Source organism: Macaca nemestrina, chromosome 1 (genome assembly GCF_043159975.1).
Source record: "Macaca nemestrina isolate mMacNem1 chromosome 1, mMacNem.hap1, whole genome shotgun sequence".
NCBI classification, from domain to species: domain Eukaryota; kingdom Metazoa; phylum Chordata; class Mammalia; order Primates; family Cercopithecidae; genus Macaca; species Macaca nemestrina.
Window position 1 is genome coordinate 24,783,242 of NC_092125.1, and position 137,384 is coordinate 24,920,625.

At 40.3% G+C, this 137,384-nt stretch overlaps 2 protein-coding genes, 1 long non-coding RNA gene, 1 other non-coding gene and 1 pseudogene across 12 annotated transcripts; 4 read left to right on the forward strand and 1 right to left on the reverse strand.

The window, feature by feature from the left end:
• Window positions 1-421: 421 nt before the first annotated feature.
• LOC105492982 (immunoglobulin like domain containing receptor 2) lies at window positions 422-75,592 on the reverse strand. Of its 8 annotated transcripts, XM_071074975.1 has the most exons (11): window positions 61,758-61,880; window positions 56,740-56,896; window positions 44,386-44,718; window positions 43,353-43,472; window positions 26,654-26,710; window positions 23,770-23,916; window positions 22,482-22,658; window positions 14,187-14,300; window positions 9,822-10,038; window positions 7,938-8,610; window positions 422-6,629 (listed from the first exon to the last, which is right to left on the reverse strand). In XM_071074975.1, the coding sequence occupies exons 3-11, from the start codon at window positions 44,714-44,716 to the stop codon at window positions 6,594-6,596; spliced, it is 1,872 nt and encodes a 623-aa protein (XP_070931076.1). In that variant the 5' UTR covers window positions 44,717-44,718; window positions 56,740-56,896; window positions 61,758-61,880; the 3' UTR covers window positions 422-6,593. The 8 variants fall into 8 exon arrangements, with proteins under 8 accessions (XP_070931076.1, XP_011758678.2, XP_011758674.2 ...); XM_011760376.3 differs by lacking the exons at window positions 56,740-56,896; window positions 61,758-61,880 and adding an exon at window positions 75,546-75,592; XM_011760372.3 differs by lacking the exons at window positions 56,740-56,896; window positions 61,758-61,880 and adding an exon at window positions 75,500-75,533.
• LOC105492981 (uncharacterized) lies at window positions 34,327-59,706 on the forward strand. The gene is made up of 5 exons (XR_011610783.1): window positions 34,327-34,459; window positions 34,572-34,776; window positions 57,360-57,438; window positions 58,854-59,053; window positions 59,570-59,706. It is a non-coding gene; the product is annotated as an uncharacterized lncRNA (long non-coding RNA).
• A 46-nt stretch (window positions 75,593-75,638) lies between the features above and the next one.
• On the forward strand, window positions 75,639-108,916 carry LOC105492980 (maelstrom spermatogenic transposon silencer). 2 transcript variants are annotated; one of them, XM_011760371.2, is made up of 12 exons: window positions 75,639-76,009; window positions 76,262-76,354; window positions 77,878-77,977; window positions 79,210-79,365; window positions 80,549-80,590; window positions 91,090-91,214; window positions 91,973-92,027; window positions 92,152-92,293; window positions 102,999-103,061; window positions 104,621-104,753; window positions 107,878-107,953; window positions 108,469-108,916. In XM_011760371.2, the coding sequence occupies exons 1-12, from the start codon at window positions 75,878-75,880 to the stop codon at window positions 108,654-108,656; spliced, it is 1,305 nt and encodes a 434-aa protein (XP_011758673.2). In that variant the 5' UTR covers window positions 75,639-75,877; the 3' UTR covers window positions 108,657-108,916. The 2 variants fall into 2 exon arrangements, with proteins under 2 accessions (XP_011758673.2, XP_070931103.1); XM_071075002.1 differs by having other exon boundaries at window positions 75,645-76,009; window positions 77,878-77,968.
• On the forward strand, window positions 92,852-92,970 carry LOC139360401 (5S ribosomal RNA; annotated as a pseudogene).
• Window positions 108,917-127,095: 18,179 nt separating the features above from the next.
• On the forward strand, window positions 127,096-127,196 carry LOC112428710 (small nucleolar RNA U13). The gene has a single exon (XR_003020758.2). It is a non-coding gene; the product is annotated as a small nucleolar RNA U13 (small nucleolar RNA).
• The last annotated feature ends 10,188 nt before the right edge of the window (window positions 127,197-137,384 follow it).

Here is a 137,384-nt window from a genome sequence, read left to right on the forward strand (position 1 = left end):
TCTCAAATCTTTACAGAACTTAAAATGTCCTCCCATGAACAGCTTCCTTCCTGCCTTCCCCAAGTGTAATTTCTAGCAGGCACATGCTTGTGCCCATCTTGGAAATGAGCTAGGTACCATCACCTTGGTTATCCAACCACCTTTCCTATGCCTCATCTCCTTCTGAATGTTACACAGTCTGTGGAGAGCAGTAAGAGTGACAACAGAATTTATCTAACTTATTACAATCTATAAAAACATACCTTTTGCTCTGTCAGTACCAGCCCCCTCTGTAACCCCGCAATATGTATTCCTCTATTACCATACTTACAACAATCAGAGGAGGACATGTATCATATGATTATTTCTCTTGCTGAGGCCATTGAATGTCAGATCATGATTAACTATAGTTGTGTTAATTATGAGTTCTTGGTAACAAATGTAGGTAAGAATTCTTTATTTAGTTTAAAACATTACAACCAAATTCAATTTGTATGTCTGACATAGAAAAAAAAAGGTCATGGACAACAGTAATACAAACATTTCAGTTTTGATGTCACAAGGCACAAAAACAACTGACAGGTGGCCCTCACGAAGCTAATTTCTCACCCTTCTCTTTCCCACCCTTCTATTCCCTTGTTCTTTATTCTCACAAAGCAAATTTCTTATGCAGTGGTGTCTAATCCTTTTGTTAATAAAACGACTTTTCCTTAAAGCCAAGGTAAAAGAGAAGCTATTTGTGTCTCTTTTAGCCTTCCCAGAAGAAATGAGTCAGACTAGTTACTACATGTCCAGCCCTACCAAGAAACTCTAAGAAAAATTTAGCTAAACTACTATATCTTTTTCCTTCTCACATTCCTTGTCTCTCTATATCTGATCCCTCTTAGTTCTACCTATAATCTTAAAATGTAGTGAAGATGCCAGATTTTTGTTGTTAAGCAGTTTCTGCCCGGAATTCTGAATCCAGATGAATCTGTAGTTTCGCTTAGAAACTTCTCTGCAAGGATTCCCCAGAAAACCTAAAGCACATGCACATATTACCCCTCATAGCACAGCTAATGAAAATGAGGCTCTCAGCTGGGTTCAGTGGCTCATGTCTGCAATACCAGCACTTTAGGTAGCCAAGGTGGGAGGATCACTTGAGGCCAGGAGTTTGAGACAAGCCTGGGAAACACAGCTAGACCCCATCTCTACAAACAAACAAAAAAATTAGCTGGACATGGTGGCACATACCTGTAGTCCTACCTACTTGGGAGGCTGAGGGAGGAGGATTGCTTGAGCCCAGGAGTTTGAGACTGCAGTGAACTGATACCACCACTGCACTGCAATGTAGCATGGGCCACAGAGCAAGACCCTGTCTCAAAAAAAAAAAAAAAAGAAAAAAAAGAAATTGAAACTCTCCTTGAGTGAAGCCACAACTCCCTCTTAGATTAGCATTTGAGGAATGAATGGTGCTTAGCTGGATGAAGCAGCAACAGTATCTGTCTTCATAGAGCTTCACCACATCCATGACATATGAACAAGCATCAAGTCTACGACTCTTCTCACCGGATGTCTGGCTGTGAAGAGAAACTGGAATCTGGAATATCCAGATTCCAGTCCCATGGGTATTTAAGGAATTGGAAAGGTTCCTAGACAAGACAGTCAGAAGGCCTGGCTTTATAATTTTAAAAATCATTTGACTACGGACAAGTCACTTAGTATTTTTCAACCTCAGTTTTACATTCTATGTAACGAGACCACAACATCTGCCCTGCCTCTATCACAGGAGTTGATGCTGGGACCAAATGAAAGTGTTCTGTAAACAGTAATATACCATAAAAATAACACAAATATTATTAGTATTAACCTTCTCCCCTTCAAATAGTGCTAAAGCTCAGGCTGCTGCTTAAAGCAGTGCAACATTGCCCTTGTGCCACTCTGATGTTAAAAGCCCCTTCTTCAAGCTTCATAGATCAGTTTACCAGATGACTAGGAGGTAGGATACTGGCAGCAAAAAGCCAGGCACTTTTTCCTTCTAGGACTTTAAGTAACTGGCCCCCTATTTTAGTGAATTTGGATTTCTACATCCTATCAATCAATTTCAGACTTCCATTAACATGCTGGAGGCATTTAAATCTGATTTTGGAAGGATATATAATGAGGACTTTTATTATTCTTGTCCACCCAACTTTGGGTAAGACCAAAGTGGAAGTGCTATTGGCCAGTCATCCTTATAATTTGTACGCTTTATAAAATGATTGAGTTTTTCCATTTCCCCAATGGCATCTTTTCTTTCTATTCATGATTTAAGTTTTGCTAAAAATATATCAAGGGAATGAGAAAATTACCTGTAATTCTTGTTGTCTGTTCTGAGACTGTCACAATAGATCACTATTCTGGGAATGGAAATATCTACAACAGGCTCCCTGGGAGTGCTCCTGACACTCCTTTCTCTCTGCCTGTTTTCCTACTACCACTACCATACTCTGGTGAGCCCATCCACGTCACAGCCAGACTTCTGAGAGACTCACCACAGCCAGCCCCAAAGGAGTGAGAGGGACCTCACCAGGACATTTGAAGGAAAAAATTTTAAGGCCCAAGGAAGCCTCAGGACTAGCTGTTTGGAGTACACCAGAGGTATGACTTAGTGCAACAATTTCCAAATGCATCTGATCTCAGGAGTCTCCTGGAATGCGTATTAAAAATATGAAGTCCGGCTCTAGACCCACCCAATCAATCTCCAAGGCAGGGTCCAACAATACCTTTTTAACAGCAGCAATCAAGTTAATTCTTACGGTTAGGCAATTTTGGGAAACACTGATCAGCAGAAAAGATCCAGAGGTTGGGAGTCTAAAGACCTAATAGGTTTGTGACTTCATTAATGGCAGTGATGGTTTCTTCACCTATTAAAAAAAATTGGTTGGGGAGGGGTAGTAAATTACAACAATATCTGTGACTTCAGCTTCCCTCAGAGGCAAGATCTAATCAGATTACCTATGGAGAAATTTTGTGGACTATTCAGAAATATTTACAGATGTGGTCAGGTGCCTTGGGTTTGGGTGGCAGCCTTTTCCCATCTCCAGTATGCCTAATCCTATGTCAAGTGCACAGTGAGGATCATGAGAAGGGGGATGAGAGACCTAGCATCTCCGTGAGACCTGCCCTGTGTTGGCAAAGATGGAACCTGAGCCCCAGGAGCAGCTGACGCTGAGCTCCCCTGTGAGCATGCTCGGATGGAATAGCTGACATGCACCAAGTCCATGGCCATTGTCTCCAACTTCCTAATGAATCCATGCATGGCCTAGAGAAGCAGCTCATCTACCAGGGGACACCTCCTTGCCACCTGCATCCACACTCCCTCCTCCAGCATGTTTCTGACTCAGTAGTGACTCATAGGCAAGTACAGCAGCTTATGCATCATCCCTCTGGGACCCCTGCTACTCACCCTTTCCTGATCCTAATTCACCTCTTTTCAGCCTTTTGAATATTGGCTTTTCAGATCACCGAGCATATATTTAAATAGGATGATGGACAAACACATACAACACTTTAATATCAAAGTATTCCCATTTAAGTTTTTTAAAAAACTAAATCTCTGGGTTTATTATAATTTATCCATAGCACTATTTCATACTCTATGTATAAAATCTCCTTTCTTGAGCATGTCTTATTTCCCCTATTAAATTACAGGGTCCTAGTGGACAGAGATTATGTCTTACACAAGATTTACTTTGTACCCCAATAAAACCTAGAAAAGAAGCTAACAAATATAACCATTTCCTATGCAGGACACACTATTCAAGGGAGAAGAAACAAAAGGACACATAGAGGAAAGTCAGGGGTGCTGAGGACAGCAAGCTTTGATTTGTCAACTCAGCCTTAACTCCTGTCCATATACCCAGAAACAACTGCCTTTTTCTTCTACTGAAGGCCTGGAAGTCTGAATGATTTATGCAGTTCTACAAAGGACAACCTGGTCCCAACTCCCAAGGTTAATTCAGTAGCCTGCTATTTTCTTTGTATTTTTCCGTCTATCCGTAGTTTTGTTGTCTTTGGAATTGCAGGTTTCCAATTTTAATAATTCTTTAATTCTTTCCCATTGCTACCCTCAACCTTCACCAAAATCATATGTCTTTAGTTTTTTAAAAAAACATTATTTTTGGTCTCTGCAGCTGGTGCTATGAGGCTCTTTGGTGGTGAAAAGCCTGACACAGTGCTCAGTATAAAGCGATAATAGCTACCACAGCTACCCATTCTCCAAAATTGCCTGAGCAAGTTGAAATCCAAAGCTGGTGACTAAGAAATGTTTTTTATCATCTTTTCCATCTGAACTGGGGTCCAAACAGACAGGCTAGACCTAGGCTTTCAGAGGCCAGGGACACCAGCAAGTCTAAAACTCAGCACCAGGGTTATGGCTTGTGTCTTCCAGCCCTTGGAAGTACCAGCACTGGGTTCAACTGTTTTCCTGATTTCTCTGGGACTGGCCAAAGTAACAGGGAAATTCTTTCATAGGTCAATTCTCCAAGCAATGACACATACCAGCTCATCCCTCCGACCCTCACCCAGCCACTTTTTTATTTCATTGCAAACATAGGATGTTTTTTGGAAATGTCATGAAGTACAAATGGATACTAGAGGAATGGTACTCTGAGAATATGGTCTAGCTCCAGTAAGGTGGCTCTGGAGAAGACCAAAAAGATGTTAAAGAAGAGGCCTTCCTCAGAGGTTGTCCACAGATCCATAGACAGGGAAGAAACCACTGCTGGATTAAGGGATAGCAAAGTCAAGCATTATCCTCCACGGATTTGACCCAAACACGTACCCCACAAGAGTGCAAGGTGAAAAGTTTTGATAAAAATCTGTCAACAAAAGCGGAGGCTATGAGAAACACAAGTTTGGATGGAGTAAGCGGTTCATGGATAAACATCCAGACAAGAACGAGTCAGGTTTGTTCTTGAAAAGAAATTAACATAAACAATGCATCAACTTCTCATGCCTTGAGTAGGAATCAGAAATTTGGGCTGGGTTCAGCTAGGCAGTTCTTCTGTTGGTATTAGCTGGACTCACTCATATATCTGCAATCAGCTGAAAGTTGATGGGCTGTCAGATAGGGTGACAGGGTAACTGGGCCCTTTTCTTTTGTCATGCAGCAGGATAGTCCAGGCTTGTTTACCTGGTGGTAGTTGCAAGGTTCCCAAGGGCAGCAAAAGAGGACAAGCCCCATGCACAAGAACTTTTCAAGTCTCTGTTTGTGTCACATTTGTTGGGCTACTGGCTAAATCAAATCACACAGCCAACTCCAGATTCAAGGGGTAGGAAAAAAAGACGGCACCTCTTGATGAGAAGGAAGTTGTGGCCATTTTTGCTGTCTACACAAATGACAAAATCCAGAAATCTAGCTTTGGAATTTAGGCAAACTCTATCATTTAGGCAAGGGTGGCAATAGGAAGTACTCCTTCCTGAGAAAGCAGTATCTCTAATCTCTTGAAAGTGGCCATAGTGGCAGTCTAGTCAGGCCAAATGCTGTATGTTCCACATCCGCTATGTCCTAGAATGGCAGAACTGGGATGGCAGAAACAATTAATGCTAAGTGAAGCACAAAACCAGAAAAGATTGAGTGAAGTTTGTGGGTGAAATGGTCCACATTCAAAATATAATGAGACGATGTTATTTCCCTCTTAAATTCCTTCTCATTCTTTTCTATATGCATTACTGCTTTCTCCTCTTTTCTCACTCTTGTTTCATGCGTATATTTTAAGCATTTATCACAAGGCACCCGATGACAATCTAATCCGAGTGCAGAGGGAGGCAGGGCTCTGTGTGTGGCACCAACCTGTGGAAAGTCCAGGAGAGGGGAGGAAGAGAAGAGCCCTTAATGTCTAAGACTCAGATGTTGACATGTGCAGCAGAAAAGGAAAAAGCAGTTTACGTTCTCAGAATGGAAAAGGAAATACTACTTAGACAGCTTTTCAAAAAGGTATACTTGCTTTTGCTTTGTCCTAGCCACTTAAGAATTGTCATTCAGAACAGCAAATTGAAGTCATTTCTGTGATTGTACCAGAGGTCACTGTCACTGAGCTCACCAAAGGCCTTTTGATTTTAGTGTAACAACAGTCATTGACTAGTGACTGGAAAGTGATGGGGATAAAAGGTATATTTTGACTTGAAGCTATCTTTCCTTGTCAGCAGAAGGCCTTCTTCTAATAGTAGTAATAAATTCTTCTGTCTCTAAGTATAGCACAGGAGGTATAGAAAAGCATACTGTAGGCATAGGCAGTTTCTGGAGATTAGCAGTCCAGAGCAAACTCTCTTTCAGAATTGTAAATGGAGTCCTGGTTCTGTTAAGGGAGGAGGTTGGGCAGGATAAACGCTATAGTTGAGAAACTCTGTATGTAGGAATGTTCTCGCACATTCTTGCTTTCTTGGTAAGTTTCTCAAACTAGTTAGATGGGCACAGAGGTTTGAAATCAGCCTCCCTTAAAGGCTGCCTCCCATCCCTTGCCAAAGCAGAGATCAGCAAATCTTCCAAGGTGATGGCCAGAGAAGGTCCCGCGTCTGCTGGCTCTTGGATTTGTGTCTTGTCCCCATAGTCCATGTCTGATTTCTCGTCATCCAGAGAAATGTTGACAACATCAGACCACAAGGGACATCCTGGTTGGAAAATCATTCTAGGAAAGAGCAGAAAGAGCCCAACATTAAGCCACACACTAGTTAAAGAAAACAACCCATAACAGATGGCTCTCTGGGCAGAGTCCACAATCTGTTCAGTGCCAGGTACCCCTGACTCTCAGAACCTTTCATTAGACCTGTGATGGTTGATCCCAAGCCTCATAGAGGCAAAAGCCAGCGTACATCTGATAGGCTTAGTTCCATGGTCACAGAATAACTTCTCACCCCCTTTAGGATAACTACTATGTTTAGAGCTCCACAACAGCAAGTGTGGTTGGTATTCCATAAACCTGAAATCGCCTGAAAGTTTCTTCCCTACTCATAGTACTTTGGTTATTGCATTTTTTTATTTAAAGAAAAATAAAATACACTGAATTCCTTTGGAAGGGTTAATTGTATCAAAATCTTTTTCTGTTCATATTCCTTCTCCCCATACTAAACACTAAAGACAACGTCCAGCTTGGATTCATATAAAACAGAAGGAGGCGGGGTAATTGCAAAGGGGGAGAAGCAGTTGTGTTGGAGAGTGATCTCCAAAGCATGGGGGTCAGAGGCACTTGGTACCCCACAACGTGACTGTCCCCCAACGTTTCTCTGAGGTCGAGGGCTCCCATTTTGGGGCTGTGGGACGGAGTAGGCAGCTCTTGGCATTTTGAAAATAATGAAGTCTATATAAGACCACTTACAAAAGAGACAATGAACTGGGTAGGGACCAAAGGATTTCCTTCGCATATACGGGCACAATACAGTTTATGCTCCATAAAACATCAAAGGAGGAGACATGAGTTGTCCTTTGAGTTGTCCTTTGCAAACAGCAGTGGCTCTTAACCTTCTCTGGGATGTGGATTCTTGAAAATCTGATGCAAGTTACAAACCCTCGCCCCAAGCAGGGCTGGGGAGGAATGCACATAGAAGCATGCATTGAAGATTCTGCACACAGACCTCAGAAGCCCACTAAAGGCCGGTGGTGGTGATGGCTCCTGGAATCCCTGATACTAAACCCTTCCGAGTTGGTTAAATACCTAATGCTCCCTGTAAAACCATCTACATGCCTTCAACTTTCTTCTTGTTTTCCAACTCTCCCAGCCCTTGCTTCCTTCCTTCATCTGACCCTGGACAGAGTGAGGTTGAAAAATCCCCCAGCCTACCATCCGCGGATGAACTCGCCCAGGCAGGCCCCTGTGGCCTCTCCAGGCAGGGCCCTCCCGCCTCGCCACCTCCCCGGCCCCGGGACAGCGACACTGCCCGCCCTGCCTGGCGGCTCCCGCTCAGCCCCCTCGGAGGAGGGGAGGCAGATGCAGTCTCACGGTTTTCTTGGCGGGCTCCTTTTTCCTCCTCTTCTCCGAGTTGCTGTGGTAGGGCAGGTCGCGGCCACGGTAGGATGGGCCGCGGGTCAACTCCAGCTCGCTGTAGGGCGGCAGCGCGTCGTCTGACGCGTCCTCCTGGTCGTCCTGCGACGAGCCGGCCTTGTAGGTGCCGGGCGGCGACCACGCATAGTAGGAGGCGCTGCGCGGGCCGAGCTGCGCGCTCCGTTTGGACGGTGTCTCCAGGCTGCCGCCTCGGCTGGCGCCCTCGGGCCGCGGCTGCCGCTCCCGTGCACCGCCCAGGTACGAGTGGTCGTATTTGGGCGCGGTGCCCGGCGTGCGGCTCACAAGCCGCGGCAGGTGCGCGTCCTCGGTGGGTCTGCGGCGTGCGGGGCTGAAGGCCCAGCCGCGGTCGGCGTCGGTCAGGGGCTCGCGGCTGCGGCTGCGCTGGCCGTAGTACTCCTCCAGGGAGTCGTCCTGGTAGAAGCCGCCGTGCGCCCGGGACTCCGAGCGCTCGAAGCGGCTCCCGCCCCGCGCCTCGTGGCTGTTGCCGTCGGCCCGGCGGGGCCGCTGGCCGTAGGAATCAGCGAAGGCTGCCAGCTCGTCCATGGAAACGGCCGGCACCCCCGTGGCGAAGTTCTTCCGTGACAGCATCTCCGATTTGGAGCGTGGCTGGCTGCAGGTAGAGGAGGAGTGGGTCAGACGGTCAGTCCCTCCCTGGAGCTCGAGGCAGAGCTCCAACATCACCAATCGTGTCCCGGGGCTGCGCTCAGGACACCTCGGCCTGAGCCTCAGCCCTGCTCCAGGCTGGATGAAGCATTCCAGGCTCCTCTCTCACCCCAGAACGTCAAGTGGGGGCAACCTAGTCTATCCCACTCGTGTGCCACGCATCAAAATGGAGTCGTGTGGACAGAACATATTCTGTGTCCTATGGAATACCAACACACTGTGGGGCTGCCTTCTGGTCATTATGTTGTGACTTCTCATTGACAGCCACACGTCTGCAACCTCAAAGCCATCGCAGGTGTCGTCAGTACACACAGTTATGGTCCCAGGAATCCCTGTAATGTGTGGTGACACACAGAGAGGCCTTTTCTTCCCTTAGAGCCGAGGGCCAATTTACCTACTGGGGCAGGAGGGGAGAGGGACCCTTGCAATTTGTAAGGGAAAGGCAATGTCGCCTGTCTTTTAAGGTAAAGGACAGATGAGTGGTGAAGGTGCTATTTAGGGGGAATAGCAAATCTTATCCTCCCACAATTGTGGGAGGCCACATCACCTGGGTAAGTGCCTTAGCACCTGGAAGTTTCCATTTTCCCAGCTTAAAATTGGGGACATTAATAGTAGCTGCCCTTTAGAGTTATGAGAATTAAATGCAAGAGAAGTGTTTGGCATTTTATCTTTCATATACCAAATGATCAAAAATGAGGGAGATGGCCAGGCATGATGGCTCATGCCTGTAATCCCAGCACTTTGGGAGGCCAAGGTGGGCAGATCGCTTGAGTTCAGGAGTTCAAGACCAGCCTGGGCAACATGGCAAAAACCTGTCTCTACCGAGAAAAAAAAAAAGATGTGAGATGATGGGTGGGATTCTTTAGAGGTTACAGGATAAAAATATGAGAAGGGCAGAGATATATTAATGTTCATTAAAGGGTCTAGGGGACCCATTTCAAAGGTCTTGAATAATTACTTCTACACATGTTATCACAAGTGTTCCCTGTCTTGACAAATGTGAGATGTTCAATATCCTGTAGAAAGAGAGATGTGTCAGGATAACCTGGAATGGAAGACAGAGATAATACTGGATGGCATCTTCCTTGCCTCCGATCTACCCTGCTTTCCAGCTCCTGCCCCCTCACACCGACCAGACCTGCCCCTCACAGCCATCACCTGTGCCTGAAGCTCTCTCGATCCTCTTTGTTATACTCCATGGCTGAGGGCCCGCGGCTTGCCCCACTGCTGCCTCCCATGACACCTGACCAGTAGTCAGGATTGCTCTCCAAGTCCCCAGACACAGGGAACTGTTTGCTTCTCATCTGACGGAAAGATTGGCGGAAATTGCTGTCCTCCTCATGTAGGGAACTGAGTTCTGAGATGGTGTTGTTATCTGCAGGGACAAAACCAGGCATCATAGAACTTTCTATGTGTTACTCTGTGTTCGACAGGAAGGGAATCCTGTTAAGGGCTGAGAACCTAGGCTGCAGGAAACTCCCGCCTCATTCCTGTCCAGGGTGGGTTGTAAACCTGAACTAGTGGTGTTTGCATTCTTAGCTCAGCAGGAATTGGCTCCAGTTTGAAGCCTACTTGCTTATAGAGAGGGAGGTTCCTACATGCTCTGTTCTTGGAATAGGAGAACAAGTTTGTTCTTGTTGCACCTAAGGCAGGCTTTCCAGAACTCAGGCTCTCTGTTGCTGGCCTCTGCCTAGTAACATCATCATCCTTATTCAAATGTTTTCTTCTTCCTTTAAAATTCTGTGATGAGCTGTGTTGATCCTAGGCATGTTAAGCCAGAAACAGAAAGAGAGAGACAGAAGCCACAGATCGCAGCATCTTCCTTACTGCTGGCTCAGTCCTAAGATGGACCTTCAGAGCCAGTCCTGCCATATGCTGTGGAGGCACCGCGTTCTGGCCTCCTTTGGCTGTGCCCCTCCCCAGAGAGCAAGAAGTCCACAGAACAGTTGAATAGTCAAGGGGAAACATGTACCTAGTATCCATATACCCACTGCCTTAGCCCATGCTCATCTAGGAACCTGGAAGATCCTGCTCAAGTAGCACCAAGCCTACTTTCAGCACTTGGGCAGACCTCTTCCCCTCTCCCAAAAAATTTTTCCAGGGGTATGTGTCCATGAGAGGCTAGGCCAGCATTTTGGAAATATGGGAAGAAAAGGGTGTTGTGCTGTACTTATACCTGTGGGCCTCTACTTATACTCTGGCCCCAGCCCAAAAATATAAATGGGGTATCTAGTCACAGCTTTCTAATTTCCTAAAGTGGCCTGATTAGCTTTTCGCAAAAGCAGTTGTGAACAAGGACCAGAATCACAGTCTGGAAAGGAAAAAATAAACAAAAACTCAACTATTTATTTATACAACTTTGAAATGTATTGAATTTCATTGTACTTAAAAAATAAATCTAGTGAATCTATTTGCAATGTAACTGAATCCGTTTGTTTTCTAAAATCCTTTAATTAGAACTTCAAAATATTATCAGAAACAACATTTACCAAATTTCAGGCCTACCAGTTGAGTGAGAGGGAGGCCAAGATAAGATGTGGAAATATGTGTCTCAGATTCCCTCTACTTCCCCCCCTCACTATCCCCAAGAGTCCTTGGAGGAACAGGGGATGTTTGCACAAAGATGAGGGAGGGTCTCCCAACACAGCCTCCTAGTTCTGTTTCACCAGGGACACAGCGTTTACCATGAATGTCATTCAGTTTAATCATGCAATCAGTTGATTTTTAATTATAATTTAATTTTTAACCTTTTCTTCCATGTAAAAAGAAGGGACTATGCCTATTTTAAGGAAAATAACTCGGATACTATTGATTACTAAAATCTAGAACTTTCCCTTTCTCATGATCCCCATGAATTCCAATATCCCAGGGATCACACAGAAGAGGCTTTTAAAATGCACCAAATGAGCCTACTGAAAAATAGCATTGTTGGCTCAGAACTTTCCTTAAACTTCAGGGAATACTTCACTTTTTTCATTTATCTAGATAGTGAGGACGATCTATGTTTCACTATTCACAGTGATGGACTGTCTAAGTTGTATGTTGTGCTAAAATTTCTGCCAAGTTGAACACAAACATCAACCTGCCCCCATATCACAGACATCCATAATGTAACTCTAGGATAGGGGTAAGCAAACTTCATTTTGTTAAGGGCCAGAGAGTAAATATTTTAGGTTTTGCAAGCCATATTGGCACAACTATTCAATTCTGCCACTGTGGCATGAAAGCAGTCATAGATGCAACATAAGTGAATTGGCATGGCTGTATTCCAATAAACCTTTATTTATAAAAATAGGAAGTAGGGCTGGGCATGGTGGCTCATGCCCATAAAATCCCAGCACTTTGTGAGATCAATGAGGGAGGACTGCTTGAGCCCAGGAGTTTAAGACCAGCCTGGGCAACATGGCAAGATCTTCATCTTTATAAAAAATAAAAAAATTAGTTGTGCATGGTGCCATACGCCTGTGGTCCCAGCTACTGGGGAGGCTGAAGTGGAAGGATCCCTTGAGCCCAGGAAGTTGAGGCTGCAGTGAGCTGTGTTTGTGCCACTGCACTCCAGCCTGGGTAACAGAGCGAGACCTTGTCTCAAAAAAAAAAAAAAAAAAAAAAAAGGAAGTAAAATATATTTGGCCCAGGAGATATATTTTGCTGAGCCCTGTACTAGAACTTCCCAGACTAAAAACATCCCCCAAACAACCCCCACATTTAGAAGGGCAAAACAAATGAGGACCATACTGGCTAGCAAATTCATGAGCCTGGACCTCAGACTCAATTCTTACAGAATCTGTTACTCTCCTGCCCCAACCTGAAACCATGAGATCCATTTCATAATGAGATTTCAAGATTGCCCACTTCCATGATTCACCCCATGGTTTACTATGTTCTTCAGGAATAGGACTTCTCAAAGTAAACAGTATTCCTATTTTATCTCTATGCAGTTATAATAATATTAACTTGCAGGTTCCAGGAGATCAGGGTTCCAGTTCTGGCACTGGCACTGAGTACTGGCGCCTGTTACTTTCCCTCTCTGCCTTAGTGAAAAGGACGGATTCAACAACCTCAGAATCCCTTCCAGCTCTAGCATTCTAAAGTCCTATTAGCTAGAAGGCTGTGGTCTCTGAATAGAATGGAGCCATGGAGCCATCCACAGTTTGCTCAAGAGTTTCTTGTGGAAAGAGCACAGGACCGGGAATCAGAAGAGCTGGAATCTTGTCCTAATTGTGTCACCGCATCCCTAGGTTTCTGTTTCCTCATCTGCACACTACAAAGGTTGACCTAGACCATCTCTAAGACCCCCTTCGACTGTAAGAGTACCTTATGACCAGTAAGCCCCTAGAGGCCATTTTAATCGAGTAGAGAGAGAGGAGACATCACCTAAACCAGAATTCTTCCTTTAGTTTTAACCTTAGCTGGTTAACTTTTTCTCTGAGCTGTGAGATTCGCAGATTTCCTGCACAGACTCCTCTGTGGTCCCTGACTCACTCTGTCTCTGGCCCCTTACAGGGATCCATGACAACATTGTTACAACTAGCTTGTCAAGTGCAGTGACATCTGCATTCCTGACATTCCAATCTGGAAATGGTCTTTTTATAGTCGGTGCGGTGGGAGGATACAGCAATGGATACAACGCAGACAGGATGAATTTAGAATTGCAAACTGGGTGGAATATGTTGTCCTTAATCTGAATAAAGCTCCTCTAGTCTGGGACTGTTTCCCCAACAATTCCGTCAAGTCTCTCGTTAGTTCCAAGAAGAGGAGGGTAAAGAGACAGCGTAATGACCTCACTTCCACACCCGCCAGCACCCTCTGATAATGAGCTTGTCCATGTGGGACCTGCCCTGTGTTGCCTCCCATGATACATGATAAGTTGGAATCCACCCCAAGAATCAGCTGTGTCAGCTGCAAAGTATCCAAGGGCTGGAGCTGAGTTAAGGGTTGGGGCCCGGCCACTTCAGACTTAGTATTCAAAAAGTTATTTTGATAAGAGGAGCAGCCTCTTTGCTTGCCCCTTAATCTCTGTTGTTTGGCATCTTTGAGAAGCAACAACCTCTTTTTTCCAGATTCATGTGCCAGACTTGTTCTTTTACTTTCAGGAGGCCTCCTTGCAGCGAGTTGGTGGTTGTGTTGTCCAAGGTTAGGGCCCTTCACGTTGGAAAAAACTGATACTTAAGCTTCCACATTTTAAGACATTACTTTGAATATATTTTAAAGGGAGTAGAAGGGAAAGACTATTTTAATAAAGCATTCCAAACCCCAGGATAACACAGCCCCAGCAATACTGACTGCCCCATGGAGAGAACCAACACAAACCAAGATGCTACCGAATTGCTCTATTCTTCATACCAGAAGGCCTGTTTTTCCCCTCTGTGTACCGAGAGCTACTTTCTTCAGTAGTGTCACCAGTACCCCTGTTAATTCTAAGCCTGCAAGCTCAGGGCTATCCAAGTTTGGTGACCCCCAAATCCCCTTAACATACTAACTCCTGCATAATGCACAGATCACAGAAAACTAACAGATGCTCACATCTGCCTCTCATCCTTCTGGCTGGATCAAACTGAGCCAGCTCCTTCTCAACATAGTACAGGACCTTCATGGAGTCTCTCTCTTTGTCAGTCTGGATCCGGTAACCTTTGCGAACTGTTGAGAAAAGCACAAGAAGGTGAGCTGAAAAAGGAAAATATCAGGAGAAGGAGGCCTCCATTTATTTTACCAAGTAAAAAATAGGGTTTCTAATTATAACAACTCTTGTTGAAATCACCCAGAAATAACAATCTATATTTATACATATGGGACCATATCTGTGATCCCCCTTATCAGATGGCGCCACTGGAATGGAGGACCTAAAGGTCAACAACAAAATTCCATTACAGTCTATTTTTAGTCATTTGTTAACCTCTGCTTCCTATCTGTTGACCTCCTACAGCTCCACGTAGCGCTCATCTTCTCAATGCTTTTGCGTTCCATTGGAGGAGTGTATTCACACTAAAAAAAGACCACTTTCTAGATTGAGGACATGTGTCACTTTACTGTCTGAGGATCCCAACTTCACTTTGTGGGAGCACAGGTAACTTACAGATACTCAAACATCAAGGACTTTGACAAAGTTGGCCTGAAAGCTTTTAGCTGCCCAGAAGATAGTGCAAAAAAACTCCTTAAACTGAGTTGTATATAAGAACTAGTATTAACTTCTAGACCATATACATAGTAGTACAAAACAAAATTCAAACTATGTGGATTTTTAATTATGGTTCCATTTTATTTCTTCAGCATTTTCCTTTTAGAAAAAGGAATACTGTATTTTAGACATGATTAATTTGACCTGCTGCGATGTGGTTACAAGCAGCTGTTATTTTCAGGGCTTAATAAAAAACAAAACTAAAGCAGGAGAGAGAACAACATCTCCTACATCCCTATCACTCATATTGTCAGAGACAAAGGCTGTTTAAGCCCCATATCACTTAAGTATCAGTCTAGCCCAATACCAGCCCCAAGAGTGATAGATACCAGTGGGCCTAATGCACAGATAAGAGAAAGAGGAAAAAAACGAAAGAGAGAAGGGAATGATGGGATGGGTATTGAAAAACAATGGTAATTAGTCAGTACTTACTGGGCACTGAAAATGTGCTAGGTACTGTGCTAAATGCTTTACATGGACATTTGTTCCTCAGAACCACCTGAAACAGTACTATTATCAGCCACATTTTATGTTTGAGAAAATTTTGGGTCAGAGGGGTTTCATAACTTGCCCAGGAAAAATTTAGCAGTGCCAGGGCTGGAACCATGTAGTCTGATGGAAGCTTAACCATATTTGGGCATCTTGCCTCTCTAGAGTCTAGGAAGAGAGGTAGTAAGAAGAGAAAGGTGAGAAAGACAATGAAGGAAAGCCCAGAGTAAGCAATGCTTTAGCTATGCCATGGCTTGTATGGTCTGCACAGCATGGTCCTATCTTCCAGCTATTTAGGACTTTTCAATGGGATGTAAGCTAGTGACCTAACTCCAACATTCCCTGTTCCCAAAGTGGGGCAAACACCATAAAGAAACCATATGACTGCATGTAAATCCAGAGAAAACCCTGCTGTCTAGTGTCTGGCCACGTTACCCTGGCTGCGGACAAAGCCCTCCCACACAAGCTATTTACATGGAAGATTAAAATATAAAATTCCAAACCACTCTAATTGTAGTCCAAGCACTAAAAACAGAAGTCACCCACACACCCATTTGCAGGTGCACTGATTTTCTATATGAGAATATACTGAGCAGTCCACATTCATCTCAAATTGTGGAATTACTTAGAAAAAAAAATTAATGAATCTCAGTACACACTTTTTAGTGGCACTTTCAGAGGTTAGATCCATAATCCTTGCGTGGAAGCAATGATTAGCAGAAATACTTTTATTTATCAAGCTAAACATTCTTCCATCTCTACAGAGGCATTTACTGAGTTGTACAGACAGTTCAATTAAAATGCAATTATCCCACGGAACTGCTATGTTTGTTCTGGAGGCAGTTATGTCTGATGGATGAGGCTCTGGTCTGGGAAGTGAGGAACTGGGCATCATGTAGGCATGCTGTGCTATTTATTGAGGGGCCTCAAAGAAATGGTGAACTATCTAGGACTCAGTTTTCATGTCTATAAAATGCAATGAATACTTCCCAACCTTTAAATAATCTCTTAATGATGAGAGGACAACTAAGACTAAATCAGTGGAGCACTTTGGGTTCTCTGTCATTATCAGGAGCTGCTCAAATACTGCCTCAGCCAAAGGGCTTTCTTTGATTCTCATAGCTTGAAAAGTTCTCTCTCTCGCTAACTTACAAATTATTCAGTTTGAATTTTATTATGGCCCTTAATATATTCTAGTTTGTTTCAAGTTATCTGTATAAATGTCCAATTTTCTCAAAGATTCTTGAAGGAAAAGAATCCTTATGGTTCTAGATCTCCATGTGCCTAAAACCATCCCTTACACATAGTGGGGAACTTAAAAAATGTTCGTTGCGCTGCTGTCAGCCTGGGAATTGGGGCAGGGTTAATGGTTTCTTTGAAAAGTGCATTTTCAGTAGAGTTTTCCTCTCTAGACTGCAAACTTCCTGAGAGCAAGGACTAGGTTCACTTCTGTATCCCTAGCACCCAGCATAGAGCCTGGCACATTGTAGACATTTGAAATATGTGTGTTTGTAATGAATGAAGGAATGAGTGAATGAATGAGGAGAAACTGGGGATAGAAATCATAAGAGATCATAACATATAGCAGATGAGGTCATATGGGTCGTTTATTGGAGAATTTTGACCAGGAAGGGAAAGGCTTGGATCGTAGAAAAGTTTAGATAAGTATCATGATGATGATGATGATGAATTATTTTTTAAGGAAAACTAGCAGGTCTGTAGGCATTATGAAAAGGGCCTACCCTACCTGCAGCTGTGGTTTTATCAAGGTGTTCTAATTTGTGAAGCACTGTTATGGTAAACATTCAGTGATACTGAGCTAGAGGTAATGGGGGAGGGGGCCCATAAAGTTGTTGCTACAGGGAACAATGTACCAGCTGTGCCCTGGTGGAGAGAGACGGTCGGTGAGAGATGGCTGCTACCCTGAGAAGCAGCTGGAGGATCCTCAGTTAATTGCCACTTGGACTACAGCATAGTTTTCTATGTCATTATAACAAATTACACTCCTCATTATGATACAGATTTGATTGTGTATGCAGAGGTTATCATGTCCCTGAAAAGTTACAGTAACCATTTATAGCCTCAAATGAAGATGATGGTTTTGCCTTCAGTACTGGCATTATAAGGAAACTCCACTGTACCAGATACTTTCAGCCTTGACTTCTTAGTCACAGCAGCCATGACTTCAGAAATCTAAATTCCTCTAATTTGTCAAAAAAGACGGAGGCAAAGTATTGATCTTGTGACTTTAGGAGTATCATCCATTTGGTTTCAGTAGTTAAAAACCTGGGCAACCCTCCTTTTAAAAGCTATTGGACTTTTTAAAAATGATAAGCTACAAGTTCAAATACACTAAACTATTCTCTGATCCTGGTAGAATCTGGCTCTATGTCACATATATTCTGAGGAGCATATGAAACACCAGAAAACCTTTCCTGGTCCCTCCTCTCCAAGGATGAGATTTTCCTTTCTGAGCTGGCATCATGGATCAATCTTATAATATACTGCCTTGTATTACTTACTCTTTTATTTCCACTTACAAGCCCCAGCAACCACCTGGTAGACTGTAAATTCCTTGTGGGCAGGTAAAATTTGTAGGCATTCATTAAATTTTTCTTGATTTGAAAGCAAATAGCATGGTGTCAAATTGATTTTTATCTGTAATTTGTCTGAAGATCAGAGAACTCTCTGGGACACATGGTGATGTTTTAACAAGAAATGTCCTAGAGTATTTAACAAGAAATGTCCTAGACTATTGGCCAAAGTTCAGCATATTTGGAAAATGACTTTTTTTCCCCAGTGATGTTTCAGTTTAAGATCGATGGATGATTTATCTGTTTTCAAGTTCAGTCTGGCCCAAGTCCTGTGGTTGCTGTGGCTCTTCATACATACTTCACCTCCTCTAATTTATTAGCCTTGCCAACTTCAATTTTACCGGAGAGGGGATATTGGGATATTCACTTTGATGCCAAACTATAATTTTAAAAATTCTTATTGCTGAAGGATTTTCGCTGATACTTTTGACTCAATTAAGGCTTAGGAAGTTTTCAGCTAATTTCCCCATTACAGCCAAAATCCAACTTGTAAAACTTGCAAAAGAAGTCTCTGAGGCAGATACTCATGGATATAGCCTTGTTCTTCCTGTCCTATCTTAATAAGCTAAGTAAAGCTGTTTATGGATGATGGAACAGCTGCCAGATTCCACCCCCAAGGTGACAGCAGCTCAGCTGTGGGAGAAGTGATTCTTAAAATTTGCATATTCTCTGTGTACATACAGTAGGCATATATATAGATACACATCCTTATTAATTTTGAAAATGACATTTCAAAACCCTTCTTGCCTACTCAATTCTTTTGCATGAAGAATGGGTGGAGGACAGGTAGATGTGGAAACAAAATGGATTAGAGCAAAGCAGAGTAGCTGTGGAAGGACCAGGTGGGAGATAATTGTGTTAGGCAAGGTGGGAGGTAATGGCAGCAAGGACTAGGACAGTTTCAGTAGAGATGGAGGGAAAGAAACTAACTCAAGGTTATTTTGAGTTACAATCTAAAGGATTTGGTGATTGATGAGGGATGGAAGTGAGGGAGAAGGAAGCGATAAGGATGAAGTCTCTGCTTCTGGTTTGGGCTAAAAGGTGGACAACAATGCCATCCACTGAGATAAGATATGTAGAAGCTGGTTCAAAGTGAAGCAGCAGCAGATTAATTCAATTTCCTAGGGGCTGAGGTTGAAATGCCTACAAAACACCCAGGTGGAGAGATCCAGAAGACAGTTGGATATATGGTATTGAGGAGCAAAAGAGAGGCTGGGGATAATGATTAGAAGTCATCAGCATATAGATGATGACTGAAGCCACAGGAGTGAATAATGTTTCCCAGGGAGAGGACCTCAAACAAAACAGGAACATCTGGAGGATGCACAGTGGAAGAACACCCAGCATACACAGAGATAGGTAAGAAAAATTACAAACTACAGTGCTGAGAAAGGCAAAGGAAGATGAGCGCCTCAGAGTGGCAAATGCTTTTGAGAAGTCAAGGGAAGTAATAACTGAAAAGCATCCATTAAATTTAGCAATCAGACAATCTTAGCAAGAGCTGGTTTCTGGAGTGGTGAAAGCAATAACAAGATGGAAGGGAGCTGGGAGTTGGTAACAGCAGAGGGAAAGGAAACATTTAATATTCAAAACTCTTTCAAGGAGTTTGACTGTGAAGAAGAGTAAAGGGACAGGAAAGCAACATCTGAGGACCACAGGATTTTTGTGAATTGTTGTATTTTAATGGGAGAGACTTTAGCATATTTTGAATGCTGACAGGAAGGAGTCACTAAAGAAGAAATGAATGGAGATGTGAGGTGGGAACAGGGCGGAGTGTGGGTATTCAACAAAGAGAGAGCCTTGACAAAGCTGAAAGGGATGGATCCAGAGCAGCACAGAAGCAGGCAGTCTTCTTGCGTGGTAACAAGGTCTCAAGCAGCTGCTATGAAGAATGTGAGAAGGAACTAGAGTGCCTCTTACCTCTTCCATTCGGGAACCAACTGGCTATACTATATATAGTTCATCAAAGATGCCCTTTTCAACCACACAGTGTTCAAAAGACTATTGTGTACAAATGTAATCTGAAAAATTAGTGTTGTGAAATAATTACCCTAAAATTTAAGTAGCATATAAATATAAAATAGGCTAAATTGACATTTTTGTAAATTAACATTTCTTAACATTTGTAATGTTCTTTAAAGAATAATCTACATGGAACACTGGCATCAGCCACCTTGGCTAAAGGAGGACTAGCCAAACACCATCACTAACACTCCCCATGGGACCATGAGTACAGAAGTGTGCCTGGTGAGGATCATGAAGACTGTCCTGGCTCCACCAGCCAGACCATGACGGCATGGGCCAGACTAGCTGCAGTGACACTGATCACCACCCTTCCTCTTTTTCCTTGCTAACAGAACCCTGATTTTGTTCACTTCCGAAGTAAACAGTTGTTTAGGCCTAAGAGGTGAGTCTTGAGTAGTCCAAGCCAATTTTGTTTGTGAATGGGCATGAGCCCAATTCTTGCCGATAAAACTAAAAGGGAAAGTCTGCTGGAAAAGTTTTTCTCGCTCTTGAAAAGAGTGGTACAAGGAAGAGAATACCATTTTCAATCTCTGAATGTGCTTAATTACCCGGAACTATGCAGTCATCAAGAGATCATGAGGTGAGCCAGCTGAGGAGGACAGGGGATGTGCTCAGGATAACAGAACAAACAACAGAAGAAACTAGGTCCTTTAGGGCTGCTACCTGAACTGTTCTATTAACCAATCCTGGAACTACCTTACCTTGACATTTCTTGTTATGTGAAATAATATATTTTCCTATTTTAATGCCACTTCTAATTGCAATTGGTTAGTAGGGCAGAATGAGACCAAAATGGTTGAACTGCAACGAAGAGAAACTGGGGAAAGATAGAAAACGAGAGAGAGCAAGTATTTGCTATTCTGTGAATATAAGAACAGTTTTGTTAGATAACTCATTAAATAAAAAATAAGGGGGAAAGGATTCTGGTGGGAAGAAAGATTAGAAAAAAGGCAAATAAAGAGTATAAGTTCCACTAATGTCTCTTTTGCCCACTTTATCTTTCATGGAAATGGACTACATTGTCTTTATTTCTCTAATTCCCTGTGTGTCACTGATCATTAACTTTTACTTCTCAGTCTGTGACTCATTCTGTATTAGATGTCAGAATTCTACTGATAGCTCCTGGGAGAGAAAAATACAAATCCTAATTACTCGCTGAGGATATTCACTCATTCTACAATCAGGCACTGGCAGCTCATTAGGTGGGCTAGATACCCTTCCTCACTTCACAATAGAGGCAGTCCAGGTACCTCCAGGGAAGAAATGTCTGTTTTACCAACCCTAGCGGCTCATCTACATCTAGGGATTTAAAAATCACCTTCTAAATGTATAGCACATACAATCCTAACCTTCGCTACCCTGTAATCCTGTTCAAATGCCTCCAGAAGAGCTATATTTTAATGCCCTCCAGCTCTCCACCCTACCCTGCCCCTCCACCTATACCTCCTACCTACCCCTGCCTATACCACAAGTTAATAGTGCCTCAAATGGGGGTAACCTTCAACTAAATCAGCTCTCCTTACCACTTATTTCAATTCCGTCTATGAGCTATGATCTAGACAACTTGGGGTCATCCTAAAGCCTCCTTTTCCTTCATTCCCCAATATCTCATTATTTCTTTCAAAGTGTCTCAGCTTTACCCACACATTTCACTTCCATTGTCTCCATCATAATCTAGATGCTCACATATCTCAACCACTTCAACCACACCTTAGCTCATGTTCTCTGGCTCTACTGTCTCCCACTTGCCACTCCCTTTGTCATGGTACCACCTCTGCCCTCAGGAGTCTGCCCACAGTGGCTCTCACACCAAGTCCCAGATCTTCTGGAGGGGTTTCAAGGCCCTCCCCAATCTGGCTCCATCATATCCTTCTACCTTCTTCCAGTCAATTTGACAAACTGGACACTGTCACATACTCACACTGTGTTCTCCCAGCTCTGGGATTTCATCACGCTGACCTTCCCACTTCGGGTGCTCAGTATCCCCTGAATGTGCTTTCCTAAATCCTATTCATTCCTCTATGCCCAGCTCAAATTTCACCTCCTCCCTGAAGATTCTGTAACCAGTCCAGCTCTTTCTTCTTTGAACTGATGGTCTTTAGCATACTCTTTAGCATCTGATTGTCCTAATAAAGGTCCATTCTCTCCTTGACCAGGCCATGCTGCTTGTCAGAGAAACCATGTCCTACACTTCTTGCAGGCCCTCACAGTACTAGTGGACTCCTGTAGGTAGGGATGAAACAACTATTTGCTAACTGAATAATCAACATTCAAGGGATACCTTGTCTCTTTTCTTATAGTTTTAGTAATTGAGGAGCCTAGGGAGAAGGCAGGGGTCAGCAACGTCCTGTAGCCCTTGGAAAGCATGACATGTACCCCAAAAGATATCTGACATAGCTGGAAGGATCCCATTTCTGGAGTGGAGAAAACTATTTTCCAAAGACACATCACTGAACTGACTGTTCTTAACAACAAGGAACCACTATGGGGGCCCGAGAACAAGCATGGGGCAGGGCAGTCTGGAACTACATTTACCACTGTGGCTTCCTCCAGTGGAGTCACTTGGTGCCAAGGGAGGTGGATGCGGCTTGTCCATCAGCATGCCAGATGAGGGGGCTCCTCCCAAAGGGACAGAGGGGATGGAGTAAGGGCCAGGGACACCGGAGACAGAGGGAGGGTACCCGGCCTTTGCTGCTTTCCCTGCTTCATACACTGTGGAGGGAGATCAAGAGCAAGAGAGATTATGTTGTCCCACCCTCCACAACCCTCACACCAAAAATCCCTGAGGATGCACTTCAGGGAGCTCCTGTATGTGTGTATGTGCATGTGTGAGTGTTTGTTCTCCTAGAACTGAACTGATTAATCAGAATCACTGTCCCCCACTCCCTTGGACTCCTCCAGCTCCACCAAACAGCAACGACATAAGGAATTACTGTGTTTAGTACCTGGCAAGTAAGTAATTAAGTGGTTCTGGGAGCTGTCACAGCAGCATCCCCAGTGACGGCAGCAGCCCACTCTTCCCCACACTGTCTGGAGGCTGCCTCGGCCCCTCTGGAGGCAGCCTAGCACACGGACTGCCCAGGGCTGCTTCAAGGAGGATCCTGAACTTTGTCTTGAGAAGGAAAGCAAGTAATGGGCTTGCACATGGTCCCTGCTCTGTGATTTCAAAAGCAGAGCAAATAACTTGATTCTTCCTAGAAACTGCTTTATTCCTGAAGATACTAAAGATACCTCGTGTACCTCTCTCTTTCAAGACATGTTTGGTTTATGGAGGGGTACCAAACTTAATGTCTATATGGTCTTGGCCAGTAAGGTAAAAATTGTGACTCCTTAAATGAGAACTAGGCCCTATTGTAGCCCATGTCATCATGGGAGTACATAAAATAAATCTGTGGCAGGGTGGGTGCCCAAAGGCCACAGTTTGCACACTCTTCTTATATAAAAAGGAGGTTCTCTGCATGGGAAAGGAATGACCAGAGAAGGTTTCCTCTAGTTTGAATGCCTCAGGGAGAGGGAACAGCTTTACCCCACAACCGCACCACGCCAAACCTGTCCTTCCATTTTATCAATAGTGTCCATGAGAATTCCAAATGCATGGAGTGATAGGTATGGATAAGAATTGTGGACAGGTGTACGTAGGTGAACAGGCAAATGAGAATGGTCATCCCTGAGGCCAGGGGCATCCAGCGGAGAAGAGTCTGGAATGACCAGTCTTGGGGGTGGCAGGACAGGAGGTGGAGGAAGAACCCAGCGCACATAGCTGTCAGACACAGGTAGACATTTCTCTCGATTGCTCTGTCTCCCCACCAGTCACTGTACTCACAGGCTTGAGGGCAGCAGCAGGACTCTGGGCAGCATGGACAGCGGACATAGCAGCAGCAGCTGTGAGGGCAGCACTGGCACCAGCAGATCCCCACCAGGACGAAGAAGAGGAAGACGCCCAGGAGCACCAGGCCAACAAACACCCACTCTGGAAGGATGCACAAAGAAATCCACACTCGAGGCAGCCCACCTCCAGGGCAGGTGCACTCTGATTGGCATCTCCCAGTGAAAGGGGGAGAGGAGGGGGGACCTAGGGAAGAAAGCATCTCTTAACAGGAGACAGAGACCCAACACTCAAGAGGAACTCTGAGAGTGAGAAGTGCAGACCCTCAGTCCAGGGGAATGGAGAAGAGGGAAGAAGGTTTTCTACGTTACACTGGGCACATGTAATAACTGGCACAAAACAATGTGGGGATTTCAGAGTCCTATACTGGGGAAAGGATTTACACTACTGACTGTAGCATCAGAACCAGGATGGGACCAGAGCTGAAAGAATCCTGGCTGGGGGGAGGCAGAACCTTGTCTGTTGGGCTATGAAGTGGTGGGTTCTGTGAATACTTATTTTTTTTTTTTGGCAAGTTAATCCTCTCTATAAAAGTCTAAGTCCTGAGGAAACGGTCTCTATGTCTAGGGGTCTAGATGTAGTTTATATTTAGGTGGTTCCAGGCCCCTTATGTAATGTATTCACCTGCTTTCCCTGCTGATTGCCCCTAGAACACCTTTCCTGTACTCAGCACCAGTGCTGAGATCCAAACCTTTTGCTTATACCAAGACAATAGTCCATGGCTAGAGAAAACTACAGACATGGCCTCCATAGAGAAGACACTGTCCCCATGAACAGATAATGAGTTTGGTTTGATCACACTCAAGCTGTCCATACTAGGCAGCCAACCTAGCCAAGGGTTCAAGTGGCTCTGAGCTTGGATAAATAGCAAGGCTGACACGTATATCTGGGTATGTTTGTTAACTCTGCCTCTTTCACAGCTCTGCCAGAAGCTGAATGTGAATTCCATTTCATTTGCCCATCCAAAAGATTAAAAGAAAGGAAACAAATTGCAAGTGGCTTAGATAAAAATGACTATGGCCCTCAGGTGACTTGTCTCAGCATCATACTTTAGAGACTTGGCTACAGGACCCAACTTCCCCCTGCAGACCTGGACAGACTGGGGAGAGCCATGCTTTCCTTTAAAACCAAAAAGACTAAAGACATTCATTTTGATTAAAAGCCATCTATCCCAAATCCCTTTGCAAATGAACCTCAAGCACACATTGTTTTTCTTAGATTTTGATTACTAAATATTCCTTCAATTAAATGGACATTCAGCTGGGAGCTTGAGAATATATTTTTATTAAATAATGGGTTGTATAATAATGGTTAACAAAATGACTTTGTTTAGAGGAAACAAACAACATGTTTCCTGAATGTCCCTCCTCACTAATCTTTCTGAAATACATTCTTAATTTGAATGGGAAGGCCTTGTGCCTGGCTGGAGTGGCCTGGAGAGCATTCATGCCAAGGACAATCGATAGCAGAAGATTTGGCCTAAGCCTTAGTAACAACACAATAATGTAATGTAGCCTGAGATAGATATGAGCTCTTAGGTTTAGATGAGCTGTATGAAGTGGTGGCTACAACTTGGGTCAAGCAGTCAAGGATAAGATTGGAAAGTTATATGTGAGAAACAAAAGAATATTATCTGTGAAAGGATTCTTGGAATCAAAGGGAGGGAAATTTAGTCCTATATGGCCAGCTAGGAAAAACACAGTAACCCTTTCTTGAGACTGGGAGATGTAACAGCCTGGGAGATGTAACAGCTAGTTTCAAGCACTGCAATGTAACATTGTTTTTGTGATGAACAAATGCTTACAAATGGAGGGAATTCTGGATAAAGGGATTACAAAGAGGCATACATTTGTGTCCGTGGGAGCAACATCAGTAAAAAGAATGTCTGTGTTTGGGTTGGTCACCTAATGGAAAGGGACTAGAATTCATAGAAGAATAATTCATGAAGCTCAATGGTGAAGACTCTGGATGTTTTTAAAAATTTGAATTAAGCTAAAAACCAATACCCAGGGATATTCTGTATCTCTGTTGCTTTTAAAACTCTGGCAGAAACCCTCCAAGACAAGACTAAATCATCCCTTTTCCTACTGTTTGAGTTTAGATATGTTCTTCCCCACAGTTCATTCTTGCTCCTCTCTGTGCCTCCCTCAACTGCAGACCATAAAGGTGCACCAAACTGATGTTGGCTTGTCTAGGATGGTGGATTCAACTGAAGGTACATAAAAAGACAGAGATGCATATTTGTCCCAGATGTCCTTCACATATGGTCTGTGGACCTGTAGGGACTCAAAGGGACTAGTAAGTCCCTGAAATTGTGTACAAAGTGATGTAGGTCTGCAAATGTGTATTTTTCAAGGGAGGAGGGGTACATAGCTTTCCTAAGGTTTGAGAAAAAGTTTGATGATGTTATAAAAGGCAATTCAGAGTAACATGGTTGTACAATAATGAATCGGTAAACATATAACTTAGGAAATAAGGAAGGCAGATAAATACTGATTCTATTAAAAATACTTTTACGTATATGGGTACAGCTGAAATACTGAAATGGGCATGGAGATTGCCAAAGAGCCTGCATGCCTGACACTGAAGGACTAGGTTGCCATCTCAGCCTATTTTTAATTATCATTATTCTTTTAAGGCCTAGTAACAGAAGAAATGCAATTTAAAAGTCCTTCCAGTGGGTTTAGTTAATCCTGGAAAAGATCAGAGACATACAAACAAATGTGGAAATAAATTAAAGAAGCAATTAGCGACTAATGCAGAAGCAAAACAGATGGAGTAACAGCAAATCAAGCAAATAAAGAGTTAAATGACTGAATACCTGGCATAATCTCCACAGCAAAACTGGGCAAGAGATCAGCAAGCAGCCCTGTCCTGCCTAGAAGAAGTGGAAGGAAAAGAAGAAGGAAAGTGGTTATTCCAAAGGAAAACATAGCCTAAAGCCTGGTTCCAGTTGGTACCATCCATACGTGGGGCCATGAGTGCATGCTCTTTGTGGTATGAGAAGCACATCACCAAAGCTAGGCTGAGACAAGAGAATGACTTTCTCTCTCAATCTCTGGCAGCCATCTAAGTGAACTCTGCACCTAAACTAAGCGGAAGCAGAAACAGAACTTTCTCTCCAACTATTTATAGGAGGAGGAAATCTCTGCTTGAGCAGACTGACATACACTATCTCCATTCATTTATACATCCGTCTCCATACACTTCATTGGAAAGTCAAGCCCGTCTGTATCCAAATGTTCAATCTACATTTTCATACATCCATACACAGTCCTATGTCCATATAAAAACAAAAGTACATATTTGGTTTTAACTCAGAATTATCTCACTACATGATTCTATTTGTGGCCTAAAGATATTTCAATGATTAAAATTTTCATAGGCAAGGGAAAGATAAAACTAGATCAGTTACACATTCCTCTACACTCCTTCTGGCTTCTGAAATACACTGTACATATGTGGATGGTATGGCTTTTCCATATGGCACCCACAGCTGGCATTATATGGACCCAAGTGCCTTCTGCATAATATGGCAGAGAAACTTAAAAGCTGGAGTTGGAACAGGTGCCCCTCAGGGGCTCTGGGAAGCAAAGAGCTGTGCAGGAAACAAGAGGCTGGAAGATGTAAGAGAGCAGATTAGTCCATTTTAAAACTAGACTGATTTACAGAAAGACATGATGAATGCTTTCATCATGTTCTCATATCAAGGTGAAGTCCTGTTATGAACTTCTTCCCCTGATATTATATGCTCTACCACACTGAAGCCTTGCTAATAAACTAGTAGTACTGTAAACAACTAGCAAATTTCCCTCCTTTCAGACTTGTGATGATGGTGAAATGTCACTGTAGCACCTAAACATGCAACTAAATTCTACTTCATTTAGGTACCTGACATATACCTCTAGAACAGCACCATCCAACAGAAATATAATGCAAGCAATGTGGATAATTTTAGTTTTTCTAGGCAGTACAATAAAAAGTAAAAAGAAACAAAGGAAATTAATGTGATACTATTTTTAGCTTATGTAACTATCACCAAAATATTGCCATTTCAAGAACATAGTAGACACATGTTGCTATTGGACAGCACAGCTCTGGCAATCTGTTTCATGCATATAGATATGGCTCATTTATAAAACAACTCCTTCATATTAAAGTTTGTTGAGGTGCATTAGAGAAAAGGTTACTCATGTGTGTGGTTCATATTTTAAATCTGAAGTCATGGTTGGTCACTTGTCCCTTCCTCTATCAAGCCACCCACAGAAAAGAAGCTCCGACAAAGGTCAAAGAAAAAGGGGCTCCTCCAGGACACTAGAGGAGTATTCTGGAGCTGGGGCAAGATTTAGTGAGTGGAGTAGAAGGGTCTTTGCTCACTTTTTTTTGGCTCTCCTCAACTCTACAAGGCCAGTGTCGTAACATGTGTCCTAGTCTATGTGGGTGATGGTCCCATGTTTAAAAAAATAATGGGGACCAGAGTATATTCCAAGGTAAGGAAGTACCGGATGGGTGACTTAGGCCAACTCTGCTTTTGGCTTTGGCAAATACAGCTTCCTTTTTTCTGTCCTCCATCTCATGCAGCTGACATGGTAAGATGGCTCTGCTGCTTGCAAGGTCTCTTGGAAGGACAAGTAGGAGTCAAGTGGGACATTGGAAAAAGGTGTCTTCTCAGGCTAGTCTTTGACCTAAGCCTTCATAAAAGACTAAGAGGTGCCCCTAAGGCTTATGCAGTTCCCTAGCGTAGGAAACTAGTACAGATTTGGGGCCAAAGTTTGAGAAAGTGATTAAGAGACAGCATGCATTGGTCTCTTCTGAGTGTTATCTATAAAAATATCTCTTGGAAACTCAACAAGGTAATAAACAGCTAGCCAAAGATTTGGGAATTTGGACTCCTGGAGATTTCTTAAAGACCAGGTAACAATCAATGATCAAGAAGTCAATATATACTGATTTTTAAAAATCCAGTTATCAGATATGTACTTGATGGTGGATTTTTATTGTGTTTTTTTCAATCTGCATAATTAGCACTTGTAAATATGTATCTTGGTGTATCTTGTAAAATCAGAAACTTTGTTAGTGTTTACTCTCCACTTCTCAAGACTACCAATGTTTTAAACATCTCTGGATATGCTATGGTCCAAATCATTACTTAAATTCATGATAGAAATGTCATTGATGATATAAGCTACCAATTTGTGGGCTCTCATAGCAAACTGACTGTGATAACTATAAAAATTCATACATTCAAGGAGGATGTGGTGCTCATACATATTATATAAAGCATGTTATATTGGAAAAAGCAGTGGACTGGGAGTCAGAGTACTTAGGGCAACTTTATCATTACCTCACTTGGTGATTACTCCAGGCAAATTACTTTCCCTTTCAGGGTCTCAGTTTTTTCATTAGTAAAATGAAGGGGTTGAATAGAGTAGTTTATAAACAGAAAGACCATCTATCTTAGTTTGTCTAGGACAGTTGTAGATTATGCCTATGGTCCAGGTGTAATTTTTAATAGCACCCCTTTTTACTTTCAAAGCATTCTAGTTTGGACAATTAATTATATGGTCATTCTACTTATATAACTTTTAGTTCCCAAATCTGATACTCGGTGATTGGAGTTAAAAACTCAAATGTCTATGGGGACCAGCAGGTAATACAAATGAGTACAGCTGGCCAGATGTAATACAACAGGGAGTAGCTAGAGATGTTATTAGGAGGCTGCTACTAGTCACCCCTAGCCACTTGTGCCCCCATAGAAATGTGTCTTCAGTGTTTCAGATCATCCTGTTTTTCAATATTTTCCAGGCCCCAGATTTTATGTGATATATCTTGATTTTCAAATGTTGGCAACCAATTATTTTTAAAACACTGGGTGAGCCATACACAATATGTCTTCAGGCTGTATAGAGCCCAGAAATCATGAGTTTGCAACCTCTGAAGGGTATACACACACAGATAAATTTATGGGATGGTAAAACACAAAGCTGCATTTCCCCACAGGCTGTTTAGGTTACCTTGAGGGTGTTCTAACATTATTTCCACACACAGAATGATAGTAAATACAAGATCTAGTCACCTATGTTCAAATTAAAATTGGAAACAACAGTATTACGCACCAAATTGCTAGCCTTTCTTACTTCTAGGGAGCTAGAATGGACATCATGGAAGAACAATGAAGGAACTTGCATTATTTTTTACTTTAGACTTTTTTACTTTTATTGTTGAAAAAATTAAAATAAGGAAAGGGTGTATCAGACATATGGACAGGTGATTCACAAAGCTTGTCACTCCAACAGGAAGACATACATCAAGCTTCTCATTCTCCCTGAAGCAACAGTCAATAGCTGATGCTTCAGAAGGTGAAGGCTTCCCATAATGTACCTGTGTAGTGTTAGCCGCAGGGTAGTGTAGGTGATATGTGCAGTAAAGTGGGCGAAATTAAATATCTTCAGAATTCAAAACATAGTAGGAATTTTGGGAGAACAGACAATACCAATATATCATGTCAACAGCAGAGACGGTGCAAAGCTCTATAGTTTTACACCATTACTTATATTTTATTGGAGCTAAAGGCATTTTTAAAAGTGGATTTATGCTGGAATCTTATATTTCTGAAAATATTCCACTTCCAGTTTCTTCCCTAACAGTTCTTAAAAAATGCTATTGCTAGTTAGAAATGCTTTATCTTTTCTTCTATCATAATCAATGAAGGCCTGATCTTAGAGAGTCTAAACAATTGCAGTAAATACATCCCAGATTTCAGCAGCACTTTACCAACACTTGTGAATCACTATCATTCTTCCAGGATTCAGTTTAAGAGTGGCAATTACAAGTCACTTTAATGTCTGAGGAAAGGATGGAAAGCAAGCCCTGCAAATAGAAGGCCACATTTACTCTTTTCAAACCACAGCTCAAACTATCAGTGGAAAATACAGTTTTTATGTAAGCACTCCAACAGTTTTCCCCAAACCTTGCAGAATCCATTACTTTTAAGAAATTTCCACATGAATAGACCAAACGAATCAGGCATACTAATACTTTGTACATGCACACACACACAAGTGCCAGTTTCATATCATACTGTCACAAACTCTAGAGCTAAACACATTCACACGCTTTGGATTAAATGATCAGGATAGAAACATGCATTGTGAATAAAATAACTTACCTATCTTACCTATAAAATTCCCCATTTCAGTTGTTTTCTGCCACTGCCACTGCTGAAGTTATCCTCAACTGAACTCTTTGTACACATTCCTGCAAACCAGCTCACGGTTGGAATGTCCCTCATTTATTCATTCATCATTCATTCATTCATTCAACAAAGAAATTTATATTTAGCTAGATGGAGACACAGGGGACAAGATGTGTTCCCTTGAGACACTTGAGAGGCTCACAGTCTAGCCCAGACAGAACTCAGCTTTAGTTATCTGCTTCTGTGCTGCAAGACCTATTAAATCTTCCCACCAAATTAATTTTCATCAGCCTTCTTTGCATTTTTGACATCAGGTTCTGTCTGGTCATGGGACCTTTCCCTAGAGACCTAGTCCTTGCCTGGTTTCCCACTTCTACTCCGAACAGTATCTTTGCACATTTCACAACAAATCATGTCCTAGTGGCATTTCCCCAAGTTTTTTTTACACCTTTTTCTTGGTAGGTTAGCCCCCTCAAAGCAAACTTTACTTACTTTCTTTGCTCAGACAAGCATTTGAACTGCTTTGTTCAATTCCTTACCACATAGAGTCCACAAGACTTGAGAAATGTTCTGACAGAGCCCTGTAACAATGCTGCGCTAAGAAGGTGCTTCCTCATCCATGCTCCCTAGGACCACTGCACATGCCTGCACAAAAGCACTTACCTCGTGGCTGCAGTGTGCCTTTACTTTTACATGTGCCTCCCCTAGCAAGATGGAAACCCCTCCAGAGCAGGGACTATGCTCTATGCTTGGCATCTCCAGAAGCCTAGCGTGAGGAGGCACCTCACCCACCCATCAGGAACTTGAAGTGTTTCCAGTAGCAAATCCCCTTGTTCAGTAAGCAGGGTTTCTAGCTGGACTTCTGATTTGCTGCTCATTATAGTGACTTTATCAACCTCGGGTGGAAGTAGGCTTTTAATGAAAATATGAAAGAACTATTCATTTCTTCATGCAGCATTATTCTATATACTGCAGAATGTTTAGCACTTCTGAACTCAGGGAAGAATGCCAGGAGCATTCTCCAGTCACTGGAATATCCCCAAATGCCATCTTGCTATCTAAGGAGACAGAAGCACCACCCTACCCCACACCAAGGAGCTGAGAATCACCAGCCTAGTGTATTTTTGAGGAAGTCATTACAGAGATATAATACACATAAAAATTTCAGCCAAAAAGACTGTTTTGGTCTCTACTTTTAAAACTTAAATCCAAGGTCTAATCATTTCTAAGCCTCCAAAGTTGCAATGGAAGGTACAGAAGTTCAGGATTTAGGACAAACTTGTTTTCAGAACCTGCTTACTCAATCACTTGATAACACATTGTTTAATGCATTGGAACTTAGGGAAAGGAAGTATAACATTTCCTTTATCTTTATGACACCACTGCTGATAGCAGAGTTATCTCCATTTCTTTAAACTTACTAAGCTGGAGTCCTCCTAGGGTTTGTCAATACACTATACAGATGAACTTTCTGTTCAGGACAGTGAGGAATGCCTTTCTTCCCCAGCTCCGTGTGGTTCCCCTCTTCTCCCTATGTTTAATGCACATCTCAGCTTCATCCCACTTTCAAGCTTTCCTCAGATGCCCTAGATCCATTTTCAGGGATGTACTGTATCCACCCCCTGTTCTGTCAGCTCCTAACCCTCCAAAATGTTTCACTCCTATGTCTTTGAGGAGAACAGATGCCTTTCTCTGGCCCTTTTAAGTGTAAAGATGTTTCTATGGCTATGCTTTTAAGTGTTAAGTTGTTTCTATGGCTATTTGGAATCCCAAATAGATTGGAAATTTCCCAAGGGCACAACCACATCCCGGTTTTTATTCTATATTCCCATGGCAACCATGCATTTAATAAATATAGTTTATGACTATCACAAATGTGGATATAGCCTCCCTTTCTTTTATATATATTTATAAACTATGTTCTTAAGCATTTCATATGTTTACTTTTTCTGTGTCCTTTAAATTTTAGTTCACTTTATAGTCTTAAAGGAGAATAATTCTGAAACTGAATTCTATCCATAAAATAACTAGTATTGGACCATCTACAATTAACTGTTAATAAATGCTTTGGGGTTTGTTTTTTGTTTTTTGTTTTTGTTTTTGGCAGGTAGTCACAAGCTTAGCCTAAGGAGCTGACTTCTATTCCCACAGAATCCTAGAATCAGATTTTATGACCAGAAAGGATCTTAGAGGTCATCTAGTCCATATTCTACCCTATGTTTCAGGGACCTGAGGCTCTGAAAGGTTAAGAATCTTAGCCCAAGTCACACAATTCACTAATGATCAAGCCAGGAAAACAACCAGGTGTACTCACCCCAATTCCAGTGCTTTTCCCAATATCTCACCACCCCAAAACATTCACTTATCCTTCATTTGGAAATGTGCACCAACTGCTTTCCAGTCTCCTAATATTTATAGTGAATGACCCTGAAATTTGTTCATGTTTTTGGCATTACTGCTCTACTTATGTAATTAAAGTATAATTTTTGGATGTAGGAAATGTTGGAGATAACTGAAATTCTCAGCACCTTTTAAAGTTGCAACCAGAAAAAATGATCACTGAACACATCATAACACAATATGAGCTAATTAAAAGGCATTCACCATGCTGCTACAAATAAACAACAAAAATGATTGCAAAGTAATCTGACTTCACAAAGTGCTATAGTGATTCAACCTCCACCCCCAGAGAGTGACTAAATACAAAATATTATCAGAAATATAACGTGGTCGACTTGGCCTGAGGTGAAATGCAGAAGACTGCTAGATTGACTTTAAAATGCCGTGGAGGAGTGTGGGATGTCATGGAAGGGGGAAAGTGAGTTTCTTGGAGCCCAGCGTAGTGTCTTGAAGTCACTGTGCTCCATCCATCAGACTACCACAGATAAAAAGATAGCAAGAATGGCCACTTTCTTTAACCAAAAAAGGCCCTGGCGGTCTCAGGCAGACACAGAGGGGCACACACTTGGTATGTCTCAAACTGTCAGAGTTCCTGCCCTTTCCTCCGTGGCCAGCCCCCTTAGTGTGAAGGGGTTGGCTGTGGGGCCTTTCCCAGATCCTCTCATGGGAAGCCAATTCAGCAAAGTCGGAGGCACAGCCCCCGTGTGAACGCAAACCTGCACGCCTGAATAGCGGCAGCTGGCTTTGGAGAAAAATGGGACGACTGTCTCCTGCCCGGCTTTCAAGAGCTGCCATTCTTTCTTTCCAGGGGCTGAGCCGATTTCTCGGTGCCACCCACTCTCGCGCCTGCCCCCCGCCCCGGTTTCCTCCCCAGCTCGGGCCCGCGCGGGTCCACCCGACTACAATGCAGCTGACCCAGCTGCTCCAGCTCCTGCCCGGGGTAACCACGGCAACCGCGGGCCGCCAGGAATGCGCGCTAATTGAAGGCCGAGTTTCCTCCCACAGTGATGAGCAACAAGTGAAGCAAAAATAGTGAGGCGGAATAAAGGCGGCGAGGAGGGGGCGGTGGGCGCAACCGGGGTGGCTGGGGGCTTAGGGAAGGGGAAATAGCGCCTGCAAGACCGCGTTTCTTCTCTTAACACAGGGCAGTGAACGGCCGCGACAGACGTCATTTACGGTTCAAAAATCTTAGGGCAAATTTTTCAGAAAACAACTATTACGTCAACCCCCCATCTCTTTGCTGGGCCCCTTTGCTCGATTCAAGTATGTAGATGAATGGAGATGTATGTGCACATACATAGGTCCCCAGGAACGAAATGCCAGCTAGCAGCAGGGTTCCGCAGGTGGAGGTGAGCCCACACTAATTTCCCCTCCAGCCCTCTGGATCTTCTGTTCTCTTCAATCTATGGGAGACCCTTCAAGGTGGTCAGCAGCTAAAGATGCGTGACCATCATATCAATTTGCCTAGACAGTTCCGGTTTATGCCTGTTGTCTTGCCAGAAATTATTAAGTCCCCCCTTTTCATTCTCAAGAGTATCCTAGTTTGGATGATAAGTTGTAAAGTCACCCTATCTAAAGTCTTCCCAAGCCCACCCAGATTCTAATCCAAGTTCAGTGTTCTTCAGACCCCTTCAGACTTCATCAAATGGCCTGGGCTGTGTGACCTAATCCTTGTATTTACAGTAGGCAGTAAACACCCTGCAATTAACTAAGGGTCATCCACTGAGAAATGGGGGCTTCCAACAGCAACCAAAAGATAGCATGCTGAGACAGAATGCTTTCAAATCCACTCGCAGGAAGATTTCCACTGGGCTGATTAGGGTCACCACTGGCAAAACACAGTACAGATGTCATTGAGAAAATGTGAATCTATTAGCAATAGGATTGCCAATTCACAGATAGCCATTAAAGCCTCTGCCCGTGGAATGGGCTAAAGGAAAGTCAGCTCTTTAGCAGGAGTCCCCAAATGTAGAATTCCCTAAAGAGGGTTCCCTCAGATTAGGGATGACACGCTGGTGATGTGGTGTGGGGAGTGGTAAGGGGTGGGAGAAGGGAGCTAACATTTACTAAGTTCTTTGTGCATTTAATCTTCATAATAGGTCTTTCATGTAAATTTTATTACCCCTCCCCATTTATTCCGCTAAGGAAACCCATGCTCATAGACATTGACTTGTCCAAGTTCATATTACTGCACTGAGTCCAGGGCTGCCTTCTCGAAGCTTCTGCTGTTCACAGTGGACTTTATCCAACATCCAGAGAGACCTTTGGTCAAGATCCTCTTCACAGCCTCAGCACTATTTCTATCTGGAGCCAGATATTTCCTTTGGGGAATGGGAGAGCTGCCCTGCATTTTGTAGAATGCTTAGCAGCCTCCCTAGTCTCCACCCACTAGATGCCACAGCATCCCATAAGTTGTGACAACCAAAAACTGTCTCCAAACATTGTCAAACATCTCCTGGAAAGGCAAAATTGCCTTCTTGAGAATCAATGGCCTACATGTTTAATATCCAAATACAGCTTTAATATTTTCTTGTATTGTTCTCTAACTGCTTCAGAAATATACCTTTTATCTTCACCAGAAGACAGTAATTTTTATAAAGACAAGACACCGTCATTTCTTTATTTTGTATCCTCACTGTGCTAGGGATATAATATGCAAAAAATAATCATTTTTTAAAAATCATAATTTAAATGCAAATCATAATTGAAGCAAAACTGACTCCACTCTATGGTGCCTATCAAAGAGCAAAGTTGAGATTATGGAATAGAAAGGTCTGAAGGCCAAAGGAAGCTTCTTGCAAAGAATGAAAGGCATGATCTCACATCTTTGAAGGAACCACAAGCCCTACGCCACTCTTCATTCAACAGAATGAAGGTTATTGGCAGTCATTAACCAGAATCAGATTCTAGTTGACATTTGGCTAACTTTTCTGGCTCTTCCCTCTCCTCCATCCCTTCAATGCATTTTTTTTTCTGGTTCTTTTTAAAAACAAGACCAGCAGGGGCATCTAGGTAAGCTCAGGGCAGAGCAGGCCAAAGCTAGGAGAGAGTGCTGAGAGAAAAGGCAGTGGGGCTGAGGCCTGAAAAACCACTACTCATTTGTTTTCTGTCTTTCATGGGAAACTATGGAGTTATTTCAGCTGTTCTGGAAACCTGAAGGCACAGGTGTCTGCTGATGATAGAAAGGATGATTCTGCTTTCTTTGGGGTAATCAACCCTACTGACGCATAATCTGAAGCATATCTGATACATAATTGAGTTTACAAATGAAAATATAGGCACAGCTCAAGTCAAAAGATGTTCCAAAGAAGTAGCCTCCAAATTTATGGCGAAAGTGTGGCTCTGTAATTAATTCCTTTTCTCCCTTCTGCCAGGAGTAAACTTTTTCTTCCTTCTCCCCCAATTCTTTTTCCCTCTTCCTCTGTTTGTAAATCTTAGAAAGAAACAGCAGCAGCCACTCTCAGAGATCAAAGTTTTAGCAGGCAACAAAGACCTCCAAGGAGGCTGTTGCCATGGGAACTCTGGGAGCTGAGGCCCTTTTAATCTTCAAATCTCCTTGGTTAGCAGCACCAGGCTGGGGCTGGCAAAGAGGAGGAGAAGGAGGGAGGGGAAGCATTGGCAACAAGTAGCCTTTCTGAAGAGACTGAACTAAAGTCAGAGGGGTGGGGGGTGGACAGGATTCAAACTGAGGCAGCAGTAACACAGGGGCGGGTGTGGGGACATTTCTGCATAGCCTTAAGACGCACACTCCCATCAAACATCCCTAAAGTCAATCGTGAATTCTGAGACATCCCCTCCCAAGAATTGACTGATTTTATATTAGGTTATTAATGGCTTTTTAGTACTAGTGGATGGAGAAGTTTATTTTAAAGCAGAAAAACAATTTCAGGCACAGTATTGTAATTTGATCATATATATATATACATATATATATACACACACACACACACACACACCTGCCCATTCCTTTACCCCTTATCTAGGTAATATAACTGTACTTCTGGTTAAATCACAGGAAGGGATAGAAGAAAAAACAGGAGCGTGACAGGAAAACAAAAGCAATTCTGTGGCCTTACATTCGTGGGGAAGAATCAATCCCAAATGAGCGCCTACTCACAAGGACCTGCTGGGAGCATACCTATTTCTGGCCTCCTGGATTAGCATTGCATTTGGACCATAAAGAAGCACAAATGGATGAATTTCCCAAAATGTTAATGTTTGTTATTTGCCTGCCTGACATTCTTTTCTTCATTTGGAAACAAATTGCCAGAGTTTTCTTTAGGAAGTTACTCTTTTTCCTTTTTCCCTTCAGTTCATAGGGTTCAGTTGGGGTTGGTGGTATAGTACAGTCCTCTCACACAAAGGCCACCCCCAACAACAAGACTTTTACTGAAACTATGGGGAAAGAAGCACTTTATCCTCTTGAGATGGAAGGTGCTAAAGACCATGGAAGGGTGGATCTGCTGGGGGCTGTCATCTCTGCCTCATGCAGAGAGATCCTGCCTGAAAATGATGCCAACACAGACAGTGCAGAGCCAGGAGACGGAGATAAGGAGACAGAGATTCTTTAACACATAATCTGAAACCCAGGACTCAGCCATGCTTGAAGCTAGGAATACCCCTGGATTTATCTGTTACCTAAATCAAATTATCTGTTACCAGAGTTCCCCTAAGCCAGTTTGAGCCTCTATTCCTTACAATAAAAGAGTTCTGAAAAATACAACAGTTAGCTTTGGATAGTGAGATCTTTAGGAGATACTTTCTTGTATACTTTTCTGTTTTGTTTGAAATTTTTATAATAAGCATGTATCTTTTTTTCTAAAATAGAAACAATATTAAAACAACACAAAACAGCAGTATTTGAGGTATCACCCTCAATACAGAATTAATTCTGCCATCTGTGGATCTTTTAAATAAAGTCAAAATCATAGAAAGTATTCTGAAAAACCATCTTGTTTATCATAATATCACCAACAAGATAACCTGTTCCATATTAAAAGTTCATCAGAGAAGGAGTTTCTTATAATTTCCCTCAACCATCCTTAGTTTCCAAAAACTGTTATTTACCATTACGAACGTCTTCCTTAGGATGAATCTAAACACCCCTTCCCTCATATCCTCTTATTCTATTCTTGGGCCACAGGCAGGGGTGTTCATCCAGTCACATTTCCTCCCAGGCCTTTTTCCCCTTTTTCTAATTAAAGGCCTTTAAAAAAACAAGTTACCACATAGGACATCAGAAAGAAGGGGTCAAGCCCTCAGATTGTACATTGAAAGACATAAGAACAAGGCAAGCTGCTTTTAGATTTTAAAATAACTTCCCTGTTTGAGCCTTCCTGAAGTGGTGAAGTCCTTTGCCTGCCAGCTGGAGATGCCCCAGGGAACTTTATTCCTATCCAAACAGTGGCATGGTTCCAGATTATAAACAGCCTGTCCTTACCATTGATCCTAGACAAATTTCTAATCTTGGATGGCAGATTTCTGGACACTCCCATCTTCTGTGACGGCAGGTATGGCCCTAGGATCCCAAATGACTGTCTAAATATTTCTAAGGTACCTGTCACTGTCATCTTAAAGCACCAAAATACTATATGCATTTCCAACTTCACAATGACTTTACCTTCTGAATCATTAAAAAGACATTAAAGGGTGTTCAGTATAGTTTTCGTGTTTAATGTTGAATCAGTGGTTGTCCTCCCATTTCTGTGAATCACATGTCTTTGGATATTTCTGAAACCACTGAAAGAGCCATCCATAGTGATTTGTGGATGGTTCAGATGTATAGAGAGGAAGGAGGGGTGAGTCATGCTCAGTGGGAAGGAATGCAATCTAGACAATAACAACTATGCCTTTGAAGTCAGAGCTTCGGTCAATGGTTATGGGCAGTTTGACTAAGAAATAAAGTGAAATACTGAAGCAAACCTGGAGCAAGTAACAATCATTACCTATGGCCTCAAGCAGTAACCACATTTTTTTTTTAACATAGCTTATTCTATAGCTTCTTCATACAGACAGGTCATGTGGTATTGCAGAAGGAGAGGAATCAAAACACTTGAGTTTGATCGATGACACTTTTTTAACTGGGATATTAGTCATAAAACATAGACATCAATTTTTTCATTTGGAAAATAATACCTGCCCTCCTACCTTACAAGATTATTACAGAACAATTTTATAAACTACAACTTATTTTCAGTGTACATTAGTATTAGTGCTAGATGTAGTAATGGCATCCTCCGGTAGACACACATTGTTGTTTTGGCATGCCACATCTATTCTTCTTTTACATTAACAGTGTCTTAATTTACTTAGGTGAATTAATTCTTCTCTGTTTCTTGATAAAGTAACCACGAACAGCCCCAGCCTCAAAAGGCTAAGCAGGGGACAACTGACCAAACTGGGTCAACAGAAACTTCACCTACCCTGCTTGCTAATAAATGTTCTGACCCTAAGATCTAATCTGATTCCTCTGTTAAGATTTCTTCACTGGTTCCCCTAAGTCTTCAGAATCTAGTCCAAACTTCTTAGTCTTGCATATAAGATACTTCACAATCTTGCTCCATCAACTTTTTCATCCTCACGTTTCTGAGTATAATGAAGAAACCAAATTCTTCTTAACTTTGCCTCTAATTTATATCTTTAACCCGTCTTTCTTTACTAATTAATCTTCTGTAATTCCAACCTATTTTCTGCTCCCCATTTTGTGATCATCTCCAAGAAAGGCTACAGCAGTTGACTCTTTCAAGCCACCATCAATAGTTTCTTTCTTCACTCTTGAGGGATTAGTCCTCTTAGCCCTGACCTACTGCAAAAGACCACAGTTTATTCCTCCGGGTTCCTTGTGAATGAACATCAATCACCCTGTATGTTCTTATAACCAACCTGTTTCTCCATTTATCTCTGTCATGAGGATTGATTTCCTGGGAGATCATTTTCTTATTCATCAAGGGAGTCACATCAATCATGTTCATCTGCTTTTTAAACCAAGAACTTTAGAATAGAAATAAAGCTCAAAAGTAACTTAACTGAATACCTTTTCCTGTGCATAAGTACCTCCAGAGACATAGCACTCACTTCTGAGAACACTTATTCCATCTTTAGATGTCTCCAGTTGTTAATGTTAGAAGTCTCCAGCTCTTCTTTTACACTGAGATAGACTCCCTCCCTTTGTAACTTCCACTCCTGATTCCATTTTATCTAGCCAGACAGAGTATGTTTCCATTCTGTCTTCTATATAATTTCACTTCAGATATTTGGAGACACTTCTCATGCCCACTGTTCCAAGTCCACTTTTGCTAGACCAAATCCTCCAATCATCACTCATATAAAATTCAATGACTGAACCAGTGGTTCATGAACATTATAATTAGCAAACTGTAGGTCCCAGTTATCTTCCCACAGAGGTCTTCATCTCCTTAGGAATGAACTCAGAAATCAGCTTGCTCTTCTGGTCTCACATAAAAAGAATACTTAGGCCAGTAGGATGAAATAATCCCAAAATAAGAGATTTTACAACTGTGACAGCATTTTGAAATATTGTATAAAGAGGTGTGAAGACAAAAAAGACTCAGAATTTTGTATTTGGAAAGTAAATACAGTGCTTTATGGACTCAAAAAATTTTTGTAGATTTCAAACTAACCCGTTTAAATAAGTACACAGCTAGTGTTGCCCTAAAAAGTTTCCATGACAAATTTATCATGCTTTGAACATCTCTAATGTTGAACAAAACAGAATGATGTGTTTCTTCCCCAAGAGCCCCAGCATGTCTCTATTTCATGGACAGGCTGCTTCTACTGCAACGAGTTTGGATTTGCAGCCTCGGTAAGTTTTCCTTTATGATTCCTTTAGAGTTAATACTGATATTTTTTCTTCATCTTTCCTCCCATAATTGGCGACCACTGTCATCTGAACTTCTGTTTTACTCACCTCTCTGCTGCTGGCTTTTTTCCTTGAGAATAGCATTTTTGCCCAAGTTGCTTTGCATGTTTTGATCCAGAGGACTGCCCTTCATACACTTTAACACATCCTTAGATGACAAAGCTTTCACTCTATTCATTTCCCCATGTTTGCAGAACAACTGGGACCAAATTATTTAAAGTGGTTTTTACCTGGCCTCCTTTTCCTGCACAGGCAATTACTTCTCTGCAAATGGCTGCCCTGGCCAAATAACTATGTTCGCAATTAGCTAATTGTGGGCTCAGTGAGCCACTTGTTCCTTCAAACTTGGCTATTAGAGTTGTGATTAAGCAAAAATGTGTCTTTTTATTCCTTTCTGATTTACAGAGTCACAGCAGATCCCAGATCTGATCTCCCTATGTTCTATTACAATGTCAATATAAGCCTTTTACTTTTTCATTTCCTGCTGAATATCAGTCATATTTCCATTCTTTTACAAGTCACAAGTTACACTTTATATATTGGACCCGAAGACTTTGTTTGAATTAAGTCAACCTTCTAATAAGGCAGACCATTATTACCTTAATCCAATTTACAAAATATAATGAGGCTGGGTGGGCGAGGTGGCTCACACCTATAATCCCAGCACTTTTGGGAGGCCAGGGTGGGCAGATCACTTGAGGACAGGAGTTTGAGACCAGCCTGGCCAACATAGCAAAACCCTGTCTCTACTAAAAACTACAAAAAATTAGCAGGGCATGGTGGTACACACCTATACTCCCAGCTACTCAGAGGCATAAGAATCACTTGAACCTGAGAGGCAGAGGTTGCAATGAACTGAGATTGAGCCACTGCACTTCAGCCTGGGCAACAGAGTAAGACTCTGTCTCAAAAATAAAATAAAATCAAATAATTTTGTAAAGTAAAACGTAAAAAATACAATGTTAAGGCATCAGAATAGTTATTTTGCCAAAGTCACACAATCATGATAAAGACTAAAACTAAAAATCCTAAATAACAACTGCCACTTTCTCCCTAGGGACTGAGTTTCTCTACAATTTTTGCATAGGGTACCAATCAACCTTCAACCTCATTTACTTTTAATAGGAGGCACCCTTACGAATTCCTCCAAATTGCTATCACCTGGTTTCTTGGAAGCTACAAAAATGTAATTTCTTTTGAAAAATGGTTTTAAGTGTATCTCCTGAACTACCTTTTTCCCTATAACTATGCAGTTTCCTTTCTTATTTCTGTATGTTCTAATTTTCTTGTTCAAACAATATTAACAGAGCACAAAATATGTGCTCAATTCTCAGTTTCATACAAAGAGGTCAGCTCCCACTGACATTCCTCCAATCCACAAAAAAGGAAAGTAGCCAAAAGTAATGAGTTTTCATTTATGAGGAGATTAATATTAATAAGGATTAGATGTATGTGCTTTGAGAATAACTTGGACACTTTTAGGTTTCAAGATATCTGGCTTCCAATTAAACACTAGTACATCTCCCAAGCAGCTCTTTTTATTGGGTATCTTTTATTACTGAACTCTCCAGTTTACAGCTATCTTTTCTTATGATTGTTTTAAGTGGAGATAACCCAGTGAGAAAAGATTCCTGATGTCTCCAGAGATTCTGACACATCAGTGAATTCTTATCTCTGTGTAATCTCTACCTTGCTTCAAAGGCCTCTAGCATTTTCTTCAAAATTAGCATATAACAAGACAAAGAGAGAAATCAAGGTTAAAGGTGAAAGTGGAAAGGGGAAAAAAAAAACGAAGAAAGCAGAAGAAATATTCGGGACAATGATAAAAGGTGGAGGCGGGGGGCTGGTCATAGCTTTCAAGAAGTAAGACATAATAAGTACAGCTACTGCTCATAAACAGCATATTCTAAAAGGGAGTGTGCATGAAAGATAAAACTGTGTATGCAACCTGCTAATGCACACAGGGGTAGAAGTGAGAAGAGGGATAGGATACAATGCAAGTGCAAGCAGTCTAAGATGAAAATGTCACCTGTGGTTTTCACTTACCCAACACCAGCAGTTCCACTGAGTCCTCATTTTTCCCCTCCAGGTCATCTGGGGTGGTGATAATACAGTAATAGAGTCCGCTGTCTCCCCACATAAGCTTTCCAATTTGAAGATCTGCATCTGTTATCACAAAAAGAAGGACTCAGTCCTAAAACTCTGTCCTCTGAAAGAAAAACATTGAACAATGGGGGTTGGGAGGGGAGAACCCTTCTAGGGTATCTGCAGTATTTTCTTTCTTTATCTGGATGGTGGTTGAAAGATGTGTGCTTTGCTTAAAACAAACAAACAAGACCAACAGAACCGTAACAAAAACTAGCATCTCTAAGGAAGGACAATTACAGCCTGCCAGAAACTGGTCTAGTTCTAGTCCAGTTTCAGGAGTAGGAGATGGCTTTGAACCAGGCCTGCAGAGGCCCCTAAGAGCCAGGAAAATGCCAGAATTATTCTGAACTCCTGGAGATAAGCTAAAATCACAGGAGTTCTTCAAAATTCAAATAATCAAATAGGTCATATCAGACTCTTGGGACCTTTTGATGTCCAGAGCTTTAGAGAGCAAGAGAAAGGGTGGAATTGATGCAAAGCCACCTGGGGCTTGGGTCAAGCATCTACCTGGCTCTGTTATTTGTATGCATACATCCCTTCTCCCTGCGAAGAGTCTGCTTTCCACATTTGGGAAAGGAGCCTAAAGGCTGATGTCAAGGTATAGGATGTTTGACTGAAGAAGTTTTTCCCCTAAAACCGTTTCAATTCAGCTCTAAAAACAAGCTCCTGAGGCTTGACGCTGGGCTCTGGAAAGACTCTTTCCAAAGTTCATCTGTATGTCTTCGAGAGATTTTACATGATTCACCCTTTTCCCCCTCACCATCCCGCTGAAGCAATGATAGGTCTCTTGATGCTCCCATTTCCAATAAAATAAAAGTCTCGAGGGTCTGAAAGGGTGAGAGGCTAGGATATCACCTTACTGACATAAGGGAAGGGAAGAATGAAACTAACCTCCCTCCCATTCCTAGATTCAAAATAGGGGCATTATTACCATGAACAATCGTGATCTCTCTGCCCCTGTAGAAATCTCCCAGGGTGACAGTGGAGCCCTGTTTTGAAGCTACTACTCGAACAGTCCTCCTGCTGTCTAAACAATCCAAGTAGGGGTCCCATTCCAGATTTCTCTTGCTGAGAGATTGGGCCCGGGTAGAGGACATGCCCAAGGATTCTCCCATGCGATCCTGGCAGTAGGACTTGAACTTCCACTGCACGACTGCAGGCTGATGGGAGGATGTTGAGAAGTGGCAGCGAAGCACAGTGGGCTGGAAGAGCATGGCCACCTTCTTCTTGTCAGGCACCGTGACCTGAAGGCCTTCGACCATGGCTGCAAAACAGAATAAACATGTCCAAACAGTGTCCATATCCTGGACCTCACCTTCCACCACATGGTCACACCTTTCCACTTCACTTACCTAACTTGTGTCCCCTCAACCTCATTTTCACAATTACAATTAATGGCATTAATATCCATCTGGTTGCCTTGTGCAGAAATACACCCTCTAATATAGTTTGGATTTGTGTCCCTGCCCAAATCTCATGTCAAATTGGAAGAAGGGGCCTGGTGGGAGGTGACTGGATTATGGGGGGCAGGTTTCCCCTGTGCTGTTCTCATGATAGTGAGTTCTCATGAGATCTGATGGTTTAAAAGTGTGTGGCACTTCCACCTTCACTCTCATTCTCTCCTGCTGCCATGTGAAGAAGGTGCTTGTTTCCCCTTTGCCTTCCACCATGATTGTAAGTTTCCTGAGTCTTCTCAGTCATGCCTCCTGTTAAACCTGTGGAACTGTGAGTCAATTAAACATCCTTTCTTCACAAATTACCCAGCCTCAGACAGTTCTTTATAGCAGTGTGAGAGTGGACTAATACAACTTCACTCCCTATATCCAGTCAGGCATTAAGACGTATCAACTTAATCTCTTAACATCTTTAATATTTCATCCCTCCTCTTTAACCCCATTACTATTGCCTTTGCTTAGACTCTCTTCATTTCCTCCTTGTAATATTACGATAATCTTTTGGTCTTCCTGCCTTCCATCTGTCAACATCCAGTACACTCTTCTTGCTACAGTTCAGATGATCTTTCTAAACTGATTGTTATGGCTCTCTTTCTTAAGACCTTTCACTCATCCTCCATAGCCCTCAGGATAAAACCCAAAGTCCGTGGCAAGGTACTCCATCATTTAGTTCCTCTTACCTCCTCAGCCTTACCTCTTGCCTCTTGAAACACCTCTCTTTGAGCACCAAGCTCCAAGAGTATCAAACAACTAATAGCTTCCCCAGTGGGATATCCTGTTTCATGCCTCCAGGTTTTTACACATGATGTCTCCTGTTTCTGGGATGCTTTTCCCTCACAAAGTTGCTTGGGCAACTTTTTTGCATCTTTTAAAACCCAGTTCAAGGGCTTCTTGTATAGCCTTCTCTGACCAACAAATTTATCACTTCCTCCTTTGTGCTATCAGTACACCCAGCATTTTCTTCTGTTACTCTCACAGTCTTCCATGTATTTCTTTTCATGCCTGTCAGGTCTGTCAGACTTATCAGGTATGGAAGGTATCTTACCTTGCTGCCCTGGCTTGTGAAGTCCATAGGTACTCAACAAATATTTGATAAATAATGACAATGAAGCCAGGAAGTATCACTTCAGGAGGAAGTGACTTCCCTTCCAGCTGGTGACCCAGCAAAGGGGACACAGATGAAGAGGAAAATAAGTCTTTGAGAGAAATGGAGGATTTCAGATCAAATGCAGTAGACTAAGTTCAAAAGCTTTGAAGGGTAATCAAAAGAAGGAAAAAGTTGGGGGGGGGGGTGCTAAAAAGCAGATGAGAAGTTTAAGTGGTAAAAAGATCCAACCTGAGGCTTGGTGACCAAGAAAGAATGAGAAATTTCAGTGAATGAGAGACCAGGGGAGTGTGTGAGAAGCAAAGGTCCCACATGAACTCAATGATAAGGTCTAGAAATTCCAAGCAAAGGGAACCTAACTTTCTCAGTTGAATCGGAGAGTCAAGAGTTTCTAGCTTGATGTGAGGTTAGAAGCAGAAATAGAATTATGATGAGAGGCAGAAAAAACAAATATGAAGATATGATAAAGAAGTTCCAAATTGAATCCAGGAGACTGCTAAGTCAGCTTCAAGTAGCTTGGGGCAGAGACATGCAATAAAGGACTACTTTCCATGGGGTCCTGTCCTTTATTAGTGCCAGTGTTCACAATGACATCCTGCAAAGCCAACTCACTCCCACAGCTAAAGCATAAACTTATTTATGAATATGCCTCCTTACTGAAGGACTCTTGACAAGGGAAAGATATATATTTGTACTCATATCTTCTGACATCCAGACCTATGTCTCTATTCAGTGAAAGGAACGATGAAAAAATAGGTCCTGATTCCTGTTGGGGAAAAGGGTTTCTGCATTCTGTAACATCTGGAAGTGAATACAACAGAGTATTTGAGATTTATCAAATCTCAAAGCATTTTGGACCTACCCTGTGCTCAACAGCTACCTACAGAATAAATGAAGAAATGTATGAGCAAATGAATGGCTATTAATATGGGAATTTCTAGGACTTTGCAGAGGAAATTAGTTAAATGAGTCAGAAGCGTAGTAAAATAGTGTTGGCATCAAATAGGAATGGCTTTGAATCTCATGTGATCATATACTAGTGATGGTTTCTTAAGCAATCGGAGACTCATTTTCCTCACCTATAGAATGAGCATCATAATACTTACTCTCAGAGTTGTTAACAAACGTTCTTTCATTGGGCACCTTCAGAGAGTAGACTCAGTAGAAGAGCACTGTGACCGGTAAAGAGTAGGTCTCAAATGCTAATTCTCCCTCACCTTGCCAACCTTTCCCCTCACCTCCCATCCTGAATCTTGATAACCATCCATCACCACCAGGCTTGATTACATCCAGATTATGCAGATCAGCCCCATCAAAAGGCAAACAATTCTATCTGGAAGCCCACTGAAGAACCCTAGTTCCCATGCTTCCCTTCACCACCACTAAATGTTGATGTGGCTAATTCCTTTCTCCCTCACTTACGTAGCTAGATTAGGAAAATCAATTTCTTTATAGTTTCTCCTTAAATTCTAGCGCGTTTTTTAACCTTGTAATTATTCTTCAAATCCTTAGTTACACCCCAATTTTTCAGGTAATAAAAACAGGAACAAGTGAGGTGAAATGACTTCAATTAGCAGTGGTTGAGGCTGGATAACCACTCACAGGCACCATTCCCATACAAGGCTGTGTGCTTGACCACACTTCTTTTCTGCTCCACTGCTATTCTGGCACTGCTTGGGAAATCACATTTCCTAGCCTTTCCTTTTTTCTCCTTTCTGACTTTTGTTTTAGGTTCAAGGAGTACATGTGCAGGTCCATTACACGGGTAAATTGCGTGTTGCAGGGGTTTGGTGTACAGACCATTTCGTCACCCAGGTGGGTGCTGTACAAAAGTGTGGTGAGATTTATTTATTTTTTTAGAGAGAAAGTTTGCGGTTTTGTTCATTAGATAATTACTAAGAATAACCTTGCAAGCTCTGTTCTCTGTTAACGAGATTAGCCATTTGAGCAAGCCACTGGCCTCTCTTAATCAATTATTAATAGAGGTTGGTCAATTCTCAGCTTCTATTACATAAACATAAACTCATGCTCCAAAAAAATAAAAATAAAAAATACATTCTCAGAAACATCTGCCTTTTTATAGCATGATACTTAAAGGCATGGATTTTGTAGTCAGTCCTAAGTAAGAATTCCAGGCTCTACATGACCTCAAGCAAATTACTCAACTCTGATGAGTTTCAGTTTCCTTGCTGGCAAAACCAGAATAATAGTAACTACCTTATGGAGTTGTTTGAGGGTTAAGTGAGATTGTATCCTAAGTATTTAGAATAATACCTGGTATGTAGTGAGCATTCAATAAATGTAGCTGCTAACGTTGCTGAGGCTATCAAGAGCAGTCTGCTGACTTCTGTGAAGTTACAAACCTAGAGCTACGCAAGCACAGAGATCAAGGTGTGAGATGCCGAGTGTATATAGGGCAAAACCTGCACAAGAATGCTGGAATATGTCATCAGGAGTTCAACAGCGACAGTGCCTGGTATGCTCCTCACTGCATATCACTTATACACCTCCTGGAATTCAGAAGTAGAGAGTAACCCTGTGTGTGTGTGCACACATGCATACACATGTGCGTATGTATAGGCACAATGGGACTCTAAGCTAAAGGTAGATCTGGAGAAGACAGGACTAGAATTCCAAGTAAATGTCAGTTTATTGGATCTTTGAGAACCACAGAGTGACGTGTTGGAGATAAAAGTAAAAATGCCAATCCCTCCTTCCGCACCACAGGTTTCAAACTGTAAGATGAATGCCATCCAGTCCCTAAACTGCCCTGACCAAGTTTATCAGGACCCCCATTCCCACTGGAGGGTAGGGTCTAGAAATGCTCTTCTGGCCCTAACCCTGGATCCCTGGTGAGTTCCTAGGTTTCCTATAACCACTGGGCAGCATCTCTTTCTCTCAACTTGTGTTTACCTTATTTGGAGACTGTTTTTCCACCTTGGTATCCTGATTTGCAATCCAGTTGCTCCACTGGGTCTGAACCCTTGCCCTGGACTCTGGCCTGCCTGCCTGGGACCCTAATACCAGCCCCTTCTCCTGAGGGTCCAGTATTGTTTCCTATAACTCTTCATGCATGGCTGATCCAAATGTGAACCTGTGATGCTGCTATCCATCTAACTTCAAAAAATACCTCTCATGGGACCCCCACAGATCAGGCCTTTCAGAGCTGGTAGCTAATTTGGGTGGGGACTAGGATTGCCAGTCCCCTGTGGACACTGAAGTTTGACCTGGAGATATCCTCTCTCTGGCTCCCATTCCCAAGAGGTCTGCCCTGGGAGTAGGGGAGTATCCTGAGCTGGGGTTCTATCTCTTAGAGTTTTTGTTTTTCAATTTTCCTACTTGTCAGATGCCAAAAACCAGGTACCAAGAACAAGTACTTCTTATGCTGCAGTCTATACAGGCTAATAAGAATATGTAACTGTAAGTTTGAATTCCAGATAAATTAAACATTTTCAGCCTCTTTGTAGTGATAAGCTGTGCATTTGATCTAAGAAATCTCATTTGCTCCCAAGGTTCCAACTACCAGTTATGTCTCACACCCCCAACTCCCTTAAGCCTCATCTGCATATTTAACAAACACTTTAAATTAAACGTGTCTAAACCTCATTCATCATTTCCTCTTTTCCCACCCTAGCTCTTTTTTATAAACTCATCCTTTCTCTATCCCTCGCTCTTTTGCCAAAATACCACTTAACCTATTGCCCTAGATAGAAATCTTAGTTTTGATAATTTCCTCTCTGTCCCTGACCACATTCAGTTGGTCACTAAGTCTAAATATCTCTCAAATTTGATCCTTTTCTCTTCCCACTGTCACTCCCTTAAATCAAGTTTCTATTCCTGCTGCTAGATAATAGATGTAAAATGTTTACTGTGTGTCAGGGATTGTGCTAAGCACTTTTCACGTAGTATCCTAATGAATTCTCTCAAAATCCTAGAAAGTAGGCATTGTTATTACACCTGTTTTATAGATGAAGAGACTGATGCTCAGAGAATGCTTGTATGCATGTATCTTGCCTAACATCTCAAGGTTAGCAGGTGACAGCAGTTCGGGTTTGAACCTAGACTGACTGGCTCCAAAGATCTTCACCATCCTTTTACACAGGTCCTCACCACCACCTGGGTTTGACAATAGCCAACTAAATGGTCTTCCTACTTCCTACTTTCCAATCCACTCTCCATATTTTTCTAGAATACTGTTTTTAAAACACACATCAATCATGTCAGTTCCTGCTTTAAGGCCTCCATCGATTCCCCATTCCCTCCAGGACAAAATTGAAATACCCTGACATGGCATATAAAGTTTTCTCCTTGACATGGCCCCCAGTATGCTCCAGTCATACTGAAATATTTCCCATCCTTTGACCATAAGTATGTTATCCCCTCCTCCTGGGCAAATATCAGGCCATGTAACTGAAGGAGTTCCTGGGAGGCAGACACAGAGAAGCACTGAAAAAGGGTCTTGCCCACACATAAACAAGCATACGCTGGCACAACAGGAAGGCTGGGCCTCCAAGTCCAGGCACTGGTAACACCATATGGGACTTGAGTTTCAAACTCCTATAAAAAAATTTACAGAGGTGCAGAAAGAACCTGTGCTTCATCCTATAGACTAAAGTAGGTATTCTGGAAAACTAGAGAGAGGCACCTTAGGGAAAGGAGCAAAAGAGAGGAAAAGAAGTGAAGCAAGGCAAAGAATTATACTGTAGAGATTACATCTATAAAAATTAGACCTTCTAAATCTAAAAAAAAAAAAAAATTAAGAATTCCTCACTGAAAGAAGGACTAGAATTGAAGACCATAGGTGGTTTTCTGGTTTGCAGAGGAGGGGGTCATCATTTTTAGACCACCAGACTATTCTTTTAACTGTTTTGGTGCCCTGACCTCCAGGAAAACCACTCTTGACTATCTAATTTTAATTCAACCAAAAACATATTTTGAAACACTACTCTAAGTTCTGGTAAAACAGGTTTAAAAGACCAGTCCCTCATCTTGAGAAATTCAATGTAAAGTTCATTTCTAACTATAAGGTCCCTGAGGGCAGGGGCCAGGATTTGGTTGACTTTGTATCCCTAGCATACAGCAAAGGCAAAGAATATAGGTGAAGCTAAAAAATGTGGAATGCATCAATGAATGAATGAAAACCGAACCTGTGAGTCTTAGGGGCCTTTCTTAGCAGGTGGTCCCCAGCTCAGAGAATGGATTCTGGCCAGTAACTAGGAAAGTTGCCTAAAGGTAGAGTGAAGAGTGACAGCTCAGAGCAGCAGCCCCCATCTCAGCTAATCTCCAGGTGTAGGTACCTCATCACCAGGCTAGGGAAGATTAGCTTCAAGTGCAGACAATGTCTCGCTGCATGTGCAGAAAAAGGTCCTGCCCCAATTCTCACGTAAAGAAAAAGATTCTATATATGATGAACTGTGTTCTTGCAAGAATAACAAACACAGACTCTAAGGCAATGCTATTCTTATTTTTAGCACTTTCAGTTTTTTCAAAGCAAGTTCCTTTCCCCCACTAGTTGTAAGCTATTCCTGCCAGCATCTTTGGGAGGCAGCCCTATAAGCACAGCCCCATTTTAGAGAAACAAAGATTGCTGCTAAAGGTCATGGAAAAATATCATCATTAGAGACAGGCATCTTTAGAAATACCGTATAATGCTCACCGTCCCTTAACTCTTTTGAGTACCAAAAGCAGGATTTGACCTCAGAATTGCCCATTCTTGGCCTTCAGGTTCTTTCTTCATTATGACAATATAGTTTGAGTATCCCTTATCTCAAATGCTTGGGACCAGCAGCGTTTCAGATTTCAGGTTGTTTTGGATTTTGCAATATTTGCATATACACGAAGAGATAGCTCGGGGATGGGACCCAAATCTAAACACAAAATTCAATTATGTTTCATATATAGTTTACACATATAACCTGAGGGTAATTTGATATAATATTTTTAATAATTTTGTATATGAAACGAAGTTTGTGTACATTGAACAACCAGAAAGCAAATGTATCAGGTATAGAATTTTCCACTTTTGGCATTATATCAGCACTCATAAAGTTTCAGATTTTGGAGCATTTTGGATTTCAAATTTTCAGATTAGCAATGCCCAACCTGTACAAATCTTTCTTTGCCTGCCTTCAAGTTAGGTATTTTTTTTTTTTTTGACAGGGTCTCTCTCTGTCACCCGGGCTGGAGTGCAGTGGCACCGTTGTGGCTCATTGCAACTCCATCTCCTGGGTTCAAGCAATTCTCCTGCCTCAGCCTCCTGAGTGGCTGGGATTACAGGCACGTGCCACCATGCCCAGATAACTTTTTTGTTTTTTTTTAGTAGAGGCGGGGTTTCACCATGCTGGCCAAGCTGGTCAAGTTAGGTATTCTTTAAGAAATTTCTCTTGTTTTTACAGTTTTAACACGTTGTCCCAATTTCCTAAAATACTTTTTAGGAACAACTAATGGGCAGGTTTTTTAAGTGTAGGAGATGAATAGGGGGATGAGTAAACACCTCCTCTGGGTTTGGTCATAATTCAGACAAGGAAAGAAAGCTTGTTCAGCCCTTAGTAGTACTGTCAGGATGAGAATAAAACATTTTGGGAAATATTTAAAGACAAGGCTAAAAGTATAAAGACAAAGAAAATGCAGCTTGAATCTTTTTTTCTTCTCGAAATAGGAACTATTCATCGCCTTGATAAACTTGTGTTAAAAAAAAACCTAAAAAACTAAAATAAAAAGGCTTTACCAAGAATAGTAGACACTGCCTTGGAATCTGCCTATTTTCTGAGTCTCATTCTCCAGTTTTCCCATTGATTCTGTGAGTTAATCAACTGCTTTCCAATAAAGTCCTTTCCTGCTTAATTTGGCCAGAATCAGTTTCTCGTTTGTTACCATGGTATACCTGATTGCTCAATCCACTTTAGGAGTAGGGTAACCAGATGTACCGTCTTGAAATTTTTAAAAACACGATAGTGTTGTCATATGTTTTCCCCCAAAGAGTCTCAAAAGCAGCAATGTGTCACTGTTTTCCAAAGGGCCATGGTAAATACCAGTGCTGCCACTGCCCAGGTGGATTTTTGCTCATGGCATAGTTATTATTTGCTGCCAATAACTCTGGTGTCTGTTTACACAAATCTTGCTATTCATCAAGCATATTTTCTCCAAATGGGCCATCCTTTCTTGTTCTCTGCCACCACTGTGTAGTTAAAAGCTAGAAACATTTTCTTTCTGTCTCATTTGCCTCATCTTCCACAGATCTGAAATGAATTCATGGGTGATGTCTAGCTGGCTTACATGCTGTTCCAATGGGACAAAGCAGTGCTAAAAGAGGTCGGTCTTTACCCTGCAATGTGGAGGTACTTTGAAAACTGTCTTGGTTTCCAAGTGGGTCAGACTTCTGGGATGTAACAGCCATTTAGACAGGAAAAAACTCCTCTAACAAAGCTCTTATCAGCCTTTACCAACTTGTTATCTGTATCTCCTGTGTAGATCTCTTTCCTAAGCTCCAGAATCAAATATACAACTTCACTGTCCATCAAGATGTTATGCAAGCACCTCAAACTCATCTATCTGTAGATGGAGACACCAACTATCTCCTTCTTCCTTTCAGTAATAGAAATTCCCAGGTTTAATTTGGCCAGCCAAGTAGTATATATTTCCTAGCCTCTCTTTTAGCTAAGTGTGGCCATGTGACTAGGTTCAGGACAAAGGTATGTTAGAAGTGATGTGTGTAACGTCTGGGCCACCTCTCTCAAAACAAGTGGCTTGCCCTGGAACTCTGCTTTTCCTGCCCCTTCCTGCTGAGGAATGGCTATGAGCAGTCTCGGAAGCTGCATGTTGGAAATGGTAGACTTATCCCCACAGATTTGGACTCTTACAGGAGGGAGAAATACACTCTTTTGTGTGGGTTACAATATTTTAGGATCTCTTAGTTATAACAGTTTAGGCTATACTTCAAATGGGAAGGAAGGAAGGTAGGAAGGTAGAAAGGGAGGGGGAAGGGAGGGAAGGGAACGTTCATCTTCCTTCCTTAACATATTTCTCCTGGCTGGATGCTGTGGCTCATGCTTAAAATCCCAGCACTTAGGGAGGCCGAGGTAGGCAGATTATTTCAGGACAGGAGTTCAATACCAGCCTGGCCAACATGGCGAAACCCTGTCTCTACTAAAAATACAAAAGTTAGCCGGGCATGGTGATGTGTGCCTATAGTCCCAGCTTCTTTGGAGGACGAGGTACAAGAACTGCTTGACCTGGGAGGCAGAGGCTGCAGTGAGCTGAGATGGTGCCACTGCACTCCAGCCTGGGCAATAGAGTGGGACTCTGTCTCAAAACAAAACAAAACAAATTTCTCCTCTTGTGTTAGTTCATGTTGATGAATGGCATCTCCAGTAGTCTCCAGCCAGAAACTTGGAGGCACTCTGACGCTCTCTCCCCTTCAACCACCACATCCATCCAAGCCAGTCCTATGTCCTCCACCTCTGGTCACTCTGTCCACTTCTCTCATCCTCACTGTACCATGTGAGTTGAGGATCTCATCGTGTCTTGCCATGCTTTCTGCAAGTGTCCCCTAGTTGATTTCTGCTACAAGCCTTGTCCCATATCTAATCTACTCTCCACACTGAGGTCCACGTGATATTTCTAAAATGCACATCTGATTGTGCCACTCTCTTGCTCTGACTCTTAAAAAGATTCCCTCTAGCCTTCAGGAGCACAAAAACTCCTCTGAGATGGGGCCACTACCTTCCATTCTTCCTACAGTACTAAATAACCATACTAAAGCATTTTAGTTTTCAGAAAACATCATGCCCTCCCTTGATTCTTGGCCTTTGCACAGGCTGTTCCCTTTGCAGACTCCCCTTCCCCCATGCCACTCTTCTCTGGCCAACTCCTACTTATCCTTCAAGACTTGCTCAGCTATCACTGCCTCTAGAAGCTTCTTCCTGTTCTTAGAGCAGTCACAGTACCCCAAAGAATCACATCACTTTCCCTGAGAATTTCTTATTTAGCCATCTATCCCCCCAACTAATAACAAGCTCCCTCTGCAGACTTCTAAAGACTGATACATGGTAAGTACTCCATACATGTGTTGAATAATTTAACCTAGTAGACAGATTATAGTATTTATTCCCAGTGATTTGTTTCTTCCCCATCCTTGCGTTGGTCCCTGTGGGCAGAGTATACTTACCACCCCGTAGACTATAAGCTTGGCCACATGACTTGTTGGGTCAATGGGTTGTGAGCAGATGTGCCATAGATATGGCCAAGCAGAAGCTTTAAAGGCATCTGTATGGTTTGGCTCTGCCCCTGCCCTGACCCCCTTGAGCATTTGCCCTCCACTGTGAGAACAAAATGCTCAGATAGTGGTTGATCCTTCATCCTGGGTCTTGGAGTAAGAAGAGAATTAGAATTGAGCCAAGTCCACCAAACCTAGCCAATCCATAACTACCCACAGCTGACTGCAGGTCTCATATAATATGAGCAAGAACTAAGTGTATATTGTGAGCTATTGAGATTTGGGCACTGCTTGTTTCTGCATCAAAATACTGACAAATACATCTAGTTTGGGTTCATAATAAGTATTGAGGGCCTGCTGTGTGCCAAATATTTTGCTAGAAGTTTTATATAACTTCATTTTAATTATCACAACAATCCTATAAGGTAGGTTAGCTTTCCATTTTAAAGCCAAAAAATAAAAATTAAAAAATAAAAAATAAAATCCTAAGCTGGCATTCAAATCCAGGTCAGTTTGAGCCTTACCACCCCCCTACACACTGCCTCCTGGTGAGCCAAGGGCATGGAAGGAGTGAGGATGCAGGGCCTCAGCTGAATGCAAGGGCCCTACTCCTAATTCAGCACCACTTTCTGTAGGGTTCCACATGCTGAAGGAGAACAGAGGAAGCAGCATGTTCTTCTGAGTTCTTCCTTGTTCCTTGGCCTGTAAAGAACTCTAGTCATCCAAAACACCTTATTTCATTTTCAGAGAGCCAAAAACTATCTTGAAGACTGAGACTTTAAGCATGCATATGCTATAGCTACATCCTGTGTGGCTCCTGAGAGCATAGCAGCAGCCCCTAGTCCCAGATGGGCTCTGATGTGCCATCAGTTTCTGCTCTGTCACTGGGGCACATCCTCTGCTCTCATGTGCCTTGCTGGAGTCCTCTTCATTCGCTCCTTTCCCACTAGATCTCAGGATTTCATTACGAAAAACTAACTGCCATTGTTTCTCACTTTTCTTGCACTATTTCCCTGAGTTCTATGAACTCTGTGCGTCAATATCCAATACCCCATAATAGACACCACGTATGTTCTCCTAAATCAGGAGTTATAGTTTGATCTACTTTAACCAGAAAAGAATGTTTCCCTGAATTGAGGCACTTCAAATAACCAAGTCATATTAAGGCAGTGACATGATTTCTTATTCTTTTAACCAGTAAGGTATCACGGATTTGGACAAGTCATCTATTTCCTCTGAGCCTTGGTCTTCTTAAGTATAGGTAGGCAACACCGGCCTTACTTACTTAGCAAGATCAAATGGGATAATGTCTATAAAAGTCATTTAACACATAGAAAAGCATCATAGCATGTAAATAAGTGAGAAAAACATTGGGAAAAAGAAGGCATAAGAGTTAAAATAGTTGGAAGGCTGAACAGGTGAGTCCTAGAACAAAAATTTTGGACTAGAAGGGACATTCTAGGACCAGGTTGGCTGGAGTAAGATTCATCCCATCTGGTCCAAAGTACTTGCCTCACTTTACCAGTTCCCAATATGACCACATTTAATTGCTCAGAGTAGAACCTGTCCTGTCCAGCAAGAGCTCCATTTGTTCTTCCGAAAATTCGAGCAAGAGCTCTTCCTTTCTACCTGGTGTTTTTCATTCCAATCATTAATGGTCTGGGAAAGTCTGAAAAGAAAAAAAAGAAAACTGGGTCTCCCTTGATGGCTCTTCCTGGGTAAATTATAAAAGGAATTATGTACCTGTTACTCTTTAGCTTTCATTTATAACTCATCAAATTTTAATGGGGAAAATTTCAGAACCCTAGAATCTTAGAGCTGAAGTTAACTTTAAAAATCAACTTGCTCAATATTTAAGACCAAGATCCAAACCCACGGTTATACAGTGATTTATAGAGGAGGTGGGACTAGAACCTAATCCTCAGCTCCCAGGTCAGGGCTCTTTCCACTAACCGTGTCCTGATACTAATACTACTAACACTGAACTAAGCACTAGGTACTTGCACTGTGGTGCGAGTAGTGCAAGACTACTCACACTGATACTCAAGTTTATATAAACTAGCCACCCAGAATATTCCTATGTCTAAAATGTAAAGAGTGATGAGGATATTGAAACAACTTCCCTCTCCTAGTCCAGAGAGAAGCATCCAGGCTGGGGGATGATGCCGAGTTGGCAGAGCTGTGCTAAAGTGATGAAAGAAGATGAACGAGGTAAGTTCCATGGAGAAAAGTAGAACAGAGGAGGAAGAGAAATTGGAAGGTATACAGGACAGGAAAAGAGATAACGGAAGTTGAGGTGTCAGCAGTCTCTAAAAGTGATTCTTCTTTCTCCAGGGCTAATAACAACATTTTAACTCTCTACACCCAAGCCTATCCTTCAGTCACCAGGTGTCTACCTGAACATGAAACCAGACCAAGTAATGATCATTCCCTGATACCTCCCTTCCCACTGCAGGCTGGGTCAGGGGCCCCTTCAAGGCACTCCAGAGTGCAGATCTTTACCATTGCTTTTGCATAATGCTACTCCATAACTGGTGTCTCCATCACCAGACTGAGTACCTTAAAGGCAAGGGCTATGACTTATTCATCTTATTAACCCCAGCATAATTTCTGGTACATAGGAGTAACTCACTCACTGACTATTCATGAACAAATATCTTAACGTAGCTATCACGTTTCTGGGAATTTGTTTCAGAGCTGCTGTACCACTCCTGGTTTGGGTTGAGTGTGCTTCCTCCATGCTCTCACAGCAGGGGTATGGCTCTCATCAAAGGACCTTTAACGACCATAACAAAATGACTGGAAAACTTGGTTTTTGGTTTTTGTTTTGAGACAAGGTCTCACTCTGTTACCCAGGCTGGAGTACAGCAGCACAATCTCAGTTCACTGCGGCCTCTACTTCACAGGCTCAAGCAATCCTCCCACTCAGCCCCCTGGGTAGCTGGGACTACAGGTGCAAGCCTGTAATTGGCTAATTTTTTTTAGAGATGAGGTTTCACCATGTTGTCCAGGCTGGTCTCAAACTCCTGGGCTCAAAGAGATCCGCCTGCCTCAGCTTCCCAAAGTGCTGGGATTATAGGCATGAACAACTGCACCTGGATGAAAACCTATTCGAATCACTGACTAGACTGACAACTCTTTGAGGGCAAGGACTAAGTCTTTTAGTGCCTCATTTTCAGTACTTATTATAATCCTTAGAAATCACAAAAATTTAATATGTGCTTGTATAATAGACAAACAAGTGAAACCAAAAGAAATGCTAAACCAGGGCCGGGCATGTGGCTCACATCTGTAATCCCAGCACTTTGGAAGGGCAAGGCAGGCATATTACCTGGGGTGGGGAGTTTGAGACCCACGTGGCCAACATGGTGAAACTCTGTCTCTACTAAAAATACAAAAATTAGCCAGATGTGGTGGCACATGCCTGTAATCCCAGCAACTTGGGAGGCTGAGGCTCGAGAATTGCTTAAACCCAGGAGGTGGAGGTTGCAGTGAGCCGAGATGGTGCCAAAGCACTATGGCCTGGGTGACAGAGTGAGACTCTGAGTCTCAAAAAAAAAAAAAGAAAAAGAAAAAGAAAAGAAAAGAAAAAGAAATGCTAATCCATCAAGCAATCTTTATTACAGAGATAGCCAAAGAAGCCTCCAGGAAAACACACCGCTTGCTCCAGGAGTGTGTTCCCAGAGTGTCGACACAGCTCCAGCGTTTCTCACAGCCTCTGCTGCCAGGAAAGGATGAAACGCCACCCATATTCAGGAACAAAGACAGAGTGAACCCTCCTTCAAGTCTTATTGCTAGATGGCACCTGTTGCTAAAATAGCAGCTGGTAAGCATTTTGTTTTGTTCAAAATAACAACAACAACAGCAGCAATAACAAAACCAATATATTACAGGAAGCAACATCACAATGACAATAAGGAATCATGAGGCTAAATATATAACAGGAAGAAACACAGAATTTTAGTAATGAAAGACAAGGAAGGAGCTGCTAGAGCCTGGAGGAAAAAACTGAAGTGTTGATTAGAAATTGCTCAGCCTGCATTAAAAAAGAGAAACAGGAGGAGAGGGGAGCGGAGGAGAAATAGAGAGGGAGTGGGAGAGAGATGATGGGGAGAGAAAGGGAGGGAGAGGAAGAATGAATGTGGTTTTTTTTCCTGGCTCTCTGTCTCATTTTTAATCTGTCCTTCCCTGTCTCCCTTCCTTTCTACCACCCACTCAAAAGAGAATTCATTGATTGGGCTGGACTAAAATTTCTCACCTTTCCTCTCATGGTTCTCTGTGAAGAATGAGTCTGAATTCATCTCCTCCTTGTCTGCTTCTGTCTCCTCCCTCCCCTCCCCAGCCGCCATTGTTTGCTCCTTTACTTTGCTGAGGCTGAGAGGCAGCTTGTCTGTCCACACCTCTGACAGCAGTGATGGGATGAGGGGAAAGCAGGAGCAGGGAGCAGAGGATGATCAATGGGATCCCAGGAGTCAGCCTCACTTTCACAGCAAAGAATCCCCAGCCATCTGACAGCTGAGCTGGTCCTGATAACTAACCTGTTGCCTGATTCCAAGCAGAACAGCCTCTCCAGGTGCAGGTGGCAGAAGGTACAGACAAAGCATCACCTCCCTCAAAACAAAAATAAAACAAAAAGCCCTCCAGCAAAAAGCCCGGAGAGGCAGCTTAGGAAAGGGCAAATGAGACTGGTCTGGGGTTCGGGAGAACTGGGATCTGGTCCCTAATCAATCATGAACGTGCTATGTGCATACTGCCTCTATAGGACTCCATCTGTATAAACTGAGAGGGCTGAACTACAGTTCCTGTAGTCCCCTCCAGTGATATGATTCTATTTCATAAAAAGCTGTGAGCCATCTAAAGAGAGCTCTGTTTCCCTTCTTCTGTCACTCCCTGCAAACCCCCAGAGTACTTCTTTTGGGTAGACCCCAGTGTGTCTGTAAGAGCACCTCTGACTCAGGGACCCCTCCCCAGATGCCTGGCTGACTTCAGGGCTGTTGTGATACAGGCTCAAGGACTAAGTGCCCTGAGAATATTGACAACCGAGAGTAGAGGCAGATTAAGGATGTGAAGAATCAGTGAGGGTGGGAGTGGAAGGCACCGGGAGGCCAGGGGAGCAGGGAGGCATGGATCAGCCAAACCCTGAAATTAGAGATGATTCATATTTGAATAACGTGGGAGGGATGAACTCAAAGCAGCCAAAAGAAGAGGCTAACTCTGCTAAGGGTGCCTCCCCCAGCCTAAACCCAGCAGTGGGGCAAGGGCAATGTTAGGGGCATTTCATTTGAAATGGGAAAAATATTTAGGCAACGAAGAATCTTATTCTGAAGCTAAGGGAAATGCGGTATTTGCCTTTTCTTGCTAAATGTATTTTACCCTCTTTCCATGACTTGTTTTAGCTATTTTAAGATTGTTCCCCTTTGCCTAGTGCCTTGATTTTGATGGTGATCCTAGAGGGGACAAAACTTCTCATGTGGTGCTATTTTCCCTTTTCTCTCCTGCCTTCCATCCCCATCCTGTCCTCACCTTTCTGACCCCTTGTTCTGTTTCTTCCATCATTCTGCCTCCACCTTGATTTGAATGGTTGCCTCTGACCCAGTCCAAGCTATCCAGACCTTCCTCACCTCCATCCCACTCCCTTCAGCAGGGCTGCTTTGTGAATCTCTCAGGGATGACCACCCCCAAGGTTCTGTATCCCTAAGGGAATTGGAATCCTCTTGTGGGGAAATGGGTTAAGAATAAGAGCATCTCCTGACCCCAAGAGAATGGGGAGAAAGTTCATCAAAAAGAAGGGGAGGACACAGAGGACCCAGCTAGACCAGTGATTCTGGTGCTGGGGAGAAGCCCAATGTCTCTAAATCTCTCTGCAAATTATCTTTTAGGGAGTGGGAAGTGCAGCTATTAGAAAGGCTCTTCTGCTTTCTAATTATCATTTGGGACCACTCCCCAAATGACACCAAGTGAGAGAGAGCCAGGCCCTAACCTCTACAACCAGTGAAGGTTCCATCCCCATCTCCTTCCCAACCTCCAGTTCCTTGCACCCTCCAGAGAGCCACAGAGAGAATGCCCTGGGTCCCCCTCCTTCTCTAGGGAAAAAATTAAGGAGGCAGTCCTCCAGCCCCCACCTCCAGAAAACCAGTTCATTTAATTAATCAGTTCCCTCTGAGCTTCCTTGATTCCAGCCAGGCTTTTCCCAGGACTCACAGCATTACAAACTCAGGATAAGACCGAAGGAGAACCGTTTTATGGAGGGGAAATGCACATTCGAAAGAACAACCTCAGCGCCAATGAGTCAAACACCTGCATCTAGATGCGTCTCACTTGTCATTGGGCTTCTCCCCCGCCGCCCCCATCATTCTCTCTCTCTCTCTCTCACACACACACACGCTGCCCCCTCCCCCACTTTCCACCAGACCGCTAAGCAGCTTTAAACATGGTCAGTAAGGAGGAAAATGGGGGGTGGGGGCGCGGTGAGAACAGAACCACTACAGGAATATACAAAGTTATTCGTTTCCGCAGAAAAGGACTCTTACCTGTTAGCCAGAAGAGAGAAATCCACCTCAGCAAGACCCTGTCCATCTTCCCCAACTTCCCATCCGAATTACGGAGTGAGGAAAGTGGGAAACGGCTGGAGCAGAAGGATTGCTGTCACCCCGCGGCAGCGGGCGGCGGCGGAGCGGCGGACACCAGGCGTCCCCGGGCGCAGCGCCCGCCGGGCCGGCCGCGCAGGCGGGGCCGGGGGCTGTATCGCGCCGCCGGCGGAGCGCGCGCTGCCGCAGGCTTCCGGGGTCCGCGCGGCGCTCGGCGGCGCATCCGCACGCCCAGGCAGCGCGGCGCGGGGCTAGCGTCTCCCCGCCGCAGAGCCCGCCGCGCGGGGGAGCTCGGCCGCCGCAACGCCTCCCGCGCCTCCGCCCCGCCGCCCGCTGCCCCGACTGCCAAAGTTTCTCTGTCACGTGCTGGCCCCCGGCGGCCCAGAGGTCAGCGTGGAGTGATTGAGGCCACGCAGGGAGAAGGGGCCGCTGGGCTGCAGGCAGCGAGAGGCGCCGGGGAGGCCGCCCCGCGGGCCGCGCCGAGCTGGGAGCGACCATCGCGGCTTCTCCCAGGGACGCCCGCGCTCGGGAACCCCGGCGAGAACGCGGGCTGGGGACTCGAGCAGTGGCTGCAGGCTGCCACAGCCAACCTGAACCGGGAGAGAGCGACAGCGGCGAGGGTGGGGGACGGCGGGGACTTGGCGTAACTTCTTACGGGACTTAACTAGCAAGTCCTCTAGGCTAGAATGTTCGTTTCTGCGGTACCGCCGCCCCTCCGTCTGGTTTCCTTTTTGACAGTGCAAGGAACCAGGCAGGAGGCTCCGCAGAATTGAAAAAGGTAGGCGGGAATCTCGCGTCATTACTTTTTCCTGTTAAAATATGAGGTAGAATAAGGGCATCCGGCCCTTTAACAGAAAATATGTAAAACCAGAATGAGATAAATGATTATAACGGCTTAAATCCATCCAACACTTTATAGATTCCAGCACGCATTCACATGGATTATTCCTATTTGTCAGACGGATTTGTCTTGTGTCTCAAAATGTAATGCGTTGAGAGAGAACTGAGAAATGTATGATTTTCTTAAGAAATATATATATGAAGCCTCTACTAGGTGTAAGAACTAAGGTTACAAAGTGGAACGAGATAGACTTCCTGCCCTTAGGAGCCTCATCTTGGGTCCAGGAAAGGGAGGAAGGTCAGATCATTAAAGACATGATACTTATTCGTAGTAAAACGGGGCAAGTGCAGTAATGGAGACATAGAGAAAGTGCCTTGGGAACATAGAGTAAGGAGTAAGTCGTGGGTAGGGTGGGGGCACCACGATAAAGGAGAGGTAATATCTGAGTTGGCATTTGCAGAAAGCACAAGATTTGAGCCATTCAAGGATCCCTGGTGGAAAGGGGGCAGGCGAGGGCATTCTGGGTAGAGGAAAGAGACATAGCAGAAAGGTCTCAGGTAGCATCTGAAAACAGAGTGGTGCCAGGCTGGAGGGGAGTTCCTGGAGCAGGCAGACTCCACACCTGAGAGTGAATGTGTATGCAGACAGGGAGGATATGTATGTGAACATGTGAGAAATGGTAAGAGTAAACCCTGGACAGCTGTCTTTTATGGCTGCCTGACATCTCAATTCCTTCTTATTCTGAGGAATTCCAACTGCAGAAGCCAGAAAGTCTAGAGCCACCTTCCTGACCATCCCAGCTGGAGTGCAGGCCAGGGCCCCTGGCATAGCCAGGCTGACCTCTCCCTCAGAGCTTTTTGATTCTGGAGCAAGTGGTGGATATAAGGAACAAGGACAGTGGAGAATTGATTTTGTCACTGAGGCAGCAGCAGCAGCATCCAGTGTACACGATCAGCTGTGGCAGAGGTCAAGCCACCAGGATGCTCCAAGGTGTGATTTTTGCCTGTGGTCTTGCAGGCTCTCTGGGGTCTAGCCTCTCTTCTACACTTGGCTCTTCACTTCCCCGGCAATTCTTTGAGCCACCCAATATCCTTTCATAAACTCTTTCTTTGCTTATTTTGGCCAGGATGATTTTTCATGCTATGTACTGCATGAGAGAAATTTGAGGACTATTTCCTTTCATAGACAGAAAAATAAAAATATAGGAGGTACCTAACATTTGTGAGTTTCCTATTAGGTTCTAGGCAGAGTTCTACATGTTTTACAAGCCTTCTCATTTAACCCTAAACAGGGAACTTAGGCCCAGAGCATTTAACTAACTTCTCTAAGATCAGGTTACTAGTAAGTGGCAGAGCTAAGATTTGAATCTGACTCTAAAGCATATACTGTTTGCACCATAAAAAGAACATCTACACCAGAAGATTGAGGTGTATTTATACCTCATAATAATACCTTATGTTTGTATTATGCTCTGCCATTTACTGCATGTATGTGTGTGTGCCACACAGTGCACAAAAGAGCTTGAATAGGTTTATTATCTAAGCGCACATAACAGTGGCATTTTGGCCAGGTGCAGTGGCTCACACCTGTAATCTCAGCACTTGGGGAAGCTGAGGTGGGCAGCTCACTTGAGCTCAGGAGTTTGACCAGCCTGAGTAACATGGTGAAACCCCATCTCTACAAAAAATACAAAAATTAGCCAGGCATGGTTGTGCATACCTGTAGTCCCAGCTACTCTGGAGGCTGAGGTGGGAGGACCACTTGAACCTGCGAGGGTGAGGCTGCAGTGAGCTGTGACCACGCTACTGGACTCCAGCCTGGGTGAAAGAGTGAGACCCTGTCTCAAAAAATAATGGCATTTTATGCAAAACTTGGACATATGAGCAAGTTTATACATGTGAAAAATGGGAGATGGACTGAGTGAAGGGAGCCTGGATGTGTATATGAAGTGGAACGTGAATGCCCACAGAAATGAACTCATGTCTGCTCAGAGGAGGTATCTATGTGTAGTTGAACAAGAAATCAGGAGACTTGAAGAAACACTTGTGCCACAATGAATCATAGAATGCAGTTGCCTTGTCCATCATCCCAGAAATGTGTTTTCCATGTAGTGCCCTGCATGTCTGCTTTATAGCCAGAGTTACACATGGTATATCCTGAATCTTCCTGAGTGAGTGGGGCCCAGGCCATCCTGAAGGGGATGCTAAACTGGAGTGAATCACAGTGTGTGCCCCTCCATCACCTTGCACATGATATTACCAAGGTGATGAAGGGTTAATATAAATGTTGTAGTATATGTAATGATTCAATACATATAGCCTAAGGGATGGAGGTGAAAAGAGGATGGGAAAATGGTGTTATTTTTCCATATTGGTGGTGGTTGATGGGATATGGCACCCAGAGTCCCAATGTGGTTTCTGAACTTCCAGTATCAGGATCATATTACTGTGTTTGTTTAAACACAGATTCCCAGGCTCTACTAGAAATAATGAGCTCAGAAACTCCAGGTGGAGCCCATAAATCTGCGGTTTAACCACTTCCCCCAGGTGCTTCCAATGCACATTAATGTTTAAGAAGCAATACCTCTTTTTGTTCTCCTGGGAAGCTGTTGAGCTGATGTTTTCTACTGCACCTTGGATCTAGTTAAGCTCCAGTTGTCCATTCATTCTGAACTAATAGGACAGGACCCCAAATAGAGAGATTGATTCATCACAGCCAAGGAAAGGGTCTGGATCTGCAATACTTCAAACTTTCTACTGCAATGAGACAAACATGGCAGAACAAGGACCTGTATGGGACCAGAATAAGATTCCCAGGAAGCCACAGCTGGGATTGTATGTGGTGGGGGAACTAACAGGCTGCTTCAGCAAAGCTCTACACTATAGAACAGAATTAGGACACAGAGAAAAGAGAAGTGAACCACCGCAAGGAGACATGCTGGTAGCTGGTAGCAACCACATAGTTATAAATATAATGTAGCTGAATCCTCTTTAAAACATGATTTCATTGCAGACACACAGGCATGCATGCACATGAATACTGCTTAACGTGAGTCTGTTTAAAGCACACAGATAAAATCCTATTTCTACTTCTCCTCTCTGATCCTACATTCCAAGAGGGATATATGAAGTATGACTCTGAAACAGATACCATTTTTCTCATGTAAGTTTGGTCCATCTTTTTTTTCTCCTGCTACCTTTTGGGTTTGTTATCTTTCCCATCCTCCATACCTTCAAAACCACCCTCAATGAATTATAAGTTAAAAAAACTAAATTAAACCAAGGAACTAAAAAAACTGGAACTAAAAAAACCAAGGAACTAAAAAGACTGGAGACTCTAGGCACCCTATACTGAAAACCAAAAACATTTTCAATCTTGAAGTCCTTTCATGTTGAGGAATAAATTGTTTCATTAAGAAAATGCTTTAAAGAAAGGAAATGCAAATATACAAATGCATTATGCCAAAAAAAAAAAGAAAAAAATCTGAACTGGCAAGAACAGTGTACAGTAGACACTATGCTATCTAGAAATTTAAAAAGGTAAAAGGTTGGGAGAATGTGTTGAAAATTCCATGTACTTCCAGCAGATTTAATCCAAGAACCTGCAATCTCAGGCTTCAAATCCAACTGCAGTGGTGCTGGGTGCTGAATTAGGTGATGCTTTGTGTGCCTCATCCAAAGGCTAGATCCTGCTCAACAGTGGGGGCAGCCCTTGCCTGAATTAGCTCTCTACCAATGCATTCCCTAAAAAGGTCCATCTAAGGATAATGTGCAGGAAAAAAAAAAAACATAAAAGTATATTCAGAGCTTGCTATCAAATATGAAAACATACATTTAAAAGGGACAAAGGAAACAAATGAGTAACAATGGTTACCTCTGGGAAGATCATCATTCATTTGTATTTTTTCTTTATAATTTTCTTTCTTTCTTTTAGAGACAGGGTCTGACTCTGTGTCACCCAGACTGGACTGCAATGGTGCTATCATAGCTCACTGCAACCTTAAACTACCAGGCTCAATGCTGTCCTCCGGCCTCAGCTTCCCAAGTAGCTGGGACTGCAAGTGCATGCCACCATGCCCAGCTAATTTTTTATATATATATATATTTTTTAGAGACTGCATCTTGCTATGTTGCCCAGTCTGGTCTCAAACTCCTGGGCTCAAGCAATCCTCCCACCTCAGCCTCCCAAAGTGCTGGGATTACAAGTTTGAGCCACTATGCCCAGCCTACAACTTTCTATACCCTCTAATATTTCTATAATATAGGAAAAGGTGCTGGACAAAAGCTGTGCCCATGCCAACATTTACTCATTGTAAATTTGTCCTCCAGTCTCTAGGACATCCCTGCAGAAAGGAGAGAAGAAGAAGGAGTGACAGGGGTTTTGTCAGGCCTGTATCTTCAGCCAGATACAAAGCCCCTAGATGTACACCTGTCCTCATTATGTCTCAATCGTGAGCAGTTAATCAAGTTAATTATAAGCAGTTGAGCCCTGGGAGCTTTTACTGACAGTACAACCTATAATTTCTTTGTGAGTTACAGAGCCAGAGATGAAGGTTACTGCTCTTTTAGGAGCCCTGTCTCCAGTGTTTGCTTTTGTTTCTGTTTTTATTTCATTGTTAGCATCCTTTGGAGACCAGAACAGCATTGACAGCCCCCCAGATGAGCAGCAGAGCAATTCTTATACTAGTAGTCAAGCAGCTTCCTACAGCCCAAAGGTTATAGAAAGAAAGGGTAACTGACTGCCTATAGTTTACAAGATGAAGCTGCCTTTCACTCTGGGTCTTGGTGATTTAGCCAGAAGACTGCTTCTCGGAGCCTAGCCCTATGCATTCTTCTAAAGGCCTTCTTCCTGGCACAGGTCAAAGACAGAACCTGAGAGAGGGAAATGAGCCAGAACAAATATGTCATCCGATGACCTCACCCCCAGAAAATGGGCAGGGAAGAGAGCTAGAATGAGAAGGCCAGAACATCGAGCACCATGAAAAGAAACTGCTCAAGCAAGAGAAGTGGCATGTGGGCTTTAAAGACCAGGGTTAGAAAACAGCAGCCTTGACCTTCGTGTTGAAGTAGCGGGGTGAGGATCTCTCATAGAAGTGTTAATTCTGTACTCCTTCCCCAATTCTGAGTAGGTGCCTTTTACATAGAGATGATCAATGTGTACTTGTCTAATTAATTACAAACTGCCCCCAGTGTATTCATCTTCCCTTTTCCTCATCTCTCCTTTTCTCTTCCCTGAATTCATTCATTTATTCCACACACATTTATTGAATACTTACTATATTCTAGACACTATGCTATCTAGAAATTAAAAACTAATACAAATTCAAAGATGAATGAATCGCAGCCCCTTATGTCAAAGAGCTTACATTTGAGTTGTCTCCATGTGTGTAGAGAGGGAGGGAGGGAGGCAAATATGTGGTCTTTAAGTATGATGGTGTGACAGGGCCTGTATTAGGACATGTACCAAATATGGTAGGAAATTTAAGTGGGGGAGGGTCAATTATTTATCAGTAGTCCTGGTCAGAGACATCTTCATGAAAAGGTGACCCCTGAGCTAAGCTTGAAACATCATCTGGACAGAATTTCTAGGGGCAGAAAGGGAGCAGGAGGTAGCACAGATGCACAAGCAACAGGCAGAAGTGAGAACAGGAACTGCTGCCCAGAGCATGGGTTTACAAAGGGCAGAGTCAGCAATAAGGCTGGAAAGGTAGGCTGAGGTTGAACCAAGGGAAACCAAGCTACCAGATCTGGATGTAATTCCACAGGCAATGTACCATCCATGAGAATTTCTAAGTAGAACAAGATCAGACCTGTTTCTCAGCAAAGTTATTCTGGCCACAGGGTGTAGGATGAATTGATGGAGACAGAGACAACAGATTGAGGTCTCTTCCATGGGAGAGATTACAAGAGCTCAAGAAGTAACAAGCACCTAAAAAGGGGCAGCACGAAGAGAATGCTAACACCAATTGAGAAAGACATTGCAAGGAGTCACAAGAGGTAGAATTCACATGTATATTGCAAGCAGGAGGAATCAACCGGACATCACGTTGAGTTACTAAAGAATCTGAGCACATTCAAACAATGTCTACATGGTACTCAGAAATTTCTCTCTTAACTTTGGCAAAGCATCAGGTAGTAAACAACCTTGAATATCTAAGATAAACAGATTGGAATGAGTGTTAAGCTGGGATCTCATAGATATCAAAGCCACTCAAAGGCTGTGTGGCATGCGGAAGTCACCTTACCACTCTAAGTCTCAATTTCCTTTTCTGCAATATGGGGATAATCATGGAATCTATTTCACAGGGTTGTTGTGAAGGGGAGATAAGATAACCCTTGTGGAGTGTTTAGCAGAAAGCCGGATGTAGCTTACAATGAATGTCACCAATTATTACTACTATTATTATTATTAGCACAGGAGGGAAGATGCACACTGAATAATGTTGAGCCTTCACTTAAACTACCATCAGGAAAAAACTCAGCCACATTTTCCACGAACACTTGTGGTGCTCTTCAGTGGTTTGCATAACACGTACTTGGTTGAAAATCACACCTCATACTTAATTTTAAAAAAAAGTAATAGTCATCCAAATCTCCAATGGTTTCCCCCAATTTAGACAAAATCTAAAGTCCTTATGGTGGCCCTATAAATCCTATATGATATGGCCCTAGCTCCCTCGCTAATATTCTCTCTACTTTCCCCCTCACTCACTTTACTCCAGCCGTGTGACTTACTTTGCTATTCCTCAAACATACCTGATGTGCTCCCACCTCAGAGCCTTTGCACTTGCTATTCTTTCTACCTGGAATGCTCTTCTCCAGATATCTTCATGGTTTACTTGCTCTCTTCCTTCTAGTCTTTGCTCAAATTTCATTTCTTCATATAGGGCCTTTACTAACCACCCTAAAACTGTACCCTCTATCTGTTGCTATTCCCATATCTTACATTATTTTTCTTCATTGGACTTATTGTCCAAAAAGATGTTCTGACATCTTGTTATATAGGTAATAGTTTATTTCTTTATTACCTGTTTTTTTCCACTATAAGCTTTGTTCTATTCAACCTATTCTTGTGCTTAAAATAGAGGCTGGTATTCAGTGGATTCTGAATAAATACCTATTGAATAAATGAACCACTTGCTACTGAAATCACTCGCCTTTCTTGGTTTTCCTGCCTTTCTTCCTACTTTTTCACATATTCTTCTCAGTCATCTTTACTGGGTCTTCCTTCTCTGGCTTCTAAATGCTAGTTTTCCTCAGGACTCCATCCTGGATCCTTTTTTTCTCTCTCTTCACTCTCTCTTTAGATGATCTCATCTAGTTCATGAATTTAAATACCATCTTTATGTGGCTTACTTCTGAATTCTTTCTCAAGCCCAGAACTCCAGACTTACAAGGTCAATTGCCTATTTGACATCTCCACTTGAATATATAGTAGGCATCTCAAAATGAACATGTCCATAATAGAACTCTTGATCCACCCCCTCCACATATTTCAACCCAAACCTGCCACCCTTTAGAATTTCTGAATAGAAAAAAAATCAGTCTGGTTGGAAAGTGGGGAAAGCTGTTCTGTTTATGTAGTACTTACGTAAAATAGAAAAAAATAAATTTTATCAAAGAAGGAGAGGAGCAGTGGCTCACACCTGTAATCCCAGCACTTTGGGAGGCTGAGGCAGGCAGATCACTTGAACCCAGAAGTTTGAGGACAGTCTGGGCAACATGGCAAAACCCCATCTCTACACAAAATACAAAAATTATCTGGGCATGGTGGCACACACCTGTATTCCCAGCTACTCAGGAGGCTGAGGTGGGAGGATCACTTGAGCCCATGGGACTTAGGCTGCAGTTAGCTGTGATTGTGCCACTGCACTGGAACCTGGTTGACAGAATGAGATCCTGTCTCAAAAAAAAAAAAAAAAGGACCTGTGAGGAGAGGAGCAGATAATAGAAATTATCGGGAGCTTTGGACCTTGGACCCTTCTTGGCATTAGCACCGTCTCCCTCTGCCCCAAAGTCCTCTCTATCTTAGTAAAAGCACTAAGTGCCAGTGGGATACTCAAGCCAAAATCCTAGGACTCCTCCTTTTTTCTTACTCCTACAACCAATCCATTAGCTAGTTCTATTTTTCCCAAAATACAATTTGAGCCCAGCCTTTCTTTTCTGTTGAGGTTGCCATCATCGCTCACATGGACTCTTGAAGGAGCCTCCTAACTGGTCTCACCATGCCCATTCTTAACACTTTGAACCCCTTCTCCAAATAGAAAACATGACATGTTTTTTAAAAACCCTTAGATAGAGTAGATCTCAAGTGTTCTCACCACAAAAAAGTATAAGTATGTGAAGTATTGCATACGTTAATTCATTCAATTTAGCCATTCCACAACATATACATATTTCAAAATATGTTGTACACAATATATACTATTTGTATCTGTCAATTAAAAATAAATAAATAAATATAAAATAGCCCCCCTAAATGAACACCAATTGTACTTAGAGCAATATTTGAACCCCTTACAATGGTCATGGTCAAGCCCAGATCCCTGTTGATCACTCCAACCTCGGCAGGCACCATTCTTCACCTGACTAGATACAGTACAGCAACACTAACTAGTCTTCCATCTGTTCTGAAGACACACCCAATTCTTTATCACCTGAGGCTTTTACACATACTGTTCCCTCTGTCTAGAACTGTGTTCTTTCAATTCTTCACATGACTAACTCTATTCCTTCCATCCTTTCTCATAAAAGTCACCTGCTCCCCAGAGAGGTTTGCCCTGATCACCCATCTAAAAATTGGGTAGTTAAATCTAAATATGGTTTAAAAAATGTTAAAATATGAAAAAGCCATCTTGCCCAAGGTGGAGTAACAAGAAATGAATGTATCCAGTAGCTTGAAACAAAACTGCAATTACTTTTGCACCAACCTAATAAAAAAACTGTTCAAAATATATGAAACAATGTTTCCAGACACTAGACATTGGGGAGTAGTGATGAGTAACCCCTGAAAGAACAGCAGCAAACAAGGTGAGCTCTGTGATTGTCACAGGTAGCTGCCTGGAGAGAGTATCGGAATGCAGTATCAAAATGGGTTACCTAGGCAGAGCCCAGTGGAGTCTCCTTGAGTTGAGGAGATGGAGTTGGGTATCCAGGTGCGCCATAGTGGGTAGAGTTTGCAGGGCAGACTACCAGAAACAAGGGAACAGCAAAATGACAAAAAAAAAAAAAAAAAAGGCTCTGGAGATGTGGTAAGGATCTCACTTGAAGCCTGAGCTGAATACTGATCAGTGCATGTGTGGGAAGAAACTACACAAAGCCAAAGAAAGAACAACCTGAAAGGATTACAAGTAACCATCCTTGGAATTCACATAGGACTAGAAATAGTTTGTATTCCCATCAGCCAAAGTGGAATTTCGCTCCAAATTTTATAGAATATCAAGTACAGTACTCAGAAAGATGTTATATCAGTAGAGGAGAAAATTAGCCTTAAAGATTGCTCTAATCTCAAATAACAAAGCAGAAAAGCAAGCCTAAAAAGAGTGAAAAACAGCCTCAAACTGTTTCCAAGTAACAGAACTGTGTCCCACAACAAAGCCCAATAATGTTTATAAGAATATAGAAATATGCAGCATTAAACAGGGTAAAATTTACAATGACCAGTATCCAATCAAATATTACCAAGCATACAAAAGAAGCAGGACAACATAACCCATAAGAAAAATGAATCAGTAGAAACAGACCCAGAAATGAAACAGATAATACAATGAGTAGATAAGAATTAATGGTTATTATAATTATATTACATGTTGCAACTATATTCCATGTTAAATAATGTAACATGAAGGATAGACTACATTAAGTAGAGATATGCTTAAAGGTTTTTAGATTTTTAAAAAGACCCAATCAACTTCTAGAGATGAAAATAAATAATCTGATATGAAAAATACACTGGATGGGATTAATGCAGATTAGATATTACAGAAGAAAGTATTAGTAAACACAAAGACACCACTGGACACTGCAAAATGAAACAGAAAAAAGACTGAAGGAAAAAATGAACAGAACATGAGTAAACCGTGGGCAACTTCAAGCAGCTTAAAGGAGTAGTGAGGAAACTTTAGGGGATAGATATGTTCATTATCTTGATGGCAGTGATGGTTTCACAGGTGTACACATAAGTTTAAACTCAATAAATTGTACACTTTAGATATATTGTGTTTATTATACTTCAATCATATCTAAATGTTGTTATAAAAAAAAAAAGCAATGTGAAATTAAAATCCCAGATGATACCAAGGTGGGAAACAGAATTGGGATGGTGGTGCATGGAGTGGGAAGAAGTAATAATTTTCTAAGCTTTTTGTCTATTTGGGAAGAGGGAATGTGAATACCTATTAGCTGTAAAAGTTGTGATAAAAATGTAAGTTTTAACACAAGTGCACTAAAATTTATGGGTAACAACAGAATGAAGAAAGAGAATGTATAACTTTAAAACCAGTGGAAGAGAAAGTACAGCAAAAAATACTTATCAATCCAGCTAACGCAGAGAAGGGAAAAATTAGAAATATAATAAACAGGCAAGAAAATGAATTGAACAAAGCTTTTTATTCAAGAAACTAAAAAAAGAAACATAAAACAGCCTGAAGTAGAAAGAAGGAATTAATAAACTTAAGGCAGAAATGTGTGGAAAGGGAAAGAAAAACTGTAAAGTGGATCAATAAAACCAAAAGTGTTTTTTAAAAGATCAACAAAATAAACAAAATTTGATAAGTACTAAGGGAAAAAACCCAAAAAACATAAATAATATTAGGAATGAAAAGGAAGGGGACGTGTGTGTGTGTGTGTGTTTAAAATTACAATCATCTGTTACATTTGTTTTTATGCCAATGTTTTTTAAAGTCAACTTTACTGACTTTAAAATGAAATGCACATATTTTAAGTCCGTAGTTTGATGAATTTTGACAAATAGATACTACTAATAGCCACCAACACCACAATTAAGGTAGAGAACATTTCTGACAACCCAGAAGGTTCCCTGTGTCAGTTCTCAATCTCCTCTCCCCACCTCCTGATTCCAGGTAACTGCTGATCTGATTTTTATAACTACAGTTTTACCTTTTCTCAAGTTTTGTATATATTGAATCACATCCTCTGTATACTTTTATGTATGCCTTCTTTCACTCAACAAAATTTCAAGATTCATCCATGTCGAATATCAGTAGTTCATTCCTTGTCATTCTTGAGTAGTAGTCTACTATATGAATGTGCCACAATTTATCAGTTCACCTGTTGATGAACATTTGGGTTGTCCAGCTTGGAGCTCTTATGAATAGTGCTACTGTCAAAATTCATCTACAAGGCTTTGTGCACATGTATTTTCATTTTTCTAGAAGAATGGAATTGCTGGGTCCTATGATAAGTATAAGAAACTGTCAAGTAGTTGTCCCAACAATAACGTATGAAAGTTCCAGCTGCTTCAGATCCTTGCTATATTTTATACCAATACACTAGAAAAATCTAAATGAGATAGACACTTTTTCTAGGAAAATATAATTACAAAAATTAGGTGAGGAAAACTAAGAAAACTGAGAAGACTAATAACCATACAAAAGATATTGAAATGGTAGTTAAAGGTTGACTCACCCACCAAAGATATGAAAGACCAGACAGTTTTACTAATATGCTCTACCAACCTGTCAAGGAATAGATAATTCCCATCTCTTATTCAATCTGAACACAACCCTGATAACAATATTTGGTAAAGAAAATACCACAAAATCTATACAGTTCAATATTACTATAATCAAGGAAGTCAAAATTCTATATTATGTTTTTTAAAAAATAAGCAAAGCCTCATGATCAACAATAGTTTATACTAGGAATGGTAGGATGCATCAACATTAGAAAAATCTAGCAATATTCTTTATGTTAACAAATTAGCCCGGGTTCAGTGGTTTATGCCTGTGATCCCAGCACTCTGGGAGGCCTAGGCAGGCAGATCACTTAAGCCCGGAAGTTTAAGACCAGTCTGGGCAACATAGGGAGACCTCATCTCCACAAAAAACAGAAAAATCACCAGGGCCTGGTGGTGTGCACCTGTAGCCCCAACTACTCGGGAGGCTGAGATGGGAGGTCCTGTTTGAGCCCGGGAGGTCTAGGCAGCAGTGAGCTGAGATCATGCCACTGCACACCAGCCTGGGTGACAGGCTGAGGCCCTGTCTACAAAAAAAAAAAAAAATTAAGAGATAAAACCGTGTGATTACCTGAAAAGATCCAGAAATTTATCAAATTTTCAACTGCCATTCTTCATTTTAAAACATATACATACCCCATATATACACACACTTAGAAAGCTGACCCGAGAAAGGAATTTTCTCTGGGAAACAGAATTAGAAAACCAAGAGAACCAATTAGCACGATTTAAACTAATATAAGAGATCAGTACTGTGACTAAATACACAGGACTAACACTAAAATCAATACCTTCTCTAGACATCAGCAGTAACCAATAAGAAATATAATTTTTTAAAAGAAATTTTTCACAAAATCTCAAAATATTGTCACTTGGGAATAAAACTGACAAAAAGAAACAGTTTTATGAGGAAATTTATAAAACTTTAAGGATATTTTAAATCTCAACCTCTTCCTCCGTGTTTCCTTCTCTTATTTTTTAATGTACTTTTAAAAAATTCGGTTTTGTTGGTTCACTGGTTTTTGTTACCCTCTCCCCTTATTCGATTGTAAACTTGAGAGCAAGGAAGACCTTATTTGTCCTGTTCCTCATGCTGCCCCCCTCAACACTTGTCACAGTGCTTGGCACAAAGCTAGCTGGCCCTTTGTACCTGTAAAACACGGAAACACCCTCAGCTCCTCTTTTTCTCTACCTACTTTGTCTCACATTACGCAATAATGTACAGCAATTGCTCCAGGCCTCCCACGTGACAATGCCTCCGCCTGCCTCGCACCCAGCCAATCAGAGCACTTGCCACCTGCGACCGCGCTCTCTCCCCACCTCACCTCCAAGGCGGCACGAGCCAGAATCTTCCAGTCTCAGGCTGTTTGTCCCCCTAGAGGGGCAATGCGACTGCGCGCCCCGTCCTGATTGGCCGAGAATTGCGGGCTGCGTGCGCAGGCGCCTACCTCGGTTACTTAGGGCGGGAGCCCGGCGAGGGCGCCGGTGCTTTGTGCTGTCTGAGGTGGGGAAGCCGGACCGCGCTGCCATGCCGAACCGCAAGGCCAGCCGGAATGCTTACTATTTCTTCGTGCAGGAGAAGATCCCCGAACTACGGCGACGAGGCCTGCCTGTGGCTCGCGTTGCTGATGCCATCCCCTACTGCTCCGCAGACTGGGCGGTAAGGCTGGAGCGGAGTGAGAGGGCTGGTCAGGGCAGTTGGGCAAGCCGGAGGGTGAGGCGGGAGGGCAGAAGGCCTCGAGGAGGTCGGGCGGCTTGGCCCTGCCAGAGGAAGAGGAAGGTCCTGGTTTGTGGCCCTGGGCAAACCGACACCAGAACCACCTCCCTGTAATGCCCCGGCATCTGCCTGCGGGCCCTAGAGCACTCGATCCTCATGGCGGTTTCTCTTCTTTGTCCCTTTAATCTCCAAAAGCTTCTGAGGGAGGAAGAAAAGGAGAAATACGCAGAAATGGCTCGAGAGTGGAGGGCCGCTCAGGGAAAGGACTCTGGGCCTTCAGAGAAGCAGGTAAAGTTAACAAGGGAAGAGCCGCCATCTGCCTGGCACATAGACGTATTCAGTAAAGGCTGGATGAGTGAATGAGTGAATGTCAAGGGTAGACTCCTTTGGGGGTTCGGTTAGTGCGAAGACGACGTTCTTCTTTTCCCCTGCTGTCAGAATGCCTGTTAAAAGAAACCAGCAGCCTCCACAACTAGGGCATGCACACATTGGTGTAATTTGGTGGTGAAAGACGTGGGGAATTCCTGTTAGGAAACCTGCGGACAATACACTTTGATCAGTAATGGGAGTGTAACATCTAGGGGTTGTACTGGATGACATCAAGGTGTCCCTTTCAATTCTTCTGTGATTAATGAGCCTTAGTGGGGGTGGGGGAGGCAGTGGGGGCTTAAAAGTAGTTTAGACCATTCTGTCTTTTTTTTCTTTAGCAAAAAATACCATTCTTTTAAAATGACATCTGAAACAAAGCCAGCTGCTGTGTTTAAAATATTGGAATAACAAGACTTGGATTAGTTGGTGTATGTGTGTATGTCTTACAAGAGTTGAATAGGCTGGGCACGGTGGCTCACGCCTGTAATCCCAGCACTTTGGGAAGCGGAGGAGGGCGGATCACTTGAGGTCAGGAATTTGAGACCAACCTGCCCAACATGGGGAAACCCCAACTCTACTAGAAATAAAAAATAAAGAAAGCTGGGCGTGGTGGCAGACATCTGTAGTCGCAGCTACTCAGGAGGCTGAGGTGGGAGAATCGCTTGAACCTGGGAGGTGGAGGTTGTAGTGAGTCGGAATTGCGCCCCTGCACTTCAGCCTGTGCGAAAGAGCAAAACTTTGTCTAAAACAAAAAAAGTTGAATGAAGTTTATTTGGGTAAATTTCTGTGTAGTAGAATGTTAAAGTACTAAATAAAATTTGTTTTCTTGTTGATTTGTATCAGGAAAGTGCAAGGTAATTATTGGTGTTACCCCACCCTTTGTTTTTTCCATTCTTCCATGGTAAAATTCCATTCTTAAACTGTCAACATTGGATTGAAATTCAAGAGATAGTTTTATTTTGTGGATTTATGAGTAGAAACTCAGTTGAGTTTGTACTTACACTTGCAAGCCTTATTCTTACAAGATATCTCTCCTCAAAACTTAAGCTATGGTGTATGTGTACCTCATGTGAGACTTGGAGACAACATAATCTGGTTTTGACTTTAAGTGAAAAACAAGCAACATTAGAGTACTTTGGGGCATAGTATGCTTTTGGCCACTGGCCTGACTCAGGATGATTACCTTGGATAATCAGTAGTGGGCAAAATGGCTTTCAGTAGTAGTGGCATTGGTTATTTACCACTCCTTTTCTGATTCAGAATATTTATATATTTGTTATTGTGCCTTTGGGTGTTGGTATTATTGACAGATATATTTATTCATTGGATACATTGACCTTGGTAATCTCTAGGCTGTTTTGAAGTTATTTGGCTAAATTTTAATATATGGTCTAAAGTGCCCAGCAAGAGTTTATGTGGCCAATCATTCTCTTCCTCTTTAGAAACCTGTTTTCACACCACTGAGGAAGCCAGGCATGCTTGTACCAAAGCAGAATGTTTCACCTCCAGATATGTCAACTTTGTCTTTAAAAGGTGATCAAGGTAGAGTAATCCTGAAATATTTTGCTTAGATAAATTTGAGTGCCCAAAACACTATATTTGTCAGTAAAAATGTTTTCTGTTCATTTTGATCCTCCATTTCAAAATAATTAACTACAAGTGTTAAATATTGTGGTACTGACATTATAAAAGATTAGGTAATTTGTTGAAATGAAACAGGAGAGAGTGGTTTTTTGTTTTTTTTTGTTTTTTTTTTAACAAAAATCTGGTCTCTGTTTCTACCACTCCATATGTTGATAAACATAGGTATTTTTTAGACTTGTTTATAATTGGACACTTAAATACACTTAAAAACAAAAGTAAACAGGTGGGATAAGGTTTTCAGATCTATTCTACAGTGTGATGACTACAGTTAATGTAATGTATGTTTCAAAATTGGTAAAAGCAAGTTTTACATATTCACACCACAAAAAGTGAGATGATGGATATGTTAATGACTTGATTTAATCATTCCGCGGTGTATACATGTATCAAAACAACATTGTACCTCATAAATATGTATATAATTATTATTTGTCAATTAAAAATAAAATATTTAAAAATCCTGGGTGGTGGAGGGGAGTTATAAAGATACAAATGAATTATGGAACTTGCCAAGAAGAGAACATAGTTAATAAGGGTCGTTGCTATTCCTTCTGTCTGGTTTTGTTGTGTTCTGTCTTTGTTGAACACTGATAAACTTTTAACAGTCTTAAATGTGACCAGTCTTGGTAAATAACACTTCACACATTCTCACATTCCTTTATTCTTTTAGAGGATTTATAGGTGGTCTTATATATATTGGTAAAAAGTGAAAAAAGAATGAACTAAATTGTTCATAGTTTTTATATTACAATCTTTCTACATTGATTCTGCTTAGCTTCGTTTCCCCAACCTTTACATTTGTTGAATATGGGTCACTGCTCTATGTCATTCCTGAGATTCAGGGCTTATCTATGGCCGAATTATGTAGAGCTGGCTGCAAGTTGGAATAATTTTGTTGCTTCATGCGAAGAGTGGTTACTTTAATCCTTGATAAGTGTAATTATAAAAATTTTGATTTCTTTATTCGGTACAGCTGATTAGTTTTCTCTTTTCCAGCTCATTTAGGAATATAGGAACAGAAAGAAAATTGTTCTGAAACATTTTTGTTTCCTTCAACTAAAGAGGCTTTTGTGGAAGAGGTAAATTTGAGACATTCATTTATTCATTTTATCTTACAATTTTTTTTTTAGCTCTCCTTGGAGGCATTTTTTATTTTTTGAACATTTTTAGCCATGGCGAGCTACCTCCTCATTGTGAACAGCGCTTCCTCCCTTGTGAAATTGGCTGTGTTAAGTATTCTCTCCAAGAAGGTATTATGGCAGATTTCCACAGTTTTATAAATCCTGGTAAGTAGATGCTAGATCTTAAAAGTGTATGTTTGTTTTTTTTTTAAATCTTGACTTTATTTGACAATAGTACTTTTTCTTACAAAGTCATATACAGCTGTGTTCTTAATGTAGCAAGACTTCATAATACTGAAAAACTGTTAGGAATTAGGTGTTGACACAGGGTTTTTTGGTTTAGGCTTTTAACCTCAAGTTACCATTAAAATCAGATGGATAGACTATCTGAACAATTCATAGCCTGCTATTCACTTACCTATGGCCTTACATCTTGGGATTTTCTAAAAGCTGTGTATGCCATGATCTTTTCTTTCTCTACCTCATCCTTCACAGCAGTGGTGACTAGCTTTTTAAGCTGCTATTGCTTTGTAGCCTTGAAGAAATTATTTAACCTCTCTGAATCTATTAGCTCATCCGTAACGTGGGGATAATACCTATTGGAGGGTTGTTCTAAGGAATAGATAAGAAATATGGAAATAGCCTATACTTAATCGGCTCTCAGATATTATCAGCATCTCTTCTTCCTACTGTTCCATCCCATTAAAAAGCAAGATAGGTATGAAGACATAGGATTTGATACCCCTGAAGGTAAGTAGGAAAAATGTATAGGGAGAAGAGACTGGGGACATGACTTCATTTTTAGTTTTGTCAATTATCAATTACTTTAAAATTAATTAGGACATCCCAGTACTTTCTCCTCCTCATTTTTAGATGACAGAAAAACTAATCATCTTACTCACACTTGTGAGTGTTGCTACTTAGGACAAGTCAAAGAGCTGCTTTTCCCTACATGGGTTGTAAATATTAAAAAGATCGAATTTGGGGACTGTTTTTCCTCTGAGAAACGCATATACACCTTGCCATATCAATGCCCTTATGACCCCCGGAGGCCCATTCATGGACGTGGAGCTAAGACTCTTTTGTCACATGCTTGCTTTATCTAGCATTTCTTTCTGTGTAAGGAGTAACTTACTTTTAAAAGTAACTTAGACAATATACCAAATTCTTCAACAGTTTTCATACCTTTGGTTGAAAATAAACCCTATAAAAGTTTAATCTTTTGTATTTTCATGTAATAAAAATTACCTTTCTGTGTTATAACTTGGTCATCCTGTAGAGTATTAACTGTAGCACTACTAGAGAACTTTCAGATTTCTGCTTCTCAACAAGATATTTTGTATTATAGGTGAAATTCCACGAGGATTTCGATTTCATTGTCAGGCTGCAAGTAAGTATAAAGGAATGGGGTATGATTTGTGACTTGAATGTATTCATACCTGGTTAGACTTATTCCTTTAACACACAAAATATAAAATGAGAGGAAAATAACTTTAGGTTATTGTTAGAGAATCTGCATAGATGTGATAGTCAGTGTCTGTGATCTTTAAATTTTTTATAGACTGATAGTATACTGTACCTTTTCTTTTCAGGGAATTGTTGTCTTGTTTTTTTCTGTGTATATCCTTTGACCTCAAGGTCAGCTGTTCTTAGTGGCCGGGTACTTAGGAATCCCTTTTAAGAGGTCTCAGATTATCTAGATTTAGGACCGTTTTCAGGGACGTCCATTTCAAATGTGTTTTAAAAGTTAATACTTCAAGAAGAGTTCTGAATTTTTTAGATGAGTAAAACAGTTTTCTAAGTATTTTGCAACCAAAGGGCATGACTGTATACCTAAGCCCTTGAACTTAAACCCTTTTTCTAGGAATTAGGTTTTAAGCAGTTTTCTGCTTAAATAGAATGAAAATCAGAATAGGTTTATTTTTAAATGTATATTAAAAGCGTCAGTGTATAGGGACCATTTAATAATTCCTGTCTGTAAGGTAATTTTTTTTCTTTTTTTTTGAGATGGAGCCTTGCTCTGTCACCAGGCTGGAGTAGAGTGGCGCGATCTCAGCTCACTGCAACCTCTGCCTCCTGGGTTCAAGCAGTTCTCCTGTCTCAGCCTCCTGAGTGGCTGGGACTACAGGCGCACGCCACTGTGCCCAGCTTATTTTTGTGTTTTTAGCAGAGACGGCGTTTCACGATGTTGGCCAGGATGGTCTCAATCTCCTGACCTTGTGATCTGCCCACATCAGCCTCCCAAAAGTGCTGGGATTACAGGCACTGAGCCGCCGCGCCCAGCCGGCAATTTTTTTTTTTTTAACTCAGAAATATGGACAGCTAGCCTGTAGAAGTGTTTGAAATTAAAAATAAGTTTTTCAAATCTGCCACAACAAGCAGCTATATTATAATACTTATAACTCTGTTGTTTATAAATGAACATATTTTGGACTTACATTTGGTTGTATATTTTGAATTCCTAATATGTACTAATTCATTATTTGTTTGACTGGAATCAGGGCTGTAGGCTATGGAATAAAAAATGTAAGGGAGGATTGTTTTAGTAGTTCCTTTTTTTTTTTTTTTTTTTTCTTTTGAGACAGAGCTTCGCTCTTGTTGCCCAGGCTGGAGTGTAATGGCACAATCTCGGCCTGCTGCAACCTCTGCCTCCTGGGTTCAAGCGATTCTCCTGCCTCAGCCTCCCGAGTAGCTGGGATTACAGACACGCACCACCACACCTGGCTAGTTTTGTATTTTTAGTAGACACGGGGTTTCTACATGTTGGTCAGGCTGGTCTTGAACTCCTGACCTCAGGTGATCCGCCCGCCTCGGGCTCTCAAAGTGCTGGGATTACAGGCGTGAGCCACTGTGCCTGGCAATAGTTCCTTCTTATATAGCTTTGACTGGAAAATAATTACAATATGGAAGAAAAATTCTGTACTTGCTTTGAAGTGTGAACATAGCTAATATCCCCAACTGTTACATCATCTGAGGTTATTGAACTAGATGGCAGTAAAAAAAATAAATAAATAAATAAATAAATAAATAAAATAAATGGAAACTTAGCCAATGAATTAATTTTCATGTTTTTGCTTAAACTCCGTTTCAGGTTTATTCATCTTTAATTAAATGCATTGGAATCCCTACTATGTGCCAGACATTCATTTCTGAGACTGTCACTGACTTACTGTTTCTTTACTATTTTGATTCTGTGAAATCCTTAAAAATCTATTTTTGACAACCTAGTTTTACAACCTTTTCAAATTAGTCAGATTAACAGAAAGCGTGGTTCTTTTAAAAAAATCTATTAAAGATTCTAGAAATGTTTTCTTAATTTATTATTCAACATAGTCGAAACAGTACAATGTTTCTCATTCAAGGAAACTTTAAAATGTTTAGAGCTTACTAATTTGAGCATGTCTTAAGTTGCCAATTTGATAATCCTGGGAAATATACCAATTAAATAAGATAAATGACTATTAGAGTGACACCTGTCACCATAATAACTAAAAATGCCTATGCTAATGTAATTGAGCTGATTTGGAGGAGACCATGTTTTGTATAGTAACGCACTGAAATGAATTTACATGTGGATGTGAAGAATTTGAGTGGTATTTAAGGAACATGCATATTGATCTCTCAGATACTCCTGTGTTGTCTTATATTTTATGAACTATGAGTGTGAGGATAGGAGGTCCTGGTTCTTCTCCTTCTCCAGTTTAACCAGATGAGCTCTGCTTCTCTCCATTTTACTGGTTAATGATTTTCTTGAGAGAAATTCTGCTTTAAAACATCAACATTTTGCAAATTGCTTTCAGCTTCCTATACAAAAGGTCCATCTGCTTTTCAAAGGAAGCTTCTACACACAGAACAGATTATAACATTTATTTAAGGTATAAAGAACATTAATAAAAAACAAAGCCACCCACAAGTCAACTGAAAAAAATAGCACATTTCCAGTGTCATTGAAAGTCCCTGTGTCTCTCCCTGATAGCATCCCCTTCCCTCTTTATGAGAAAACTACAATTCTGAATTTTGTGTTTGAATTTTGTGTTATTTCTTTTCTGAGTAGTTCTACTACATGTACATATTTGTTTAAATGATGTATTTAATTTTACTTGTTTCAACTTTTGTGTAATTAACATATTGTATGTATCAGGGTGCCCAATCTTTGGGCTCCCCTGGGCCACTTTTTTTTTTTTTTTTTTTTTTTTTTTTTTTTTGAGACAGAGTCTCGCTCCCTCTCCCAGGCTGGAGTGCAGTGGCGCGATCTCAGCTCACTGCAACTTCCGCCTCCCAGGTTCAAGTGATTCTCCTGCCTTAGCCTCCTGAGTAACTGGGATTACCGGTGTGCACCACCACGCCCAACTAATTTTTTGTGTCTTTAGTAGAGGTGGGGTTTCACCATGTTGGCCAGGCTGGTCTTGAACTCCTGACCTCGTGATCTGCCCACCTTGGCCTCCCAAAGTTTTGGGATTACAGGCGTGAGCCACCGTGCCTCGCCCCCCTGGGCCACATTGGAAGAAGAATTGTCTTGGGCTACACATAAAATACACTAACACTAATAATAACTGTAGAGCTAAACAAACAAACAAAAAATCACAAAAAAAATCTTGTAATGTTTTAAGAAAGTTTATGAGTTTGTATTGGGTTGCATTCAAGCCGTCCTGGGCCGCATGAGGCCTGCATGCCACGGGTTGTACAAGCATGATATATATATATTTTCTTTCCTGTATTTATTAACTCAATATCTTTCACTCGTTTTCTATTGAATTGTTTGTTTTTCTTACTGATGTGTGGAAGTTTATCTTATCTGCTGATGGATTTTTAAAAATTGTATGCAGATACCTGTTTTCAGTTTGTGTCTTGTATTTTTCACTCTCTTTATGGTGTCTTTTAATGAACAGACTTTTTAAACATTTTTTGTTTTTTAGAGATGGGGTCTTGCTTTATTGCCCAGGCTGGAGCGTGATGGGTATTCACAGATGCAGTCATAGCTCACTGCAGGCTCGAACTCCTGGGCTCAAGTGATCCTCCTGCCTCACTCGCCTGAGTAGCTGGGACTTGAGGCATGCTCCACTGTGCCCAGCTTGTTTTTATTTTTAATTTGGTAAATGTGTCGATGTTTTTATCATATGTGGGGTTTTGTGTCTTATTCAAGAATTCTTTTTTACCCCAAGGTTGTGAAAATAGTCTCTATTTTCTTCTAAAAATTATAGAGTTTTATTTTTTGTATTCAGGTTCTTATTCTACCTGGAACTGACTTATGTATAGTATGAGGGAGAGATTCACTTCAAGTTTTAACCATGTAGATAATCATTTATGACAGCATCAATTATTGAATAATCAATTTGTGCCACCTGTACCATATGTTTCTGTTTGTGTGTGGGAGGATCTTTTGTTCTCTTTATTCTGTTCTATTCTACTTTTTTGCTGTCAATATCGTATCCTTAAAACACAGTAGTTTGATGATATCTATTTAGACAAGCCCCCAACCTCGTTCTTTTGGAATATCATGGCTGCTTTGACCCTTTGTTCTTCCATACACAATTTAGAATCAGTTCTTCATGTTTTACATTAAGTCATTTTGGAGAAAACTGGTATCTTTATTATATTGAATCTTTATATTTGTAAACATAGGGCTTCCCTCTTAATTTTTAGGTCCGTAATGTCTTTCAATGAAATTTTATAATTTTCTCCATTAACAATCTGAATATCATTTGTTAAATTTATAGTTTATCATGCCTTTTGTTGCTGTTATAAATGATATCCCTTGAAATTATATTTTCTAATTGTTTACTTTTATATTTTGGTTTTGTCCCACCCATTGGTAAACTCTGAGTTTTTAGCAAATTACTTAATCATATCTGTGAAATCACTTCATTCTTTCTAATCTACATATCTTCATTTAAAATTTTTAAAATTTGTTTTGTCTCAGTATACTGACCAGGACCTCTAGTTTCTAGTGTTTTTGCCAGTGAGTATGCTATTTCCTGTAGTTTTTTCTTTCTCTTCCCACCGCCGTTTTTGATGTGTGTTCTTTATCAGGATAAAGATGTTTCCTTCTACATGCACACCTTGTTTTATTGCATTTCACTTTATTGCACTTTGCACATATTGCATTTTTTTACACATTGAGGTTTGTGGCAGCCCTGTGTTGAGCAAGTCTATTGGCATCATTTTTCCAGTAGCATGTGCTTTTCTCTGTGTCACATTTTGGTAATTCTCGCAATATTTCAAACTTTGTCATTATCATCGTGTCTCTTATGGTGATCTGTGATCAGTGATCTTTGATGTTACTATTGTAGTTGTTTTGGAATGTCAGGAACCATGCCCATGTAAGATGGCAAATTTAATCAATAAATGTTGTATGTGTTCTGACTGCTCCCCTGACTGGCTATTGCCTCATCTCTCTCCCTTTCCTTGGGCCTCACTATTCCCTGAGACACAACAATATTGAAAGTAGGTCAATTAATAATCCTACAATGGCCTCTCAGTGTTCAAGTGAAAGGAAGGGTTGCATGTCTCTCACTTTAAATCAAAAGCTAGAAATGGTTCAGCTTAGTGAGGAATGCATATCAAAAGCTGCAATAGGCTAAAAACTAGGCTTCTTGTGCCAAATGACCAAGTTGTGAATGCAAAGGGAATGTTCTTGAAGGAAATTTATGTACTACTCCAGTGAACAACCAATGATAAGAAAGTGAAACAGCCCCATTGCTGATACGAAGAAAGTTTTAGTGGTCAGAATAGATCAACATTCTCCAGTTACCACATTCCCTTAAGCTGAAGCCTAATCTGAAGCAAAGCCTTAACTCTCTTCAATTCTGTGAAGGCTGAGAGAGGTGAGAAAGCTGCAGAATAAAAGTTTGAAGTTTGCAGAGTTTGGTTCATGAGGTTTAAGGAAAGAGCCATCTCTATAACATAAAAGTGCAAAGTGAAGGAGCAGGTGCTGATGTAGATGCTGCGGCAAGTCATCCAGAGGATCTAGCTAAGATAACTGATCAAGGTGGCTACAGCAAATAGCAGATTTTCAGTGAAGATGAAACCACCTTCTGTTGGAAGAAGATACCATCTGGGAGTTTCATAGCTAGAGAGAATAAGTCAGTGCCTGGCTTCAAAGGACAGACTGATTCTCTTGTTAGTGACTAATGCAGCTGGTGACTTTTAAGTTGAAGTCAGTGCTCATTTACCATTCTGAAAATCTAGGGCTCTTAGGAAATTATGCTAAATTGACTCTGCTTGTGCTATTATAAATGGAACAACAAAACCTAGAAGACAGCACATCTGCTTATAGCATGGTTTACTGAATATTTTAAGACCACTGTTGAGATCTGCTGCTCAGAAAAAAAAGATTCCTTTCAAAATTTTACTGCTCATTGACATTAGATCTAGTCATCCAAGAGCTCTGGTGGAGATGTAAAAAGAGATTAATGTTTTCATGCCTGCTACCACAGCATTCATTCTGTAGCCCATGGATGAAGGAGTAATTTCAACTTTCAAGTCTTACTGTTTAAGAAATATGTTTCATAAGGCTATAGCTGCCATAAATGGCGATTCTTCTGATGGATCTAAGCAAAGTAAATTGAAAACCTTCTGAAAAGGATTCACCATTCTAGATGCCATTAAGAACATACATAATTCACTGGAGGAGGTCAAAATATCAACACTGAAGGCTGTTTGCAAGAAGTAGATTCCAGCCCTCATGAATGACTTTGAGCGGTTCAAGACTTCAGTGGAGGAAGTAATAGAAGAGAACTAGAATTAGAAATGGAACCTGAAAATGTGACTGAATTGCTGCAATTTCACAATAAAACTTGAATGGGTAAGGAGTTGCTTCTGATGTATGAGAAAAGAAACTAGTTGCCTGAGATGAAACCTACTAGTGAAGATGCTGTGAACACTGGTGAAATGACAAAGGACTAAGAATATTTCATAAACTTGGTAAAGTAGCAGCAGGGTTTGAAAGGATTTACTTAAATTTCAAAAGAAGTTCTGTGAGTGAAATGTTATCAAACAGTATCACATGCTACAAATTCTTCATGAAAGGAAGAGTCAATGTGGCAAACTTCATTGTTTTATTTTAAGAAATTGCCACAGCAGCTGCAGCTTTCAGCAACCATGACCCTGATAGTCAGCAGCCAGTAACATCAAGACAGGATCTTCCACCAGCATGGGAATGTAAACTAGTACAACCACTATGGGAAAAAATATGTGGAAATTCCTTAACTAACTAAAAGTAGAACTACCATTTGAAAATTCTAACAGTCTCACTACTGGATATCTACCCGGAGGAAAAGAAGTCATATGAAAAGGATAACTTGCACACACATGTTTATAACAGCACAATTTGCAATTGCAAAAATGTGGAACCAGCCCAAATGCCCATCAATCAACAAGTGGATAAAGAAACTGTAGTATATATGTGTGTGTATATATGATGGAATAGTACTCAGCCATAAAAAGGAATGAGTTGATGGCATTTGCAGCAACCTGGATGGGATTGGAGACTATTCTAAGTGAAGCGACTCAGGAATGGAAAACCAAACATATGTTCTCACTCATAAATGGGAGCTAAGCTATAAGGATACAAAGGCATAAGAATGATACAAGGGACTTTGGGGACTTTGGGGCAGAAGGGTGGGAAGGGGGTGAGGGATAAAAGACTACAAATTGGGTTCAGTGTATAGTATTCAGGTGATGGGTCCACCAAAATCTCACAAATCGCCACTAAGGAACTTACTCATGTAACCAAATACCACCTATTCCCCAAAAACCTATGGAAGTAAAAACATTTTTAAAAAAAGATCTTTAACCAACAAAAAGACTGTAAGTCACTGAAGACTCAGATGATCGTATTTTTAGCAATAAAATATTTTCATATTAAGGTATGTTCATTTTCAAAACAATGCTATTGCACACTTAATAACAGTATAGTCATAATTTTAGAATGCCGTAAACAATAATTTATAGGCACTGGGAAACCAAAATATTAGCATGACACTTTATTTCAGTACTCGCTTTATTATGGCAGTCTGGAACTGAACCTACAGCATCTCCAAGATATGCTTATATTCCCCATTTGGCTAGGGAGATAGCAGTTGCACATTTTAGTGAATGCTTTTTCTGCATGTCATATGATTTTTGTCTTTTGTTCATGTGGCCATTTATTTATTTTTTGGGACAGTCTCACTCCATCACCCAACCTAGAGTGCAGTGGCATGGTCTCAGCTCACTATAGCCTCTGCCTCCCAGGCTCAAGTGATTCTTGTGCCTCAGCCTCCTGAGTAGCTGGAATTATAGGTGCACATCACCACGCCCAGCTAATTTTTGTAATTTTATTAGAGACAAGGTTTTGCCATGTTGGCCAGGCCAGTCTCAAACTCCTAATCTCAAGTGGTCTACCCACCTTAGCCTCCCAAAGTGCTGAGATTATAGGCGTGAGCCACCGCGCCAGCCTCGTGTGGTAATTTATTAGTGTTAAACCAATCTTGTCTTCCAGGAACAAACCCAGCGTGGTCACTATATATCTTACATATAATATACTGAGTTTGGTTTGTTACTATTTTGTTTTAGGACTTTTCCATTTATGTTAAAGACTGAGATTAACTTTATCTAATTTTATTATCAAGGTTATTTTGCCATTATAAAATGGGCTTGGGAATAGATTTTAAGATTTTGGATTTGATGCTTTTTTATGGCTCTACAGAAATTACTAATATTGCCTTTAATTTCCCTAAACATAATAAGCCTAGTTATTTTAAAGGGTTATGTTAGATAATCCTCTTATAGGGATCTTCTTTTTGGAGTTGATTTTATAGTCTGTTGGTTATGGTGATGTTCATTCAAGCTAACAGAATCTCTTCATATGTCTAGTTATTTTCAAGTGCTAAACAGTGTATATGAAATCTCGTTATTTCTCTGCAAAGAAGATTTATGATTGTGTCAGTCAGAAAGCTGGAGTCAATAGCATCTCAGATTACCTTAATCCATTTTCAGGGATTGAAGTGGTTTTAAATTGGGTTTCAGACATCACAAAAGTCAATTTGTAGTTGGCCTTTACTAGAAAAGGGGGAGGGATGAACAGGTAATCACCAAAGGATTATTAGTAAAATTTACAGTTGACTTCACAGCATAAACAATGGAAGCCAGAAGACAATGGACTATTTTTTAATTTTAATTATAATTTTTTAAGTAAGTAATATTGCAATAAAATATCTAGTTCTTACCAGCTCTGAGTTCATTGGAAACTCTGTTCTGTTTCTCAGCCTCTAAATGTCCTCTTCCAGAATTGGTAACTGGCCCTGGGAAGAAACAAACCCAACTGCCAGATTCAACTCTCCAAGATTTCTTCCTTTCCAATATTTTGGGCCCATGATTCATGATTCCTCACCACATTTTTGTCTCTGCAGGTCTTCGAAGAAGGTGTTTTATTTGTTCAGCTTTTCCCTAATCTATCATTAGAAGTTGAACAACTCCTGCATTTCTTTGGGGGAGAGTAAGGGGAAATGGAGTTCTTGCTCATTCACTCAGGCTGGAGTGCAGTGCTATGAACATAACTCACTGCAGCCTCAAACTCCTAGCTCAAATGATCCAGTCTCAGCTTCCCGAGTAGCTGGGGCTGCAGGTGCATACCACCACACCTGGCTTCCTGAATCTATCTCTCTGTCTCTCTCTGTGTATATATATATTTAACAGTTTTGTGTTAAAATTTGTAATTTGGTCTCCTCAGACATAATTAAGTAAAATCTGTCCATTCAAAATCTGGAGTACCTGTGGGTATCTTTCTGTCAACTATATATTCATTCTCATTCTTGTTTTATTGTGTACCTGATTGTTCATGGAGTATTTGGTGGAAGTAATGATTTCAGAGTAATTTGAGACTTAACGATAATGTTAACTTCCTCTGGAAAGGGTTTGTGTTTGCTTTTTTAAGACACCTGGGGGCCTAGAAGGCCAGGCCCAGAAGCTGTTAAAAGCACTCTATTCAGTCATTCAGCTTCCTCTTCCGGAACTGGCAAATGATCCAGAGGAAAAACTTCCCTAAAGCTAATCTCACCTCTCTGAGTTTATGTATTCTCTAATCTTTTTTTTTTTTTTTTTTTTTTGAGACAAAGTCTGGCTCTGTCGCCCAGGCTGGAGTGCAGTGGCGTGATCTCGGCTCACTGCAATCTCCACCTCCCAGGTTCACACCATTCTCCTGCCTCAGCCTCTCAAGTAGCTGGGACTACAGGTGCCCGCCACCACGCCCCGCTAATTTTTTGTATTTTTAGTAGAAATGGGGTTTCACCATGTTCGCCAGGATGGTCTCGATCTCCTGACCTTGTGATCCGTCCGCCTTGGCCTCCCAAAGTGCTGGGATTACAGGTGTGAGCCACTGCGCCCAGCATATTCTCTAATCTTAACCCATTAATTCCTTAATGCTCTGTGTGATCTTAATATCCTCACACTTTTTTATTTTCTGTGGGAAAGTTGGTCTAAATTACTTGGTCTTTTTTTCCTGTGAAGTGGACGTCATCATGTAACTTTTTTATAAAGCAATCATTACTATTAGGTTTTCCAGCCTTATTAGTAAAAAATTTATGAAAGGCAGCATGGGAGTAGTAAAACACTACAGGCCTGGTTACTGAACAAACCTGGGTTTAAGTCATGACTCAATTGTTTACCAGTTATTAACTTACTAATTTTTCAGTTGTTTCTCATACACACACACACACACACACACATATCACATCATAGAATGGCTGTAAGACTGTGGGTTAAAATATGTAAAATCCTTACCAAAATGCCTTTGTACAGGTACTTAACTTTGTGTTACCCACTATCCTCTTATTGTACCCCTACTTCCATACCTACCCCATAATATTTGTCTTGCTCAAAATTTGAACTTCTCCTTTTTATTTCCCTCAGGTGATTCTAGTCACAAGATTCCTATTTCAAATTTTGAACGTGGGCATAACCAAGTAACTGTGTTACAAAACCTTTATAGATTTATTCATCCCAACCCAGGGAACTGGCCACCTATCTACTGCAAGGTAATTTCAGGTTAAGAAGTACTTTTAAGATATCAATTTATAATACCAAAAGATCCATAAAACAAAGAATTTTTGCCTGTGTATTTTTGTCTTGTGTGTCTTAAACACACATTCATTTTGAATTGTTTTGAATGTAATTAGGTGTAGTGCCTATTTTTAAAATGTCTCCAATTTTGGAGGGATTTTGAAGACTGCAAAAGCTAAACATATTTCTATTTTGGTAGAGTTCATGTTTTCTGAGTTCTTCTTTCTGAAATATCTGCAATATCTTTTTACCCTTAAGAATGGATACTCCATTCTGTACACCTATCTTACCAAACAAGATTACCTTTTCTTCAAAACTATCTTTGTAGCAATCCCTTTCTTCTTTCTTTGTAATGTTTAAAGAGATGATAATCTTCGAGGCTTGGAGTTGAAAAGTGGACTTTAACCTTGCTACTTAGTATAACCATGAGGTGATTATCTGATCTTTTTCTGAACATTGGTTTCTTCATTTGCATACCCTAGGTCTCCCTTGCTTCTCATAAAGTATCTTAACATTTCTGTATAAATATGACTAATAATAGCTGTGGTCTTTTCTAATATATGTCAATTTTTTATAGTTTTCATTTTGTTGGCACAAACTCTTCAGTCTTTCTCCTGTGCCCCCTACCTCCCAACCCCCACATTTTGAAAGTACAGCATTGTAAGTCATTCAAAGTAGGAGAAGATACAAGTAGCTTTTTGTTTTGTTTTGTTTTGTTTTTTGCTTTCTCCAGTCTGATGATAGAACAAGAGTCAACTGGTGTTTGAAGCATATGGCAAAGGCATCAGGTAAGTAAAACTCTGGGTTGCTGCAGAAGTGCGTTATAATTAATATCTGTGTTTGTTTCTACTTTGATATCTTCCGAGTATCTAAATTTACTAATTGTATGTGTTTTTCTATTTACTCTGGAAGAAATCAGGCAAGATCTACAACTTCTTACTGTAGAGGACCTTGTAGTGGGGATCTACCAACAAAAATTTCTCAAGGAGCCCTCTAAGACTTGGATTCGAAGCCTCCTAGATGTGGCCATGTGGGATTATTCTAGCAACACAAGGTATTGCTAGCATTTTTGTTTGAGTCATTTTGACTTCTTTTCTAAACTGGGAAAATATGGTAGGACTTTTTTACCTTTTTATGCAATATTTTCCCATGAAAGCTTGGAATCATTGTATTTCCTTGAATATAAGATTTCATTGATAGTAAGATACATTGTTACTTGTGTATCACTAAAAACAAACCTGCCAAATAAACTGTTCTTTCTTATCACTTAGAATTTCTATACTGATGAAAGAATGTCCTTAGATTTATTTAGAGAGATGTTTATTACATAGAACTCTTGTACTTACATGTAAAAGAATATATAAGTGAAATCAATTGGCAAAAGTATTTTTTATTTTGAGATAATTTTACACTTACAGAAAAGTTGCAAAAATATTACAAAGTTTACTATTCTCTGTTTCCTTAATTGCTAACATTTTAATACATTTTCTTTATAATTTTGTTTCTAAATATATATACACTTTTTCAAAATCACTTCAGGGTAAGTTGCTGTCATTATGCCTCTTTATACCGAAATACTTCAATATGTGTTTCCTAAGAATAAGAATGTTTAGTCTACAGCCATAGCACCCTGAACACGCCTGATCTTGTCTGATCTCACAAGCTAAGCAGGGATTGGCCTGGTTAGTAGTTAGATGAGAGACTGCCTGGGAATACCGGGTGCTGTAGGCTTTTACTGTGTGTGTGTGTGCACGCACGCATGTGTATATAGAACATTTATATTACCATAGTGTAATGATCAAAAATCACGATATTGAATATAGGATGCAATACTATTATCTAATCTGAAGACCATATTAATATTGTATTAGTTGTTCCACTATGTCTTTTATAGCCAAACAAATTCTAGAGTCCAGTCCAAGACCACATGTTGCACTTAGTTACTTATCTCTTTAATCTGGGAAGTTATTTATCTCTTTAATCTGGGACAGTTCCTCAGTCTTACTTTGACTTTCATGATCTGGATATTTTTGAGTACAGGCCAGTTATTTTATAGAATGTTTCTCACTTTTAGTTGATCGGTATTTCCTCATGGTTAAATTGAGATTATGCATTTTTGGCAAGAATACCACAGAAGGGATTATGTGACTGCTCAGTGTGTCATATCTGGAGGCATGTGATGTCAGTTTATCCCATTACTGATGATGATAACTTTGATCACTTGTTTAAGATAGTACCTGTCAATATTTCTCTCTTGGAAAGTTACTGTTTTTTTACCATATATATATATATATATATATATTTTTTTTTTTTTTTTTTTTTTTTTTTTTTGAGACAGAGTCTTGCTCTGTCACCCAGCCTGGAGTGCAGTAGCGTAATCTCAGCTCACTGCACCCTCCACCTCCCAGGTTCAAGCAATTCTCATGCCTCAGCCTCTCGAGTGGCTGGGATTACAGGCACCCACCACCACGCCCAGCTAATTTTTGTATTTTTAGTAGAGAAGCGGTTTCACCATGTTGGCTAGGCTAGTCTTGAACCCCTGACCTCACGTGATCCACCCGCCTCAGCCTCCCAGAGTGCTGGGATTACATGCATGAGCCACTACTCCTGGCTTTTTACCATATAATTAATAAATATTTTGTGGGGAAATACTTTCAAATTGGGTAGATATTCTCTTCCTCAAACTTTCATATACAAATTTTAGTATCAAGTGCTGACTTTTGCCTGAGTCAGTTATTAGTATCATTGTGAAAGGTGATTTTTCTTATTTGATTGTTCCTTCTGCATTTATTGGTTGGCATTCCACTGTAAAACCAAAAAAAGTTTCTCCTTTTTACCCATTTTTTTTTTCATTTATATGAGCATGGACTCATGGATTCTTATTCAATACATTTTAATCTATTATTGTAATTTATTTTTATGATCAAATTGTTCCATATATGGCCAGCGGGAGTACCTTCAAGCAGGGGTTTGTGTATCCTTTTGACATTGCTTCATTGCTTTCTGTCCAACAGTGCTTCTTTGCTTTCTATTTGGCACAATATGTTACAGGCTTATCTTGTACTTTCTCTGTTCCAGCCCTGGATTAGCCATTTCTCCCAAGAATCTCTGGTTTCTTTTAGTGGAGCATAATAGTTAGGAGATAGAATCTGGGTGGTAGGTGTGCTCATTTCTTACTAAAGTGTCATTGATTCTATATCCCTTTAGTAGAGAGCTAGGAAATATATGTTTGTGTGTGTGTGTACACACTCTCCATACATATCTGTTTGTAGCTAGGTCTGTCAGTCTTTTTATCCATCTCTGTCTTACCATGAGTTCACACTTAACCTGTTATTTCAATCCAATACCATAGAGTTCTCTAGCTTTTTTACTTTTTAAAAAATTTCCTTTCTCTAAGAATGAGAATCCTGGCTGTCAGTATTTTTTAGAATTATATGTTACCATTATTTTTTTAAAAAGACATACAACTGTTTAGAGTTTGTTTATCATTGTTTATAGTCTGAAAGTATATAGTCAAAATACTTTGTTCAGAAGTTATTTAGGTTCTTTTTTCCCCTTTCAGTACAAATTACTCTTTTGGAATATATTAATAGTTCATTTGCTTGTTTGTATTCCATGTTCATATTCCATTTTTGCTAACTTAGCTTTTGAATGTCTGATGCATTTCCATTTTGTAAACAAAAATAATATTCGAGAACTTTATTCTAGTTTCATTTAAAAAAAGCTTGTTAGGATTGCATTAAATTTATAAATTAACTTGGGGATAACTGAAATATTTATAGTAATGAGTTGTTTCCAAAGATTGGGACATCTTTCCATAGTTCAAATCTACTTTTGTGTCTTTCAAATATGTTTTAAAATTTTTCTCACACAGATTGTGCATCTCTGGGACTGGCACATTTTTGTAGGAGCAGTTCCTTGATAACTTTTTCTATTTTTCTATGGAAATTGATTTTATTAGGCTTTCTAATTTTAATGAAGTAAATTTTGGTAATCTGTATGTTTCTAGAAAATGGTACATGTTATATAGCTTTTCAAAGTTATTTGTTTAAAGATCTGCAAGGAAGTGTGGTCTCTTAAAATTTTTTTAAATTTCATCTGTTTCAGTGGTTATCTTGTCATTGTATATTTGTGCACTCTCATTTTTTTGTAAGCAAGTGTGTTGTCTACAATAGGATTTTAATTTATTAGACCTGTTTTTCTATTCTCTTCCTAATTAATTTTTGCTGTTATTCTCTTTGTACGTTGTTGTTTTTCTAGTTTTGGGGGCTGGAAATGTAATTTATTTATCTTTTGCCCGATTTTTTAATGTGTTTAGTAGAGTGAAGTTTCTCTTAATCATTGTTTTCAATGAATTACATAGATTATTGCATGCCATATATTCATTGCCATTTTAAATAAATTATGTCATTTTAACTCTCAACTACCATCTCTTTAAAACAAGGCTTTTACATGTCCACGTGAAAAGGACTTTCTGCATTTTGTTTCTTTTAGTAAATTCCAGTGCTTTTACATTGTGATCAGAAAGTGTTTATAATAGTTTTACTTTATGGAAGTTACTGGTATTTAAGGGTTTTTTTTTTCTGACTTAATATTATAATCAATTTTTGTGACTGTTCTCTTGGCATATGAGAATATACTTTCTTTCCAGGATATAGCATTTGAGATCCACACACATACATCATCTACATTGATTGTATTTAGATTTTCTTTAGTTGTATTTTATATTTTCATTAGTTATATTTTATCCAGTTGATATATCTTGTGTTGAGAGTAATCTCCTGTTGTTTCATTGCATTTCCTGTAGTTGTAAGCTGCCTGCTGTGATATTTGATGCCTTAAAAGTTAAAGTTTGCTGAACCTTGATACAGTAAATTGATCAGGGGCTCATGGAAGAGTATTCCCTGTGTTCTTGAACATTTAAAACTTTTTCTGATGGTTTACACCGTATTTCCTTGAGTTTCTAGAAAATGCCACTTCATTTTATGGCTTTGTGTGTTCCTTTTGTGAAATTTGGTCAATTAATTCTCTTGGCCTTAGTTATTTTGGCCTTAGTTATGTGATCTTTTTGACTGGAGTTAGTTGATCATTTTGCCTGGAGACGACCTTAGTCTTTTTTCATTTTTAAAGTCTAATACTGTTGCTAGGATATTTCTCTGAGTTTATATGCAGGTCCATTTTCTGAGACATTTGGTGAGCCCCTTCAATATGCAGAATCAGGTTCTATTTCTGGAGATTTTTTTTTAGATCATAGTTTAATACTAGTTTTGTTCCACTGCTTAATGTTTCTTCTTAAAAGGAGTCCAATATATATGTATGTTTGATCTTCTTTGCCTTTCAGTCACTTTTTCTGACGCTTTTTACTTTGTTTATTCTCATGATAGTTTCTGCTTTCTTCAGTTTCTCTTATTAACTTTACAAATGAATCTGTTCAACCTTGGGCAGTTGGTAATTTAGTTCTTTTCTGTAATGTTTTTGTCTTTTTTTCCCCTCTCTTTCCTGAGTTAATTTCTTCTTTTTTGTTTATTTCTGTTTCTAGTTTTGAAGTTTCTTATTCAGGGTGTGTTTTTATATTCTCATATGCTTTTTCAGGATATTTAATTTAACATGGAATGGTAATTGATACGGTTTGACTCTATGTCCCCACCCAAATCTCATATGGTTTGGCTCTGTGTCCCCACCCAAATCTCACCTCAAATCGTAATCCCTGTAACCCCCACGTGTCAAGGGTGGGACCAGGTCGAGGTATCTGGATCATGGGGGCAGTTCCCACATGCTGTTCTCATGAGATCTGATGGATTTAATAAGCATCTGGCATTTCCCCTATTTGCATTCATTTCATCCTGCTACCTTGTGAAGAAGGTGGCTGCTTCTCCTTTGCCTTTCCCATGATTGTAAATTTCCTGAGGCCTCCCCACCAATGCAAAACTGTGAGTCAGTTAAACCCCTTTCCTTTATAAATTACCCGGTCTCAAATATTACTTCATAGCAGTGTGAGAACAGACTAACACAGTAATGTTACGTTTTGCCCCTCCTTCATATTTTTTGGGGGGTGGGGGTATGAGAAATTATCAGCTAAAGTGTTTTGAGTCTCCTTTTCTGTTTTCTTTTATTTTTCTTTTATTTATTTATTTTTTTTTAAGAGAGTCTCACTCTGTCAGCCCAGCCGGAATGCAGTGACACAATCATAGCTCACTGCAGCCTGGTACTCCTAGAGTCAAGCAATCCTCATGCCTCAGTCTCCTGAGTAGCTGGTACTACAGGCATGTGCTACCATACCTACCTAGTTATTTTTCATTTGTCATGGAGACAGAGTCTTGCTGTGTTGCCCAGGCTAGTGTCGAACTTCTGGCCTCAAGCGATCTTCTTGCCTCAGCCTTCCAAATTGCTGGAATTACAGGTGCAAGCCATCATGCCTGGCTATCTTCTTCTTATAATAGCTTGTTTTCTTCCTATAATAGCTTTCTGTAGATGAAGATACATTGCTCCTTTGCATTTCTTGGACAAGGCTGATAATTTATGGGGAGGTTTGATTGAGAGTCTTTGTTCCAGGAACCTTCCTCTCTGTCAATGTGACAAAGTACAGGTTCTTTAATGAATGTTTTCAGGGTGGTGGGAGTGTGGTTGTAGGTTCTTAGAATTTTATTTCCTGCATGATCTTAAATTTCCCCGTTTGCTTTTTTTTTCTCCACCTAATTTTTAAAGGGCCCTTCCCCCTTCCTCTTTCACTTAGCGTGGCACTTGCCTATAGTCAGTGCTCTGATCTACTAGGACTGTTTGAATATTTACATAAAGAATGGGCTTGCTCATTGTAAAAATGATTTTAATTTAATCTTAGGCTCTCCATTTTCTTTCTTCCCCACAGTTTTTTCTGGACTCTACTCCATATAAAGATTGGGGTAGGAGACTGAGAAATTGCTCCATTGGAAATTACAGTTTTCATTTTTCTATTTATAGACAACTGAGTTTTGTAGCATTCTTCTAGTTATGCTGCAGGTGGAGATTTTGTTTTCCCTACGTTTGTTGTTGTTCTTGTTAATCTGTAAAGCTTATGAATGAAGTGTTAAGATATTTGGATTTATGTACCATTACCTCAGTTACAGGCTGAAGTATTTCAGAAATTTCACATTGAGTCATTCATTTTCCATGTTTTTATACATTATTGTCCTTGTGCCATTAAGAGTGTTGGCGATACAGCATTTCTTAAAAAAGAACTCCACTGTTGTCTCTGGGGTTTTGTTCTAAGCATACCCTTTCTGCAAGTTTTGATGCCAGTTCTTTCTTCATCTTTTCAGAAGGGGTCAAAAGAAAGTTTTCAGGGACAAACTAATATGTCCTCAAATAATCTTTAAATGGTTTATTGACTAAAATGTTGAAGGATTGCAAATGTCTGGTTACCATCAAGATTAATAATTAAATTTGTACATGGTTAGGCAATGGCAACTATTTCTAGACTGTCAAATGTACATTGTGCAATACCTTCAATTGTAAAATGCATTCTAATTTGGGTTAAAATGTGAAGAAAATGTGTTTTATAATTGAAGAAATACAGTATTGAGTTCAGCAGAGTAGCTATACTCTGCAACAAGATTAGAGTAGCTCTGGTTTAAAACATTTGAGGTCCATGCCGTGGGATTTTGTTAAAGGTAAAACTCTTACACAGTACTGTAGGCACTTTACTAAACTTCTTTGGACAGGATAGATCTACTTTTTATTGAGCTTCACAACATAATAAGATTCAAATGTATGATATTTTACAAGGGAGTTTGGATTGTAGTATACAATAGAAACTGTTAGAGTCTGTTAATACAAGCAAATGAAACCTATTCCAACCACTGCTCTTAAACGCTTACTAAAAGACCTTAAAGTTGGTAGTAAATTTGTGGTAAATGTTTTGTTTAGTTCTAACAGAAATGGGTAGGTTTTGTATTGGTGAAACTGAGTACAATTAGACAAATTGAATTTTAGAATCTTAAACAGTCTGTTAATAACATGCATTTTAGAGGCTAGAATATTTATAACTTTTATAGATCCCCTATTCTCCTGATGCTTCTTGTCATAATTATTCTTGGACTAATTCACTGTCTATGACTTGCTGACTAAAACATGGTAGCCTTTATTTCATCAACAAATATTTATTGAGCACCTCCTCTGTGCCAGGAGATGATCCAAAAGTGAGCAAAATTAATGTGGTCCCTGCCATCAAGAAGCTAACAGTTAAGTAGGAAAGAAACATACAGTACATAATAAAGAAAATTGTGATTTTAGCTTGTGGTAAGTGCTAAGAAGAAAATCAACAGGACACTCTAACAGAGAAGAATGTATAGAAAAGTAGACCACTTTATAGAATGGTCAAGAAGACTTTGAGGTTGTGACATTAGAACTGAGAACCGAAGTGGGAAAAGGATGCAGCCATGCAAAAAATGGTAAGAAGAGCACCCTGGACAGAGATGGAAAAACCTTGAGGTAAAGGCTTGGTGTTTACTAGAAATTGTTAGACAGTCAGTGTGACTGTGGAGTAATGAGTAAAGAGGAGAATGCACAAGATGAGGTTGAAGCAATCGGGGGGGTGGGTCATAAACCATTAGAAAAATTTTAAACACGCAAGAACACAGGGAGAGATGGAGAGGAATAGGTCGATTTAGGATAGGTTAAAGTCAGTAGACCTTGCTGATGGACTGGACCCAGAGAGAGAAAACGGAAAAAAATAATGAAAGATGACACCCAGGTTTCTAGTGTGTACTACTGGATAGATGGGGAGGAGAGGAGCAAGGTTACAATGTTCTGAGGTCCTGGTGAGGCATCACATCCAGAGATAGCAGGCAAGCAACTGTCACCCTGCTAGAGCTCAGTGAAGCAGTTTGGGTAGTGTCAGCATTCTTTTCACTATGTGCTGGGCACGGAAGATACAGTACAGGAAGACAAGTCTTCTGCTTTGATGGACCTCACAGCATGTACATGAGATCACCTCAGCAAACAGCAGAAAGAGAACTCAGCACAAGCCCTGATGAGCTCTGACAAGTTAAAATGTGGGCAGAGGCTTTTCGAAGTCTCAGTACCTCTCAGCCTGTAAGTGTTGCTATGTTACACAAATCATAGCCATCATCAGTGTTGATGAGGGTTGAAGAGATGAGAAAAACTGGGATTTTGGATTCTGGATGTAATAATTTCATAAATCCATGTGAAGTATTTGGTCTTCTTTACCACTCTATAAAGTACTCTGCCTTTCTACACAATCTTATATATCCTATTAGGGCTATTAGTTTGCTTTTGTTCCCAGGATTATCTCATTCTTCTGGATTGTGAGTTTTGGTCTCCCTGTTTTGTTCTTTTTCATGTTGCAGGCTTTTCTTGAATGCCTGATTATCCTTGATTGTGTTCATATTTAGAAATGAGGCTACAAAGCTGAGTGTTCCATATTGTTCAGTGGGGATTGTTAACTGATGAGGCTTTCCTGTAAGGAAAGCAGATGAGAGATGTTTAGTTGGAGGCAAAATCCTAAATGCTAGAATATGAAAGGCTTTGCTTTAGGGTACCAGCAGCCATTCTTGCTGCCTGGTTTTCCAAGAACAGTTTACTTTTTTGCGTGGGGGGTCAGGGAAGTAGACTATTCTTTTTACAGAAGTTCAGCCTCGTATCTTCCCTTTCTGTTCTGTGAGCAGAGACATGCTCACAAGTCCAGAGCCTCTTCAGAGTTCTGATAGGCAGACCTTCTTCTGCTGTTAGCCTCTTGAGCACTGAAGACTGTGACTTCTTTCCAGCTTCATCAGTTACCATTTATTTTGTTTATTTGCCAAAGATTTGTTAAAACATTTTCTATGGAGGCCTCTTCCTGCCTTTTTCCTTTATTGTGGACAGCTACCATTTTTATTCTTTGACTGTCATCTTCACAGGGTCTTGGGACCAAGAAGAGATAAATTTGTGCATGTGTTTAATTCACCATCTTGAACCAGAAACCCCAGCAACAGTAGTATTAAGAAATGCAGTTTTATACTTTATCACTTTAAAATAGTTTTTCTTAGCCCAATTTAATGAGCTTTTGATACTTAGCAGGATTGGAACTGCTCTTGTACATAAGGCACTTGTATGGGAAAATTTCTGTGGGAAAGAGTGACACAGTCATCCTTGGCCTCAGAATCTCCTGTCCAATAAGACTCTAGTGTGAAGATATTAGTCATGTATGGTAAATTCTGGTAGAATTTCAAGAGTTTCAAAAAGTTATGAAAAATCATATGCAGAAGAAGTCACTTAAGTGTTGTAAGAGTTTAAAAACTATTAAATACTATATGGAATAAATGTTTTATTTGTTTCTTTTGTGAAGATAGAATTTCTTAGAGCAGAGATTTGGGTTGAAAGGGGGACCTTTCCAATAAAAAATGGCCTGAATGGTGACTCAGAGAAATGAAAGCCTGCTGGGCGCAGTGGCTCATGCCTGTAATCCCAGCACTATGGGAGGCCAAGGTGGGTGGATCACCTGAGGTCAGCAGTTCGAGACCAGCCTGGCTAACATGGTGAAACCTTGTCTCTGCTAAAAATACAAAAATTAGCCAGGCATGGTGGCACATGCTTAAAATCCCAGCTGCTCAGGAGGCTGAGGCATGAGAATCACTTGAACCTGGGAGGTGGAGGTAGCAGTGAGCACAGATTGTGCCTCATATCTAAATATGAATGCAATTAAGGATAATCAGGCATTTAAGAAAAGCCTGCAACATGAAAAAGAACAAAATGGGGAGACCACAACTCAGTCCAGAAGAATGAGATAATCCCAGGAACAAAAGCAAACTAATAGCTCTAACAGGATACAGAAGATTGTGTAGAAAGGCAGAGTATTTTATAGAGTACTGTGCCCAGCCCATTTAGGGTTTTTTTGTTTTCTTTTTTTTTTTTTTTTGAGTCTCGCTCTGTCGCCCAGGCTGGAGTGCAGTGGCCGGATCTCGGCTCACTGCAAGCTCCGCCTCCCGGGTTTGCGCCATTCTCCTGCCTCAGCCTCCCGAGTAGCTGGGACTACAGGCGCCTGCCACCTCACCCGGCTAGTTTTTTGTATTTTTTTTAGTAGAGACGGGGTTTCACCGTGTTAGCCAGGATGGTCTCGATCTCCTGACCTCGTGATCCGCCCGTCTCGGCCTCCCAAAGTGCTGGGATTACAGGCTTGAGCCACCGCGCCCGGCCGTATTTCCATCATTTCCTCACCAACATCACCTCCTGAGATCTCCATTGAAACATCACCTTCTCAGTGTTACCTTTCATTGACACTTTATCTAAAATGTTGCTCTTCCCGCATAGTTTATATCACCTTTTTATTTTTTCTCCTTAGAACTTTCCCAGTTTTCTAATTTACTATGTATTATGCTTGCATATCTTTCTTGATCTGTCTTTCCCACTGGAAAGTAAGTTTTGTGTGGACAGTAGTTTCTGTTTTTTCAATACTGTATTTCTAGTGCCTACCACAAGGCCTAGCAAATAGTGTACATTGAATAAATGTTTGTTGAATGAGTGCATGTCACTGATGTGCCAGAAGCACTCATTTTATTTCAAGGTAAAATTTGACTGTATGGTTATGTGTAGCTTGTGTAGTATCACGAATTTGTATCAGAGAAGGTAGCATTAAATCTGTTTTTTAAAAATCTTTGTGTTAAATTTGAAGTTTTAATCTTTAAGTAACCTCATTTTTTAAAAGATTTCAGATAGAAATCTGGCATATAAAAACCTTTAAGCAGTGCTACTTCATTTAGAATATTAAAGTCCTTTTTTTTGTACAGGTGCAAGTGGCATGAAGAAAATGATATTCTCTTCTGTGCTTTAGCTGTTTGCAAGAAGATTGCGTAAGTTGGGGAAAGGAGTTTCTTCATAATACTGTATTTTGATTAAATTATTCTGTGCTGTTTTGCTTGCTATTGCTTTGGCAGTCAGGGTAACTCTGTTTCCACAATGCTCTTTTAAAACAAAGGGGGTCAAATCAAAACTCCAATGAGATATTATCTCACCCTGGTTTAAAATGGCTTATATCCAAAAGACAGGCAATAGTAAATGCTGGTGAGGATGTGGAGAAAAGGGAACGCTCATACACTGTTGGTGGGATGTAAGTTAATACAACCACTATAGGGAACAGTTTGGAGGTTCTCCAGAAAACTAAAAATAAAGCTACCATATGATCCAGCACTTCTTCTGCTGGGTATATCCCCCAAAGAAAGGAAACACATTGAAGAAATATCTACACTCCCATGTTTGTTGCAGCATTGTTTACAATAGCCAAGATTTGGAAGCAACCTAAGTATCCATCAGCAGATGAATGGATAAAGCAAATGTGGTAAATGTGGTATATATACACAATAGAGTACTATTCAGCCATAAAAAAGAATGAAATTCAGTCATTTGCAATAGCATAGATGGAACTAGATGTCATTATGTTAAGTGAAATAAGCCAGGCACAGGAAAATAATCATCGCATGTGCTCACTTATTTGTGGAATCTAAACATCAAAACAATTGAACTCATGGAAATAGAGAGTAGAAGGAATGATTACCAGAAGCTAGGAAGGGTACTAGAGGGGTGAGGGGGAAGTGAGGATTGTTAATTGGTGCAAAAAAATAGTTTGAATGAATGAATAAGGCCTAGTATTTGATAGCACAACAGAGTGACTGTGGTCAATAATAATTTAATTGTACATTTGAAAATAACTAAAAGAGAATCATTGGCTTGTTTATAATACAAAGGATAAATACTTGAAGGAATGGATATGCCATCTTCCATGATGTGATTACTACACATTGCATGCTTGTATTAAAACATCTTATGTAGTCCATAAATATATGCACCTACTATGTACTCACAAAAAATAAAAATAAAGGTGGTTTTGTACATCGTATTACATTTATTTTCTGTCCATGTCACCTCTCCTAGCAATATGGGTGAACCTTCAGAACCACTTCCTTATTGGGGTACTCTAACACATAGGTCTTTTGTTCTCGTTTTGTAGTGAAAGTACCTGGAGCCCCAGATAATCTGGGTGCCCTGGTAGCCCAGTGGGTGATATTTAGTTCAGAGGATAGATTAGTGTTTATGGTTGTTGTCTTATTTCTGCCACTTCCCTCTCCTTGCCTTAAACATTTGGGAATCGTAGTAATCTTTACCTTCATTGCCATGCCCTTAAAATGAACCTAAAATTTTATCTGGTAATCAAAAGATTGCTTACCAGTAATAACCTGTTTTATTATATGTATTGCTATTTATTTATATGTCTTCTCTGAATCGCCAAATTTATTTTTTTCCCAGTTTATAACAGTATCTCAGATGCTTGCTTTTTGTTAGAGATTTTAAAATACAAATACTTTTAGGTGAATTAAATGAGATTCTGATAGTGAGATTTTTATTTCTTTTAAAGGTACTGCATCAGTAATTCTCTGGCCACTCTCTTTGGAATCCAGCTCACAGAGGCTCATGTACCACTACAAGATTATGAGGCCAGCAATAGTGTGACGCCCAAAATGGTTGTATTGGATGCAGGGCGTTACCAGGTAAGAACCTGACTTGAAGAGCTGCTGGTCTCTTTAGCTGTTCTACTCAATGTGATTCTGGCCAACAGCTGTAAAAGATCAAGCCTTTGTTTGGTTCTTTCCCTCCCCTTAAACATTATTTTGAAGTCCTTCATGGACTGTCAAACAGTTCCTAATCCAGTTGCGTCTAGTAAAATTCTTTTTTTTCTGGTGTATTTCCTACCAATTTAACAAAGTTTTAAGAAAGTTAAAACCAGTATTTAGTCGTTATATAAAACATTTCCAAAGATGTATTCCAAAAATTAAATATCTGAATGTAAGTAATATAAATATTCTGAACATCTACTTCAAAAATGTTTAAGACCTGATTTAGGATTTGATTAAAAGCTATCTAATTTTTCTACCACCTTCCTTCCCTCTCTGCTGTTTACTTATTAGTAGGCCTCTAAACCACTAAGTACATAGCAGTTAAGAGTATGGGCTATAGGGTCAGAATTCCTGAATTTTATTTTAGGTTCTGCTACATACAAGCTTTGTGACTTTATGCACGATACTTGAACTTTCTGTACTAATTTTTTATTTATTGAACAAGAACAATAATGGGGGCTAGTATTTGTTAGGATTAAATGCAGCAATATATGACAGTGCCAAGGCCTCCCTGCCTTAGAGCTTAATAGATATTAAATAAATATTATTATTTTACAATAAACATTTAGTGAAAAGGAAACTCAAAGGCAAGAACTACTGATAAAAACAACTAGATTCATCCTAGTTAATTATGCTGAACAAAAGAAGCAGTCTCCAAAATTACGTACTTTAGAATATACTGTATGATTCCATTCATATGACATTTTTTTGAAGACAAAACTATAACAAGAACAAATTAGTGGTTCCCAGGGGATAGGCGTGGGAACAGGGTGTCTGTAAAGGGATGGAGCATGAGAGAGGTTTTTGAGGTGATAGAATGGCTCTGCATCCTGATTGTGGTGTTTACACAAGTCTGTACATAATGTTAAACTTCATAGATGTGTACACCAAAAAAAAGTTTTACTGTGTGATAATTTAAAAATAAAAATGAAGGACTTCAGATCTCTCCATACGTACTCTGGGCAAGACCCTTCTCTACCCTCCCTTTAAACCTTTTACCCAGTGGTTCTCAACTCCATTTCATGTCCTCCGTGGGGCATCTAACAATGCCTGGGGGCATTTTTGGTTGTCACATCTAGGGAGGGGGTGCCCCTGGCATTTAGAGGATAAAGGCCAGGAATGCTGTTAGCACTCTATCTATACAGGACAGCCTTCCACAACAAAGCATTTTCCAGCCTAAAATGTCATTAGTGCCCAGGTTGAGAAACCCTACCTTAGTTTCATCACCGCCATCTGTGTTCACATCATCAGAATTAATCTCAATAACGTGACTTTTCATTGTTTACATCAGTTACTATAGGAAGCCTAGGAGTCTTAAGATTCTTTCTCATCTCCCAGACTCATCTTATTTGGCTGGTCCTATTTCCCAGCCCTCCCCAACTCCTAAGAAACCTTCCTGTCAGTTTTCTCAGCCTTAGTTATCAGCAGAATTTCAGATATCTTCAGTCTCTTTGGGGGAAAGTCTATTTTACCTTCTTGGTTGTAACTAAAACTTGACCCTCCTCTAAGGACACTGCTTCTCTATTAGCCTTTTCAAATGGTGATATCTTTTTCTTCTTCATGTGTCATGGGCCTATATTTGAAGTAGTTGTCCTTGATTGTGGCTTCCAGACTTCTTTATACAGTCTCCCCAAAATTCCTAGGCATTGAAATTCCTGCCATCCAAGATGTAGTACCTTTTTGGAGTCAGTAGACTCCAAATGGCCCCTTTTTGGAGTCAGTAGACTCCTGAGTTGGTTCCCCTCATTCTTAGAGCAACACCGATCCAGAAAACTGGTTTTTCCATCAGAATTATTTATTTCAATTTCCCTACACATAGTCCTTCCAGCTGCATAACCTCTCAGTTCAATTTCCTCTCCTTCAATAATCCTTCTACCAAACAATCATATCCTGGACCCCAGTGGTACCTCCTTCATAATCTCAATTTCAAACATCCCCCACTCAGACTACCACCATCTTCTACTACCCCAGTGCCAACAGTTATTTAGTCTCTACTGGGATATACAATTCATTTATGCCTCCACTGTTTTGCACTCCCTTACAGGGCCACTTCATTGCACAACTCCAGGGCACCATTAACGCTAGTAATGCTGTAGCCTCATGTCTCCTCCTTTGCCACCTTTGTCTCTACCCTTCACCTTCTTCCTTCCCAACTCAGATTCCTTGGCCTATCTTTTCCACTGCCTTGCATGCACTGTCAACTCCATTGGCCCTCTTTTTTTCATCATACTTGACAGATACTAACCCTGATTACATCTAACTCTTCACCTACTCTCCTCGTATGCCTGTGAAGCTAAATGCACCTGGAAAGGAACTACCATGCTGACCGATCTTACTATTCATCACCACCAACTTCAAGGGGCCTTTAATGTTGCCTGACAGATACCCATTTCTCTAGTCTGACTGATTTCCTACTCTCCTAGACAGTTATTTCTCACCACCTTTTTCCTTCAGATTTCATCATCTCTTCCCTTACCTTTGCTCTAGCTGATGCCTTTGCCTCCTACTTCTCTGAGAAAATAGAAACAATTGGGAGAGATTTTCTACATATTCCTATGACTCATCTACCTGCATCTACCATATCCTCTGCTTTACTCCTATTTTAATGAATGAATTTTCTGCGTTCCTATCTAAAACCAATCTGGCTATGTGTATGTTAGATTTCCTTCCCTTACCGTAAACTCAAGGACATGGCTTCAGTAATTTTCCCCTCCTGTATCATCAGGGATTCACTCTGTTCTAATTCATTATCAGCAAACGTGCTATAATCTCACTTAAAAAAAAAAATCAAACCCTTTTTTACCCTGAAATTCCTAATCTCCCTCCAAAGTCTATCCTATTTTCTCCCCCTCTTTGCAGCAAAAATTGATCAGACACTGGAAAAGTATTTGAGTGTTAGTTTGCATTTTTAGAGAGTAATTTGAAACTGAAGACAGACCATCCAATAATTGATAAGAAATAAACATTTTTCCCCCTGGTATTTTCCTGCTACTTACAGAAGCTGAGGGTCGGGAGTTCAGGATTCTCTCATTTCAGCTCTGCTAATCAGGAACAAAGATCAAACACACCCATTGGTAAGCACCTTATATTTTACAAAAATGCACCTAAAGGATGTTAGAGCCTATTACTAAGATCCCAGGGTGTGGTATTTAAACAGTGATATCTAAATTAGCTTTAGGATATAAGGCACTTGTTGAATTGAGGGTTTTATTTGGCATTAGCACCTTAAACAGTTTAGCTATGTACATTTTTGGGTCACTTGGATACATTGTAACTTCTCAGAATTTGTTAGGGCATTTAAAAGAAAACTTGTTTTTCTTGTAGCGGCAATAGCTTTATAGTTTTGATTTTAATGATATCTTTTGTGGGGTGAGACACTTTAAAAGCTCGTGACATGAAATTTCAAGTGGTACCTAAAGAATTTCAATTAAAAATTTCCTGGGCTAAAAACAAAAACATTTTTCTACTGTTGACCCATTGAATTATGGCTTAGTGAAAGGCCTACAGTAGGATGAGTCAATCGAGGCATCTCTTTGTAATAAAATTATAAAATGGCTATATTTCTTTTCTCGTATTTTCAATATCCCAGGTGACTACCCATCTAGGGCGAAAATTTCTGGCCAAAACAGCAGTGTTCGGGGAAGAGGGATTACCCGCTTACTAGAGAGCATCTCCAATTCCTCCAGCAATATCCACAAATTCTCCAACTGTGACACTTCACTCTCATCTTACATGTCCCAAAAAGATGGATACAAATCTTTCTCTTCCTTATCTTAATGATGGTACTCTTTTCAATTTCTGAAAACAATAACAGGCCCAAGTTCCTTCTTACTACAGTCATATTAAACAGATCACATCAATGATAAATGTCATTACTATAAAAACTACTTAATTTGTAAGGAAATTGTTTCATAGATTTAAAAAAATTGTGGTTGGAGAGCATCTTGGCATTTGTACTTTTTTTCTTGAGGGATTGTTCTGCTTCCTGGCTGTATGATGGGTATATCATTAAAGTTTTGAGTCCTATACAAACAAAACTGACATTTTTAGAGTTGTACTTTTGGGAATGTTATAGATTGATAATTATTTCCCCTGATAATAAAGGTATTGAATGTCTGTTATGAAAGGTTCTAAAATAGTGTTAATCTGTTTCTTCCTGTCAAGAAATGGGACTCTTGCACTACAGACCTGCAGGCTGTTTTTATTGCAAATAACTAAGAAAATTTTTTAACAAACACAGAGTTTTGCTACCTTAAAAAGTTTTTGAAATATACTTACTTTGGCAAAAGGAGTCACTTGAAAGATGAGAAGGCAAAATTAGAAAGGTTATGTAATATACCCTAAATCACATCACATGGCTAGATATTGAATGAATTTCTCATCCGTTGGACTGCAAAGCAAGCAGGTATTATATCGAGTCAGGTGTTCACTCTGTGACTGATTTAAACTGGCTTATATTCTCAACCTGGGGTAATATATAACCTAGGATGAGTAAAATAGGTATGGTAACCCCTTTTGCTTGAAACCACAAGCCAAGACCACACATGACATTGACAGAGGCAACAATTTGATTTAAGTCTGTCTGACCCCAAACTCTGGTCCCTCTGATTACAGAGAATGACTGTCCTGGGCCTCTGGTTTTGTAACCCATATTTTCCTTTACTAACTGTTGAATACCTGCCTTATGGATGTTTTATATGTGTCATCTTAATTAAACCCTTATTACCACTCTGAAGGAGGCAATACATTTTAGAGACCAAAAAATGCTCAGGTCACATAGCTCCTAACTGAAGGAACTGTTGTTATTCCAAGTCAGTCTGACTCCAAAGACCATGTTCCTTTTTTTTTTAATTGACCGACCTTTTGTATAGATCATGTTCCTAATACACTATATTGTCCTCCATCTCGCATTCATCTATTTCTGATACCAGATTTGGAAAAAGAACAATTCATAGACTAAATTTGTATATTATACTTTCTAGTAGTATATTTTTCTTTAAAAACTTTATATCCAAGCTTTAAAACCATTGTGTCTTTCTTAAAAATCAACTTAGACCAGGGGTGGTGGCTCACACCTTTAATCCCACCAGTTTGGGAGGCTGAGGCAGCAGGATCACTTGAGGACAGGAGTTTGAGACCAGCTGAGGCATAATAGCACAACTACAGCTATACAACAAGTTAAAAAGTTAGCCAGGCATGGTGGTGCATGCCTGTAGTCCTAGCTACTAGGGAGGCTGAGGTAGGAGGATCACTTTAGCCCAGGAGTTTAAGGCTGCATTGAGCTGTGATCATGCCACTGCACTCCAGCCTGGGTAACAGGGCAAGACCCTGCCTCTAAAGAACTAATAATAATAACTTTGAAAAACTCAGCTTATTAATAATTGGGTAGAGAAGATGAGGAAGGCTTAAAATATTCAGACTTATGACTTCAGATGCCTAAGTCTTGTTCTCTGTCACCTGAATTCAGTCCTCTGTGAACTGTTTAAGTTAATTTTTTAATTTAAACAATAGTATTGGTTATACTTTTGAGATATATGTCAAATAAACGAAAGCAATTCAATAGGCCCCAGGGATTTATTTTAAGAGAATAGCTGGTCTTTCTCTTAAAAGAAATTCAAAATCCCCAAACTACATTTTTAGTAAAATTCAAACCCTGTCTCCTCTTTTAAAAAAAAAAAAAAAAAAAAAAAATCTTTGGCATTGAATTTGAAGTATTAATTACCCTTAAGGAAGACTAGGTGAGTGATTGGTATACTCATGGATATCCTGGTTGAGAGTGATTTCTGCCCCCTCTAACTCCAGTAGTATTTCCTTTGTATTATCTTACAATATTTAACTGTTTTTAATTACAGCTATTTTGGTTCATGATATTATCTCTTTTTCTCAATTGCAAACTTTGTGGTGCCCATATTTCTATATGAGAGGGTGTTCACTACATGTTAGAATCAATAGTTGCCAATTTGAGTAATGGCGAAAGGATGTCAGAATTTCAAAGCCACTTCATAAGGTAAAGTACTACGTGGGAAAGGGAACCAACTTTATTGTAGACTCCATTCCCTTTATTTTCCTCAAAATTTAGTGGTTAGTTTCATTTGTTCAGTGAAAATGTTTTGAGAGTCTGTTAAATGCTGAGTTAAAAATACTAAGGTGAATAAAGATGTGGCTCCTGGTCTCAAGGGACTCACAGTTTAATAGGGGAAGTAAACAATTACAATGCATTAATAAAAGTGGTCTTAAGTATGAGGAGAGATGTATGTAAATCATTGGAACAGAATTGAATCTATTCCAGAAATAAACTCATATATCTGTGCCAAGACCATTCAATGGAGGGAAGAATAGTCTTTAAAACAAATAGTTCTAGGGCAACTGGATATCCACATGCAAAATAATGAATTTAGATAGGCTATGGTTTGAATGATGATGTCCTTTCAAAATTCATGTTGAAACTTAATCCCCAGTGCTACAGTTTTAAGAGATGTAGTCTTTTGGAGGTCTTTGAGCAGAGCCTTCATGAATGGGATCAGCACCCTTGTAAAAAGGCTCAAGGTTGAAGGAAGCACACTCTTGTTCTTCTGTCCCTTCCACCATGTGGGGACACAGTGTTCCCTACAGAGGATGCAGCAACAAGGTGCCATCTTGGAAGCAGAGAGAAGCCCTCACCAGATATCAATTCTGCCACCACCTTCATCTTGAATTTTCCAATCTCTAGAACCAAGGGAAATAAATTTCAGTTCTTTATAAATTATTCAGTCTGAGGTATTTTGTTATAGCAGTACAAACGGACTAAGACAGGACCCTACCTAACACAAAAATTAGTTCAAAATGGATTAAAGACCTAATGTAAGAGCTAAAATTATACAACTGTTAGAGGAAGAAAATACAAGTGTAAATCTTCATGACCTTAGATGAGGCAACAGTCTCTTAATAGGACACCAACAGAACAAACAAGAAAAAATAATTTGGAATATATCGAAACTAAGACCTAAAAAGCAGCCCTGTGCATTAAAAGACACTATCAAGAAAGTGAAAAAGACAACATACAGAATGGGAAAAAGTATTTACAAATCATTTATCTGATAAAGGTCTAGTTTACAGAGTAATAAAGAACTCTTAACAATAAAAAAGGACAACCCAGTTTCTAAATGGGCAAAAGATTTGAATAAATATTTCAAGTATCTGTTCCAAAGAAGAAATACAAATGGCCCATAAGCATACAAAAAGATGTGCAATATCATTAGTCATTAACATATGCGTATCAAAACAAAAGAAACTGCTTCACACTCACTAGGATGACTATCATCAAGAAAAGGAAAGTAAGTGTTGGTAAGGATGTAAAGAAATTGGAACCCTCATACACTGCTGGTGGGAATGTAAATGGTACAGCTGCTATGGAAAACAATTTTGCAATTCCTAAAAAAGTTCAATACAAAGTGACCATATGATCCAGCAATTCCATTTCTGTGCATGTTTCTACAGAAACTTGCACATAAATGTTCATAGCAGCATTACTTGTAATAGCCCCAAAATGGATACAACCCAAATAGCCACAAACTGATAAATAAGTAAACAAGAAGTGGTATATCTACACAATGGAATATTATTCAGCCATGCAAAAGAATGAAATGTCATTTGCAGCAACATGAATGGAACTGGAGGCCATTAAATGAAATAAGCCAAGCACAGACAAATGCTGCATGTTCCCACTCACGTGGAAGCTAAAAAAGCAGATCTGATGAAGATAGTAGATTGGTGGTTACCATAGGCCAGGAAGGGGAAGGGCGTGGGGGACATGAAGGAGCAAAAGGAATAGAAATGTATTATTACCACTGAAATGTACACTTAAAAATGGTAAAGATGGTAAATTGTATATGTCTATTTTACCTCAGTAAAAAATATAGACTGGGTAGGAAGATGAATAAAGTATCAAGATGACTAGATCAATGGATTGGAGGTAGGACTGAAGGATAGAGATGTTGTGGTACCAAGGGGAGTGAGCTAGAAAGACAGGAGGTGGTAGAGAGTGCAATGCATGAAATTAAGATTATAGAAGGTCACAGTTACTGATAATGAGATAATCTGGGTATTGTTTTATGAATGAATTCCTGAGGGAGGTAAAGAACAAGATCATTGGAGGAGAGGCATTTAAGGAACTGAGAAGTCAGCAGTGAAACTGAATAGAGAATCCAGAAATAAACCCAAATACTTAACATCCAACTGATCTTTGACAAAGCAAACAAAAACGTAAAGTGGGAAAAGGAGACCCTATTCAACAAATGGTGCTGGGATAATTGGCAAGCCACATGTTGGGGAATGAAACTGGATCCTCATCTCTCACTTTTTACAAAAATCAACTCAAGATGGATCAAGGACTTAAATCTAAGACCTGAAACTATAAAAATTCTAGAAGAATACATTGGAAAAACCCTTCTAGATACTGGCTTAGGCAAGGATTTCATGACCAAGAACTCAAAAGCAAATGCAATAAAAACAAAGATAAATAGCTGGGACTTAAACTAAAGAGCTTTCGCGTGGCAAAAGGAACAGTCAGCAGAGTAAACACAGAGTGGGAGAAAATCTTCACAATCTATACATATGACAAAGGACTAATTTCCAGAATCTACAACAAACTCAAATTAGCAAGAAAAAAAAAATCCCATCAAAAAGTGGTCTAAGGATGTGAATAGACAATTCTCAAAAGAAGATATACAAATGGCCAACAAATGTATGAAAAAATGCTCAGCATCACTAATGATCAGGGAAATACAAATCAAAACCATAATGGCCATAATCAAAAAATAAAAATAGATGTTGGTGTGGATGCAGTGAACAGGGAACACTTTTACACTGCTGGTGGGAATGTAAAGTAGTACAACCACTATGGAAAACTGTGGAGATTCCTGAAAGAACTAAAAGTAGAACTACCATTTGATCCAGCAATCCCATTACTGGGTTTCTACCCAGAGGAAAAGAAGTCATTATACAAAAAGATACTTGCACACACATGTTTATAGCAGCATAATTTCACAATTGCAAAAATGTGGAACCAACCCAAATGCCCATAATCAATGAGTGGATAAAGAAACTGTGGTGTGTGTGTATATATATACACACACAATGGAATACTACTCAGCCATAAAAAGGAATGAATTAATAATGGCATTTGCAGCAACCTGGATGAGATTGGAGACTATTATTCTAAGTGAAGTAACTCAGGAATGGAAAACCAAACATCATATGTTCTCACTAACAAGTGGGAACTAAGCCATGAGAATGCAAAGGCATAAGAATGACATAATGGACTTTGGGGACTCAGGGGGAAAGGGTGGGAAGGGGGCGATAGACTAAAGACTACAAATTGTGTACACTATATATTGCTCGGGTAATGGGTGCACCAAAATCTCACAGATCACCACTAAAGGATTTACTCATGTAACCAAACACCACCTTCTCCCAATAACCTATGGAAATAAAAACTTTTTTTTTAAAGAAATGAGAGGTCAGGATGTTGGAAGAATCATCTCCAGGTACATTGAAATTACCAGTAATTAAGACTTGGAGAGAGTGGTAGTATCCCAGAAGCCAAAATTATTGAGAAAATGGAGGGTGGAGGTGGGGTCAACCCAGGGGTTGATAGGTGACATCAAAATGAGGGTGATAGGTATTAAAATCTGATGACATGAAAATCAAAGCTGAGAGTTTTAGGGAGAAGGAAGATAGAAAGTAACAGTGAGAAACAAGGAGGCACTATCTCACCTCCAGACCCAGTGGTAACAGGGGTATGAGAAAGAAAAATAGCCAGTACTTGAGAAGGCTTCAAGGGAATACTGCTCTCAAGAAAGAGTCAGATTTCAGTTTTAGCAAGCAAGTGAAGGGCGAAATCAGAAAAATGCTTGAGGCTGGCCACGGTGGCTCATGCCAGTAATCCCAGCACTTTGGGAGTCCGAGGCAGGCGGATCGCTTGAGCTCAGGAGTTCAAGACCAGCCTGGGCAACATGGAAAAACTCCATCTCCACAAAAAAATACATAAATTAGCCGGGCATGGTGGCATGTGCCTGTGGTCCCAGCTACTGGGGAGACTAAGGTGCGAGGATCACTTGAGCCTGGGAGGTTGAGGTTACAATGAGCTGAGATTGCACCACTGCACTCAGCCTGGACGATAAAGTGAATCTGTGTCTCAACAACAACAGCAGCAACAACAACAACAACAACAAAAGAAAAAAAAAAAAAAGAAAGAAAAAAAAGAAAGAGGAAAAAGAAAGAAAAATGGTTGAAATTAAAGCAGTTTTGCTGATAATGAATCATAAGTTGTAGGGGGCATGATAGAAGGGTTCAGGGATTGGTTAGGAGAAGAGGCTGCAGTAGAGATGTACAGAACATTAGGGAGATTTGGGTGTAGGAGATGAGCAGTGACCTAGGAGTCTGGTGGTTCTTGTGGTAACTGATATAAACAAAGATAAAGGACATAAGAAAGTTGGTCCTGGTGGAGTCAAAGCAGATAGTAATGTTAAGGTTACGATTGTTAGCAGACTAGGAGTGAGTTTCTGTGACTCTTCACTCGTGACAATGAGATTAAAGAAGATATGGGAGTCGTGCTCCTAGAAGCAGTACAAATAGTTCAAGTAGACCTCTTTTGAGGAAGAGGTCATCACTCTAAGCATGTCTGCCTCATTTTGACCCCTGTAGATGGACTGAAGGAATTTTAAGGAAGCTGAGAAGTTGGGTATGGATGGCCTGGGAGTCGGGGTAGGTGCAAATAGCACTGCTATCATTTGTCTGAGCCTAGGGCCAGCAGCAAAGTAGAGAGCCTAAGCCTCAGACTTCTGCCTCTCAGGGAGGTGAAATTGTATCAGGTTGGTGGCAACCCTTGGACACTGTCAGAAAAGGTAACAATCCTCTCTTAAGAAATGTTTGTCCATTTTAGTTTCCCAAGATTCCTACAGATTAAAATCAAGCAGTAAGCTCATTAAACAAAGCCTTAAAAAAGGTGACACACTGTGAGAGTAGAATCATCAAATAACAGTTACCCACTCAAGACCTGCAGATACTGAAATTGTCAGACGTAGAAAATAAAAGAGCTATGCATGAAATGTTTACATAAAAGACTCATTCACAAAGAAGAGCAAACAGGTGTATTTGAAGAACAAGAAACAAAAGGAACTTCCAGAAATAAAACAAATTAGAATTTGAAGTGAAAAAACCCACGATGGCAAGTTAATCACAGCTGAAAAGAAAATTACTGTGTTGGAAGATAGTTCTGAAGAAATGTAGAAAAAAGAGACAATGGAATGGAAAATAAGAAAGAGATGTTAAGAGATATGAAGAAAAAAGATGAGGTTTAAGAATAGAGAGATGGATGAGACGCTATATTTAAAGAGATAATGGCTGAAAATTGTAAGAAATAATGAAAAACACGAATCCTCAAGATAAATATTAAAAACCTATCCCAAAGATATTGAAGGGAAAATTCATTAACACCAGAGTAGACTTCGAAAGCAGCCACAGAAAAACATTACCTACAAACGGACAATGACAGAAAACTCTAGCAGCAGTAAAGCCAGTCAGGAGATGTGAAATAATATCTCCAAAATGTTGAGAGAAAATAATTATCAAACTAGAATTGGGTACCCAGTAAACTATCTTTGAAAAAAGAGGATCAAATAAATACATTTATAGATTTAAAAATCTGTTGCCACCAATTGAACTAATAATAAAGGACTTCTGAAATTATCCTAGAAGGACAGTGCATGATGAGATAGCAAGGATATAAAACGGCAAACATGTGCAAATCTAGACAAATACAAATATTGTTTTATAAAAATTGTAATTATTAGTATATTTTTTAACTTGTGAGGTTATAAAGGATGGGACTAAAATACTTGCTCTATAATAACATGTAAGTCTGAAGGAGAGTTAAATGAAATGAAGGTATTCTAAGTTATTAGAATGGTTTATTAAGAGATTAATATATTATTTTACACTCGATATTATTTAGTCAAATAGGTGTGGCAAAATTTCAGAGGTAGCCATTAAGAGAATATAAATAAAGTAAATAATTCCAAAGCAATAGAAAACATTTGGAATAAGGAAAAATGCAATCAACAACAATAAAATTAACTCATACCTCTGGAGGCAAGGGAAAAAGAAAAACATGGGGTTGGGGAACAAGGAAAATAGTATAAAGTAAAATGGTAAAATCTAATGCAACATATCAATGCTAGCAATAAATATAAATGGACTAAACTCACCAGTTAAAAGTTTGCCATTCTGAGTTTTTAAAACTCCAGTAATATGCTGCTTATAGGATTTACACCTGAAGCAAATTGCTACGGAAAGATGAAAAAAGGATAGGCTGGGTGCAGTGGCTCATGCCTGTAATCCCAACACTTTGGGAGTCCGAGGCTGGAGGATCACGAGGTCAGGAGTTTGAGACCAGCCTGACCAACATAGTGAAACTCGTCTCTACTAAAAATACAAAAAAATGAGCCAGGCGTAGCAGCGGGTGCCTATAATCCCAGCTACTTAGGAGGCTGAGACAAGGAGAATCACTCGAACCTGGGAGGCAGACGTTGCAGTGAGCCGAGATAGCGCCACTGCACTCCAGCCTGGGCGACAGTGCAAGAGTCAGTCTTAAAAAAAAAAAAAAAGAAAAAGAAAAGAAAAGAAAAAAGAAAAAAGAAAAAATATATATACTGAACCTAAAGTAAAAGTTTAAAAATAGATAGAGAAATACCAATCCTGTCATAATTATAATAATACCAAATAAGAGTGTTTAGTATAAGAATCATTGCATTAACCAGGAAAAATAAAATACTCAACATTTTTATATTTCCTGGTTAATTCAATGATCTTTTCCTTTTATACACCTATTATAATAATTTCAACAAATGCAAAATGAAAACTAATAGAATATAAGGAAAAACAGACAAATCCATCATCATGCCAAAAGATTTAAACACAAGTCTATTATTGATAAGTCAAGCATACCAAAACCCAGTAAATATATGGAATATTTGAAATTTTAAACTAACAAATTTGATCTAATGGACAATTTGTCAATCACATTCATTTCAAACAGACATGGAACTTTTTCAAAAACTGATAATGGACCAAACCATAAATTAAATCTCAATACATTTCAAGAAATTAACATACAATCATGTTCTTTCTCCACTATTCATCTATCAATATAAATTTTTTATAACATTTAAAACCTGTACATCTGAAAGAAATAATGGATGCTAAAACCTTCTTGTGACTAAATGATAGTAAAAATTCTTCATAACAACTGCATAATAATCAAACACTACATATTAGAATATAGAAATATTGAGAAGACACTTATATTACAAGTAAAGAAGGGCTGAAAAGTCAACAATTAAATACCAACTTAAGAAGTTAGAATAAGCCCATTCAATATAGAAGGAGGGTGATAATAAAAAGAAAGCATAAATGAAATAGAAAAGACATAATAGGTTCAACAAAGCCCAAGTTGGCTTTTTGAAAAATATTAAAATAGATAAAACTCTGATGAGATAAACCAAGCAAAAAGAGGGAAGGCACAAACGACATTATGTTCCAAAAGGAGACATTAAGTTCAGACCAGCAGGGGTTAAGGACGTAAAATAAAATAATAATATGAACTTTCCATACCAATAAATTTGGGAACTTGGATGAATCGGAAACAAATTCCCAGAAAAATACAATTCACTGGAAGTGTCTCAGGAAGAAAGAAATCCTATATTATATTTCCTGAAACAGAGAAATTGAAACAACAGTTTAAAGTATTCTAAAGAATAAAATGCCAAAGCCACACAGTTTAACAGCTGAATTCTAAACTTTCAAGGAATATAGTCTTTCCATATATTAAAAAAGTCATGTCCAAGTTGAGTTTCTTCAGGAGAGCAAGATGATTTAGCATTCAAAAATCTATAAATGTTATTTACCGTATTAATAGATTCAAGAAAGAAAAGTGATGCTCACCTGTAGTCCCAGCTACTCAGGAGGATTGCTTGAGTCCAGGAGTCTGAGTCCAGTCTGGGCAACATAGTAAGACCCTGTCTCTTTAATTAATGATAAAGAGAAATTTTATGAGAGGCTTTTTGGTGACTTGGGCAGTACAATATTGAAATACAGAGTTTTCCTTCTCTCAAGTTAGGGGTATCTTAATCTTTAAGACAGTTTGTACTGGTTGATTTGGAAAGAGCTAGAGTTAAAGAGTTGCCTGAGACTTTTCCCGTTTTAGAAAATAAAGGTGGAAGAGTTCTGTGTGCTTTCCCAGTAAATCAGATGTCTTTATCAGCTGCTGAGCTGAAACTCTGTGTCCTTACTTAGCTTTAAAAAAAAAAAAGAAAAAGAAAAAAGAAAGAAACTTTCAATCCAGTCCTAGTTGGATGCCACCTTGGGGTTTTATTCACCCACCACATCACAGTTTGAGGAACTGGAAAAGTTCATTTCACTCGTTGAGATGACAGACAAGGATGGCAATTTAAATACATTTGGCTTTCCAGGAGCTAAGAATCAAATCTGCCAGCAGAGTCCAAAGAGCATCCACCATTTGCACTAGACTTTACTAAAAATAACATGCATTTTCTGTCTCCCGCTGGCACACAATGGTGTTAAGCACAGCTACTTTAACATTAGAACAGGTCACAAAAGAGGGTGATGAGTGTTTAAAAAGCTTTTAACTAGCAATATTAAACCCTTGACTTTTGCCAGATGCTAGCAGCGCCCTTATGGAACTTTACAAATTTTCTGGCACCTGTTTTTTAACCAAAAAACTTGTTGGAGGCTAAAGCACTGCTGAACATGACCTGAACTTGGAGACTGGGGCATTCATTCCAGTTCCACTGAAGTATATTTAAACAGAATACAAACTCACACTTGTACCTAAATTTCCACCAGCCCTGACTTTCTAGCCAAGCCTGGAATACAATCTCATCTCTGCCTCTCTTAGGACACTAAACACTTTCCATTTTATAATAAGAAGTGTATGCATATTTTGTCTCCCCAACTTGAAAAAAAAAGACATCCTTTTAAATTAATATCACTATTACTATTTGTAATTAGCATGGCATGTGTGTAGCTCAAATTCAAAAGTTGCCAGGGATACACAGTAACCCCTGGGGATGACACCATTGTCCCCATGTACTTAATTCCTTTCCCCAGGAAATCAATGTGGCCAGTTGTTGAGCATTTTTCCAAAGTATTATACACCTACAGAACTATAACAATCAAGCATACAGTCATATATTCTTTATTCTCTCTTTGAAAAAAATGGAAATGGTTATGTGAGATGTTGGGGGATATCTCTCCTTCTACCCATCTTAGGTTCATGGCCGAGACCCTGTAACAAAAACAGATTAGCAAGAGAAAAGCATACACATTTATAAGTTCTATATGACATAGGAGCCTTGATAAGGAAATAAAGACTCGAATAAACAATTAAACCTGAGTGTTTTTATCATAGATTTGGTAAAGAATGGATAGTCATGGAGAAATATGGTAGGATGAATTGGTATGGTCTAATGGTAATGCACTGAGAGAAACTTAGTGAGGCCTGCCTGTTCATATGCTTTTTGGCATCTCTTGATCTTCAGAGATAAGAATGTTCCTTTCCTTTTCCTCCAGATACAGGAAGGGCACCTCTCACATGAGGGTCTTATGACTTACTTCAGGGGAAGGTGAGGTTGACAAGTTATGTTACCACTCTTCCTCATTGTTGCTGTCATCTACTCCACCAGATCACTCCCACTCCTTCTTTGATTATTTTAGCTCTGAGCTCTGTCACACTCTCCAATACTACTTCTGCCTTAGTTCTTGGAGAGTTCAGTCTTCATGAGATGATCTTCTCACGGATCAGATGTCTTGGTTCTTTGACATCCTCTCCACAGGAATTTGCCCTTCACCCTGCTTCTACTGTCCACTTTCTTAGACATATACCAATAACACAAATCCATACTTTCCATTTCAACATTATACTCTCTGCTCACCACCTCCATTTTTTAGCCCATACATTCTGTCACCCCAAGTTAAACAATTCTCCTATTTTTGAACTTGTAGGTTTAATAGGACCTACAACCCATTAATTTAATCATATTTTTTCCTGTGTCATACAATGCTTTTGTCTTTGATCCTTACCATGTTCGAAGTCCACAATCAAGTGTTATGATCACTCCCTGGTATACATTCCCACTTCCCTTACTAAACAATTGTGTGGCACAATCTAAAGCCTTGCTAAACACAACTCTCTGCCTACTTCACACCAACACCTACACATCTGAATAATGCTGAAGAAAAGCACACTGCCATGCTACCTGGTCTCACTGTGAATTCATGACCACCACCCTCAAGGAAACCCTTAACACTACTGCATTTGCCTCATCCACTATCTCTCCAGTCATGCTTTTCTTTTCCTGTTCCACTCACTTGCTAACTCCTCTTTTTTAGATGACTCTTTCATACCTTCTCTTCTTTCCTTAAAATGCCAACATCTCCTTCCCATCCTCACTTTTAGCTTCACACTTCACTGAGGAAGAATTATTCAGAAGAGAACTTCTATAAGCTCTGACCACCACATGCTGTGCCCCCTACTCCACCCCCAACCCTGCCTGTTAGAATGAATAACTTGTTGGTGCTCCTCTTAAGGCCAATAACTCTCCCCTTCTCTAAATCTTAACCTAGACTCAGAGTGTTGAACCAGCAGTTCTCCCCTTTGGCATCACTAATCGTTCCCTCCCAATTGGATCATTCCCATCACTGTGCAATTAGATCTCTCATTAAAAATAAAAATAACCCTTGAGCCCCTCTCTGTCTACTGCTTCATTATTGGCTCCCTTTTAGAGCAAAGCTTCTCAAAAGAATTATCTTTTCTTCCTGTCCTCAATTTCTCTCCTCCCATTGTCTCTTGAACTCAATCAGGCATTTGTCCATGTCACTCAACTGTAATTACTCTTATCAAGGCCACCAGTGACTTCCACATTGCTAAATCAAATGGTCCAAGTCTCAGTCCTCAACTTAATTGACCTATAAGCAATATTTTGTAGACAGAGTTGAAACAGTTTCTTCACTTGGCTTCTAGGACCACACGTCCTCTTGGTTCGCTCTTGCCTTATTGGTTGCTCCTCAGTCTTAGCTGCTCTTTCATTATCTCCCTTCCTCAAAATTTTATAGTTTCCCAGAGCTTAGCTTCCAGATATCCCAATTTCAGACTTCTTGCTGCCAGAACTGTGAAAGAATAAATTCTACTGTTTTAAGCCACACATTGATGGCAATTTATTTGGTGGCGCCAGGAAATTAATGCATACTTCAATAAAGTTGCTTAAAAACAAACAAACCTGTACTGGTTCTTCATCTTAAGTCATGTCAAAGTTCAAAGTCAAAGTCCTTTCTGTAGCCACTAAGACCCTGCACTATCTCCCTGACCTTGCTTCCCACACTCACCTCTGCTCCCTCTGCTGCAGCCACGCTGTCCTCCTTGCTCTTCCTTAAATACTCCAAGCACACTTCTGCCTCAAAGCCTTTGCCCTAGGTGGTTCATCTGCCCAGAATGCTCTTCCTGTAGATATCTGCATACCTCTCTCCTCACCTTCCTCAGGTGTTGACCCAAATGTCACCTTCTCAATGAGGTCTTGACCCCTTCTTCAAAATAGCAGTTATCCATATTCTGTAGCCCCCTGGCCTGATTTATTATTCACCATTGTAGTTATAAGCATTGGACATACTTTGTTTTACTCATTCATTTTATTTAGGATTACCTTTTCCCACCACGGGGAAAAGAAATTTTTCTTTCTCTTTGTTCACTGCTTTTTTTTTTTAATTTGGACAAATTTATGGCATACATGTGAAATTTTATTACATATATATAATGTGTAGTGATCAAGTCAAGGTATTTAGGGTGTCCATCACCTGAGTATAATACATTTTGATTAACTATAGTCTCCCTACTCTGCTATCAAACATTAAATTTATTATTTCCATATAACTGTACACTTGTGTGCTTTAGCCCACTTCTCTTCAACCTTCCCCTACCCCCAACTCACCCTTTCTGTTATCTTTCTCTTCTCTGTCTCCACACAATCAAATATTTTAGCTCCCACATTTAAGTGAGAATATATGATATTTGTCTTTTTGTATCTGGTTTATTTCACTTAAGGTAATGACTTCCAGTTCCATCAGTGTTGCTGTACATGACACGCTTTCATTCTTTTTGAAGGCCAAATAGTACTCCATCATGTATGTATACCACATTTTCTTTATCCATTCATCTGTTGATGGACACTTAGGTTGATACCATATCTTTGCTATTGTAAATAGTGCTGCAATAAACATGTGAGTGCAGGTATCTCTTTGATATATTGATTTATTTTCCTTTGGGTAGGTACCCAGTAGTGGGATTGCTAGGTTAATCTATTTTTAGTTTTCTGAGAAATCTCCATGCTGTTTTCCATAGTGGCCGTACTAATTTACATTCCCACCAACAATGTATAAGAGTTCCCTTTTATCCACATACTCAGCAGCATCCATTATTTTTTTGTCATTTTAATAGTAGCCATTATAAAAAGGGGTATGGGGTATGATGATATCTCATTGTGGTTTTGATTTGCATTTCTCTGATAGTGCTGTTGTACATTTTTTCATATACCTATTGAGCATTTGTATGTCTTATTCTGAGAAATATCTGTTCACATTCTTTGCTCGCTTTTTAATGGAGTTGTTTTTTCTATTGAGTTGTTTGAGTTCCTTGTATGTTCTGGATATTAGTACCCTGTCAGATGAATTGTTTGCAAATATTTTCTCCCATTCAACCCCCTTCACTCTGTTTATTATTTATTTTGCTAGGCAGAAAGTTTTCAGTTTAATTAGGTCCCATTTTTCTATTTTTGGTTTTGTTGCCTGTGCTTTTGAGGTCTTAGTCATGAATTCTTTGCCTAGACCAATGTCCTAGAGTTTACTCTAGGTTTTCTTCTAGTATTTTTATAGTTTCAGGTCTTATGTTTAAGTCTTTAATCCATTTTGAATTGATTTTTGTATATGGTGAGAGCTAGGAGTCCAGTTTCATTCTTCTGCATGTGGCAAATTTTACCAGCACCATTTATTGAAGAGAGTATCCTTTCTCCAGTGTAAGTTCTTGTTGGTTTTGTAAAAGGTCAGTTGGCTGTAAATATGTGGCTTTATTTCTCAGTTCTCCATTCTGTTCCATTTTTCTCCGTGTCTATTTTAATAACAATACCATGCTGTTTTGGTTACTATAGTTGTTCACTGCTATTTTTACATTGCCTGGAACAGAGTAGATAATGGATAAATATGTGTGGAAGGAAAGAAAGAAGGAAGGAAGGGAGGGAGGGAGGGAAGAAGGAAGGAAGGAAGGAAGGAAAGAAGGAAGGAAGGAAGGAAGGAAGGGAGGGAGGGAGATTACCTATTATTCTTTTTTTCAATCAAAATGCTGGGGCCATCTTGTCATTTGATACAGGGCTTTTGTTTTTATTGTTGTTTTTGTTGGTTTAACTTTTTATTATAGAAAATTTCAAACATAAAAAAGTAGAGAAAACATATAAAGAATCTAGTGTACTTCTCACCCTGATTAAACAGCTATCAATACAAGTATGGCAATTTTTTTTTTACCTATACCCCCACCCATTCCCTATACCTCCCACCAGATTATTTTGAAGCAAATTTCAAACATACTATTTTAATTTATAAGGATTTCAATCTGTGCCTCTGAAAGATAAGGACTAAAAAGAACAAAAACAAACCCAAAAAAATCAGGCAATCTCAGTACACACCTAAAATCAATTTATAATAATGCCTGAATATTATTCAGTAGTCAGTCTTCACATTTTCTCACTTGTCTTAGAAATGATTTTGGTTTTGCTTTTTGTTTTACACTTTGATAGTTTGGATTGAGATGCAAATAAGTATCATATATTCTAATTTATTGATATGTCTTTTTTATTCTGTAGGTTCCCCCTTTATTTTCTGCAAACTTAAAAATTTTTGTGATAAAACAAGCTCTGTAGTTTTCCATAGTTATACTGTAGTTTCCCATAGTCTGGATTTTGCTGACTGCTAGCTGCCCTAATAGATCATTTAACATGTTTTCCTCTGGCCTGTATCACTTATGAACTGGCAATTACATTTACATACTTGGTCACATTTTTCCCCCACCTCAGGCCTTCACAGGTGGTGTTTGTACTTCTAATAGGAGGGACAGTCTCTGTTGTTTTCTTTTTTGGGGGTGATGATCATTGCCCAAATCCACTACTTCAGTAGATTTTGAAACGTAACGATACTATAATTCTATCCCATTCTTTTTCTTTTTCTTTTCAGTGGAAATGCTTTTGCAAAGAGAAGCCCCTCTACCTCCACACCATATCAAATATCTGGTTTTTCTAATCATTTAAGAAAGAGAGGACAAATATTTTATTTACCCATTTTTAAATTAATAATGTGGGTTATTCCTAGCATCTTCCAAAGGGGACCAATGAGTTGTTGTGGTTATTTTAGTATCATTATAAAAATGGATATGTGGTTTTTAAAGTTTTTACTGTAATAATTATCTTTATTATCATTGCTCAAGTTATCCTGTCCTTTGGCCAGTAGAAACTTATTTAGATTGACGTCTGAGTCCTAGTGACACAATTCTAATAATCTTTGATAACTTCCTTATTCTCTGATACTTTTCCTTTTTAATAGCCATTCTAACTGGGGTACAATGATAACTTATTGTGGTTTTGATCTATACTTCTCTGATTGTTAGTAATGTTGGACATTTTCCTCATGTACCTGTTGGCTATTTGTATGTTTTCTTTTGGGAAATGTCTATTCACATCCTTTGCTCACAAATAACTCAATGAAGTTATTTGTTTTTTTCCTGTTGAGTTGTTTGAGTTGAATATATTGTAGGCTCACCTTGTACATTTCCTTCCTTAGACCTGGATTCAGCCATTTCTCCAAAAAGACCTATTTTTGTTTGTCAGCAATGGTATTTACCACAATCTGCGTACTAGTGGTGCCTTGCTGTCAGTTTGCAGCAAAGGATTAACTCAGCAAGCATGGGTTGCCCAAACCCTGTACATTCCCAAAAAAGTTTGGCCCTTGACCAACTCCTGGGAGATAACTTCAAAGGCCTTGGGATATCTTTCCTGATAAGAATGTCTGTTTCTACAGGACCTTGGGCCATACCGGGCAGTCTATGCTATTAATGTGATTTTTGATAGATGCCTTGGGCCATGCAGTATTTGTTGACCTTTGGAAATTCATGCCCACATTACTAACCCCAGATTAAAAAAAAAAAAAGTCTTCTGTAGTTGGCACTACCTTGTTTGTGCTGCTACACATCATTGCTGGGAAAAATTAAGGCTGTCCATATGACTCCACTGGGATGGGAAAAATTGAAGCTTGTATGTTGTCTTTCTTGCAATCTACCCTATGTGCCTTTTTCCATTGCTGATTTTAATCTGTATCTTTTCATTGTAATGGACTGTAACCATGAGTACAACAGATTTGCTGAGTTCTGCCAGTTTTTCTAGAGAATCACTGAACCTGAGTTTGGTCTTGGGGATCCCTGACTACAGTCAGAAACTCTGTCTGGGTTTCTTCAGTAGGCAGAACTAGAAAATATGTTTTTAAGATCAAACACGTCATGATTTTATATAGATATTCCAAATGAAATACAGGTCTACAGTTCTGACTTAAACTCACCAATCTGTATCTCCTTTCAACCACACCAAAAATATATAGTTCTCAATGAAACCAAATAATCACTTTTCTTTAACCTACAACACGGCAGTCTTAAAATAGCAATACCAACTCTACCACCAACAATATGACTACTGAGAACAGTTCAAGGTTTTGTTTTTGTGTTTTTTGTTCTTTTTGTCCTTAGGCTTGATCTCAATGGGAATATATGGCCAAATTGCTGTTTTAAAGTCATTTGAAGGCTGGGCATGGTGGCTCATTCCTGTAATCCAAGTACTTCGGGAGGCCAAGGCAGGAAGATCATTGGAGACCAGGAGTTTGAGACCAGCCTGGGCAATATAGTGAGACATTGTGTCTACAAAAAGTTAAAAATTTAGCTGAGCGTGGTGGCACGTACCTGTGGTTTAAGCTATTTGGAAGGTCGAGGTGGAAGGATTGCTTGAGCCCAGAAGGGGGAGTCTGCAGTGACCCAAGATCAGAGACATAGTCTCAAAAATAAAAAAAAAAAAATCATTTGAGGTTGCTTTTGTAGCTTAAGTGTGATGATTGAGTTCGCATGTGCACGTGTGAGATGTGCCCCCTTGAACCTTGTTACAGCATGGCCACATTACCCATCTGACATGAAAAAATACAAAATAAAATAAAGTCATTTGAGTTCATTTCTCTTTGTTTCATAATGGTGTTTACTGGCTATACAAATACAATCACTTATTTTATTTTTGCTTTGGGGGATTATGTTTTTATTTAATTTTGTTTTATAATTTAAAAAAATTTATGTTTCTAAAGGGACAAATATTTGGAATATTCAAAGATAAAATATATTCCTCCCTCTCGTCTTCTATACAGCTATTTAAAAATATTTTTTATTCCCTTATTGGTTTTTATAATGTAAGCAAATGCATACCTACAGAGATAGGTAGATAGGTTCTACTCTTTCTTTCATATGTAAATGGTAGCTTACTACACATATTTTTCTTCACTTTGCTTTTTTCATTTAACAATATACCCTAGAGATCACTTACTGTATAGAGATAATCCCCATTTTACACTGCAGTGTATCATTTTGTGCCTGAAGCATTGTTTATTTAACTATTGTGCTATCGATTCTGATTGTCGCCAGTCTTTTGTTATTACAAATAATGTTGTAACAGTACCTTATACATACACAGTGTCATATTTTTGCTATTGTGGCTTTGGGATAGTGTTCTAAAATCTAGATTTTTAAAAGATAAATTTCAGTATGATTGCTGAGTCAAATGGTAGATGCGCATATAATATTGCTAAATTTCCCCCATTCCCCTCCATCGTGATGATGCCATTTTTTATTCCTACCAGCAATGTACAAGAGTGTTTGTTTCACCTTAGCCTCACCAATAAAGTATGTTGTCCAAATGTTGGATTTTTGCCAATCTTACTGGTGGGAAATGGTATCTTAGTGTAGCTTCAATTTACACTTATAAGTGAATGATATTGAGCATCTTTTCCCAGGGTTAAGTGTAATTCTCACTTCTTTTCCTGTGCATTGTCTGTTCATATCTCTGATGAGGCTTTTCCTCATGTTTCAAGTTATTGTATTTTTGTTAACTAACACAGCCTTAAATTCTAGCAAGATCTGAATTGCCAAAGAGACCTCAGGTCCTATGGAAACTCAATTGGAGGGTGGGTATGGGGATGATGGAGTATCACAGACATGTACTTAGCACATGGATAAAAACACAAAGATTTTCAAGTATTAATTACAGTTTTGAAATTTAAGAAATATTGCATTTCTTGGATATTTAAGTTTATTTTATTAATTCATTAATTCAAGTAATATTTGTTGAACACACGCTATGTCCAAGCACTGTTTTAGGCACTGGAGATACAAGAGTGAACATATTTTCCTTCCTCAGAAAGTAATGGAAAAAGAAATGACATTATTCTCCTGATTCAGGCTGAAAGATCATCTCTAAAAGAATAGACTATTCTTTCATATGATTTTCCCCATATTCCCATTTGCCATATTCATAAATTGCAGGTCAACCCCACTGATAAGTCAAAAGCAGAGGTAAAAATGCTGGTTTCTTCCATACAGATGACTGTTGGTGCTAGAAGAGGATCTTGAACCGCTTCCTGACTCATTCTCTTATCAATAAGAGGGAAAAAACTCCAGAGACCTTGCCACTGTTCAAAGTCACACAAAGCCAGAGCACCTGGTTTTCAGGTCTTCCTCGATTATTTCCATGGCATCAAACTGATAGAGAAGTTAAGGGAGCAGAAATAACATAAATACAACCCTGCCCTTTGGTCCTGTCTGGTCTGGAGAACAACCCTTATTAATGGGACCTTGGGCGATATTTGATAGTGGCATTGTTTCTCTGCTCTGCTTAACTGTTCCCCTGCCAAGCTACAGAGCTCTCCCCTGTCATGGAGTGGGTTCAAAGGAACTGCAGGATGTTTTTAGTTTCATAAAAAAAGACAATGAAAGCCAGTTAGAGAAAAATCGCAACAAGAAGATGAAAGTAACATGCTGGGAGAGGAGGAAAGCTGCCCTGAGCTGATAAACCATATAGATTGTTCCTGAAGGGAGAGACTAAGGCTTATGGTATGAAGAATTGTACTTAAGCAACTAACATTTTTATTTAAGGGTTCTCAATCTCTTTTTGGGGGAAAAAAAAATCTGTAAGACAGTCCAGAACTAAAATAGTTAGACCTAAGTTTGGGCTCTATCTTTGTCACTAACCAGCTGCGTGATCCTTGACAAGTCACTTTAATATCCCGAGCCTTGGTTTCCTCATCTGTAAACTGAGATGAATAATGCCTGGCTGATAATGTGGCTGTGAAGATTAAAATGGGTCATAACTTTGAATATGCTTTATAAAATTCAATTCTTCTTTCATTTCCTCAGCTGATTGTTCATGTTCCTCTAATACACTGTCCCCACCCTGGACAACCTCTAGCTGGTATACGCACACCACAAGATACTGAGACACGGAGACTGACTAGTTGTGAGGCTGATGTGTCTAGAAAGCTGCTCACTAAGTATTCCCGCAGGGTGTCTGAAGCCTCTTCCTGGATGCCTGGTGAGACGAGACACTTTGAATCCACCTTGCAAAGCTCCTGCTCCAAGACATCTGCAGCCTGTGCTCTGTCGAGCGATATGAAATAATTGCCCATTGGCACAATAAGCCCATCTCCTCTCTGGGCAGCACAAAAGAAAGCTCAAAAGCATCTCCGGTTTTGATTGCCAAGTGGGGGAGGCAGTGAAAGTAGACTAAATTATGCGTCCAGGTGCCTCTCTACAGAAATCCACTTCCGCCTCGCTGCTGCTCTGAAGGCGCGCAGTGGGTGTTGACGTCACCTTCGGCCACAGGAGCTTGAAGAGGCTGGGCCCTGGCTCCCTGGGGGGTCCGCTGGTGGATCAGGGCGTGCTCTCAGACTGAAAGTGCTGGAAGGTTCGCTTATTTTCGCCGTAGACCACACTGACAGGGGTCTGCCAAGGCTGCTGGGAATGTGGGAAGTGAACTTTAGGTGGAAACAGAAAAGCTTCTCTCTCCGTGGGTAGCCTTTTTTTTTTTTTTTTTTTTTTTTTTTTTTTTTTTTTTTTTTTTTAGTTCAGGAGAGAAAAAAAAAAAAAAAAAAACCCATAGAAGCCTGCCAAGCCAAATAAACTATGCTCAATTAAGTCTTTCAACTGTGCAGTTCCTCTTGTTGATTTTATGAGGAAAAGGGCAGAATAGAAACATGATGGGCTTGTTTAAAATACTTTCAAAGGGAAGAACCTATATTCTCCTGCTTCCCAGCCCGTCCTCTCTCGGGCTTTCTTCCAGCCTCGCTGCAGGCCTTTCACTGTCATCTCCTCCATCTGTTAGAAAGCTGTCCTCAGAACCCGTGCTCGGCTGCTTTCTCACCGCACACCCTCACCCAGGGCATGTCCTCCATGTCATGCCCCTCATCCAGGCCTGTGACTCCCGAGGAGCTGAATCAGCCAAAACTCTCCCCTCCCCAACCCCCAGCTCCAGGCGCTTATACCTCACTCCCCACAGCTGTTTTTATTATTCGTATTCACTGCTACTCAATCCTGTCTTGTTTTCAAGAGGACTTAAGGTGGATTCCACAAATACATAAAAGATGAGAACTAAATAAAGGCAAAGTCACTGTGAAGATAAAATGAGGGCAAAAAAGGAGAGAGAGATGAAATCATGGACAAAGTTAGTTCACCAACTCCATTTGGAAAAAATTCTAAACAGTTCCTTGACATATATAAGTTTGACTCTGAACTTCCTAGCAATCATTGCAATAAGGAAAGCACAAGTTGTATATAATTCATGGTGTCCTTAACACAATGTGTCTATAGCGGACTTGCTTATGAGTAGCAAAAACTTAAGACCTAATGGGAATAGAAAAAAAAAAAAAAGAGGCCCCGTGCAGTGGCTCATGCCTGTAATCCCAGCACTTTGGGAGGCCAAGGCAGGCAGATCACCTGAGGTCAGGACTTTGAGACCAGGCTGGCCAACATGGCGAAACCTCGTCTCTACTGAAAATACAAAAATTAGCTGGGCATGGTGGCAGACGCCTGTAATCCCAGCTACTTGGGAGGCTGAGGCAGGAGAATCACTTGAACCCAGGAGGTGGAGGTTTCAGTGAGCCAAGATCATGAAAAAAAAAAAAAAAAAACTGAGCAGCAAAAATCTTCCTAGTAAGCAGACCTGAGAGAAAATTATCTGGTGGATTTTCATCAACGAGTAATTTACAATGTAGTGAACAGTGTCAACAATACTCTAGCGATAAATAAAAAAATGAGAGACCTAATATTGCTTCTAACAATTTCCTACAATGATGCCCAGTGGAATAACACTAAAGTAGTTATGTAAAAGAATTTCAGAGGGACCCAAGGTGATTCCAACCGAAGATGCAGATCCGATGGCTTGGCTTGAGACAAGGACAAAGTAAAGAATATTCTATACTTTGTACCGCTCTCTGTATTATTTCTTTTATTGGAAGTTTTGAAATGTATCAATCAGCAGTAAGTCCAAACTTATATCTCTTGAAATTTCTGAGGTGCAAATATTCTTTGGATTTAAGTGCAAATATTCTTAAATTTAAGCCAGCCAAGAAGGGTGGAGTGGGGTTAGAGTGACATCCTTTTATGAAGGTTGAAATGCTTAATTTAGACACTTGCCCATGCAGAGGCCACTTCCCCGGTTTTGCATAAAGCTGGCTTGAAGGGCTACCAATGGGCAGAAAACAAGGTTTGCTCCAAACCAGGAATATATAAGCAGATGAGGCTAGGTCTCTATGCCTCAGAACAATGCTGCAACAGAAAGGAGAATGGTGAGGAGGAAGACTCATAGAAGAGATGCTAAAGGGATAAGATCTTCAAAACTGGCCACTAGTTGACTTGAAAAGAAAGTGGAGTCTAGGAGGACTCTCAGGTTGGGAAAAACTTTCATTCAGGGGCTCTTTTATTTTCATTGTATTGCTCTGAGCAAATCATTCCCTGTCCAGTAACTGGACAGCCCAGCTCTACAGGAATCAGCTGCAAGCTTCAAAGAGGTGCCTCGCCAGAGAAGATAACAAGAGAGGGACTCCCTCCAGCCCACACTTGAGGCCGAGTGACTGCAATCAGGAGCTAAGGCTTCTGAAGAGGGACAGTGCCTGAAACTGAGGTATAAACAGGCTCCCAGGGTCAGGGTCTCCCTGACGTGGGGAAGCCTGGAGGCTGTCCACCCTGAGGGCCTGGGCAAGTGCTTGTGGTCCCTACACTTCATCCCCTTCGTCATCTGCTTGTAGTTCAGCTATAATGGACAGGTCCACACATGATGCCTCTGCACCTACTCAAGTGCACGCTACACTCTCCTTTATTCCCTCAGGAGATTTCTACCAACCTATGGGAAGGGCAGCTGGGAAGTGTGGGGGAGGTGACAGCCCCAGAAACATCCCTTAGCCAGTAGATACCTATGGGATGGAAGCGGTAGATAAATGCCCCAGCTGCTCCTCCTTTCAGTGCTACAATCCTGAGGCACATTCTACAGTTTCTCAGAGGACCCCTAGGAGAATGAGCCCTAGTTGCCCAGGAAGCAGAAGTGACAGAACAAGGAAAGTGGGATAGAAAATAAATCAACAAAATCTGTGTTATGGAGTGGGCTATTGCTATGGGATCATCTCCTGAGTAAGACAGGCATCGTGATCTGAGGCTCTGCTTTCACAGAAACCTAAACTAAGCCAGCCTCTCTCCCAGAATTAGTGAGCTAGAAGATTGGGTCAGGGAACACTCCCCAAAAGGCATTAGGAAGGAATACAGTAATGGAAAATACAAAAGAAGAGTTAAGAGATCTGGCTGCTAGAAGTAGATGTGTCACTATTCAAATAATAAAAAGGAGGAGTTCCAGGAGTGGACAAGAAAACTTTTGTAATATTTCAAGTTAGTTTGTCTCTATTGAATTTTATTGAGTAGGTATCAATTGCCTTCTCACAATTTCTTATCTTCAATTTCTCCTGCCTTAAAGCTAAGGAAGTAGAGGGGAGACAAGTTCAATGGGTTAGGCATGTTGCCCTTGAGTCACTTCCCTTGGCATCTGGTGATCAAAGCCACTTAGACCTCAGTTTGAGTTGGTCACCTCTCTGCTCTACAGCTAAGACACAATGGCTGTTGGCCTTCATATACCTCAACTCATTGGCTTATCTTCCCAGACATTTGAACAGCAGCTTCTAATCATCATGGGGAATGACTTTCCAAGAGAGTAAGGTTGAAAATCTGGATGGGCACTCTCCTCATAAAGGGAAGAGGAGCAACTGTGGAGCTGTATTGTTCCTAGCAAGACAGAGGGGACAATCTTGGCTGTCTAGGATCAGAAGGACCTTTAGGCCCTGCCATACCAATCAGGGTCAGAAACGCCAAAATGAGTCTAGAAATTACAGCCTTCATTTTGGTGGCTCCTTAGACTAGCCCAACATCACTTTCCTCTCTCCTACTTTCTCTTTGTCCCAATACATGATTGTTCCTCTGCAACTCTGGGTGAATTTCCCATCCCATAAAATGGCAATGACTTTAGGAGTAACGCTGAGACCTAAGTGGAGGATTTTCCCATCATTTTTCTTTTTTTCTTTCTTTATTTTTTGTTGGGCAAGACAGGGAGGGCAGGTTTTGCCGAGAGAGATCAGGGACCTGCTTTCACTGGCTTTCTATACGAGCTACAGCAGCTACCTTTCAGCCAGACAGATCTTCTCTAGCCTCTCAGTGGAACCTGTGTGAGATTCATACATCAAGTCCCATTTTCCTGAGAGAAAAACTAAAGCATAACTAATAATTTGTTAAAGTGTATACTCTCTACATATATATGTCAGAGATACTTTTAAATGTATTATTACTAATCCAATATAAAATTTAATTGGAATGTTTTAAAATATTTTATTAACTCAAAATAGGGAGGGAAAAGGGAATTGTAACTGCAAAAACTCAAAACAAAACATAGAACAACAACCAGCAAAATGGTAGACTTTTAAAAACCATTATCAATAATTAAGAATAAATGACTTAAATCCTTCCATTTAAAAGGCAGAGATTGTCAGAATGGATTTTTAAAACAAAGATCCACTTTAAATATCATAACAGAGATAGGTTGAATATAAAATAATGAAAAAAATACCATAAAGACAATAGGCATAAAAACATTGTCACATTAATTTACCAGAGATCAATAGGATTATTTCTCTTATTGACAAAAGCCAATTCAATAGGAAGACATGGCTATTTTAAATGTGTGTGCCTAATAACAGAACTTCAAAATAAATTAATCAAAACTGATAGAAATTTAAAAACCAGTATCATTTATAATAGTATCAATCATATAAAACTTTTAAATTTAACAAAATACTTGCAAAACCTTTACAGCGAAAGCTAAAAAATACATCTGAGAGAAATGAAAGAGACCTAATTAATAGAAAAGGTATGTCATTTTCATAAATTTGAATACTCAGTATTAAGATGTCAATTTTCCCCAACTTGATCTATTGATTGAATGCAATCCCAATCAAAATCGTAAGCATATATTTTATAAATGTAAAAGCTGATTCTTAAATTTATGTGGAAAAGCAAAGGATCTAGGCTCGCCAAAACAATCTTAAATAATCAAGAGGACTCTACAATGAAAAATGAAAACTGCACTCATCAAGACAGTGCAGTATTGGCAAAAAGATAGACAAGTGGATCAATGGATAGTTTTTAAATTGTGGTGAGTAGGTCTCTGTAGAAATGAGTGCCCACATTAAGGCTGACTGACTGTGATACTTGGTGCTAACAGATTTAGCACCAAGATTTAACATCACTTGTATTTTCACAAGGGTTGTTAACGTTTTGAAAGTGATCTGGTTACAAAGGCCCATTGGTTTTCAAAGTTCCATTGGTTTTACGTGGTCTTCCTCTAATCCTAACTTTCCTGTATGTCCTATTAGTTTTAGTGTGTGATTTTGAAGAAGGCAAGTTTTTCAGAAATGCATATATATTGTTATACTTGAGATACCTGTATTATAAGTAACAACTGCCATACACAAATTTTACAAATTTAAAACAAAAAAACCTTAACTCTGTCTCCACTCCCACATGTCCCCCATTCCATCATCCTGTTCATACACAGGATCAAGAGAAAATGTTTTCAAGTAGAAAGAGCAAGGTCTTTGGAATCAGACAGAATTGAGTCTGATCTTCACTCCATTACCTACTAGTAATACTGCCTCCAATGAGTTTCTGCTTCTGAGCCTCAGTTTCCTCATCTGTAAAATGGAGAGGGTATGTGGAACTTAGGAAGAGGCAACTGTGACAGAAGCCAATAGCCAGTTTTTTTCTTCCTGAGCACATATAATAAGGTCACGAGTTTGCATTTCCTTGCCTTCCCTGCACAATCTGGGGCCTTGTGACTAGTGCTTGCCAATGGGCCAATGGCATGTGTGCACAATCAGGGTGGTCACTTCTGGATCAAGTCTGAGGAAGCATTTGCACCTTTGCTCTGCTCTCCTTCCTCTCTGCTGGCTGGTTGCAGGCAATTTCCAGGCCCTTGAGGATAGAGGACCCACTAATGTAAACAGTTGGAGATAAACAGAAGACTGGGCCCCTGAGTCTGTCTCAAAAGCTGTTACCTGTGTGAGAAACAAACTTCTATTGTATTTGAGCCATTATAGCTTTTTAGTCCACTTTTATAGCAGTTTAGCTCATCTTAATTGAAACAAAAAATTTACTCAACAACATGGAAATCAGGGAAATTAAGATTGCCTCTTAGAGATAAATTTTAAAATCCTAGATCCGAGCAGCAAAATTCAGTATCCCCTCAAGAGGAAAGACCGGTTCCCAGACCTAACAGAGTTATTTGGAGCTGGAGGAGTGTTTTAGCAAATATAAAGGTAGTGTATGCATGAGAAAAAAGGTTGTAGGAAGGGATGACATGGTGAGCTGAGGAAGTGCAGACAAAGGACCATCACAGACAGAAACCAGGCTGGGTCTTCCTGGAAACTTACCTGAGGAGAGGCAGTCTCGGTGAGCAAACTCAATAGCCAAGCGTCCCCAGAAAGGCCCTCCCCATTGGACCAGACTTACCAATAGGATCACTTCTGCAGATGCCCCAGGCCCCAAGCCAGAATATCCAGGGATGGGGCCAAGACCAGAGAATCTTCCAGAATTTCCACAGGGGATATGACACCTACTTACACAGACTGCCATCGAGGATGAGAGCTCCTTGATGGTAGCCGACTTCTCTTGTTCTGATTCCATGCCCAGTAAGCAACTGAGGGCATAGTGCCCACGGGGTGAGATGGCCTGGGTCAGGTGGACAGAAAGGCTGGTCTACTTGACAGTTATAAATAGCAAATTGACATTCTGTGTTGATTCAAATTGCTTAAATTCACTGTGTCTCAGCTTCCTCATCTGTAAAATGGGAATAATAATAGCACTTATCTCATAGTGTGAAGATTATGAGATGTTCTATGGAAAAGGCCTAGAACAGTGTCTGGCCCAGAGCAAGTGCTGCTGCTATAAGCATGGTACATCAGGCACTGTGAGCTTGGTTAATGTGGCTCTGCATTTGAGAGCTGAGGTCCTGTCACTGTGTCACAAAAGCAGCTTCAGAACAAGACTTTTTGGGAGGGAGAGCATTAGGACAAATATCTAATGCATGTGGGGCTTAAAACCTAGATAACGGGTTGAGAGGTGCACCGTGGCACATGTAGACCTATGTAACAAACCTGCACGTCCTGCACATGTATCCCAGAACTTAAAGTAAAATTAAGAATAAATAAATAACAAGACCCTGAAGAGTGGCTACTTTACCAAGCTGTATATTAGTTCGTGGGTTCCTCTCTGGGCAGCCAGAGTCCCTCCTTAGGTGATAACATGAACACCTAACATTGGCATATGCCCAAGTATTTGAAATTGCGAGTGGGGATTATACGAAAAAAACTGTCTCAAGTGCCCAATAAGAGTTTAGTACACAGTCTTCCTTCAATTAATGGGTAGCCTTTGTCTCTCTTCTAAAACACCACGAAGTCTTTGAACCAGCAGCTGGAAACCGTAATTTGGGAAGGGATGCCTGACATTCTAAGGAGACTGGATTGCTGGAGTAATTTTGATTGTATAAGAACCTACAACAGTCTAATTCCCAGAGTCTGTGGACTGAAATAAATTCAGCAGGAAACTGTAGTCTTACTGAGTGATAATGTGATTTGACATTCAAGTAACAGAAACCTGCATTGGAGGACAGAAGAAATGTCAGCACCAGCCCTTTTCCACTTGTAAAACTCCTCATTTTTCTTCAAGATGCAGCCCAAATGCAACCTCCTCTC

Coding starts and splice junctions, on each gene's coding strand:
- LOC105492982 (XM_071074967.1), bottom strand. CDS start 59,576: ATGGCGGCTGGGGAGGGGAGGGAGGAGACAGAAGCAGACAAGGAGGAG. Junction 44,719..59,485: donor AGAGAACCATGAGAGGAAAG/GTGAGAAATTTT, acceptor TCTGTTTTGCAG/CCATGGTCGAAGGCCTTCAG. Junction 26,711..43,352: donor AGTGGAACTGCTGGTGTTGG/GTAAGTGAAAAC, acceptor CACTTCTTCTAG/GCAGGACAGGGCTGCTTGCT.
- LOC105492980 (XM_011760371.2), top strand. CDS start 75,878: ATGCCGAACCGCAAGGCCAGCCGGAATGCTTACTATTTCTTCGTGCAG. Junction 76,010..76,261: donor ACTGCTCCGCAGACTGGGCG/GTAAGGCTGGAG, acceptor AATCTCCAAAAG/CTTCTGAGGGAGGAAGAAAA. Junction 76,355..77,877: donor CTGGGCCTTCAGAGAAGCAG/GTAAAGTTAACA, acceptor CTTCCTCTTTAG/AAACCTGTTTTCACACCACT.